The sequence below is a fragment of the Pseudophryne corroboree genome, chromosome 2 (genome assembly GCF_028390025.1).
Source record: "Pseudophryne corroboree isolate aPseCor3 chromosome 2, aPseCor3.hap2, whole genome shotgun sequence".
Classification (NCBI taxonomy): Eukaryota; Metazoa; Chordata; class Amphibia; order Anura; family Myobatrachidae; genus Pseudophryne; species Pseudophryne corroboree.
In genome coordinates this window covers 1,025,913,544-1,026,057,722 of record NC_086445.1, presented here as the reverse complement: position 1 = coordinate 1,026,057,722, position 144,179 = coordinate 1,025,913,544, and the positions used below count along the sequence as shown (strand labels likewise).

Here is a 144,179-nt window from a genome sequence, read left to right as displayed (position 1 = left end):
GCCGCAATTTGTAAAAAGGGGGAATCTGCCTGCCGCAATGTGTAAAAAGAGGGAATCTGCCTGCCGCAATGTGTAAAAATGGGGAATCTGCCTGCCGCAATGTGTAAAAATGGGAAATCTGCCTGCCGCAATGTGTAAAAAGGGGGAATCTGCCTGCCGCAATGTGTAAAAATGGGGAATCTGCCTTCCGCAATGTGTAAAAAGGGCGAATCTGCCTGCCGCAATGTGTAAAAATGGGGAATCTGCATGCCGCAATGTGTAAAGATGGGGAATCTGCCTGCCGCAATGTGTAAAAATGGGGAATCTGCCTCCCGCAATGTGTAAAAATGGGGAATCTGCCTGCCGCAATGTGTAAAAATGGGGAATCTGCCTCCCGCAATGTGTAAAAATGGGGAATCTGCCTGCCGCAATGTGTAAAAATGGGGAATCTGCCTCCCGCAATGTGTAAAAATGGGGAATCTGCCTGCCGCAATGTGTAAAAAGGGGGAATCTGCCTGCCGCAATGTGTAAAAATGGGGAATCTGCCTGCCGCAATGTGTAAAAATGGGGAATCTGCTTGCCGCAATGTGTAAAAAGGGGGAATCTGCCTGCCGTAATTTGTAAAAATGGGGAATCTGCCTGATGTAATGTGTAAAAAGGGGGAATCTGCCTGATGTAATGTGTAAAAAGGGGGAATCTTTGCCGTAATGTGTAAAAATAAGATTTTACTTACTGGTAAATCTATTTATCGTAGTCCGTAGTGGATGCTGGGGACTCCGTAAGGACCATGGGGAATAGACGGGCTCCGCAGGAGACATGGGCACTTTAAGAAAGAATTTAGATTCTGGTGTGCTCTGGCTCCTCCCTCTATGTCCCTCCTCCAGACCTCAGTTAGAGAAACTGTGCCCGGAAGAGCTGACAGTACAAGGAAAGGATTTTGGTAATCCAGGGCAAGATTCATACCAGCCACACCAATCACACCGTATAACTTGAGATAAACATACCCAGTCAACAGTATGAACAACAACAGAGCAACAGGTCCAACCCTGATGCAACTATAACATAACCCTTATTGAAGCAATAACTATATACAAGCATTGCAGAAGAAGTCCGCACTTGGGACGGGCGCCCAGCATCCACTACGGACTACGAGAAATAGATTTACCGGTAAGTAAAATCTTATTTTCTCTAACGTCCTAGTGGATGCTGGGGACTCCGTAAGGACCATGGGGATTATACCAAAGCTCCCAAACGGGCGGGATAGTGCGGATGACTCTGCAGCACCGATTGAGCAAACACAAGGTCCTCCTCAGCCAGGGTATCAAACTTGTAGAACTTTGCAAAAGTGTTTGAACCTGACCAAGTAGCCGCTCGGCAAAGCTGTAATGCCGAGACCCCTCGGGCAGCCGCCCAAGAAGAGCCCACGTTCCTAGTGGAATGGGCCTTAACTGATTTTGGCAGCGGCAATCCAGCCGCAGAATGAGCCTGCTGAATCGTGTTACAGATCCAGCGAGCAATAGTTTGCTTTGAAGCAGGAGCACCAAGCTTGTTGGAAGCATACAGGATAAACAAAGACTCTGTTTTCCTGACCCTAGCCGTTCTGGCTACATAAACCTTCAAAGCCCTGACCACATCAAGCAACTCGGAATCCTACAAGTCAGTAGTAGCCACAGGCACCACGATAGGTTGGTTTATATGAAAGGATGAAACCACTTTCGGCAGAAATTGTGGACGGGTCCGCAATTCTGCTCTATCCGCATGGAAAACCAGATAGGGGCTTTTATGTGACAAAGCCGCCAACTCTGACACACGCCTAGCCGAAGCCAAGGCTAATAGCATGACCACCTTCCACGTGAGATATTTCAACTCCACCGTTTTGAGTGGTTAAAACCAGTGGGATTTCAGGAAACTCAACACCACGTTAAGATCCCAAGGTGCCACTGGAGGCACAAAAGGGGGCTGAATATGCAGCACTCCCTTTACAAACGTCTGAACGTCAGGTAGAGAAGTCAATTCCTTTTGAAAGAAAATGGATAGGGCCGAAATCTGGACCTTAATGGAACCCAATTTTAGGCCCAAATTCACTCCTGACTGTAGGAAGTGAAGGAAACGGCCCAGCTGGAATTCCTCCGTAGGGACATTCCTGGCCTCACTCCAAGCAACATATTTTCGCCATATACGGTGATAATGTTGAGCTGTCACGTCCTTCCTAGCCTTTATCAGCGTAGGAATGACCTCCTCCAGAATGCCTTTCTCCGCTAGGATCCGGCGTTCAACCGCCATTCCGTCAAACGCAGCCGCGGTAAGTCTTGGAACAGACAGGGCCCCTGTTGCAACCAGTCCTGTCTTAGAGGAAGAGGCCACGGTTCCTCTGTGAGCATTTCTTGCAGATCTGGATACCAAGTCCTTCGTGGCCAATCTGGAACAATGAGTATCGTTCTCACTCCTCTTTTTCTTATTATTCTCAGCACCTTGGGTATGAGAGGAAGAGGAGGAAATACATAGACCGACTGGAACACCCACGGTGTCACCAGGGCGTCTACAGCTATCGCCTGAGGGTCTCTTGACCTGGCGCAATACCTCTGTAGTTTTTTGTTGAGGCGGGATGCCATCATGTCCACCTGTGGCAGTTCCCACCGACATGCAGTCTGTGCGAAGACTTCCTGATCAAGTCCCCACTCTCCCGGGTGGAGGTCGTGTCCCGGGATGAACACTGCTGACAGTGCGCTTACGTGATTTTCCGCCCAGCGAAGAATTCTGGCGGCTTCCGCCATCGCTTTCCTGCTCCTTGTGCCGCCTTGTCGGTTTACATGAGCCACTGCGGTGATGGTGTCTGACTGAATCAGAACCGGTAGGTCGCGAAGCAGGGTCTCCGCTTGACATAGGGCGTTGTATACGGCCCTTAGTTCCAGGAAGTTGATGTGAAGGCAAGTCTCCTGACTTGACCACAGACCTTGGAAATTTCTTCCCTGTGTGACTGCTCCCCACCCTCGGAGGCTTGCATCCGTGGTCACCAGGACCCAGTCCTGAATGCCGAATCTGCGGCCCTCGAGAAGGTGAGCACTCTGCAGCCACCACAGGAGAGACACCCTGGCCCTGGGGGATAGGGTGATTAACTGATGCATCTGAAGATGTGATCCGGACCACTTGTCTAGTAAGTCCCATTGAAAGGTCCTCGCATGGAACCTGCCGAAGGGAATGGCCTCGTATGATGCCACCATCCTTCCCAGGACTCGAGTGCAGTGATGCACTGACACCTGTTTTGGTTTTAATAGGTTCCTGACCAGTGTCATGAGCTCCTGAGCTCTCTCTATCGGGAGGTAAACCCTTTTCTGGTCTGTGTCTAGAATCATGCCTAGGAAAGGCAGATGAGCCGTAGGAACCAACTGCGACTTTGGAATATTTAGAATCCAGCCGTGTTGCCGTTACACTTCCAGAGAAAGTGCTATGCTGATCAGCAACTGCTCTCTTGAACCCGCTTTTATGAGGCGATCGTCCAAGTATGGGATAATTGCGACCCCTTGTTTCCGCAGGAGTACCATCATTTCCGCCATTACCTTGGTAAATATTCTCGGTGCTGTGGAGAGACCAATCGGCAACGTCTGAAATTGGTAATGACAATCCTGTACCACAAATCTGAGGTACGCCTGATGAGGTGGATAAATGGGGACATGAAGGTATGCATCCTTTATGTCCAGAGACACCATAAAATCCCCCCCTTCCAGGCTTGCGACGACCGCTCTCAGCGATTCCATCTTGAACTTGAACCTTTTCAGGTATATGTTCAGGGATTTTAAATTCAATATGGGTCTGACCGAACTGTCCGGTTTCGGGACTACAACATGGTCGAATAATAACCCCCTCCTTGTTGAAGGAGGGGAACCTTGACCACCACCTGTTGAAGATACAATTTGTGAATTGCAGTTAACACTATTTCCCTCTCGTGGGGGGAAGCCGGCAGGGCCGTCGGTGACGGGGCATCTCCTCGAAGTCCAGCTTGTATCCCTGAGACACAATATCTATTGCCCAGGGATCCAACAGGGAGTGAACCCACTTGTGGCTGAAATTTCGAAGGCGTGCCCCCACCGGGCCTAGCTCCGCCTGTGGAGCCCCAGCGACATGCGGTGGATTTTGTAGAGGCCGGGGAGGACTTCTGTTCCTGGGAACTAGCTGTGTTGTGCAGCTTCTTTCCTCTGCCTCTGGCAAGAAAGGACGCACCTCGGACTTTCTTGTTTCTTTGTGATCGAAAGGACTGCATTTTATAATGTTGTGCTTTCCTAGGCTGTGCGGGAATATAAGGCAAAAGATCAGAATTACCAGCCATAGCTGTGGAGACCAGGTCCGAGATCCCTTCTCCACATAATCCTCAGCCTTGTAAGGTAAACCTTCCATATGCCTCTTAAGTCGGCATCACCTGTCCATTGCATGTTCCACAGGACACGTCAAGCAGAAATCGACATAGCGTTGACTCTAGAACCCAGTAGACTAATGTCTCTTTGGGCATGTTTTATATATATATCTAAGACAGCATCTTTTATATATATATCTATATATCTATATATATGTGTACCAAAGAAGCTAGCAGCGCCACAGACGTAGTATCTAAGGTATAAACAACAGTATCGGAAAATATGTGTTCTGAAATAATTATCAAAACATAACCTGGTGGACACTCCCTCCAGACTATTAAAGCGTCAGCTTAGGAACCTCAAAAAAGTATATAGGCACTAGTATATATGCCTAGAAGTTTGAAAATGGTGCAGGGGGATGAGGTATTTGCAAGCGACCAAAGGTGTCGAATTAATGTAAAACCAGGTAGCTATAAAAACATAAAATTTTATTTCAGAAGACAAAGCACTAGAAAGGGGTATTATGTAAGATAATAACAATTTAAAAATGCAGCCTAATTCAAAAGTATTGTATAAAAAAGCAAAGGCAAAGCTAAAAAATCAGAAACACAAATGCCAAAATTCATAAAAAGGTACATAAAAACATGAAAGATAAGGTATAAAATGCACAGGATAAAAGATAAAAAAGGGGGGAGAGGTAGTATATACATACTAGGGCAGGGATGGGGAACCTTCGGCCCTCCAGCTGCTGTTGAACTACACATCCCAGCATGCCTTGCAACAGTTTTAGCATGGCCAAATAGCAAAACTGTAGCAACTTAGGCATGCTGGTATGTGTAGTTCAACAACAGCTGGAGGGTCGAAGGTTCCCCATCCCTGTACTAGGGTCTCAATCTCTGCTGATAAGGTATCTGTCCACGCTGCTACAGCGCTATAAACCCATGCCGACACAATCGCCGGTCTGAGTAGTGTACCAGAATGTGCACGCTATCTGCAGGATCCCTGAGAATAGCTGTTAAGATAGCGCTACCTTTTGGGCAAACGTGACACCCTAGGGGAAGATTCCCATCGTATCCTGGCCCTAGTAGGGAAAGGATACTGCCTGAGAATTCTTTGTGGGAAACTACAGTCTCTTGTCTGGAGATTCCCGCTCTTTTTCTTCATGAGAGGAGGGAAATTTACCTCAGCTTTCTTCCCCTTAAACATGTGTACCCTTGTGTCAGGGACAGATGAGTCATCAGTGATATGCAAAACATTTTTTATTACAATAATCATATATTGAATACTTTCCTGCCATTTTGGCTGTAACTTTGCATTATCGTAGTCGACACTGGAGTCAGACTCCGTGTCGATATCAGTGTCTATTATTTTGGATAGTGATCATTGAGAGACTCTGAAGGTCTCTGCGACATAGGGACAGACATGGGTAGATTCCCTGTCTGTTCTCTAATCTTTTGTGCAATAAATTTACCTTAGCACTTAATTTCACATATCCAAACAGGTGTCGGCGTTGTCGACGGAGACACCACTCACACACACATTTGCTCCATCTCCTCCTTAGGGGAGCCTTTTACCTCAGACATGTCGACACACACGTACCGACACACCACACACTCAGGGAATGCTCATCTGAAGACAATTACACAGTAACTTAATGTTAACCCAGTAGTTGCTGTTTATATTGATTTTATGCGCCTAATTATGTGCCCCCCCCCCTCTCTTTTTACCCTCTTCTACCGTGTATCTGCAGGGGAGAGCCTGGGGAGCTTCCTCTCAGCGGAGCTGTGGAGAAAAAATGGCGCAGGTGAGTGCTGAGGGAGAATCCCCGCCCCTCGACGGCGGGCTTCTGTCCCGCTTAAATATACATTTTCTTGGCGGGGGCTCATACATATATACAGTGCCCAACTGTATATATGTGTACTTTTGCCAAAAGAGGTCCATATGCTGCCCAGGGCGCCCGCGCCCCCCCCCCCCCCCCCCCCTGCGCCCTGCACCCTTACAGTGACCGGAGTATGTGAGGTGTGTGGGAGCAATGGCGTACAGCTGCAGTGCTGTGCATTACCTCAGTGAAGAACGGAGTCTTCTGCCGCCGATTTCGAAGTCTTCTTGCTTCTCATACTCACCCGGCTTCTGTCTTCCGGCTCTGCGAGGGGGACGGCGGCGCGGCTCTGGGATCGGACGACGAGGGTGAGATCCTGTGTACGATCCCTCTGGAGCTAATGGTGTCCAGTAGCCTAAGAAGCAGGACCTAGCTTCAGAGAGTAGGGCTGCTTCTCTCCCCTCTGTCCCACGATGCAGGGAGTCTGTTGCCAGCAGAGCTCCCTGAAAATAAAAAACCTAACAAAATACTTTCTCACAGGAGAGCTCACTGAACAGCACCCAGCTCGTCCGGGCACAGTCTCAAACTGAGGTCTGGAGGAGGGACATAGAGGGAGGAGCCAGAGCACACCAGAATCTAAATTCTTTCTTAAAGTGCCCATGTCTCCTGCGGAGCCCGTCTATTCCCCATGGTCCTTCCGGAGTCCCCAGCATCCACTAGGACGTTAGAGAAAAGGGGGAATCTTTGTCGCAATGTGTAAAAAGGGGGAATCTGCCTGCCGCAATGTGTAAAAAGGGGGAATCTGCCTGCCGTAATGTGTAAAAAGGGGGACGCTGTCTGCCGTAATGTGTAACAAGGGCACGCTGTCTGCCGTTATGTGTAAAAAGTGTACGCTGTCTGCCGCCATGTTTAACAAGGGCACGCTATCTGCCGTTATGTGTAAAAAGGGGACGCTGTCTGCCGTTATGTGTAAAAAGTGCACGCTGTCTGCCGTAATGTGTAACAAGGGCACGCTGTCTGCTGTTATGTGTAAAAAGTGTACGCTGTCTGCCGTTATGTGTAAAAAGTGCACGCTGTCTGCCGTAAGGGGATGCTGTCTGCCGTAATGTGTAAAAAGGGGGACGCTGTCTGCTGTAATGTGTAAAAAGAGGAATCTGTCCGCCGTAAGGTGTAAAAGGGTCTCTACCTGGTGTAGTGGTGCTACTGTGCGGCGTAATTTGAATAATGGAGACTAATGTGCAGCGTTTTATGAATTGGTATTATTTTGTGGCCACACCCCTTCCCCACGAAGCCACGCCACTATGTATTTTTGCGCGCGCCTGAGGCGCGCACTGCCCTTGTTTTGCATGCAGGGGTGGGGCTCCGATGCCGTTTCTTGCACACAGTGCTAAAATGTCTAGTTACGGCACTGTTGCTAGGTATCCATTTCTCTGGCCCTGAGCAGGTCCCCCTCACCAGAGGGGACTTGGATGGGATGGGGGGGGCCCAAAGCATTTTGTCGCACTTGGGCCCACCGCTCGCTAGTTCCGCCACTGCTCCTCAGGGATAGGAAAAGCAATGAGAACCCTTTTTGGGATCTGGAATTTTTTCTCTGGGTTTTCCCAGGATTTTTCTAACAATGCATTTAATTCCTTAGACGCAGGGAATGTAAGGGAGGTTTTCTTATTGTCTGTAAAATAAGCCTCCTCTACCTGCTCAGGCATTTTCTCAGTAATGTGTAAAATGTCCCTAATGGCCTCAATCATAAGTTGCACCCCCTTAGCAAGTTATGCCTTCCCCCCCCCCCCCCCCTGCATATCCCCATCACCGTCACCTGTATCAGAGTCAGTATACGTGTCAACTTGCATTATCTGGGCAAAAGCACGCTTCTTTGGGTGAATAGGGGGGGACCTAGATGAGGTATTTGGAGCTGAACATTGCATCACCTCTACAGAATTTCTCAAAACCTGTGTTTGTTTCTGATTATATGACATCCGAGATGAAATCTGAGATATCATTCCCCTTAAGGAATCCACCCATGGGGTTCAGATTCAGAGGGCTGGGAAAGCACATTGCTTCAATAGGAAGTGTAATATATAATAAGCCCAGCGCTGATATAACACCTTAATGGGTTAATATATAAATATATAATACTCTCCTCCCCGCTGGTGAGTGCTGGATCCGCTCTGAGGAGAAGCCCCGCCCCCTGTAATGGCGCGTCTTCCCGCACTTATATTTTTATACTGGCCTGAGGTACCTTGCTGCTAACAGTAGGATTAGCCCCTGTTAGCGTAGTTCGACCAGTTTTAGGGTATGTTGCAGCCCAGGACGCCCCTCACAGCGCCATACATCCATGTTGCTGAGCCAACAGAGCGCAGCCTGACAGGACTGTGCTCTCACCCTTGTGCCTCATGTACCACTGGCGACCCGCTTCCCGGGCCACCGGCATCATACTCACCACTCTTCTATCTTCTGGCTCTGTTAGGGGGTGGCAGCCGTGCTGCGGTAGTGAGCGGTCGCCTCGGGGGCTTGCGATCATCACCCTCAGGAGCTCAGTGTCCTGTCAGCAGAGATAGAGAACCATTAACCTCTAGGGTTGGTTCCTACTCCCCCCCCCCCCCCCCCCCCCCTAAGTCCCACGAAGCAGGGAGACTGTTGCCAGCAGCCTTTCTGTACCTAACAACTCTTTAAAAAAAAAAAAACTAGAAAAACTCCTTGGAGCTCCCCTAGCTGTGACCGGCTCCACCGGGCACATTTTCTAAACTGAGTCTGGTAGGAGGGGCATAGAAGGAGGAGCCAGCCCACACTATTAAACTCTTAAAGTGCCCATGGCTCCCAAGGGACCCGTCTATACCCCATGGTGCTAATGTGGACCCCAGCATTCTCTAGTACGTAAGAGAAACTCCATATAACAAAAATATTCCACGGCCCAAGGACGTGCACGGGTTAAGGGGGAGTAGCCCCTTGCGGCGGTGTGAAGAGCGCCCGTAGGGCGTGATGAATCACCTAGTAAATAATAATAAACTATAAAATAAACATAAGTTCAATTCATCAATTTCCACCAAAGATGAGACAACTTATTATTATAAACAATATTTATTTCTCTTATACTTTGCAGTATGGGATAAGATGTTCATGTGCCCACACACACGCCACACCCGTTACTATCGACAACCGCTGCAGAAGTTGTATCTAGGAGGCGAAAATGTAAACACAACAGCAACATAATCAGCACATGAGATGCGAGACAGCTATAAGTCAGGATGACACAAAACAACAACATATCAGTGTGTGCACGTGTGCTACAGGAGACCCGCGGGGGAGATGTAGCCTGCGCCTGCAGACTCCTTGGGGTTTTACCTATTCCTCTGTAGGACAGCTGTACTCTCAGTCCCATGCAAAACAGCGCGGGGCAGGGTGCAAAAATAATCCACAGAGACAATCACCCAATCCAGAAAGAGAAGGGAGAACCAGCACTCAAGCTCTAGGTGATAAACGCACCAGCCAATCAGCTCCTAACTGTCAATTTACATATTGGAGCTGATTGGCTGGTGCATTTATCACCTTGCACTTATCACCGGTTTATCACTTCCTTATGCCTTCTCCAGGTTAATACATCAATGTATCTTATGGTACTATGGTGGAATAAGTTAATGTCCAGTCTTTTTACAAATTTGACACTTTTTCTAAGAATATTAATTTGAGCACTTCACACACTTTTGCAGGCAGCAAGAATGAGACAAAGTTTCATTGTATTTGCTTCCCTGACGACAGTGTAAAACAAATACACTGAAATGTTGGGTAGTTCTTACTGCCTGCTTGTATTAGTTTGAGAGACCTCAGTGCCCCCCTTGTCTTGCTGCATTTGGTCTCCCTGTCTGGAACAGGGCATTGGACAACATACTGAGTATAGAACAAGTTGTATCAGGGCCCTAGATCAGACAGGTTTGCCTTGGTCAGTGTACAGGAAACCTGTAATGAGAATACGGGAGGCCTGTACATGCTGCACAGCCTCTATGGGCCGTTGTTTGCTTTCTCATGGGGAAAATAATGAATTCTGAGCTCTAGAAGTAACAACATGAATAAGTTTAGGTAACAAGGTTTTCCGTGATATAAATGTAAGCATAATCTATTTGCCAACATACAGAACATGGAGAAACGTGGTGAGAAGACAGTAAATATACTGAAACCTACACAGCTCATGTGACAGACAACTACAGTCGTACACTCCATGCAACAGCTGTGGGGCCCTGCAGCACAGGGGCCCCTGTCCAAGGGAAAACGTGTGTCCTAATGTACAAACTTCATTATGGCTTCATAAAAAATGTATCCAGGCAGTCATGTGATTTATAAAAATAAATCCCCAAGATAGGGGAGAAAGACGCTAGTTACTGCCTGGGTGCACACAATCCCCAACTAACAAGTAGAATAAAATGATAAACTTTATTTATATTAAAAAAACAAACGTCCCCAGTATAAAGTGCTTGCTTTTATGCCTATATATCATATTAATAGAAAGAGATGTGTATTCGATTGTTATTTATGGATTATGGTAATCCTTTATTGTATATGTTCAAGCGAAATATTTAAAATTTAGTAAGGAAATAATAATGTATGTGAAAGAGTTAAGAAAATAAATGAGTGAACAAAGATTTAAAAACAAGAGCAAATGTACTCCTGATTTTGTGTCTATATGTGTCTTTATTGGATATTCCTACATGAGCATATATTATTCGAGAATGTGGTAACGTAACAGTGCTAAATATGTGTGTCTGAGTGGTAATCATTCTACGCCTGCTATGTTATGTGTGCTATAGCACTGTAAGACTGTCCCTCTAAATCAGAGGTTCTCAAACTCGGTCCTCGGGGGCACACACAGTGCATGTTTTGCAGGTCACCCAGCAGGTGCACAGGTGTATTAATTACTCACTGACACATTTTAAAAGGTCCACAGGTGGAGCTAATTATTTCACTTGCGATTCTGTGAGACCTGCAAGACATGCACTGTGTGGGCCCCCGAGGACCGAGTTTGAGAACCTCTGCTCTAAATGGATATCCACGTGCTGAATGGGTCACGTATATGATGAGATGCTGCACAGCCTCTATAAATCAGGGGTGTAAAACTCGTGGGCCACATGCAGTCCCTACTGCATCCTTTTGCGGCCCACGGGCAGGGGTCCTTTTGCGGACTGACCGCCTCGCTTGAAGCGAGGGCAGGAGAGTGACGGTTCGTGAGCCAATCAGAGCTCGCAGACCGGCAGCCAATCAGGAGTTGCCGGTCCGCGAGCTCTGATTGGCTAACGAACCATCGGCTAATTTAAGATACCCATGCTGCCACCGGAGACCGGTGAGCACTGTGGGGGCATATGTTATCTGGCACTGTGGGGGCATATGTATATCTGGCACTGTGGGGGCATATGTGTATCTGGCACTGTGGGGGCATATGTATATCTGGCACTGTGGGGGCATATGTGTATCTAGCACTGTGGGGGCATATGTATATCTGGCACTGTGGGGGCATATGTGTATCTGGCACTGTGGGGGCATATGTGTATCTGGCTCTTCTGGGGGCATATGTGTATTTGGCTCTACTTGGGGCATATGTGTATCTGGCTCTTCTGGGGGCATATGTGTATTTGGCTCTACTGGTGGCAGATGTGTATTTGGCTCTACTTGGGGCATATGCGTATTTGGCTCTACTTGGGGCATATGTGTATCTGGCTCTTCTGGGGGCATATGTGTATTTTGCTCTACTTGGGGCATATGTGTATCTGGCTCTTCTGGGGGCATATGTGTATTTGGCTCTACTTGGGGCATATGTGTATCTGGCTCTTCTGGGGGCATATGTGTATTTGGCTCTACTTGGGGCATATGTGTATCTGGCTCTTCTGGGGGCATATGTGTATTTGGCTCTACTTGGGGCATATGTGTATCTGGCTCTTCTGGGGGCACATGTGTATCTGGCTCTACTGGGGGCATATGTGTATTTGGCTCTATTGGGTGCAGATGTGTATCTGGCTCTACTGGGGGCATATGTGTATCTGTCACTACTGGTGGCATATGTGTATCTGGCCCCCATGTGTGTATCACACACCCATTTTTTTGGCATGCGTGCCTTCAGCGCACGCACACAGTACCACAAAGAAATGTTTCCTACTTGCACCGCTACATTAAAGTAAATGTTTTCTTCACGATACCCGACATCTCTTTGATTATACTTTATTGTTGGTTTTTCTAACAAACCTTTGAAAATTGCATATAACTCTTTCTTTATCTTGCGGCCCACACAAGACTTAGAACTTGATTATTCGGCCCAGTTGGGATTTTGAGTTTGACATGCCTGCTCTAAATGGTTATACACATGCTGAATGCAGTATTGCAATATAGTATATACAAATGTATCCAAAAAATGTAACAATCTTTTGCTGTCACTGATCTGTTCCAGAAAGGAAGCACAAATGATATGTATCAGAGACATTGTAAGCTACGTATAACTAAAAATTGAAATAATTCTCATACATTATTATTATTATACATACATTATTAGAGAATATACTGTATGTATAACTAACTGGGATAATTAACCTATAGAAGTGTGAATCTTTATGTGGCATTTTAAACACCCCACGGTTAAGGTGAAGGCAAACATGAATTGAAACATCCACCAGTTCTCCTGCTTACAATGTATCTGATACATATAATTTGTGTATATTATAGAACTTTCTAACTAATATATACAGAGAAGAAGCATCTATCCTTTCTGGAACAGATCAGTAACAGCAAAAGATTGTTACATTTTTTGGATACATTTGTATATACTATATTGCAGTACTGCGCTAGCATGTGAATAACCATTTAGAGGGACAATTTTTACAGTGCTATAGCACACATAGGGCGGTATTCAATTATTTTCACCCCTTTCCACACCCGTTCTGTTTCTACCCTCAGGGGCGTAGTATCATTATTTCAGCTCACTACCACCGCGAGCGCGATAACGGGGATCATTTTAGAAAGGAGATTGGGCGTGATATATCATTTGAATACCACACATAACATAGCAGGAGTAGAATGATTACCACTCAGACACACAGATTTAGCACTTATTGTACTACATTCTCGAATAATATATGCTCATGTATGAATATCCAATAAAGACACATAAACACAAAATCAGAAGTACATTTGCTCTTGTTTTTAAATCTTTATTCACTCATTTAATTTCTTAACTCTTTCACATACATTATTATTTCCTTACTAACTTTTAAATATTTTGCTTGAATACAGTATGTACAATAAAGGATTACCATAATCCATAAATAACAATCGAATACATATCTGTTTCTATTAATATGCAGAGGCAGAACTCTGGGAGGCAACGGAGTCAGCTGCCGCCGGGCTCCTGCTTTGAAGGGGGGCTCCTCTCCTCCTGTTCTGTGTGTTCAGCAACATTAATCAATCACACCCTCTTTATTAATATAGATACACTGGTAGCAGACACCTTACTGATGAAGCAATTTGCTCCTATAAAGGAAGCATGAGAATTCTAACTATATGAAGTTATTTCTCTGACAATTACAAGTAACTTCATATAGTTAGGGGGAGATTCAATTCTTTTCACCCCTTTTCACACCCATTCTGTTTCTGCCCTCAGGGGCGTGGTATCATTATTTCAGCTTGCTACCTCCAGAGTAGGGAGGCACCCAACCCTTTACACAGCTAAACCTGATCACTATGGGCGCAATATGCGCAATAGCGGAGATCATTTTAGAAGGAAATTGGGCGTGATATATCATTTGAATCTCACCCTTAGAATGCTCATACTTCTTATGCAACAGCAGATATCTCCATCAGTAAGGTGCATGCTTCAGTGTAATAGGTTGTAGGTTCTAATCGTGGATATGACACTTGCAAATTAATTGTCAGAGAAATAATCAGCATTGTGAGTGACTGAGCAGATCTATGTAGTGTGTGGCTGGACCCCTACATAGATCTGCCTAGTTGCAATGGTTTTGTAGTAGCTTCATATAGTTAGAATCTGCAAGCTTACTATGCAGGAGCAAATTATATACATGGGGGGGGGGGACACACTAATATTTTTCTTGCCTTCGGGCAACTGGGACAAACTTACGCCACTGTTAATATGATATATAGGCATTAAAGCCAGCACTTTATATTAACACTGGGGACGTTCATTTTTTAATATAAAGTTTATCATTTTTATCTACTTGTTAGTTGGGGATTGTGTGCACCCAGGCAGTAACTAGCGTCTTTCTCTCCTATCTTGGGGAATTTTTTAGGTTTAAGCTAGTCAATAGCACCATTGAAACTTTTATTCATCCCATTCCTTATTCAGGTACACATATCCAAAAATACAAGAGAACTAGATAATAAGATTTTACTTACCGGTAAATCTATTTCTCGTAGTCCGTAGTGGATGCTGGGGACTCCTTAAGGACCATGGGGAAATAGACGGGCTCCGCAGGAGACTGGGCACTTTAAGAAAGAATTAGGACTACTGGTGTGCACTGGCTCCTCCCTCTATGTCCCACCTCCAGACCTCAGTTAGAGAAACTGTGCCCAGAAGAGCTGACAGTACAAGGAAAGGATTTGGGAAATCCAGGGTAAGACTCATACCAGCCACACCAATCACACCGTATAACTTGTGATAAACTTACCCAGTCAACAGTATGAACAACAACAGAGCATCAGTTCAACCCTGATGCAACAATAACATAACCCTTATTCAAGCAATAACTATATACGGGTGTGGTTCATCAAATCGACAGTATCTAGGTCGACAATGTTTAGGTCGACCACTATAGGTCGACAGTCACTAGGTCGACATGGATGGAAGGTCGACAGGGTTTCTAGGTCGACATGTGCTAGGTCGACAGGTCTAAAGGTCGACATGAGGATTTATTTATTTTTGGTGTCGTTTTCTTCGTAGAGTGACCGGGATCCCAAATTAGTGCACCGCGTCCCCTCGCATGGCTCGCTTCGCTCGCCATGCTTCGGGCATGGTGCCTTCGCTTCGCTCGGCACAGATTACCGTTCCAATCGTAGTCCACGTGGATCGTTAAGTATGAAAAAATTAAAGAAAAGAAAAAAAATGTGAAAAAGTCATGTCGACCTTTAGACCTGTCGACCTAGCACATGTCGACATAGAAACCCTGTCGACCTAGTGACTGTCGACCTATAGTGGTCGACCTAAACATTGTCGACCTAGATACTGTCGATCTTCAGACCGGATCCCACTATATACAAGCATTGCAGAAGAAGTCCGCACTTGGGACGGGCGCCCAGCATCCTCTACGGACTACGAGAAATAGATTTACCGGTAAGTAAAATCTTATTTTCTCTAACGTCCTAGTGGATGCTGGGGACTCCGTAAGGACCATGGGGATTATACCAAAGCTCCCAAATGGGCGGGAGAGTGCGGATGACTCTGCAGCACCGATTGAGCAAACAAGAGGTCCTCCTCAGCCAGGGTATCAAACTTGCAGAACTTTGCAAAAGTGTTTGAACCCGACCATGTAGCCGCTCGGCAAAGCTGTAATGCCGAGACCCCTCGGGCAGCCGCCCAAGAAGAGCCCACGTTCCTAGTGGAATGGGCCTTAACTGATTTTGGCAGCGGCAATCCAGCCGCAGAATGAGCCTGCTGAATCGTATTACAGATCCAGCGAGCAATAGTTTGCTTTGAAGCAGGAGCACCAAGCTTGTTGGAAGCATACAGGATAAACAAAGATTCTGTTTTCCTGACCCTAGCCGTTCTGGCTACATAAACCTTCAAAGCCCTGACCACATCAAGTAACTCGGAATCCTCCAAGTCAGTAGTAGCCACAGGCACCACAATAGGTTGGTTTATATGAAAGGATGAAACCACTTTTGGCAGAAATTGTGGACGGGTCCGCAATTCTGCTCTATCCGCATGGAAAACCAGATAGGGGCTTAAATGTGACAAGGCCGCTAATTCTGACACACGCCTAGCCGAAGCCAATGCTAGTAGCATGACCACCTTCCACGTGAGATATTTCAATTCCACCGTTTTGAGTGGTTCAAACCAGTGGGATTTTAGGAAACTCAACACCACGTTAAGATCCCAAGGTGCCACTGGGGGCACAAAAGGGGCTGAATACGCAGCACTCCCTTCACAAACGTCTGAACTTCAGGTAGAGAAGCCAGATCTTTTTGAAAGAAAATGGATAGGGACAAAATCTGGACCTTAATGGAACCCAATTTTAGGCCCAAAGTCACTCCTGACTGTAGGAAGTGAAGAAAACGGCCCAGCTGGTTCCGTAGGGGCATTCCTGGCCTCACACCAAGCAACATATTTTCGCCATATACGGTGATAATGTTGAGCTGTCACGCCCTTCCTAGCCTTAATCAGCGTAGGAATGACCTCATCTGGAATGCCTTTTTCCGCTAGGATCCGGCGTTCAACCGCCATGCCGTCAAACGCAGCCGCGGTAAGTCTTGGAACAGACAGGGCCCTTGTTGCAACAAGTCCTGTCTTAGAGGAAGAGGCCACGGGTCCTCTGTGAGCATTTCTTGCAGATCTGGATACCAAGTCCTTCTTGGCCAATCCGGAACAATGAGTATTGTTCTCACTCCTCTTTTTCTTATGATTCTCAACACCTTGGGTATGAGAGGAAGAGGAGGAAAAACATAGACCGATTGGAACACCCACGGTGTCACCAGGGCATCTACAGCTATCGCCTGAGGGTCTCTTGACCTGGCGCAATACCTCTGTAGTTTCTTGTTGAGGCGGGATGCCATCATGTCCACCTGTGGCAGTTCCCACCGACTTGCAAGCTGTGCGAAGACTTCTTGATGAAGTCCCCACTCCCCCGGGTGGAGGTCATGCCTGCTGAGGAAGTCTGCATCCCAGTTGTCTACCCCCGGGATGAACACTGCTGACAGTGCGCTTACATGATTCTCCGCCCAGCGAAGAATTCTGGTGGCTTCCGCCATCGCCACCCTGCTCCTTGTGCCGCCTTGTCGGTTTACATGAGCCACAGCGGTGATGTTGTCTGACTGAATCAGAACAGGTTGACCGCGAAGCAGGGCCTCTGCTTGACGTAGGGCGTTGTAAATGGCCCTTAGTTCCAGGATGTTGATGTGAAGGCAAGTCTCCTGACTTGACCACAGACCTTGGAAATTTCTTCCCTGTGTGACTGCTCCCCACCCTCGGAGGCTTGCATCCGTGGTCACCAGGACCCAGTCCTGAATGCCGAATCTGCGGCCCTCGAGAAGGTGAGCACTCTGCAGCCACCACAGGAGAGACACCCTGGCCCTGGGGGATAGGGTGATTAACCGATGCATCTGAAGATGTGATCCGGACCATTTGTCCAGTAAGTCCCATTGAAAGGTCCTCGCATGGAACCTGCCGAAGGGAATGGCCTCGTACGATGCCACCATCTTTCCCAGGACTCGAGTGCAGTGATGCACTGACACCTGTTTTGGTTTTAATAGGTCCCTGACCAGTGTCATGAGTTCCTGAACCTTCTCTATCGGGAGATAAACCCTTTTCTGGCCTGTGTCCAGAATCATGCCCAGGAAGGGCAGACGAGTCGTAGGAACCAACTGCGACTTTGGAATATTCAGAATCCAGCCGTGTTGCCGTAACACTTCCAGGAAACGTGCTACGCTGATCAGCAACTGCTCTCTTGACCTCGCTTTTATGAGGAGATCGTCCAAGTATGGGATAATTGTGACCCCTTGCTTCCGCAGGAGTACCATCATTTCCGCCATTATCTTGGTAAATATTCTCGGAGCCGTGGAGAGACCAAACGGCAACGTCTGAAATTGGTAATGACAATCCTGTACCACAAATCTGAGGTACGCCTGATGAGGTGGATAAATGGGGACATGAAGGTATGCATCCTTTATGTCCAGAGACACCATAAAATCCCCCCTTCCAGGCTTGCAATGACCGCTCTCAGTGATTCCATCTTGAACCGGAACCTTTTTAGGTACACGTTTAGGGATTTTAAATTCAATATGGGTCTGACCGAACCGTCCGGTTTCGGTACCACAAACATGGTCGAATAATAACCCTTTCCTTGTTGAAGGAGGGGAACCTTGACCACCACCTGTTGAAGATACAATTTGTGAATTGCAGTTAACACTATTTCCCTCTCTAAGGGGGAAGCTGGCAGGGCCGACTTGAGGTATCGGTGAGGGGGCTTCGAATTCCAGCTTGTATCCCTGAGACACAACATCTATTGCCCAGGGATCCAACTGTGAGTGAACCCACTTGTGGCTGAAATTTCGGAGATGCGCCCCCACCGGGCCTAGCTCCGCCTGTGGAGCCCCAGCGTCATGCAGTGGATTTTGTGGAAGCCGGGGGGAGGACTTCTGTTCCTGGGAACTAGCTGTGTTGTGCAGCTTCTTTCCTCTGCCCCTGGCAAGAAAGGACGCACGTCGGACTTTCTTGTTTTTCTGTGATCGAAAGGACTGCATTTGGTAATACGGTGCTTTCTTAGGTTGTGAGGAAACATATGGCAAAAAATTTGACTTCCCAGCCGTAGCTGTGGAGACCAGGTCCGAGAGACCCTCCCCAAACAATTCCTCACCCTTGTAAGGTAAAACCTCCATGTGCCTTTTTGAGTCGGCATCACCTGTCCATTGCCGAGTCCACAGGACCCTTCTGGCAGAAATCGACATATCATTTATTCTAGAACCTAGTAGGCTAATGTCTGTCTGAGCATCTCTCATATAAAGGACAGCGTCTTTAATATGCCCCAGGGTCATTAATATAGTATCCTTGTCTAAGGTATTCAGTTCCTCAGATAAGGTATCCGTCCATGCTGCTACAGCACTACACACCCAGGCCGACGCGATTGCCGGCATCAGTAAGGTACCTGAATGTGTATAAATGGACTTCAGGGTAACCTCCTGTTTGTGATCCGCAGCATCTTTGAGGGTAGCCGTATCCTGTGACGGCAGGGCTTCTTCTTGGATAAGCGTGTCAAAGCTTTGTCCACCCTAGGGGAGGATTCCCAGCGTAACCTGTCCGTTGGCGGGAAAGGATACGCCATAAGAATCTTTTTGGAAATCTGCAGTTTTTTATCTGGAGATTCCCAAGCCTTTTCACATAACTCATTGAGCTCGTATGAGGGGGGAAAAGTTACCTGCGGCTTCTTTTCCCCATACATATGAACCCTCTTGTCAGGGACTGGGGTTTCCTCTGTGATGTGCAACACATCCTTAATAGCTATAATCATATAACGGATGGATTTAGCCAATTTTGGCTGTAACTTTGCATCATCGTAATCGACACTGGAGTCAGAATCCATGTCGGTATCCGTATCAATAATTTGGGATAGTGGGCGCTTCTGAGACCCTGTCGGTCTCTGCGACATAGGATCAGGCATGGGTTGGGACCCTGACTGTCCTGAGGTTTCAGCTTTGTCTAACCTTTTATGCAAGGAATTAACATTATCATTTAAAACCTTCCACATATCCATCCAATCAGGTGTCGGTGCCGTCGACAGAGACACCACATTCATTTGCTCCCGCTCTGCTTCCACATAGCCTTCCTCATCCGACATGTCGACACAAGCGTACCGACACACCACACACACAGGGAATGCCCTTTTTGAAGACAGTTCCCCCACAAGGCCCTTTGGTGAGACAGACAGAGAGAGAGTATGCCAGCACACACCCCAGCGCTGTATAACCCAGGAATAATAAGATTTTACTCACCGGTAAATCTATTTCTCGTAGTCCGTAGTGGATGCTGGGGACTCCGTAAGGACCATGGGGAATAGACGGCTCCGCAGGAGACTGGGCACATCTAAAGAAAGATTTAGGACTATCTGGTGTGCACTGGCTCCTCCCCCTATGACCCTCCTCCAAGCCTCAGTTAGGAACTGTGCCCGGAAGAGCTGACACAATAAGGAAGGATTTTGAATCCCGGGTAAGACTCATACCAGCCACACCAATCACACCATATAACACGTGATAGGAACCCCGGTTAACAGTATGATAACAATTGGAGCCTCTGAAGAGATGGCTCACAACAAAACCTGATTTTTGTAACAATAACTATGTACAAGTATTGCAGACAATCCGCACTTGGGATGGGCGCCCAGCATCCACTACGGACTACGAGAAATAGATTTACCGGTGAGTAAAATCTTATTTTCTCTGACGTCCTAGTGGATGCTGGGGACTCCGTAAGGACCATGGGGATTATACCAAAGCTCCCAAACGGGCGGGAGAGTGCGGATGACTCTGCAGCACCGAATGAGAGAACTCCAGGTCCTCCTCAGCCAGGGAATCAAATTTGTAGAATTTAGCAAACGTGTTTGCCCCTGACCAAGTAGCTGCTCGGCAAAGTTGTAAAGCCGAGACCCCTCGGGCAGCCGCCCAAGATGAGCCCACCTTCCTTGTGGAATGGGCTTTTATTGATTTAGGCTGCGGTAATCCTACCGCAGAATGCGCCAGCTGAATAGTGCTACAAATCCAGCGCGCAATAGACTGCTTAGAAGCAGGAGCACCCAGCTTGTTGGGTGCATACATTATAAACAGCGAGTCAGTTTTTCTGACTCCAGCCGTCCTGGAACATCAATTTTCAGGGCCCTGACTACGTCCAGCAACTTGGAATCCCCCAAGTCCCTAGTAGCCGCAGGCACCACAATAGGTTGGTTCAAGTGAAAAGCTGAGACCACCTTCGGGAGAAACTGAGGACGAGTCCTCAATTCTGCCCTATCCATCTGGAAAATCAGATAAGGACTTTTTCAAGACAAAGCCGCCAAATCTGAAACCCGCCTGGCCGAAGCCAGGGCCAACAGTATGACCACTTTCCACGTGAGATATTTTAATTCCACAGTCTTAAGTGGTTCGAACCAATGTGATTTCTGGAATGCCAAAACCACATTGAGATCCCAAGGTGCCACTGGGGGCACAAAAGGAGGCTGAATATGCAGAACTCCTTTGACAAAAGTCTGAACTTGAGGCAGTGAAGCCAGTTCTTTCTGGAAGAAAATCGTCAGAGCCGAAATCTGGACCTTGATGGACCCCAATTTGAGGCCCAACGTCACCCCTGCTTGCAGGAAGTGTAGGAATCGACCCAGTTGAAATTTCTCCTTCGGGGCCTTCATGGCCTCACACCAAGCAACATATTTCCGCCAAATGTGGTAATAATGTCTTGCGGTGACATCCTTCCTGGCTTTGATCAGGGTAGGGATGACTTCCTCCGGAATACCCTTTTCCTTTAGGATCCGGTGTTCAACCGCCATGCCGTCAAACGCAGCCGCGGTAAGTCTTGGAACAGACAGGGTCCCTGCTGCAGCAGGTCTTGTCTGAGCGGCAGAGGCCAAAGGTCCTCTGCCAGCATCTCTTGAAGTTCCGGGTACCAAGCTCTTCTTGGCCAATCCGGAACCATGAGTATGGTTTTCACTCCTCGCAGTCTTATTATTCTCAGCACCCTGGGTATGAGAGGTAGAGGAGGAAACACATAAACCGACTGGTACACCCACGGTGTCACTAGAGCGTCCACAGCGATCGCCTGAGGGTCCCTTGACCTGGCGCAATATCTTTTCAACTTTTTGTTGAGGCGGGACGCCATCATGTCCACCCGTGGTCATTCCCAACAGTTTACCCGCATTTGGAAAACTTCTGGAAGAAGTCCCCATTCTCCCGGGTGTAGGTCGCCCATCGGAGAATCCTTGTGGCTTCTGCCATCGCCATCCTGCTTCTTGTGCCGCCCTGTCTGTTTACATGGGCGACCGCCGTGATGTTGTCTGAATGGATCAGTACCGGCTGGTTCTGTAGCAGGGGCCTTGCTTGGCTTAGGGCATTGTAAATGGCCCTTAGCTCCAGAATAATTATGTGAAGCGAAATCTCCTTGGAAATTTCTTCCCTGTGTGACTGCACCCCAGCCCCGAAGGCTGGCCTCCGTGGTCACCAGGACCCAGTCCTGTATTCCGAATCTGCGGCCCTCTAGTAGATGAGCCCTCTGCAGCCACCACAGCAGTGACACCCTGTTTCTTGCCGACAGGGTTATCCGCTGTTGTATCTGTAGATGGGACCCGGACCATTTGTCCCATAGGTCCCACTGGAACGTCCTTGCGTGGAGTCTTCCGAATGGAATTATGCTTCGTACGAAGCTACCATTTTTTCCAGGACTCGTGTGCTTCCACTGGAAGAAACACTCTTTTCTGGTCTGTGTCCAGAATCATTCCCAGGAACAGAAGACGTGTCGTCGGGACCAGCTGTGACTTTGGAATATTGAGAATCCAGTCGTGCTGTTGTAGCACTTCCCGAGAGAGTGCTACCCCTACTACCAACTGTTCTTTGGACCTCGCCTTTATCAGGAGATCGTCCAAGTACGGGATAATAAAAAAACTTCCTTCTTGCGAAGGAGTATCATCATTTCGGCCGTTACCTTGGTAAAGACCTTCGGTGCCGTGGACAACTCCAACGGCAGCGTCTGGAACTGATAGTGACAGTCCTGTACCACACATCTGAGGTACTCCTGGTGAGGAGGGTAAATGGGGACATGCAGGTACGCATCCTTGATGTCCAGGGAGACCCTGTAATCCCACTCGTCCAGGCTCGTAATAACCGCCCTGAGCGATTCCATCTCGAACTTGAATCTTCTGATATAAAAGTTCAAGTATTTTAATTTTAAGATGGGTCTCACCGAACCGTTCTGTTTCGGTACCACAACCATTGTGGAATAGTAACCCCTTCCTTGCTGAAGGAGGGGCACCTTGACAATCACTTGTTGTGATTATAGTGTTGAATAGCCACCAACACCGCCTCCCTGGCAGAGGGAGGTGCCGGTAAGGCAGATTTTAGGAAACGGCGGGGGGAAGAACGTCTCGAACTCCAGCCTGTACCCCTGAGATACTACTTGAAGGACCCAGGTGAGAGAGCCCACTGGGCGCTGAAATTTCTGAGACGGGCCCCCACCTTACCCGGGTCCGCCTGAGCAGCCCCAGCGTCATGCTGTGGACTTACCGGACGCAGGGAGGACTTCTGCTCTTGGGAACTAGCTGTGCGCTGCAGCTTTTTCCTCTACCTTTGCCTCTCGGCAGAAAGGATGAGCCTCTAGCCCTCTTGCTTTTCTGGGGCCGAAAGGACTGTACTTGATGATACGGTGCTTTCTTTTGTTGTGGGGTAGCCTGTGGCAAAAAAGTCGATTTCCCAGCAGTAGCTGTGGAAACGAGGTCTGAAAGACCATCCCCAAACAGTTTTACCCCCTTATAGGGCAAAGCTTCCATGTGCCGATTCGAGTCGGCATCGCCTGACCATTGCCGAGTCCATAACCCCCGTCTGGCGGCAATGGACCTAGCGCTTATTTTTGATGCCAGCCGGCAAATATCCCTCTGTGCATCACGCATGTATAAGACCACGTCTTTTATATGCTCTATTGTCAGCAAAATATTGTCCCTATCCATAGTTATTTTCCGACAGGGAATCTGACCACGCAGCGGGAGCACTGCACATCCATGCTGAAGCAATGGCTGGTCGCAATATAATGCCCGAGTGTGTGACTATATCTCTCAGGGTAACCCCCTGCTTTTTATCAGCAGGTTCCTTCAGGGCGGCCGTATCCGGAGACGGTAGTGCCACCTTTTCTGATAAGCGTGTAAGCGCTGTATCTACCCTATGGGGTGTTTCCCAACGTGACCTATCCTCTGGCGGGAAAGGGTACGCTGCCAATAACCGTTTAGAAATTATCAATTTCTTACCGGGGGAAGACCACGCTTCCTCACACACCTCATTTAATTTCTCAGATGCAGGAAAAACTACTGGTAGTTTTCTGTCACCAAACATAATACCCTTTTATGTGGTACCTGGGTATTATCATAAATGTGTAATACATTTTTCATTGCCTCAATCATGTAACGGGTGGACCTATTTGGAGGCAGTGCCGTTTCTAGCGGCGGGCGAGCCGTGCAACCGCACGGGGCGCCCGCCGCGGCACTTTGTGACTCCTTATCTCCTCTCCCCGAGCGCTCCTGCTTGGGGGGCGGAGTTTCGCGGAATGACGCGTTTGCGTCGTGACGTCACGACGCAAACGCGTCATTCCGCGAAACTCCGCCCCCCCGAGCAGGAGCGCTCGGGGAGAGGAGATAAGGAGATACGCATGGAAGGAGGAGGCGGCCGGCGCGAGGGACGTGAGGCGGCGGGACCGAAGAGCGGGAAGATGTAAGTATCCTCTCTCTCTTTCTCCCTCTTCCTTCCCCCCCACTTGAAACCTGCCTGCCGCACTGTGTAAAATGGGGACACCTGCCTATGGGGATACCTGCCTGCCGCACTGTATAAAATGGGGACACCTGCATATGGGGTTGCCTGCTGCACTGTATAAAATGGGGACACCTGCCTATGGGGTTGCCTGCCGCACTGTATAAAATGGGGACACCTGCCTATGGGGTTGCCTGCCGCACTGTATAAAATGGGGACACCAGCCTATGGGGTTGCCTGCCGCACTGTATAAAATGGGGACACCTGCCTATGGGGTTGCCTGCCGCACTGTGTAAAATGGGGACACCTGCCTGCCGCACTGTGTAAAATGGGAACACCTGCCTGCCGCACTGTGTAAAATGGGGACACCTGCCTGCCGGACTGTGTAAAATAGGGACACCTGCCTGCCGGACTGTGTAAAATGGGGACACCTGCCTGCCGCACTGTGTAAAATGGGGATACCTGCCTGCCGCACTGTGTAAAATGGGGGCACCTGCCTGCGTACTGTGTAAAATGGTGATATCTGCCTGCCGCACTGTGTAAAATGGGGATACCTGCCTACCGTACTGTGTAAAATGGGGATACCTGCCTACCGTACTGTGTAAAATGGGGATACCTGCCTACCGCACTTTGTAAAATGGGGACACCTGCCTGCCGCGCTGTGTAAAATGGGGACACCTGCCTGTCGCGCTGTGTAATATGGGGACACTTGCCTGCTGTAATGTGTAAAAAGGGGACTTTTTTTATTTTTATTTTTTTTCCCCTGTGGTGGGTGTGATGATATCAGACGAGGCTGCGCCCACTTTAATGAGACCACACCCATTTTAATCAGGCCACACACCCTTGTCTAGAAACGGCCCTGTTTGGAGGGTACACTAGTCTCATCGTCGTCGACACTGGAGTCGGTATCCGTGTCGACATCTGTTTCTGCCATCTGAGGTAGCGGGCGTTTTTAGAGCCCCCCATGACATTTGAGACGCTGGAACAGGCACAAGCTGAGTAGCCGGCTGTTCTGTGTCGTCGACCTTTTGTGTAAGGAGTTGACACTTTCACGTAATCCTTCCATAAGTCCAACCACACCGGTGTCGATCCCGCAGGGGGTGACATCACATTTACAGGCATTCGCTCCGCCTCCACAACATTATCCTCCTCATACATGTCGACACAGCCGTACCGACACACAGCATACACACAGGGAATGCTCTGACAGAGGACAGGACCCCACAAAGCCCTTTGGGGAGACAGAGGGAGAGTATGCCAGCACACACCAGGGCGCTATATATCACAGGGATATCACATATAAAGAGTGTTTTCCCTTATAGCTGCCTATATATATTGTATACTGCGCCTAAATTGTGCCCCCCCTCTCTTTTTAACCCTTTCTGTAGTGTATTGACTGCAGGGGAGAGCCAGGGAGCTTCCCTCCAACGGAGCTGTGAGGGAAAAATGGCGCCAGTGTGCTGAAGGAGATAGCTCCGCCCCTTTTTCGCAGACTTTCTTACGCATTTTTATGGATTCTGGCAGGGGTTAAAAAGCACCTATATAGCCTCTGGGGCTATATATGGTGCCAGTTTGCCAGCCAAGGTGTCAGTATTGCTGCTCAGGGCGCCCCCCCCCCAGCGCCCTGCACCCATCAGTGACCGGAGTGTGAGGTGTGCATGAGAAGCAATGGCGCACAGCTGCAGTGCTGTGCGCTACCTTGGAGAAGACCGAAGTCTTCAGCCGCCGATTTTCCGGACCACCTTCTTGCTTCTGGCTCTGTAAGGGGGACGGCGGCGCGGCTCCGGGAACGGACGACGAGGTCGGGTCCTGTGTTCGATCCATCTGGAGCTAATGGTGTCCAGTAGCCTAAGAAGCCCAAGCTACCACCACTTAGGTAGGTTCGCTTCTTCTCCCCTTAGTCCCTCGATGCAGTGAGCCTGTTGCCAGCAGATCTCACTGAAAATAAAAAACCTAACAAACACTTTCTTCCTAGGAGCTCAGGAGAGCCCCTAGTGTGCATCCAGCTCAGCCGGGCACAGAAATCTAACTGAGGCTTGGAGGAGGGTCATAGGGGGAGGAGCCAGTGCACACAAGATAGTCCTAAATCTTTCTTTAGATGTGCCCAGTCTCCTGCGGAGCCGTCTATTCCCCATGGTCCTTACGGAGTCCCCAGCATCCACTAGGACGTCAGAGAAAACACAGTAACTTAATGTTAACCCAGTAGCTGCTGTATTTGTGTTTTTAGCGCCCAATTATGTGCCCCCCCTCTCTTTTTATCCTTTTTCTACCGTGATCTGCAGGGGAGAGCCTGGGGAGCTTCTTCTCAGCGGAGCTGTGGAGAAAAAATGGCGCTGGTGAGTGCTGAGGGAGAAGCCCCGCCCCCTCGACGGCGGGCTTCTGTCCCGCTAAAATACATATCTTTTTGGCGGGGGATCATACATATATACAGTGCCCAACTGTATATATGTTTACTTTTGCCAACAGAGGTCCATATGCTGCCCAGGGCGCCCCCCCCCCCCCCCCTGCGCCCTGCACCCTTACAGTGACCGGAGTATGTGAGGTGTGTATGGAGCAATGGCGCACAGCTGCAGTGCTGTGCGTTACCTCATGTGAAGAACGGAGTCTTCTGCCGCCGATTTCGAAGTCTTCTTTGCTTCTCATACTCACCCGGCTTCTGTCTTCCGGCTCTGCAAGGGGAACGGCGGCGCGGCTCTGGGATCGGATGACGAGGGTGAGATCCTGTGTACGATCCCTCTGGAGCTAATGGTGTCCAGTAGCCTAAGAAGCAGGACCTAGCTTCAGAGAGTAGGGCTGCTTCTCTCCCCTCAGTCCCACGATGCAGGGAGTCTGTTGCCAGCAGAGCTCCCAGAAAATAAAAAACCTAACAAAATACTTTCTTACAGCAAGCTCAGGAGAGCTCACTGAACAGCACCCAGCTCGTCCGGGCACAGATTCAAACTGAGGTCTGGAGGAGGGACATAGAGGGAGGAGCCAGAGCACACCAGAATCTAAATTCTTTCTTAAAGTGCCCATGTCTCCTGCGTAGTCCGTCTATTCCCCATGGTCCTTACGGAGTCCCCAGCATCCACTAGGACGTTAGAGAAATATAAATAGGGTACCCCCAACACTGACATATATGTGAATCAATATAATCTTGGTACGGGTTACTCTCCAAATACTGTTTTTGGAACTGTGTGGAGTTATAGGATGTATAAAATAATGAGGATGAAATGACTGCATACATAATTCAGACTAATGTGTCAGATTGCTTCTAATTAAATGTTTTCTCTGTTCTTTGGGGTATAGACTGAGGGTGGAGCAGACCTTGCAGTGTTTATGGTATGGTGTGTGGAGAACCCTATCACAATTTTGCTACAAGGACCAAACACTTTAAATACACCCCTGATTGTAAGTATAATAATAGAGTTTTATACAAAATGTAAAAATAATAATTTGCTAATAGTCTTAAGCTTTCATAAACTCATAATTATATGTCTTCATTAGCAATAAATGTTTTTTTTTATTATATATAATTTTTATGATGGTTGATTTTTTACTGAAAAGTGGTTGGTGCAGACCAAATAGCAAGAACATAAATACAATGATGAGGAAAACTGTAATGAAAACTAATTATGCTGCCCCTTAAACAGCGGCATCCTAGGCATTAGCCCATAGTTATGTTATATTGGGGGTAATTCCAAGTTGATCGCAGAAGGAAATTTTTTAGCAGTTGGGCAAAACCATGTGCACTGCAGGTGTGGCAGATATAACATGTGCAGAGAGAGTTAGATTTGGGTGGGTTATTTTGTTTCTGTGCAGAGTAAATACTGGCTGCTTTATTTTTACACTGCAAATTAGATTGCAAATTGAACACACCACACCCAAATCTAACTCTCTCTGCACATGTTATATCTGCCTCCCCTGCAGTGCACATGGTTTTGCCCAATTGCTAACAGAATTCCTGCTGTGATCAACTTGGAATTACCCCCACTGTATGTTAACTACAGCTCTGGGTGAGCTACTGACGCTTCACCATTAGAGGGAGACAAACACTCACTAGATCATGAAATAACAGGATGCACATATCACAGACTGTGTATCTCATGGCAGCCAAACAGATAATCACTTTGAATATTTTATTACTTAAACTAATAAAAGCTAGCATATGACTGGATGCCATGGGTCACAGGCCTGTCATGTGGCAGTAAGTCTTATCGCTATGACTCTCCCTCGGTTGATATGCAATCTTGTGTGTATCTAGTGTAAATCTACAATATAGCGGTGGCCCCAGGTTACAGCCTGCAGACGACGGACAATAGACAGGATGACGGACATATAGTACAGAACTTCTACAACAAAGAGCTGTATATAAGACGGGAGCTGAAAAGGAACAAACACAGTATGTGCATGGGTGAACGTGGCCACATATATGTATCACATCTCATAAACATGGTCTAAATAATGATATGGGCTGTAACACTGCTTAATGAAACACGAGAGAGGTCACATAATGAGATCTTCTCCCCGCCATGGGGTAATGTCCTCACAGTGATATGAACACACACCGTTTACATAATGTACTTTAACTAGTCTGTAAGGTGCCGGTGTATCTGCAGGAATCTGCCACGGGTCCGCTGCGCTGGGTCAAGGCGCCGCCCAGAGTCCTGAGTTGTCCCAGTCATGGCCTGTAATCCTCGGCTGGTCGTGTTCCATCACTTTTCAGGTTTATCCTAAAGAAAATAAACATTCAAATTACATATGGTAATAACTCGTTATCTCAGAGAATCGTATACGCCCAGATATTCTGCGCCCGAGGTGTCACCGCGGTCCGTGTCTTATTCAGACTGATGCAAACAAAGGACAAATCTTGCAATTTGTAAGAGCTGCCAGATGTATCCAGGCCGTAGACACCACAGATACACACTGCTGCATTAAGAAAATTCATTTTGCAAAACTGCAGATTTTTGTGCACGGCTCTATGGGGGCGAACAAAAATCTGCGCTCTATGGGGATAATTCAGACCTAATTGCTGCTGTGCGTTTTTGCACAGCGGGCGATCAGGTGTGAACTGTGCATGCGTATGCATTTGGCATCGGTGCATAGCGTCGGGATGGGATGAAAAAAGCGATCGCACGGGTGATCGCAATGTGATTGACAGGGAGAGGTCGTTTGTGGGTGGCAACTGACCGTTTTAAAGGAGTGTCCGGAAAAACGCAGGCGTTTGGAGGGAGGGTGTCTGACGTCAGCTTCGGCCCTGATCACCAGCAATCCATCGCAGCAGCAGAGTAAGTCCTGTTCTGAGCAGAGGCTGCACAAACTGATGCTACAAATGCGATCGTACCCCTGCACAGAACATTCCCCCTCCCCCTGTAGGCGGCGGCTACCTGATCGCAGGGCTGCAAAACACCCCCCCTAGCGATCAGGTCTAAAATGACCCCCTATGTGCGGAGAGGGATTGCGTTCCGTAGCTCGATCCGCACCTAACTGGATCAAACCTTATGTGTGTTAAAGAGTCATGTTGGGGGTACCTGCCATGATAACAATGGTACTTTATCTCTCTCCAAGGTTTAGTACATATGTCCCAGAGTGAGAAAATGTGGTAGTGTACTGGCAGCACTGTAATCGTTAATCGCACCGTCAAAGCCTTATGTCTTCCTCCAGCCCCGCAGCCATACACTGTCTAGGTCTTTATAGTTCTCTCCACGTTATCATGGCCAACAAAACCTTGCTCATGTGGACAGCCAATGGTAAAGGAGCCCTGTGATGTCATTCAAGGAAACTGCATTACTTATGTCCAAAAAAAAATAATCACAGAGGACATCAGAACCTAAGCGCTAACTGCAATCTCAGCTCCGAGCTCTGATCTTCCCTTCCCACATCCTAACACTGACTTCCCTTCCCACATCCTAACACTGACTTCCCTTCCCACATCCTAACACTGACTTCCCTTCCCACTCCTAACACTGACTTCCCTTCCCACATCCTAACACTGACTTCCCTTCCCACATCCTAACACTGACTTCCCTTCCCACATCCTAACACTGACTTCCCTTCCCACATCCTAACACTGACTTCCCTTCCCACATCCTAACACTGACTTCCCTTCCCACATCCTAACACTGACTTCCCTTCCCACATCCTAACACTGACTTCCCTTCCCACATCCTAACACTGACTTCCCTTTCCACATCCTAACACTGACTTCCCTTCCCACTCCTAACACTGACTTCTCTTCCCACTCCTAACACTGACTTCCCTTCCCATTCCTAACACTGAAACCCTTCGCACCAGCGGAAACATAAATACAGATTTTGTTACTCCTCTTGGGACAATTCACAACACTCTTCCTCTCCGAAACATTTCTAATTGAACACTCGTGTACTGCAACTAGAGATTCAGGCCCCTTTAATGTGCTCAAACCCATGTTGACAACATTTGTTGATATTTATTACTAACACTAATTGAAAAATTTACTGACAGTTATATCAAGAGAACATCTTAGAAACAATTTGTTTTCCACAGAAGTGATTACACCCAATTGTAAATCGTAATGGAATACACTAGTGCTACATGAATGAATGTTAATAAATTGTGCCCCACACAACCCTACTTTTCTGCTATTTGGGGGGAACCATTTAATAGGAAAGAAAATACATTTTAAGGGACTTCGCATTCAAACACAGTGGACTTCTTGCTCCATTTAGGAAGTAATGTAATGACAGGTAACACTTTCTGTAGTTGTACTGACGATCACAATGTCAGGCGGACAATAAAACACAGATATATGAGTTCTGAGTAGTACCTGAGTACAACAATGATGTACACTAGTACTAGAAAAGCAAATTATGGGACTTTTTATGAAAAGCAGTGAAGCAGGTGGTGTTTTATTTTCTACACTGCTTTGGTTTCATAATTGTCCCTCTTTATTCCTGGCTGCACTAAATATGGCCCAGGCTTATTACTGGATTTTAATTTCATTTGTCACCACTAGAGGGAGTACTGCACTTAGGTTGTGTGCATGTGCAGTTTGTTATGGAATTGTCTACTTACATCCCCATCAGATTTACTGTGCTCACTGCTCCCGTCCTTCTTCTCATCCTCACTTGTCTCCACACTGCTCTTCTCTATGTGTATTGTAATATCTTCCTCTTTGGCGACCTGTGCGTCCGTTTCATTTGTGTCCAGTTGCCCCTGCTCTCTGTTGGGTTTCTCTGCCTGGTCACTGTCCGGTTCCCCCGTCTGCTGCTCTAATATGCCCTCGCTCTGTATCTCCCCGACATGCTGGTGTTTCTCAGTCTTGTCTCGGTCACTCTCTTGGCTCCTGGGTAACTTGTCCGCTGAGTCGGATAGCGTGCTGCCTGTCTCTTGCGCTGACTCTGTGTTACACTGGTCTTGTTTATCCCTCCACCCTGGCTCACCGTCCCCGTCTGCTGTCTTATCCCCATTTTCTCTCACTGTTGTGTTCATTTTGTCAATATCAAAGTCCATATCAGTTTGGGATTTTCTAAAACTTCTGCTCGGTGGCCTTCGTTTTATTGAGCCTCTTGTACGGACCTGGGGAATAGAGAAGATCATTGGTATATTACATTCTACATCGGCTAAACATGATCATTTTAAGAACTACAGCAGGGAAACAGATACTGAAGGCTGAGATCCTCAGATTGACAGGATTTTGTACACAACGGATGTGTGAGGCCGCTGTCACACCGCTGTGATAAGTACAAGAGGTATAGCGTCTGCTCACTGCCTCAGTTGCAGGGACATGAATGTTACACAGAAGCCTGTAGCCTCATTAGATATAATTTCCAGGCTGTGCTACAGAGTTACTCTGTGCATCTAAACAATAATGTCAGCCCAGTAAAATAATCCAAAAGTACTGTTAGATTTGAGTCTCTAGCCATAACATAGGCAAAGTTACATGGTACAATTCCCTGAGGCTGGATTCATATCTGAATACTGATGAATAAGCCATTGTATAACACACCATTTTTTTAAGCAAAAACTTCCTACTGATGAATCCACAAAACTATACTGGGGAAACGCGTCAGGGTTAAGGACTTTTGGTCGCTGCAGCCTACCTTAACTATGCAGATGATTCAGCCTTCACAACGTGAATCCTCATACAGAGAGCCATGCTACCTATTCCTACAATACAGCTATTTCTGGAGTACACCTGGCTGTGGTACCCTTCTGAAATATATACCAGGCTCAAGTAGCCGACAGTCTCTCTATTCACTTGGGACATCACTGCCAGAATTCCAGCGTCTGAGCAAACAGTACAGAGGTCAGTACTGTCCCGTGCTAACCAGTGGATAAGGAATATAAAGCACACTACTAACTTAGGAAAATTCATTCACAACTATTTTTGATATCTCTAATTCCCTGCAGGTGCCATGTGCCCTGAAATCTAATTAGGGACTTATTTACATGATGGTCTGTATAACGGTAACTGTTCCACAAAAGGATTTAATATAGTAGAGACATTTAGACCTTTTTCATTTAATTTAAACTTTGTATATAATTGTAGTCCTTTTATGTTTTATCTTTTTGTTTGCATAGTTACATTATTATTTTTAGTAAAAATGTTTTATAATAGGATACTGAATTCATATCCTCTGTTGAACAAAGTGCCGCAACTTACTGTATTTATGCTTTATTTATGGTATATGCATATAAAACACATGTTATAGGTCCGTAGACACGAGACACTAACTGCAGGCCAGGTGTATTTGCAATCACATTACTCTGGAGTCTCAATGAACAAAGGGGGAACATTCTCTACTAAAACAATTCTGCCATTGCTATTGCCCATTCTAGAGCAGTAACCTTGGTGTAGCTCTGGAGATGAGCGCCCTCTGGTGGTTGTTCAAAGCTGACTGGCGTCTCCTCTGATTCGCTGGAATGGGAATGGATACCAGGACTGCTCGGCGTTGACGGCGGACTGTTAAATGGAGAGGCCATGGCTTTCAGTCCGGGGCTCTTGGGGGAAACTCCCGGGAAAAATGCAGCAGGAGGGAAGGCCAAATTAGCCTGGAAAGAGGAAACAATGTGCTCAGTACTGTAACATTAATTTACATGGTTTACTAGTATCACTTTATGCCACAGCCCAGTATATGCTCTGTCCGATCTCAAAGCCAATCCACACAGAAGCCAGAATCCCCGTCTCATACTGCTGAGACCTAATGAGATGGAAACAGCTGTATGTGAATATGACAACGGACCCTGGCATACTTCTATGTATAGGATGGGTGGGGTAGTCCTTTCTTGCACTGCATAATCTAACACTGTATATTGCAATATTTCCTCTAGTGCAGCATGACAGCTCCATACCCAGAATGTGAGCACGCATCTATGTGTACAGAATAGAATGCGCTGTACTGCTCATTGTTTTCCAGATCATAAAGTATCTCCACAGCTTAACTTCCTGGTTGTGCAGTGATCCCCCAATCCGGCAGGTCACCCAACGTCTTCCCGTCTACTTTCCTGCTACCACTGGCCTTATTCTGTCAGGTAGTCGTGGTATCACTGCCTCTTCCATTCAGGTGTGTGGGATATTCACAAGGGAGTGGTATCAGTACTGCCTGGGGTGATGTATGCATGAGCTGCTGCCTGGGGTGGCCTTCTCCTGGAGTACTGCATGGGGTGGCATACTCCAGGGGTATTGCCTGGGGTGACGTATTCCTGGGTTACTGCCTGGGGTGACGTATTCCTTGGGTACTGCCTGGGTTGACGTATTCCTGGGGTACTGCCTGGGGTTACGTAGTCCTGGGGTACTGCCTGGGGTTACGTAGTCCTGGGGTACTGCCTGGGGTTACGTAGTCCTGGGGTAATGCCTGGGGTTACGTAGTCCTGGGGTCTGGGGTGACGTGGTCCTGGGGGACTGCCTGGGGTGACGTGGTCCTGGGGGACTGCCTGGGGTGACGTGGTCCTGGGGGACTGCCTGGGGTGACGTGGTCCTGGGGTACTGCCTGGGGTGATGTGGTACAGAGGTAGTGTAAACTGTACACAGTAGATGACAGAATATCAGCTCCTGCCCCCAGCACTGGACCTGTTCCCACCCGTCTCTTCAACCTCCTGGGACTCACCTGAAGTTTCTCTATAAGAGGAGAACTCTTCACCTTGATCTTAGGCATCTGGGGCTGAGAAGGAGACATCTTCTACAGACAACAGGAAAAAGGGGAGTTAATGTACAGGTTACAAACACACAATGACCCCAGAATGATTGGAATACCTTTCCTATCACACAGATCTGAAGCTCATTGGACTCGATTCAATTCAATGTGGATTGAATAGCGCCGGTAATTAGCTCCCGAAGCTATTCAATGCAGCGAGCTGTGCCCCCACGATAAGGGGATATCAGAAATCCAAGAAAAGTGCTGGCGCGATGCTGATTACTGCCCTTAGCGCAGCGGAAACAGCATCACGCCGGGCAATTTAGACAGAGAATGACGGTTCTCACGGCAAAACAACCTGTTTAGTTCACGAGAACTGGCTTGACAGCGCATTGAATTGTATAGCACCGGGAGCTAATTCCCGACACTATTCAATCCGCACTGAATTGAATCAAGCCCATTGTCTAACATTTCTGTTTGTCTGTGTTCCGTCCCATTAGAGCACTCAGAACATAGGCCCTCATTCCGAGCTGATCGCTCGCTAGCTGTTCTTCTCTACTCTACAGTTCTCCTGAACTGTAGAGTAGAGAAGACATCTCACTCACTACGCTAGGGAGAACTCATATAGTTACCATTAGAGGAAAAAGAATGAGAATTGCATCACCAAGAGAATAAATGTAAACTATACTTGGAACAGAAAAACAAATACCATATCTTCCAATCTCAACATAAAACAACTTTGCGTTCTAATTTATTTCAGTGTAAAAAAAAAAGAAACAGAAAAAAAGGGACTCTGCCTGCCGTAATGTGTAAAAAAAGGGGACTCTGCCTGCCGAACTGTGTAAAAGGGGACTCTGTCTGCAGTATTGTGTAAAAAGGGACTCTGCCTTCTGTACTGTGTAAAAGGGGGACTCTACCTGCCGTACTGTGTAAAAGGGAAAACTACCTGGCATAGGGGGTCATTCCGAGTTGTTCGCTTGCTAGCTACTGTTGGCAGCCGTGCAAACGCATAGTCGCCGCCCACGGGGGAGTGTATTTTCGCTTTGCAAGTGTCCAAACGCCTGTGCAGCCGAGCTCTGCAAAAACATTTTGTGCAGTTTCAGAGTAGGTCTGAACTTACTCAGTCCTTGCGATCACTTCAATCTTTTTGGTGCCGGAATTGACGTCACACACCCTCCAAACGCCAGGACACGCCTGCGTTTTCCCTACCACTCCCAGAAAATGGTCAGTTGACACCCACAAATGCCTTCTTTCTGTCAATCTTCTTGCGATCGGCTGTGCGTATGGATTCTTTGTTAAATCCATAGCTCAGCAACGATCCGCATTGTATCCGTACGGCGCGCGTGCGCATTGCGGTGCATACGCATGCGCAGAAGAGACCTGATCACAGCGCAGCAAAAATCGGCAGCGTGCGATCAACTCAGAATGACCCCCATAATTTCTACTCCATCTATGTCACCAATGTCTGTCTGCCCCTCTTCTTAAGAAGGTAAGCAGGGCCCTCTTCCCTCATATGTTTTTCCGTCTCTTACTTAAACATTTGTCTGCACCAAATCCCTCGGGTTTCTGCCACCCTGATACTTATTTCAGTGTCGTCTGCTGATGCAGATATGTTTCTGTACCCAGTACTTGTCCTATATTGTCTTGAACTGTAAGTCACTGTTTTCTTGTTTTGCTTATTTGTCTATGTACTCTGTAATTGGGCGCTGTGGATCCCTTGTGGCTCCATATAAATAAAGGTGGTCAGGATCCGGGGGATGGTTAGGGTCAGGCTGTGGGTAAGGAGGGTTAGTGGGGTTAGCGATTAGGGCTAGTCTCCTTACAGGTGTCAGGATCCTGACCTTAGGGATGCCGCTGACGGTATTTTGACTGCCGGCATCCCAATCGCCGGAATCCCAATACCATCCCGTTCATGGTGACCACAGAATTGATGGATTGCAGCAAGACGTTATTTGGTTTCCAGTAATATCCACTGTCAGACAGTTTGGGGCATATCCAATTAGCAGCAGTGTTGGCACTGACCAATTCAATTAGCAGCCAATACCCTGGGCGTTAATTACCTGAGTCTGCGTAAAAATGCACCTCTGGTAATTAATACCCAGAGAAAACCACTAGATCCCGAATTTTACATGGAATCAATGGGTTACAGCGCGTTACCAGAGGTTTCACCACGCGGTCAAAAGACAAAATAATTGAATACCTCCAGGTGTTAAACCCAGAGCTTTCCCTGTGCGATAAAACTCGCACCTGCGTGGATGTGCTCCTTTGTGTTTGCACTGTGTGTTATTTGATTGTGAAATTAGCTGCAAGTGCTACAGAGGACAAAACGTGGAAACCCGGATAGTCACTTAATAGGGCGTTGGGACACAACATGGGGTTAGTCTGGGTTATAAATACCATTCATGTCTGGAATCACACCAGAGGGATCCAGCATCTATCTGAGTGGTATCTTGTACTCCTTGTGAATGCATGGGTATTATAATATAGGAGCATGAACCTGTCGCCCTTTACGGATTGTGTTTTCCCAGCCAGGTGCAGTAACCAGTGCAGAATGTGATGCCGGCTTCAGTGCAGCACATAGACAGAACAGAGACTCAGCCGCAGAGAAGACACTGTCCTACATACACCGTGAGTCTTCCCCTTTCTAGCAGCTGACTCTGCTGTGTCTGCATTGTGTAAAGGGGAAATGACAGATGATACGAAGATGATTGAATTGTGCAAGTATTACACCTCGCTCCTGTCACACAGGGCAGAAAGCAGCCAGATTACTCCTGAGGAGGCTTTCTGGTTCATAGGCAAACGCAGGGGGGATTTCTGGTTGCCTGGAATCCCCCCTCCTCTTGGCAAGTGGTTCAAATGATGACAACAATAGTGATGGTATATAATACAACCACTAGAGCTGCCGCCACATCATGCAGTGTAAGGGACAGAGCGGAGCTGCTGCACATGCCCAGTGGTAGCAGCTTCTTCTACCTAGTGTGTGTGTGTGTGTGTGTGTGTGTGTGTGTGTGTGTGTGTGTGTGTGTGTGAGTGTGTGTGTGTGTGTGTGTCCTCAATCAGTGCACTGGACCAGAGGGAAGCTACCAGGAAGAAGAGGCGGGAGCCTTACCATGAGGGGGGAGAATGTGAGCTTAGAAAGTGCAGTACTGGTTCTATTATATTTGAGTATTTATTCAATATGGAATGTTTAACCTTTTCCTGACCACTTGTTTAAATTTTGATGCAGCCTAAATTAGAGAACATCTATAGTAATATTAATACTATATTCCATACAGTATTCAGTGTATAAAAAGACCAATGCTTACATTAATGTCCAGGATCGTCACTAGGTTCTTCTACATGCTCCAACCCCCCTCAATAAATCCTGTGTTTGCCACTGGGGTTGGTTACAACTGAAGGTGACATGACTGAGGAGTCTCCTCAGTCAGTCATGTAACCTTCAGCTGTAACCAACCAGAGAACTAAACTGTCCACACTGTGTATTCTTCCATTTACACAATAGGACAGTTGTGAGTAATCAGAAGTTGCTCACTGCACGCTGCTGTCACACAGTCTCCAAAACCCATCCCTCCACCCCCACCTGGTATCCGGATGATAGGCGGACAGTCTATAGGTCTACCACATATGGTCGATGTGCATTAGGTCGACAAGTTCAAAAGGTCAACGTGGTAGTGGTCGACACACACATGGTTGACACAAGGTTTTTTCAACTTTTTCATGCTTTACCATCCATGTGGACTATGATTGGGAATAGTAACCTTGCCGGAAGCATGGCGGGCGGAGCGAGTTCACGAGGGTACACGTTTCCACTAATCTGCCTTTTACATGGTTTAACATACAAAATGACACCCCCCAAAAAAGTGTTGATTTTTTGTGTCGGCCATTTCCATGTTGACCTTTTCAATGTGTCGACCTTTAGTATCTGTCAACCTTTTCAGGGGTCTACCTTTTACACGTTGACCGACTGACCCTGCTGACATTCTGACCCTATTGACCTTACGGGGTCGATCTATTGACTGTTGACCCCGTGATCCACCCCCCACCTCACCCTATACCCTCTACCATCCAATCCCTATAGATCCTATTGTCTCAGCATTACATCTGCCTGTAGACTGTAAGCTCTCACGACCAGGGTTCTCTCTACCCTTTGCCTCATGTCAGCACCTTCTCCATCATCCCCATTCTGTTTCTATGTATGACTTCTTGAACCGACTCTATGACATTGCTGTGCTTTGCAGAGTCTAACAAATGCAAAATAGTGATGATGATGATGATGATGATGATGATGATGACGACGACGCAGCTATCTTGAAAAACAGGCACATTAGCGCAAAATAGGGGCACAAAGTCACACGTCTTGCTGAGGGGTATTTTTGCTAGATCATCAATGTTAATGGCCCTATTGAATGATTACATATGGCGAGCGATGGTTGGCGTGACAGAGACGATGCGTGGTGGATATCCAGTTTTATACTATTTTGCATGGCACAGCAGCCGCACAGAAGCAGCCTTGCAGTAGGTGACGCCTTTCCTGCAATTGTGGCAGTGTAAATTTGCACTATGCTGCGTGCTGGAATACATGGCGCAGCTCGGGCATATCAATCCCTTGGATTTTTTTCTCAGATTAGCACCTTTTTTGCACCGCTATAGTATGCAAGTCCACTAATGGTGCACAGCATCGCGTGCCTTGTGCTTTATTTAGCTGTGTGAAAAAAAGACCCAAAATTGAGTAAATTATTGAGTGAAAAAATGCATGGTGTGGCATAGTTATATTTAGTAGTAGATTTGAGGAGAGGCGTAGATGGACACATCTGTACCACCTGTTTATAATAACAATAACAGCTCCCCCTCAGGATAAAGGGAATGGCACCCCCACTGACAGAGAGCCCCCCTTTCCAGCTCCCATGCTTCGGAGGAATATTTTTTAAAACTTATTTAAATTGCCCTAACCCATATATCCCTATGGGTGACCTTGGTAGAGTGGAATAGAGGCAGCCATGTTGGGGCTGAACTTGTAGTAGCCATTCAATCCACATGAAACTGATATTAGTCAGGCAACATCTCAGTGATGTCACTGGTTGGCCGCTGCTTACTACTTTCAACCACAAGATGGCCACCTCTGCTGTGTGTAGTTGACATGAACATGTTAAGACAACACGATACACCCATTTACTTACCACATAGTTATGAATAGATGTATTTGAATTAAGGTCTTTGAATTAAGGGCTTTCATATCTCTCAGTGTTCCGGTAATCAGACACACTTACCTCATCCCCATTATTGGTGACTGTGGGTTTAGGTAATGGCAGGGAGCACGGCGGTTTCCTTCGAGTGGGTTTAGGTGGTGGAACCTGAGAGACAGATGAGAGACAGCATTAGGCCATGAGGCAGGACGTCCAGCATGGAAGCTACAGTCACATGTTACACTAGGCCAGGGAAGTGCTATATGGCAGATATTTGGAAGAGGTTAAAACACTAACAATCTCTGACAAAATGGCGCTGGTGCCATTATCACTGTCATTTCTCTACTGCGCGTGCACAGATTGCTGAGAAAATATACAGCGGAAGGGACTTTATTACATGAAGGCAGTGACGTCACAACTGCCAGTCATTTCAGTCCTCATCAGAATGTAATCAGGGCTGCAGTTCCCAGTTCCATCATCCTTCAGGGAAGTTCAGTGATTTCCTGTACAATGCGCTTGTCGGGGGAATTTGTTCATCTTTTTGGTAGTGATGTAAGCAGACCTGACACATGAAGATTAGGGATATTTATCCTGAGGTGCAGCGAATGTGCCCCAAAAGTGTCGCCGTGACTTCTCACAGGTGAATTTGCAGACACTGTACAAGTTCTCACACGGTATTGGGCAGACCTGGGGTAATCTTCACATATTCCTGACTGATGGGTACAATTATCTGCCTAACTATGCCCGAGATCTACAAAGACAAGTTTATTTGGAATCAGGTATTTACATGAAGAAGATCTGGGTAAATAGTTGAAATTGCACTGGAGCCTGCACCTCAAAGGCTACCTGTATTTGGGCCCATGGGGGTCATTCTGACCCGATCGCACGCTGCAGTTTATCGCAGCGGTGCGATCGGGTCAGAACGGCGCATGCCAGATGGCCCGCTACGATCGCCTCTACCTGATTGACAGGCAGAGGCGGTCGCTGGGCGGGGGGGGGGGGGGGGGGGGGGCGGAACGGGGGCATTTGACCGCCATTTCGTGGGTGTGGTACGGCCAATGCAGGCATGGCCGGACCAAACGGGGGGCGGGCCGCAGCGGCTGCATGACGTCACACGCAGCCGCTGCGGGCAGGGGAGCAATGAGTAGCTCCCAACCAGCACGCTAAAGCTGCGCTGGTCGGGAGCTACTCTTGTAGTGCAAAGGCATCGCCACTGTGCACTGCCTTTGCACTTCTGCAGGGGGGCCGGCACTGACATGCGGGGCAGGATAGCCCTGTGCTGGGCGTCCCCCCGCATGTCAGTGTGAATGATCGTAATGATCGTACCTGTGCTAAATTTAGCTACGATCATCTCGAAATGTTCCCCCATGTCTCCATCACTATATATATATATATATATATATATATATATATATATATGTGTGTATGTATATATATATATATATATATAATAAGAATTTACTTACCGATAATTCTATTTCTCGTAGTCCGTAGTGGATGCTGGGAACTCCGTAAGGACCATGGGGAATAGCGGCTCCGCAGGAGACTGGGCACAAAAGTAAAGCTTTAGGACTACCTGGTGTGCACTGGCTCCTCCCCCTATGACCCTCCTCCAAGCCTCAGTTAGGATACTGTGCCCGGACGAGCGTACACAATAAGGAAGGATTTTGAATCCCGGGTAAGACTCATACCAGCCACACCAATCACACTGTATAACTTGTGATCTAAACCCAGTTAACAGTATGATAACAGAGGAGCCTCTAGAAAAGATTGCTCACTACAACAATAACCCGATTTAGCTAACAATAACTATGTACAAGTATTGCAGACAATCCACACTTGGGATGGACGCCCAGCATCCACTACGGACTACGAGAAATAGAATTATCGGTAAGTAAATTCTTATTTTCTCTGACGTCCTAGTGGATGCTGGGAACTCCGTAAGGACCATGGGGATTATATCAAAGCTCCCAAACGGGCGGGAGAGTGCGGATGACTCTGCAGCACCGAATGAGAGAACTCCAGGTCCTCCTCAGCCAGGGTATCAAATTTGTAGAATTTAGCAAAACGTGTTTGCCCCTGACCAAGTAGCTGCTCGGCAAAGTTGTAAAGCCGGGACCCCTCGGGCAGCCGCCCAAGATGAGCCCACTTTCCGTGTGGAATGGGCTTTTACAGATTTTGGCTGTGGCAGGCCTGCCACAGAATGTGCAAGCTGAATTGTACTACAAATCCAATGAGCAATAGTCTGCTTAGAAGCAGGAGCACCCAGCTTGTTGGGTGCATACAGGATAAACAGCGAGTCAGATTTTCTGACTCAAGCCGTCCTGGAAACATATATTTTCAGGGCCCTGACAACGTCTAGCAACTTGGAGTCCTCCAAGTCCCTAGTAGCCGCAGGCACCACAATAGGTTGGTTCAGGTGAAACGCTGAAACCACCTTAGGGAGAAACCGAGGACGAGTCCTCAATTCCGCCCTGTCCGTATGGAAAATCAGATAAGGGCTTTTACAGAATAAAGCCGCCAATTCTGACACGCGCCTGGCCCAGGCCAGGGCCAACATCTTTAAGTGGTTCAAACCAATGTGACTTTTGGAACCCAAAACTACATTGAGATCCCAAGGTGCCACCGGAGGCACAAAAGGAGGCTGTATATGCAGTACCCCTTTTACAAACGTCTGCACTTCAGGGACTGAAGCTAGTTCTTTCTGGAAGAAAATTGACAGGGCCGAAATGTTAACCTTAATGGACCCCAATTTCAGGCCCATAGACACTCCTGTTTGCAGGAAATGTAGGAATTGACCCAGTTGAAATTCCTCCGTCGGGCCTTACTGGCCTCGCACCACGCAACATATTTTCGCCAAATGCGGTGATAATGTTTTGCGGTTACATCCTTCCTGGCTTTGATCAGGATAGGGATGACTTCATCCGGAATGCCTTTTTTCTTCAGGATCCGGCGTTCAACCGCCATGCCGTCAAACGCAGCCGCGGTAAGTCTTGGAACAGACAGGGTCCTTGCTGGAGCAGGTCCCTTCTTAGAGGTAGAGGCCACGGATCCTCCGTGAGCCTCTCTTGAAGTTCCGGGTACCAAGTCCTTCTTGGCCAATCCGGAGCCACGAATATAGTGCTTACTCCTCTCCATCTTATAATTCTCAGTACCTTGGGTATGAGAGGCAGAGGAGGGAAAACATACACAGACTGGTACACCCACGGTGTTACCAGAGCGTCTACAGCTATTGCCTGAGGGTCCCTTGACCTGGCACAATACCTGTCGAGTTTTTTGTTGAGGCGGGACGCCATCATGTCCACCTTTGGTTTTACCCAACGGTTTATAATCATGTGGAAGACTTCTGGGTGAAGTCCCCATTCTCCCGGGTGGAGGTCGTGTCTGCTGAGGAAGTCTGCTTCCCAGTTGTCCACTCCCGGAATGAATACTGCTGACAGTGCTATCACATGATTTTCCGCCCAGCTAAGAATCCTTGCAGCTTCTGCCATTGACTGCTTCTTGTGCCACCCTGTCTGTTTACGTGGGTGACTGCCGTGATGTTGTCCGACTGGATCAACCCGGCTGACCTTGAAGCAGAGGTCTTGCTAAGCTTAGAGCATTGTAAATGGCTCTTAGCACCAGGATATTTATGTGAAGTGATGTCTCCAGGCTTGACCATAAGCCCTGGAAATTTCTTCCCTGTGTGACTGCTCCCCAGCCTCGCAGGCTGGCATCCGTGGTCACCAGGACCCAGTCCTGAATGCCGAATCTGCGGCCCTCTAGAAGATGAGCACTCTGCAACCACCACAGGAGGGACACCCTTGTCCTTGGTGACCGGGTTATCCGCTGATGCATCTGAAGATGCAACCCCGACGATTTGTCCAGCAGGTCCCACTGGAAAGTTCTTGCGTGGAATCTGCCGAATGGGCTTGCTTCGTAGGAAGCCACCATTTTTCCCAGAACCCTTGTGCATTGATGCACTGAGACTTGGCTCGGTTTTAGGAGGTTCCTGACTAGCTCGGATAACTCCCTGGCTTTCTCCTCTGGGAGAAACACCTTTTTCTGGACTGTGTCCAGAATCATCCCTAGGAACAGAAAACGAGTCGTCGGAACCAGCTGCGATTTTGGAATATTGAGAATCCAACCGTGCTGTCGCAACACTACCTGAGATAGTGCTACACCGACCTCCAACTGTTACCTGGATCTTACCCTTATCAGGAGATCGTCCAAGTAAGGGATAACTAAAACTCCCTTCCTTCGAAGGAGTATCATCATTTCGGCCATTACCTTGGTAAAGACCCGGGGTGCCGTGGACCATCCAACGGCAGCGTCTGAAACTGATAGTGACAGTTCTGTACCACAAACCTGAGGTACCCTTGGTGAGAAGGGTAAATTGGGACATGAAGGTAAGCATCCTTGATGTCCAGAGACACCATGTAGTCCCCTTCTCTTGAATTTGAACCTCTGTATGTAAGTGTTCAAAGATTTTAGATTTAAAATCGGTCTCACCGAGCCGTCCGGCTTCGGTACCACAACAGTGTGGAATAATACCCCTTTCCCTGTTGCAGGAGGGGTACCTTGATTATCACCTGCTGGGAATACAGCTTGTGAATGGCTTCCAAAACTGCCTCCCTGTCTGCTTGTAAAGCCCCAGCGTCATGCTGAGGGCTTGGCAGAGGCGGGAGAGGGCTTCTGTTCCTGGGAACTGGCTGATTTCTGCAGCCTTTTTCCTCTCCCTCTGTCACGGGGCAGAAATGAGGAACCTTTTGCCCACTTGCCCTTATGGGAACGAAAGGACTGCGCCTGATAATACGGCGTCTTATGTTTTGACAAGCGTGTGAGCGTTTTATCCACCCTAGGGGGTGTTTCCCAACGCACTCTAACCTCTGGCGGGAAAGGATATACTGCCAATAACTGTTTAGAAATTATCAGTTTTTTTATCGGGGGAAACCCACGCTTCATCACACACCTCATTTCATTTCTCAGATTCAGGAAAACTACAGGTAGTTTTTCCTCACCGAACATAATACCCCTATTGGTGGTACTCGTATTATCAGAAATGTGTAAAACATTTTTCATTGCCTCAATCATGTAACGTGTGGCCCTACTGGAAGTCATATTTGTCTCTTCACCGTCGACACTGGAGTCAGTATCCGTGTCGGCGTCTGTATTTGCCATCTGAGGTAACGGGCGCTTTAGAGCCCCTGACGGCCTATGAGACGTCTGGACAGGCACAAGCTGAGTAGCCGGCTGTCTCATGTCAATCACTGTCTTTTGTAAAGAGCTGACACTGTCATGTAATTCCTTCCAACAGTTCATCCACTCAGGTGTCGACCCCCTAGGGGGTGACATCCCTATTACAGGCAATTTGCTCCGCCTCCACATCATTTTCCTCCTCATACATGTCGACACAAACGTACCGACACACAGCACACACACAGGGAATGCTCTGATAGAGGACAGGACCCCACTAGCCCTTTGGGGAGACAGAGGGAGAGTTTGCCAGCACACACCAGAGCGCTATATATATACAGGGATAACCTTATATAAGTGTTTTTCCCCTTATAGCTGCTGTATTGTTTATACTGCACCTAATTAGTGCCCCCCTCTCTTTTTTAACCCTTTCTGTAGTGTAGTGACTGCAGGGGAGAGCCAGGGAGCTTCCCTCCAACGGAGCTGTGAGGGAAAATGGCGCCAGTGTGCTGAGGAGATAGGCTCCGCCCCTTTCTCGGCGGCCTTTTCTCCCGTTTTTCAGTGTAATCTGGCAGGGGTTAAAATTCATCCATATAGCCCTGGGGGCTATATGTGATGTATTTTCGCCAGCCAAGGTGTTTTTATTGCTGCTCAGGGCGCCCCCCCCTAGCGCCCTGCACCCTCAGTGACCGAAGTGTGCTGAGGAGCAATGGCGCACAGCTGCAGAGCTGTGCGCTACCTTGGTGAAGACAGGATGTCTTCTGCCGCCGATTTTCCGGACCTCTTCTTCTGGCTCTGTAAGGGGGCCGGCGGCACGGCTCTGGGACCGGACTCCATGGCTGGGCCTGTGTTCGATCCCTCTGGAGCTAATGGTGTCCAGTAGCCTAAGAAGCCCAATCCACTCTGCACGCAGGTGAGTTCGCTTCTTCTCCCCTTAGTCCCTCGATGCAGTGAGCCTGTTGCCAGCAGGTCTCACTGAAAATAAAAAACCTAAAACTAAACTTTTCACTAAGCAGCTCAGGAGAGCCCCTAGTGTGCACCCTTCTCGTTCGGGCACAAAAATCTAACTGAGGCTTGGAGGAGGGTCATAGGGGGAGGAGCCAGTGCACACCAGGTAGTCCTAAAGCTTTACTTTTGTGCCCAGTCTCCTGCGGAGCCGCTATTCCCCATGGTCCTTACGGAGTTCCCAGCATCCACTAGGACGTCAGAGAAATATATATATATAGGTATTTCTCTTTACTGCACAGAGGATAAAACCCCTTCATAGTAATTACCTCTTTCCTGGGGCTGTTCACCTTGTCCCCAAATATGCCGGCAAGTTTAGCAACTGACGGTGGCGCTGATTCCTCCGCTGTGCCGCTCTCCGCTGATTTCCCCTGGAAAGAAGGATACTATTATGTAGCTGTGTAATAAAAAGCTGCCTCTAACGTTACACTATTTGACATCAGATTTTACACTATTTCCCCATTGGGTCTTCATTTTGCAAATACTGTAAGGAGGGCAGACAGGGTTCGTTGTGTCGCAGACAGTGTTGCTTGTATTACAGGTTTATGAGGAAGAATACGTAAACTTTGTTTTGCATATTGTGACTAGTATGACAGACAATTGTATCTGCCTTTCATTGTCTTTGTGTTCACACATTGTGTCGGCATTATAAATAGAGTGTTCTGTAACTGCACTGTACCCCGGGGATGTGTCGGCATTATAAACAGGGCAATTAGTAACTGCATTGTATCCCTGGAATGTGTCAGTGTTATAAATAGAGCATTCTGTAACTGCACTGTATCCCTGGGATGTGTCGGTATTATTATTAGGGAGTTCAGTAACTGCATGGTATCCCTGGAATGTGTCGACATTATAAATAGGATGTTTACTAACTGCACTATATCCCTGGGATGTGTCAGCATTATAAATAGGGCTGTCAGTAACTGCACGGTACCCCTGGGATGTGTCAGTATTTTTATTAGGGAGATCAATAACTGCACTGTACCCCGGGGATGTGTCAGCATTATAAACAGGGCAATTAGTAACTGCATTGTATCCCTGGAATGTGTCAGTGTTATAAATACAGCATTCTGTAACTGCACTGTATCCCTGGGATGTGTCGGTATTATTATTAGGGAGTTCATTAACTGCATGGTACCCCTGGAATGTGTCGACATTATAAATAGGATGTTTACTAACTGCACTATATCCCTGGGATGTGTCGGCAATTTTAAATGGGTGTTCAGTAACTGCACTATATGCAGTGCTGAAAGTAGGGTGGTACGGGGTGGTATGGAGTACAATTAAGAAATATGGTCAGCCCACTGCTGGGGCATAATTTACAAAGGGCATTTTTGTGTGTGGGACATAAATTGTGTCAGTGGCATAACTGTGTGTGGCATAATATGTAATAGGCATTACAGTGTGTGGTAAAATATGTAAGGCATTACGGTGTGTAGCATAATGTGTAATGGGCATTACGGTGTGTGGCTTAATGTGTAATAAGCATTACGGTGTGTGGCATAATGTGTAATAAGCATTACGGTGTGTGACATAATGTGTAATGAGCATTACAGTGTGTGGCTTAATGTGTAATAAGCATTACGGTGTGTGGCATAATGTGTAATAAGCATTACGGTGTGCAGCATAATGTGTAATGAGCATTACAGTGTGTGGCTTAATGTGTAATAAGCATTACGGTGTGCGGCATAATGTATAATGGGCATTACGGTGTTTGGCATAATGTGTAAGGGGCATTACGGTGTTTGGCATAATGTGTAAGGGGCATTACAGTGTGTGGCATAATGTGGCCATTCCCCTATTGTCATGTAGCCACTCCCCTAGTTTTGTGTGACCACGCCCCTCATGGCACGTGACCACGCCCATTTTTACTATAAGTACCACAAAGAACAAATTTCTACTTGCACCACTGACTATATGTACCCCTGGGACGCCCTACACAAATTTATAAAACAGACAAAGCAAAAAGGCATAAGGGCTACATGGCACTAAATAAAAGTGTGTGTGACGGTGCACTCTGAATTGTTTCTATTTCCACAAGTTGCTTTTTAAAAAAATATATTTTGGTTTACGTTTCCCAAGTCTGTTAACCCTTCACTCTCTGCTCTGTCACGATTTCCTAAACGTTAAGAGGCCCCATTTATCTCATTTCCGCCCGCGGGAAACTTCATTCTGCCCTTATCCCAATCAGGAAACAAAACTTATCTCCCAGCTCCTTCTATTTAATGGGAAAAAGAACAGCTACTCGTGGGAAATTCTCCCAGCACTCGATGTCTGTGACAAGACCTTCTCTGGTTTAATTCTAGGCAAGCAAATTCCCCAACGTGACAGATTCCCAGACATCAGACACGTCTTATAGAGATCTCCATGGACCCGCGTCGCTGGTATCCATCATTAAGGAAACTGACTCCTGAATTTATGCTGTTTACAACTGTACTGTAACCTAACTGGTTGGCCCCTGTCATGTTGGCTGAATTCCCGCTGCTTCCTTCTGAGATGGTACCGTGTTACAGCTACACGTGTATGGCGTGCTAGCAAATGTGATCTGTGGTGGTACCGTGTTACAGCTACACATGTATGGCGTGCTAGCTAATGTGATGTGTGGTGGTACCGTGTTACAGCTACACGTGTATGGCGTGCTAGCTAATGTGATGTGTGGTGGTACCGTGTTACAGCTACACGTGTATAGCATGCTAGCAAATGTGATCTGTGGTGGTACCGTATTACAGCTACACGTGTATGGCGTGCTAGCTAATGTGATCTGTGGTGGTACCGTGTTACAGCTACACGTGTATGGCGTGCTAGCAAATGTGATCTGTGGTGGTACCGTATTACAGCTACACGTGTATGGCGTGCTAGCTAATGTGATGTGTGGTGGTACCGTGTTACAGCTACACGTGTATGGCGTGCTAGCTAATGTGATGTGTGGTGGTACCGTATTACAGCTACACGTGTATGGCGTGCTAGCTAATGTGATGTGTGGTGGTACCGTGTTACAGCTACACGTGTATGGCGTGCTAGCTAATGTGATGTGTGGTGGTACCGTGTTACAGCTACACGTGTATGGCGTGCTAGCTAATGTGATCTGTGGTGGTACCGTGTTACAGCTACACATGTATGGCGTGCTAGCTAATGTGATGTGTGGTGGTACCGTGTTACAGCTACACGTGTATGGCGTGCTAGCTAATGTGATGTGTGGTGGTACCGTGTTACAGCTACACGTGTATGGCGTGCTAGCTAATGTGATGTGTGGTGGTACCGTGTTACAGCTACACGTGTATGGCGTGCTAGCAAATGTGCTCTGTGGTGGTACCGTGTTACAGCTACACATGTATGGCGTGCTAGCAAATGTGCTCAGTGGTGGTACTGTGTTACAGCTACACGTGTATGGCGTGCTAGCAAATGTGCTCTGTGGTGGTACCGTGTTACAGCTACACGTGTATGGCGTACAAGCAAATGTGATCTGTGGTGGTACCGTGTTACAGCTACACGTGTATGGCGTGCTAGCAAATGTGATCTGTGCTGGTACCATGATACAGCTACACGTGTATATAGCGTGCTAGCAAATGTGATCTGTGGTGATACCGTGTTACAGCTATACGTGTATGGCGTGCTAGCAAATGTGCTCTGTGGTGGTACCGTGTTGCAGCTACACATGTATGGCGTGCTAGCAAATGTGATGTGTGGTGGTACCGTGTAACAGCTACACGTGTATGGCGTGCTAGCTAATGTGATCTGTGGTGGTACCGTGTTACAGCTACACATGTATGGCGTGCTAGCTAATGTGATGTGTGGTGGTACCGTGTTACAGCTACACGTGTATGGCGTGCTAGCAAATGTGCTCTGTGGTGGTACCGTGTTGCAGCTACACATGTATGGCGTGCTAGCAAATGTGATGTGTGGTGGTACCGTGTAACAGCTACACGTGTATGGCGTGCTAGCTAATGTGATGTGTGGTGGCACCGTGTTACAGCTACACGTGTATGGCGTGCTAGCTAATGTGATGTGTGGTGGTACCGTGTTACAGCTACACATGTATGGCATGCTAGCTAATGTGATGTGTGGTGGTACCGTGTTACAGCTACACGTGTATGGCGTGCTAGCTAATGTGATCTGTGGTGGTACCGTGTTACAGCTACACGTGTATGGCGTGCTAGCTAATGTGATGTGTGGTGGTACCGTGTTACAGCTACACGTGTATGGCGTGCTAGCTAATGTGATGTGTGGTGGTACCGTGTTACAGCTACACGTGTATGGCGTGCTAGCTAATGTGATGTGTGGTGGTACCGTGTTACAGCTACACGTGTATGGCGTGCTAGCTAATGTGATGTGTGGTGGTACCGTGTTACAGCTACACGTGTATGGCGTGCTAGCTAATGTGATGTGTGGTGGTACCGTGTTACAGCTACACATGTATGGCGTGCTAGCTAATGTGATGTGTGGTGGTACCGTGTTACAGCTACACGTGTATGGCGTGCTAGCTAATGTGATCTGTGGTGGTACCGTGTTACAGCTACACGTGTATGGCGTGCTAGCTAATGTGATCTGTGGTGGTACCGTGTTACAGCTACACGTTTATGGCGTGCTAGCTAATGTGATGTGTGGTGGTACCGTGTTACAGCTACACGTGTATGGCGTGCTAGCTAATGTGATGTGTGGTGGTACCGTGTTACAGCTACACGTGTATGGCGTGCTAGCTAATGTGATGTGTGGTGGTACCGTGTTACAGCTACACGTGTATGGCGTGCTAGCTAATGTTATCTGTGGTGGTACCGTGTTACAGCTACACGTGTATGGCGTGCTAGCTAATGTGATGTGTGGTGGTACCGTGTTACAGCTACACGTGTATGGCGTGCTAGCTAATGTGATGTGTGGTGGTACCGTGTTACAGCTACACATGTATGGCGTGCTAGCTAATGTGATGTGTGGTGGTACCGTGTTACAGCTACACGTGTATGGCGTGCTAGCTAATGTGATCTGTGGTGGTACCGTGTTACAGCTACACGTGTATGGCGTGCTAGCAAATGTGATCTGTGGTGGTACCGTGTTACAGCTACACGTGTATGGCGTGCTAGCAAATGTGATCTGTGGTGGTACCGTGTTACAGCTACACGTGTATGGCGTGCTAGCAAATGTGCTCTGTGGTGGTACCGTGTTACAGGTACACGTGTATGGCGTGCTAGCTAATGTGATCTGTGGTGGAAAAATGATAACACCGCACTCTGAAAAGTTTAAAATAACTATCTGTGAACCAGTGTGAATAATAATACACCAGTCACTTGTACATGAGATTGATAGATAGATAGATAGATAGATAGATAGATAGATAGATAGACAGACAGACAGACAGACAGACAGACAGAGTTCTCACGCCTTATCTAAGTCAGCTGCAAAGGATGGGGTGGGGGGTACCATAAAAGTAACAGTGGGAGCAGTATGGAAACACAGGAGGATGTAGGGAACAGCTGGGGCTAATCACCTCCACACGTAGAACAATGTGAGAAATATATCCGAGCCATGGAATAGACTGCAGATCTTTGCCAGCATTGGGGAATTTATAATCCTGGAGTGAACATTAAGCAGACCCTGCGCTGTATCACTGATATGTTCCTGGACTGTCCCACCGGCCGCGCCGGCCTGGGCTGCCAAACGGCGTAATTCCACCACTCTCACACTTATCTCCGTGCGTCAGATAGTGGGATAATCTCCGGGTTATGGAACACTCAGATGTTTGATGATCTGACAGAAGCCACACTTCACAAACTCATTTCGTAATGGGAATTACACAACCCCCTTGAAATATCTGTGCACAGAGAGCGCTTACAGCTATTGGTAAGATATAACTGTATACCAGCCATGTCCTGTATGAAGTCAGAGGCTTCCTGGCACTCCCAGCCTTGGTAACACACAGTGGCATCTACATGATGAAACACATGTGCAGTGCCTCCCAAGCTGCAGGATGATTGCTGCGGCGGGCCGAGACTAGGGTCTGCGTCGTCCGACGCAGGTTTTCAGGTTCTTACAGCATGAACACACTGGAAATAACCTGAGGCTTTCTCAGATGGGCGATGTTCTAGCAGAGTGATCCAGTGCTGCGTCTCCGGGTGCAGCAGCAGATCACACAGGCTTTCATACAAGACACTTGTGACTTGCTGCTGCTTTTGCATATCCTCATACAGCAGCTGCGTCCAAAGACACAGCTGCTGTGGACATTGATTTTATCTCTGATTCAGGCCCTGTGCCAGCCCACCCTTCCACCAGTACATCACCCCGGGCGAGCTGTGGAATGGGCGCCAGTGGGTGCCGGCAGGACATTGTGTTCCGGGGGCGGTAGAACCAATCGCTCAGCCCTCGCTAGTTTCCTGCTTTTGAATACAGCAGTGAAAATGAGTAGCAGTAATGTGAAGTGATGATAGATTTTGGGATATCAGGTGTTCTCCAGTGATCTCAGTGCTATTAGCCAGGTCGCCCCTGACAAACATGGCATGTAGTGGAAAATACTATAGGGGGTATATTTACTAAAGGTCAATTTTAACAGATTTCCATTGATTTCAGGGCCTGATTCAGCATGTATTGTATATGTGTGAAAAACTGTACATCTACGATCCATTACACTGACATGCGGGGGGACGCCCAGTACAGGGCAAGTCCGCGCCGCATGCTGGGCCATGCGGCGATGCTTTTTGCATGTTTAGGGTAGCCCTCTGCCTAGCTGCGAAGGCAGACGGCTACCCACCTGTTGGCTTGCCACGGCTGCGTGTGACGTCACGCAGCCACCATGGGCCGCCCCGCAAATGGTCCAGCCCATGCCCCCCCCAACGTTGCCATGACGCCCTCAATGCCGAGTCGATGCCCCCTCCCGCCTCGTGAACGCCTCTGCCTGTCCTGTCAATCAGGCAGAGGCATTCGCACAAGTGAGATTCTGTTGCATCTCCCTGTGTGCGCACACTTCACAGGACTACAGCTTGTAAACGCTGCCGCAGCAGATTCCATGCTGAATTAGACCCTCAGTTCGATCTTAATCGATGTTGGTCTTCCAGGGCATAAACACACATTTACTAACAGATGATTTTTCATATTACTTTTTTAAATGTTAGTAAATATGCGTTTTAGCCCTGGAAGTCCAACATCGATTAAAGATCGATTTGAAAAAAATGGGAATCGATTAGAAAATAGACCTTTAGTAAATAAACCCCTAGGAATCTACTTGCTAATCCCCAGCCAGCAATCAGAAAATGAAAATGATGCCTTATGGTCAGTACCCTCAATATCACAGCCGCTGTTCCGGTGAGGTGTTTTATGTTTGATAAATTAGGACTCCAAATAATTTAGTGACATGCGGAGATAAACATTGGTAGGTCACAGGGCCCCACTACCACCAATGATAAATGGGCCCCTTAATGCATAAAGATTTGCAAGATATGTATAAGGTCCAGCAAATGCTACCAGAAAAGCTGTCTTGGAAATACAGTATATATATATATTTATATTTAATAAAAGTGCCAGTGCTCTAATTGCTCGTTAGCAGAATATAACAGGTCTGATTGTACTCCTATCATGTTTAATGAGAGCCTATAAACCCGGTGAGCTGAGATTTATAAAGGTTTACTCATTAAGCCCTGGAGTGGCTGATCGGTAATCGTCTGAAAGCTGCCAGCGATTCAGGCTCACTGCGGGCCAGGCGCGTGTGAATAAGCTCTTCAGGAACTGGTTTCATTGTGTGTCCTCACTCGTACCCTCTCTGTAGGAGTGAGGTGTGAACTGTCTAGGAAGAGATTAATGCAACGTCTCTGCTGCAGTCCTCTTTATAGAAGTTCATTAACCAGTTTAGGCTATTTAATAAGACACAAGTGGCTATGGGGCCTACTTACCACTGCCTGCATCTTTGCCCTGTTAGATAACATCTCTTATTGCCGCTATACATACTGATGCCAGTGATCTTAGAAAGGCAATTTATCTTTTCAGTCATGTTGGGACAGAGACTGGGTATTTCAGGAATAACTTAGGGGGTAATTCAGACTGCATTGCTGTAGCGGCAGCGATTGCAGTCTGAATTTTTCTGTGGCGTGCGCACGGGCACCCCGGGAGCCCTGTGAGATGTTGAAAGCATCTCAGGGCTGCGATTGCCTCTGCCTGATTGACAAGCAGAGGCCGTCGCGGGGCAGGAGGGGGTGTGCCAACGGCGTTAGAACGCCGTTGGCGGGGATCGGTCCGGACAACGCAGGCGTGAATTGGGTCCTTAGTCAGGGCCGGTTCTGGGGCTCTGTACGCCCCGGGCGGCATTGGGGGGCGTGGCTTCATAGAGGGGCGTGGTCATTTACGCCCCCTGTACAGACTGAAATGATGTGCGGTGCGCGATGACGTCACCGCGCACCGCACAGCAAAGGTCCTCTCCACGAAGGGAAACTAGACCTGTGCGGTGCGCGATGACGTCATCGCGCACCGAACAGTAAAGGACCTCCCCACGAAGGGAAACTAGACGCGTCTAGTTTCCCTTCACAGCGGCAGCGGGGAGCACAGCAGCAGCGGATCTTGCCCTGGTGCGGCGCCCTCCGGAAGGTCCTGCTTGCCCGTGGCAAGATCCGCTACTGTCCTTAGTACACATGATCAGTCCCCTCAGAGGTTGGTGCAGTGTGGAGTGAGCATAGGAGGCTCTCAGTCTGTGGATGCGGAGGAAGTAAGAGAGGGAGGGGGGCAGGCTGCAGGTACCATGCCTCGGGCCAACGTACAGTATTAAGGCCTAAATAACTGGTTTGGGGAATATTTGGTGTAGTTGAGTTGTCTCCATAGGATGTCGCATTTCTACTGACATATTATTTTGCTCACATTAAAATATATCTCTTATTTATTGCCTGCTCGCTACCATGCACACCATACCATGCCACAAAGTAACGATGTTCGGTAGTTTGGAGATGCGCAGGAGCCCTTCTGTGCGACAGATCCTGCAACAAAGGACGCAGGACAGCATCAGACTGTTAGTGATTGACAGTCGGATGCCGTTTGGGGGCAGCAATGGCTTCCTCTTTTGAAAACGGAGGCATGTCACCACCGTTTAGGGGGAAGGAAGAAGCCAGGGTCTCCATCATTGTACAGTGATTTCCTGGCCCCCTACAAGGATTTGTAATGGGTGGCTTGCACGACCCCATGGGTTCTGCAAGCTGCCCGATGGTGTTGCAGTGATCTGATGCTGCGTCTTAGGAAACAGCTGGGATTACTACTGCAATAGACGTCTCCTGCGGCATTACCATACAGAGCTGTCACGGCTGCTTCCAAGAAATCAGCAGCAATAGGTACTCCAACCACATCTGAATGAGGGCCAGTATGCGGCTAATGCTGGGTTAGGTGCATGTCCGCTTGCCCAGTGTAATGTAATATACGTACATTTATACCACACATAGCCACAAATCATATGTAGCCCATACTTCACAATATACGTGTCTGCGGCACAGAAGGGCGTGGCTATGGGCCCACATCACAGGGGCTGTAGGTTGCCCCTTATCCCTCACTCCATTCTCCCATCCTAACATCTTTTATATGCTGCTTGTTACAGTAGCCAGTGTATGTGGCATCTGTAGTACCCAGCTGCTCTGTGATCATATCTCCACAATTCAGTCCTTATTGTAACAGTGGGATAGTGCTAGGGAAGCCAATCTCGGGCCGTTTTTTCAATCCCGGGATTCGGGATTGAAAAACGGTCAATCCCAGGATTCCCGGGATTGCAGACGGGACCAGTGAAAGATGTAGGGAGCAGCGCTGGAGGGAGGGTGTAGGTAGCGGTGCGGGAGGTAGGGAGGGGGTAGGCATAGGCGTGCGCAGACACTGACAGGCGGGTGCCACTCCGGACTCCCCCCCCCCCCCCTCCACAGCACAGCATTATAGTGTTCTCTCACCTCCCCTGTCCTGGATATAGACTGCTCACCTGGGCGGCCCGGGTAAGCAGTCTATGTCCAGGACAGGGGAGGTGAGAGAACACTATAATGCCGTGGAGGGGGGCAAGTCCGGAGTGGCACCCGCCTGTCAGTGTCTGCGCACGCCTATGGGGGTAGGTAGCGGTGCGGGAGGGTGGGTGGGTGTAGGTAGTGGTGCGGGAGTGAGGGTGTAGGTAGCGGCGGGAGGGTTGGTAGCAGCGCGGGAGGCAGGGTGGGTGGGTGTAAGTAATAACACTTACTATTAGGCGGGCGACCGCGGCAGCCATGGACACACTGAACACGGCGGCATTTCAAATGAAGCGCCGGCCGCCAGCCAACCAGAGCTGGCGGACCGGCAGCCAATCAGGGAAGCTGCCACAGCAGTCGCTCCTGATTGGCTGCCGCTGCTGCGGCAGCTTCCCTGATTGGCTGCCGGTCCGCCAGCTCTGATTGGCTGGCGGCCGGCGCTTCATTTGAAATGCCGCCGTGTTCAGCGTGTCCATGGCTGCCGCGGCCGCCTGATAGTAAGTGTTATTACTTACACCCACCCGCCCTCCCTCGCCGCTTCCAACCCTCCCGCACATGCGCACTGTAATCCCTTGAATCCCAGGATTGGAGGCTCCAATCCAGGGATTCAAATCCCGGCATTTTTGGGCCCAAATCCCGGGATCCTGCCGATCCCGATCCCGGGATTGGCCTCCCTAGATAGTGCCTTCAAATAGGGATTGTCCCCCTGAACCAAGGATGGTTGACATATACGCGTGCGTTGTAGCGTGATACAACATGTCAGACACAATACCTCAGATGGGGTCTATTCATGAAGAAGTGAAAAGAGTGGAGAAGTGAGCCAGTGAAGAAGTTGCCCATGGCAACCAATCAGCTTTGAAGTAACATTTATCATGTGCATTCTATCAAATTATACATAGCAGCTGATTGGTTGTCATAGGCAATTTATCCACTGTCTCCACTCTTTTCACTGCTTTATGGATAGACCTGATAATGGGGTATTACATAGGCCCCTTCTTTATGATGTCATGATATCACATGGGCGGAGGGAGGGGGGGGGGTGATCGGGGTGTAGGGAATACTGTTCCCCAGGTCCACCTCTGTCAGGGGGCCCCTGGTTGGAGCACACTGACATCACTAGCTCTCCCTCTTGTGCAACAGCAGAACCAGGCAGCCAGAATGCAAGAAGGACATTATGCAGTGCAGGCAAAGACACAGCAGTATCAGGTATCAAAACCTACCAATGGAGCTTCCTGACCCGAGGAGAGATAGAAGGGGGTGAGCTGTAAGTGACCCGGGGACCCAGCATCTCCACCTCTTATGTGCTGAAATACCTTTCTTATCAATGAAATAGTCCAACACAGGCGACGTCAATTATATACTAAGAGGGAAGTCCAGGAGCAGAACGCTTGTCCCTTCTGGAATGGGTCATGTTGGGAGGTATGCACAATCTAATATATGCCCCCCCATTCCCCAGGTCCCCCTTGTCTTAAGCACACCGGGGCCCCCTCAAGGCATAATCAGGCCCTAAGGCTGAGTGCTTGACCCTTGCTGCGGCACTGGTAAATGTACCTGACATATACCTAGCGCACATCTTAAAGGGGACGCATCTTCAGTGTGTATGACTCAGCTTATGGGCGTAAATACACTATGTTTGGGTGCAGCTCTTTAGCTTTGGGGCTAGCTCGGCCTCAGCTCCTATGTCTCTATGTCTGGGTCTATAAAGGAGAAGTAAATCCCACAATGTTATGTTGTTCTGATGGACGTATTTCATAATCGTCAGTGCGATGGTTGCATCAGATCTGTGCGGCTTTACAGCCTGCAAAATGTTTCCTTACCCTGCACGTCTTGTAAAACAATATATTCAGGAAGTTTGAAGTGTGTAAGTGCCAGGATCCTCTATAACAACAGAGCAGCACAATACACGTCCCTCTTGTAGTGGAGATACAGATCTTACAGTCTTGTAAGGCAAGCTCGCAGGGTACTCATGTTCTAGCTAAGCGAGGGGCAGCTTGTGAGACACGCAGTTAGACCGTCCCTCTGATAAAGTAACGGTGGAGGGAGCTACTATGCCAAGCCTTTCTGTTTACTGGCGGGATAATTCAATGTATATTCCACTTTCCAGCCTTTTTTTTTTGTTCTAAGCCCACACCATTACCTGGACTAGTTCTTCTGCCGGAGTCTGACCTTTCCATGGCTCCCCTCCTCACTAGTCATAGTGTGGTTGGAAATGTTCTCCCCAGATTGGTGTATTATCGCTCAATCACGTGACCAGTGATTTCACCGCAACCATAACTGGCATGACATGCTTGGTGATTGGAAATGTTTGTCCTATATTATAAAGCCTTTTTAGTTATTGCCTAGGAGCCTCGAAAAGTGGTTTAAGCTGTATTGAGGGGAAGGGAATACTCCCTCATCCTTTCGCGAATAAAGAATGAATGATCTACGTGTTTCAATGTTCTTATTTTAACAAATACGGCATTGTGAGGTCTATTTATTTAAAGTATAATTTATTATCACAATGCTAAGAAATAGTTTTTCATGGCTACTTATGTAAATATTCTTGCCAGAATAGTGGCTCCGTCAAGAGTCGCGGCGAATATTTAATATATAGGACAGTGATCATTTCCGCTAGGACTTTTTTTCTCTTTCTGGGTTCTGACATTGCTTAACTGTAGTCTAAGCTCCTGGGGGGATCTGTAGGTCCTTCATCAAGGAAACTGTAGCATAAGGCGACAGTGGCTGAGGCCATCTTCAGATGGCGTTAGCAGTTGGGCCACAGCTCCAAGACGCTAAGCTTTTCACTTGGCCCAGACTTCAGCCTGAGAATTACGGGAACTTCAGTGTGTGTTAGCCTAACACAGGAGATATCTCTGTCAAGGCGAAGCTGGACCAGAATAATATTCTGCAGACTTCTAAACAGAGTGAACCTCATGATCTCCACATTATTATCATACACAAAAAGAAGCTCTGCAGAAGAAAATAGGCAGACAGGCACAAAGTCCATCTGAAACATTAACTGCAAAAACATAAAAAGCTTTACAAAGATACGCAAGTAATAAAACCACACCCACTGCGACTGCGGATGGAAAAACTGTGGGCGGAGTGGCTTCCCGCTTGAAGCCGTATGGATACTTGCATACTGTAGGTTTAGGCGCAACCGGGGAGGGTTGGGGTTAGAATGTGGGGAAGGGAGGGCTAGGCTGCGGGGAGGGCAGTTAAATTTAGGCACCACCAGGGACGGTTAGCGTTAGGCTGGGGGAAGGGGGGGGGGGGGGTCAGGTTTAAGCTGCAGAGAGGGATGGTAAGGGTTAGGGGGGTTGGTAGGGAAGGTCTGTATACTTACTGCCGGTGCAACGTATCACACCCTCTAAGTCACAGGTGGTCATTCCGAGTTGATCGCTCGCTAGCTACCTTTAGCGGCCGGGGGAAGTGTATTTTCGCTTTGAAAGTGTGTGAACGCCTGTGCAGCCGAGCACTGCAAAAACAGTTTGTGCAGTTTCTGAGTAGCGCTGGACTTACTCAGCCCTTGCGATCACTTCAGTCTTATTGGTGCCGGAACTGACGTCAGACACCCGCCCTCCAAACGCCCGGACACGCCTGCGTTTTCCCTACCACTCAGAGAAAAAGGTCAGTTGACACCCATAAACGCCCTCTTTCTGTCAATCTCCTTGCGATCGGCTGTGCGAATGGATTCTTCGTTAAAGCCATCGCTCAGCAACGATCCGCATTGTACCCGTACGACGCACGTGCGCATTCCGGTGCATACGCATGCGCAGTAGAAACCTGATCGCTGCGCTGCTAAAATCGTCAGCGAGCGATCAACTCGGAATGACCCCCACAGTGCGGGACTGCGGGTGCTGTCACATGGAGCTTTTTCTACTCTGTTTTTCCTCCTTGGTTTTATTTCCTAATTTAAAGCAGCATTTAGGACCAGTAGTAAAACAGGCCACTTACACAAGTGCATCGTATATGTTATTTCCGTTACACCTATGACATGAGAGACACAAATGCTGCCATAAAAAAACAACTGTATATTATGTGGATCTATTTAAGCTGCATTTTCCTACCCGCAGGAACGTTACTTTTAAATACACGGAATAGCTGGAATAGCTATTTGCTCTTATTAACGCGTCTACGTACAAGAACCACCAGACTAGCCTTGTGCAGTATACATGCTGCCTTTCATCTAGTGTCCTCAGGGGTCCATATTCCCGCACCACTGCTCACGTCTTCTCCATAGCTAGGAAGAACCCTGGACTGCCGTGCAGTATCATACACTGATGTGAATAGAGAATGAAACAGCCAGGATGATGCTACCTAAGTACTATATACATTACAATTCCAGAAGGAGTCATTCATTATTCATGTCAGTAACTCACAGAATGGTCAGGATTCCCCAGCAGCCAGCGCTGTGATGCAGCAAGAGACAAATGTCTGCAGGTCCCTGAAGATTACTGGGAGATGTCATGTGATGAACAGTTGGTCAATGCAGGTCATCTGGGAGAATCTCTGCTGTGGGAGAGTATATGAGAGGGGGGATTCCGGCTCAGTCTCACTGTCACAAGGAGCGATGGCCACCGTGCTGTATGCATGGATCCTGGCAAGGAGAGCCCGGACCCTTAGGGTCACAGGATGGGCAGCTGGGAGACAATGGCTCTGCAAGCTGAGCCTCACAGGAAGAATTACTGATACACCTGTAACCGCTCGGAGTGGTATTAGCACAGACAGGATCCATCTAATAGGATGTCACATGGTGTCTTATAGGGAATGACATTCCCGGCGTGCTCAGCTGATTCCCCCCCTGCTGCTTGCAATGCTTGGCATGCTTAAAGAGCCAGCGTCCTGCATGCTGCCACAGTGTCAGGGAGCGTGGTCTAAGGGTAAGGTGAATTCCTATAATAGGTCACCAGTTACTGGCATGTCATACAGACCAGCTGCTCTGCTCCCAGGCACCGTCAGGCAGACTCCCCTCACTATGGGGCTGATTCACGGATGGGAGCAAAGGAAAAATAGGATTTTAATACCTACCGGTAAATGCTTTTCTCCTAGTCCGTAGAGGATGCTGGGGTCCACTTCAGTACCATGGGGTATAGACAGTTCTGCAGGAGCCATGGGCACTTTAAGACTTTTCAAGGGTGTGAACTGGCTCCTCCCTCTATGCCCCTCCTCCAGACCTCAGTATAGGAACTGTGCCCAGGGAGACGGACATTTCGAAGAAATGATTTACTTTTAATTTAATGGTGAGATTCATACCAGCTCACACCTCAACCATGCCGCACAACATGGCCCTCAACATAACACACACCAACAGGCATGAACAATTGCAGCAACATGCTGAAATAACCGTAACACAACATTAGTGTAACTACAAAATGAACAACTGCAGGTAAAGTACGCACTGGGTCGGGTGCCCAGCATCCTCTACGGACTAGGAGAAAAGGATTTACCGGTAGGTATTAAAATCCTATTTTCTCATACGTCCTAGATGCTGGGGTCCACTTCGGTACCATGGGGTTATACCAAAGCTCCAGTACGGACGGGAGAGTGCGGATGACCCTGCAGCACCGATTGACCAAACTTGAGGTCCTCATCGGCCAAGGTGTCAAACTTGTAAAACTTAGCAAACGTGTTTGACCCTGACCAAGTAGCTGCTCGGAAAAGTTGTAAAGCCGAGGCGCCCCGGGCAGCCGCCCAGGATGAGCTCACCTTTCTAGTAGAATGGGCATATACCGACTTCTGTACCGGCAATCCTGCCGTGCAGTGAGCGTGCTGAATCATTCCTCTGATCCAGCGCGAAATAGTCTGCTTAGAAGCAGGACACCCAATCTTGTTGGGAGCATACAGGACAAACAGAGCCCCCGGTTTCCTTATCCGAGTTGTTCTTGCGACATAAATCTTCAAAGCTCTAACCACATCAAGAGACTGACTCAGTGAAAGTGTCAGTAACTACTGTCACCACAATAGGTTGGTTTATGTGAAAAGACAGAAACCGCCTTTGGAAGAAATTGTTGACGAGTTCTTAACTCTGCCCTATCTTAATGGAAGATCAGGTAAGGGCTCTTGTGAGACAAGGCCCCCAACTCAGACATCCGCCTTGCGGATGCCAAGGCCAAAAGCATCACCACTTTCCAAGTGAGAAACTTCAACTCTATCTCCTGTAGAGGTTCAAACCAACTCGATTGAAGGAACTGCAACACCACATTAAGGTCCCATGGTGCCAAAGGAGGCACAAATGGAAGCTGGATGTGCAGAACCCCTTTCACGAACGTCTGAACTTCTGGAAGGGAGGCCAATTGTTTTTGAAAGAAAACTGATAAGGCCGAAATCTGGACCTTGATTGAACCCAGTCTAAGGCCCGCATCCACACCAGCCTGCAGAAAATGGAGAAAACGTCCTAACTCAAACTCTTCCGTAGGAGCCTTCTTGGATTCACACCAAGACACATATTTTCTCCAAATACGGTGGTAATGTTTAGATGTTACTCTTTTCCTGGCCTGAATAAGAGTGGGGATGACTTCCTTGGGAATACCCTTTCGGGCTAGGATCCGGCGCTCAACAGCCATGCCGTCAAATGTAGCCGCGGTAAGTCTTGATACACGCATGGCCTCTGCTGCAGCAGGTCCTCGCGAGGAGGAAGAGGCCGAGCATCTTCTATGAGCAACTCTTGAAGATCTGGATACCAAGCAATGAAGATTGCTCGAACTCTTGTTCTTCTTATGATTTTTAGAACTTTTGGAATCAGTGGAAGTGGAAGACATAGACCGAAACACCCACTGGGTCACCAGTGCATCCACTGCTATTGCTTGAGGGTCTCTTGACCTGGAACTGTTAGGCGCCGGGGTCCGTTCGGCCGTGCGGCCCGGCGCCTAGCAACCAGGGACGCCGTGCGCGTTCAGCCGCCGGCTCCCTGGCAACGCTAAGACGCCGGGCGCACGGAGCCGCTCTGACCTTAGCAACGGGGACGCCACGTTCAGCCGCGTTCCCCGTTGCTGGGTCTATTCTCATTACCCTGATTATGTGCTGGCCGTGCAGCATGCAAGCTGCACGGCATTTCTATTTGATTGTCCTGTCTGGATCTTGATTGGAGGGTGCCTGAATAAAGGCACCCTCAGGACTTCTTACAGACGCCGGTGATAGCTTCCTGTTTGCCTGTGTCTGCTGCAGAGAGTTCCCAGTCCCGGTCTTTTCGGTTGTTCCTGTCCTCAGAGATCCTGTACTCGGAAGTTACCATCTGTTCCTGGAGTCTGACCGAGCACCTTTAACATCTGGTGGTGTTCGTGAGTCGCGGCGCAGCCGTGTGTTGCGGCTTGTCCGCTTCTGTTTATTATTTTGTTTAATTGTGTTCTGGAGCTTTGCGGAGGATTCCGCTTCCACAGATCCACTCTGGTGTCCGGCGGTGCCGGATAGGAGTGTCGGATCAGTGGATCCTTGGTTGTCCTTTTTCCTGGCGGCTAGTCCGCACATACCTTTTGATTTAGTTAGTTAGCTTGTAACCCCTGGCCTGGTTGCTTAGTCAGAGGGCCCCTTGTTATCACCCTGTCTCGGACTTCCCCTTGTCTCCCATTAAGACCTGCGGGGGCATCGGGGTTGGGCAGACATAATCCGCCCTTCGAACGCGGCTGCCATGGGCTCAAGCAACCATAGTCTCGCAGGGGATTTCTGATAACACGGGCGAGACAACGGAGTTAGGGCGCCAGGGGTTACTAGGCTATCCTGCTCCCACAACCAGCTTATTTTCCTGTACTCAGATCCCTGCCATAAGATCTCCTCCGGTCTGGAGTACAGGAATCATAACATTATCACCGGCCCAAAAGAAAAGATTTAACTTACAGTAAATTTTTTCACTTTTTAGTTGGGAGATTTTTGTCGGCCTTATGAATCCCACCGGTGTTGGGCCAAACCCTGGCCAGCTTCTTGTTAGTCAGATTCAGGAACTTACTCAGATGGTTCAGGATCTGTCCCTCCGGGTGAGGTCACAGGAAGATCTGTTACGGACTTCCCCGAGGGTCATCCCTGAACCAAAAATGCATCTGCCTGACCGTTTTTCTGGGGATAGAAAACAGTTTTTTAATTTTAAAGAATCTTGCAAACTGTATTTTCGTTTAAGACCAGTTACCTCAGGTACAGAGGCTCAGCGGGTTGGGATTATTATTTCTCTACTTCAGGGGGATCCTCAGACCTGGGCTTTTGGTTTAAAGACAGACGATCCGGCCTTATCGTCTGTAGACGCCTTTTTAAAATCTTTAGGGCTATTGTATGACGATCCTGATAGAGAGGCGTCCGCAGAAAGTCAGTTGCGTGCTCTTAGACAGGGTAGGAATCCCGCAGAGAATTATTGTACGGAGTTTCGCCGTTGGTCGAACGACTGTGGCTGGAATGACCCAGCCCTGCGCAGTCAGTTTCGCCTCGGCTTATCTGAATCTATAAAAGACAGTCTCCTCCAGTATCCCGCTCCTGAGACCCTCGATAACCTCATGGAGCTATCTATTAAAATAGATCGTCGGCTCAGAGAGCGGAGGGCTGAAAAAGGGGCCTCTGCCGGGTCCTCTCCCTGGGTTCCTTCCATTCCTGTAGACATAGAGGAGCCTATGCAGATTGGTCTCTCCAAATTGTCTCCGGAAGAAAGAACCAGGAGGCAAAATTATGGTCTGTGTTTATACTGCGGAGGTAAGGGACATTTTGCCCGTAGTTGTCCAAACAAGTTGGGAAACTTCCTGACCAAGTGAATTGTGAGGGGGTTCACTTTGGTCTGCAGCTCATCTCCTCAAATAATTCACTGTTGGTTCCTGCTAAAGTTTCCTATGGCAGCCTCTGTTCCTCGGTCTCTGCTTTTGTGGACAGTGGAGCTGCAGGAAACTTTATGGATTTAACATGGGCCAAGGCCTTAGGTATTCCTCAGCTAACCTTGGGTAGGTGTATCACCATGCATGGTTTAGATGGGAGTCCTTTATCCAATGGGGTTATTTCTCTATGTACGCCTCCTGTTTTGCTCTCGGTGGGAGCTCTACATTCTGAAAAGATTGAGTTTTTCCTTACCCATTGTCCAGCAGTTCCTGTGGTTCTGGGTCACCCTTGGCTGGCCTTTCATAATCCCATCATAGATTGGCAGTCTGGGGAGATCCTACAATGGGGTACCATCTGTGATAAAGAATGTATTACGCTTCCTATCCGAGTAGCTGCCGCCAGTTCCGCACATATTCCTGGGGAATACCAAGATTTTGTTGATGTGTTTTCCAAGGGCAATGCGGATATTTTGCCTCCCCATAGGCCTTATGATTGTGCCATTGAGTTAATTCCTGGTGCCACGTTGCCTAAAGGAAGGTTATATGCATTGTCTGGTCCTGAAACTGTGGCCATGAATGAGTATGTGAAAGAAAGCCTTGGAAAAGGGTTTATCAGGCCATCTAAATCCCCTTTAAGTGCAGGTTTTTTCTTCGTAGAGAAGAAGGATGGTTCACTCAGACCCTGTATTGACTTTAGAGCTTTGAATAAAATCTCAGTAAAGAATACTTACCCTCTGCCGCTGATCTCTGTCCTCTTTGATCAGCTACGTTCGGCTGTTATTTTTTCTAAGATTGATCTGAGAGGAGCATATAACCTCATCAGAATCAAGTCAGGGGATGAGTGGAAAACGGCATTTAGTACTCAGTCAGGCCACTATGAGTATCTGGTCATGCCATTCGGCCTGTCTAATGCCCCGGCAGTTTTCCAGGATCTCATTAATGATGTGCTCCGTGAGTTTCTGGGAAGATTCGTCGTGGTCTATTTAGACGATATTTTGATATATTCTGACTCCGTAGAACAACATGTCACCCAGGTGCGTCAGGTGCTAAAGAAATTACGTGAAAATCACCTATATGCCAAGCTGGAGAAGTGTGAATTTCATGTCACGGAGGTATCCTTTTTAGGGTACATTATTTCCCCTCGGGGATTCCGAATGGAACCAAAAAAGCTCCAAGCCATCCTTAGTTGGGCGCAACCCACCAATTTAAAAGCAATTCAGCGCTTTTTAGGGTTTGCAAACTACTATAGAAGATTTATTCACTCTTTCTCTGACCTAGTTGCTCCCATTGTGGCACTCACTAAGAAGGGAGCGGATCCTACCAATTGGTCATGTGAAGCTGAGTTATCTTTTCAGGCCTTAAAACAAGCCTTTGTCTCAGCCCCTGTCCTTAGACATCCCAACCCAGAATTACCTTTCATTGTTGAGGTGGATGCCTCGGAAGTTGGAGTAGGGGCTATCCTTTCTCAGAAGGATCCAGATTCCCTTGGGTTACATCCTTGTGCCTTTATGTCCAGGAAATTCTCATCTGCAGAATCCAACTACGATGTTGGTAACCGGGAATTGCTGGCTATTAAATGGGCTTTCGAGGAGTGGAGACATTGGTTTGAAGGAGCGACCCATACCATTTCAGTTTTGACTGATCACAAAAATCTTCAATACATTGAATCGGCTAAACGACTGAATGCCCGACAGGCTCGTTGGGCTTTATTTTTTACTCGTTTCAAATTCATTATCACCTTCAGACCAGGTTCCAAGAATACCAAGGCAGATGCCCTGTCACGCAGTTTCCTTCCGGTTCAAGACAACAGTCCTGTTACTCCCATACTTCCGCCTTCAGTCATTCAGGCAGGTCTCACACAGGATGTTTTTTCCCAATTAAAGCTGCTTCAACATCAAGCTCCGGGAAATACTCCTGCTGGTCGTCTTTTTGTTCCTGAGTTTTTGAGAGCAACTGTTTTGGCGGAATTTCATGATAGCAAAGTTGCAGGGCATCCGGGAATCGCTAAGACTTTGGAATTAGTATCCCGCTCAGTATGGTGGCCTGGTCTTTCCAAAGACATTAAAGAGTTTGTTTTTTCGTGTCAGGTCTGTGCACAGCATAAAGTTCCCCGTTCTTTGCCTATTGGTCAACTTATGCCCTTGAAGGTTCCTCTTAGGCCATGGTCGCATATCTCCATGGATTTTGTGGTGGATCTCCCTCTGTCGGCCGGATGCCGAGTCATATGGGTGATAGTGGACCGTTTTAGCAAGATGGCCCATTTTATTGCTCTCCCCCGATTGCCATCTGCCCAGGGATTGGCAGTCTTGTTCCTCCGTCATGTTTTCAGACTCCATGGGTTACCCACCGATATTGTTTCTGACAGGGGTCCACAATTCATTGCACAATTTTGGAAGTCTTTTTGTGCTTCGTTAAAGATGAAATTATCATTAACCTCCGGCTATCATCCACAATCCAATGGACAGACTGAGCGAGTTAACCAATCTCTAAAACAATATTTGCGTTTGTACTCGGCCAAACTCCAAAATGACTGGTCTGAGTTTCTTCCATTGGCGGAGTTTGCTTATAACAATGCCTGTCATTCTTCCACCAATGTGTCTCCATTTTTTGCAGTTTTTGGTTTCCACCCCAGAGCTAATTCATTTTTTCAACATTCCTCTGTCTCCTCTCTGGCCCTGACCTCTCATCTTAAACTTATTTGGAAAAAAGTGCACCTGGCTCTCAGAAAAGCAGCTTTCCGGGAAAAACATTTTTCTGACAGGCTCCGGCGGCCGTGCACTTTTAAAGTAGGAGACAGGGTGTGGTTGTCGACTCGCAACATCAAACTTCGACAAACCTCAGCCAGATTGGGTCCTAGATTTATTGGACCATTTCTCATTATCAAAAAAGTCAATCCAGTTGCTTTCCGGTTACGTTTACCAAAAACTTTACGGATCGGAAATACCTTCCATTGCTCATTGCTTAAACCATATGTTTCGTCCAGCAGATTTCCTCGTAAAAAATCTCAGGGGAGATCACCAGTTAATGTACAGGGTCAGCAAGAGTTCTTAGTTGAGAAGGTTCTCGATTCCAAGTTGTCCCGGGGTCGGATTTATTTTTTGGTGCATTGGAGAGGTTATGGGCCAGAGGAAAGGTCATGGGTCCTGGATGAAGACCTTCATGCCCCAAAGCTCAAAAGGGCATTTTTTCGTGAATTTCCTCGGAAACCTGGCTTTAGGGGTTCCTTGACCCCTCCTCAAGGGGGGGGTACTGTTAGGCGCCGGGGTCCGTTCGGCCGTGCGGCCCGGCGCCTAGCAACCAGGGACGCCGTGCGCGTTCAGCCGCCGGCTCCCTGGCAACGCTAAGACGCCGGGCGCACGGAGCCGCTCTGACCTTAGCAACGGGGACGCCACGTTCAGCCGCGTTCCCCGTTGCTGGGTCTATTCTCATTACCCTGATTATGTGCTGGCCGTGCAGCATGCAAGCTGCACGGCATTTCTATTTGATTGTCCTGTCTGGATCTTGATTGGAGGGTGCCTGAATAAAGGCACCCTCAGGACTTCTTACAGACGCCGGTGATAGCTTCCTGTTTGCCTGTGTCTGCTGCAGAGAGTTCCCAGTCCCGGTCTTTTCGGTTGTTCCTGTCCTCAGAGATCCTGTACTCGGAAGTTACCATCTGTTCCTGGAGTCTGACCGAGCACCTTTAACATCTGGTGGTGTTCGTGAGTCGCGGCGCAGCCGTGTGTTGCGGCTTGTCCGCTTCTGTTTATTATTTTGTTTAATTGTGTTCTGGAGCTTTGCGGAGGATTCCACTTCCACAGATCCACTCTGGTGTCCGGCGGTGCCGGATAGGAGTGTCGGATCAGTGGATCCTTGGTTGTCCTTTTTCCTGGCGGCTAGTCCGCACATACCTTTTGATTTAGTTAGTTAGCTTGTAACCCCTGGCCTGGTTGCTTAGTCAGAGGGCCCCTTGTTATCACCCTGTCTCGGACTTCCCCTTGTCTCCCATTAAGACCTGCGGGGGCATCGGGGTTGGGCAGACATAATCCGCCCTTCGAACGCGGCTGCCATGGGCTCAAGCAACCATAGTCTCGCAGGGGATTTCTGATAACACGGGCGAGACAACGGAGTTAGGGCGCCAGGGGTTACTAGGCTATCCTGCTCCCACAACCAGCTTATTTTCCTGTACTCAGATCCCTGCCATAAGATCTCCTCCGGTCTGGAGTACAGGAATCATAACAGGAACAATATCTCTGAAGCTTCTTGCTGAGACGAGATGCCATCATGTCTACTTGAGGAACCCCCCAAAGACTTGCCACCTCTGCGAAGACTTCTTGGTGGAGACTCCACTCTCCTGGATGGAGATCGTGTCTGCTGAGGAAGTATGCTTCCCAGTTGTCCACTCCTGGGGTGAAAATTGCTGACAGAGCTCTTGCATGTCTTTCTGCCCAGAGGAGGATCTTTGTCACCTCTGCCATTGCCGCTCTGCTTTTTGTTCTGCCTTGACGGTTTATGTACGCGACTGCTGTTACATTGTCCGACTGGATCTGCACGGGTTGATCTTGAAGAAGATGTACCGCTTGTAGAAGGCCGTTGTAAATGGCTCTTAATCTTAGAACATTTATGTGAAGGCAGGCTTCCTGACTTGACCATTTTCCTTGGAAGCTTTCCCCCCTGTGTGACTGCTCCCCAACCTCGGAGACTTGCATCCGTGGTTACCAGGACCCAGTCCTGAATCCCAAACCTGCGACCCTCTAGTAGGTGAGAAATGTGTAGCCACCACAGGAGCGAAATCCTGGCTTTGGAGGACAGGATTATCTTCCGGTGCATGTGTAGGTGGGATCCGGACCACTTGTCCAACAGGTCCCACTGGAATACTCTGGCACGGAATCGGCAAAACTGTATGGCCTCGTAGGCCGCTACCATCTTCCCCAACAACCGAATACATTGATGGATCGACACTCTTGTTGGTTTCAAAATTTGTTTGACCATTCTCTGGATTTCCAGAGCCTTTTCTACTGGAAGAAATACTTTCTGTACTTCTGTGTCCAGTATCATCCCTAAAAAGGACAATCTTGTCGTTGGTTCCAACTGCGACTTCGGAAAATTCATGATCCAACCGTGTTGTTGGAGTACTGATAGGGAGAGTGCAATGTTCCGCACCAAGCGTTCCCTGGATCTCGCTTTTATCAGGAGATCATCCAGGTAAGGAATTATATTGACTCCTTGTTGTCGAAGGAGGACCATCATCTCTGCCATCACCTTGGTGAATACCCTCGGTGCCGTGGAGAGTCTGAACGGCAACGTCTTTAACTGGTAATGGCAATCCTGCACTGCGAATCTCAGATAAGCTTGGTGAGGAGAATAAATGGTGACATGCAAGTAAGCATCCTTTATGTCTACTGACACCATGAAGTCCCCCTCCTCCAGACTGGAAATCACTGCCCTCAGAGATTCCATCTTGAACTTGAACCTTTTCAGGTAGAGATTCAGATTTTTCAGGTTTAAAATTGGTCTGACCGAGCCGTCCGGCTTCGGAACTACGAAGAGGCTTGAATAAAACCCTTCTCCTTGCTGTGACAAGGGTACCATGACAATGACTTGATCCTGACATAATTTTTGAATTGCCGTTGTTACTGCCTCTCTTTCTGGAAGAGAAGCTGGCAAGGTCGATTTGAAAAATCGGGATGGGAGGACGTCTTGAAACTCCAGTTTGTATCCATGGGACACTATTTGTAAGACCCATGGGTCCAGGCCAGATTGAAGCCAGATGTGACTGAAAAGTTTCAGACGTGCTCCCACCCGAGCGGACTCCCGCAAGGGAGCCTCATCGTCATGCTGCAGATTTGGCAGAAGCAGGGGTTGATTTCTGCTCCTGCGATCCTGGAGACGCTGCAGATTTTTTCCCTTTTCCCCTTCCTCTACCTGCAAAGAAGGGGGAACCTTTGGCCTTTTTGTATTTGTTGGGCCGAAAGGACTGCATCTGAGAGTGATGTGTCTTTTTCGCCGGTGCAGGAGCATAAGGCAAGAATGTCGACTTACCTGCGGTAGCCGCAGAGACCAATGCATCCAGACCATCTCCAAACAAGGCCTCACCTTTATACGGGAGAGCCTCCATATTTCTTTTGGAATCTGCATCAGCATTCCACTGGCGAATCCACAACGCCCAAAAAAAATGAGAGATCACGTCTGCGCTCGTCAAGGATTACAATACTTAAAAAGATGAGGTAAATAGTGCACGTTATCTAATAAATAGTTCTCAAAGTTGGTTGAATTAATGTGTCACGTGATGTCATTAAAACGTGTTAAACCTTTCTTTGTGTGTCTTTATTTCTAATGCTCCAAGTTAAATCTTAAGTAGATCTGTTTCCTCGGTCATGTAGGACTGTGGTATGTTTCTCCTTAGAGGTATCTCAAATATTCGTTCTCCGGGTTTTCTCCTGTACTTCCTTCCAGGGTATCAAGATAGTTCTTATCCTCAACGGTAGGAGACAAAGAGACAGAGATAGCCGCTGATAGTGTAGTAGGCGTATTACAAGTAGTGGGAGTGTCTTATAGGGAGATCTTTAGAAAGGTAGTGGCTGCTAATTGCGTACCAGTACTCACGTGAAAGACGTGATGTACCCCTCGCGTAAAGGTATCTTTGGTGTTCTTATGATTTCTCCTCTTCCTCCAGACAGGATCCTTTTTAGTTCTTATCCTCGGGAGTGAAAAAGGAGATGGGACAGTTGATAGTGTAGTAAGTTTTATGATGGAGTGGATGAAAGGCAATTCACTCCTCTAAACTTATGACTTATAATGGGGGAGTGCGTACCGTACTCACATCCATATGGGAGGGTGGAAAACACATAAAGGTATCTTTAGGTCGATATGTTGTCGTACACGGTCACACTCATGCAAATTAAATAGATGAGAGGAATAATGGGCGTACCCAACTCACACTGTACAATGTGGAGACTTGTGTATAAGGGTATCTTTAGGATGGTCCTGCTGATTCTAGATGCTCCTTATTCCAGAGTCCGTTCCTCTCGTGTTATACATGAAGAGAAACGAAGCATGGTGTCATGGGGTGACACATAAAATAATTTATTGTACAAAAACTTCTAAAACAACATAAAAACTGCCGATGGATTCCAGGTAAGAGAGGGGGGTATACACGGGTGAAATGAAAAGATGTTAATGTCCGGATTGTTCTCACCTTAGTAAGTACCGTCCCAATCAGTCCCTGGTAGTCCTGGCCCTCACACCAACGCGTTTCGACTGAAGAAGTCTTTTTCAAGGACCTTGAAAAAGACTTCTTTTCATTTCACCCGTGTATACCCCCCTCTCTTACCTGGAATCCATCGGCAGTTTTTATGTTGTTTTAGAAGTTTTTGTACAATAAATTATTTTATGTGTCACCCCATGACACCATGCTTCGTTTCTCTTCATGTATAACACGAGAGGAACGGACTCTGGAATAAGGAGCATCTAGAATCAGCAGGACCATCCTAAAGATACCCTTATACACAAGTCTCCACATTGTACAGTGTGAGTTGGGTACGCCCATTATTCCTCTCATCTATTTAATTTGCATGAGTGTGACCGTGTACGACAACATATCGACCTAAAGATACCTTTATGTGTTTTCCACCCTCCCATATGGATGTGAGTACGGTACGCACTCCCCCATTATAAGTCATAAGTTTAGAGGAGTGAATTGCCTTTCATCCACTCCATCATAAAACTTACTACACTATCAACTGTCCCATCTCCTTTTTCACTCCCGAGGATAAGAACTATAAAGGATCCTGTCTGGAGGAAGAGGAGAAATCATAAGAACACCAAAGATACCTTTACGCGAGGGGTACATCACGTCTTTCACGTGAGTACTGGTACGCAATTAGCAGCCACTACCTTTCTAAAGATCTCCCTATAAGACACTCCCACTACTTGTAATACGCCTACTACACTATCAGCAGCTATCTCTGTCTCTTTGTCTCCTACCGTTGAGGATAAGAACTATCTTGATACCCTGGAAGGAAGTACAGGAGAAAACCCGGAGAACGAATATTTGAGATACCTCTAAGGAGAAACATACCACAGTCCTACATGACCGAGGAAACAGATCTACTTAAGATTTAACTTGGAGCATTAGAAATAAAGACACACAAAGAAAGGTTCAACACGTTTTAATGACATCACGTGACACATTAATTCAACCAACTTTGAGAACTATTTATTAGATACCGTGCACTATTTACCTCATCTTTTTAAGTATTGTAATCCTTGACGAGCGCAGATGTGATCTCTCATTTTTTTGTGTGTTCATGTTTTAAGGGGTTGAGTGACCCCCCGTAGAAATCACCACTGCTGCTCTCTGGGGCACGGCAGTCCTTCAAGTAGCCCTTTCGAATCCACAACGCCCTCCGAGCTGATACTGCCATGGTAGCGGCTTTTGAACCCAAGAGTCCAATATCTTTCATGCCTTCTAGCATGTATGCAGCAGCGTCTTTGATATGACCTAACATTAGGAGTATCTCGTCTCTATAGTGTCAATTTCCGATGACAGGTTATCTGACCATTTTTCGATAGCCCTACTCACCCATGCGCAAGCAATGGTGGGCCTGAGCAATGTACCATTGGCCACATAAATAGATTTTCTCTGACGTCCTAGTGGATGCTGGGAACTCCGTAAGGACCATGGGGAATAGCGGCTCCGCAGGAGACAGGGCACAGCTAAAGAAAGCTTTAGGATCACCTGGTGTGCACTGGCTCCTCCCCCTATGACCCTCCTCCAAGCCTCAGTTAGATTTTCTGTGCCCGACGAGAAGGGTGCACACTAGGGGCTCTCCTGAGCTCTTTGTGAAAGTTTTAGTTTAGGTTTATTATTTTCAGTGAGACCTGCTGGCAACAGGCTCACTGCATCGAGGGACTAAGGGGAGAAGAAGCGAACTCACCTGCGTGCAGAGTGAATTGGGCTTCTTAGGCTACTGGACATTAGCTCCAGAGGGACGATCACAGGTTCAGCCTGGATGGGTCACCGGAGCCGCGCCGCCGGCCCCCTTACAGAGCCAGAAGAGCGAAGAGGTCCGGAAAAATCGGCGGCAGAAGACTTTCCTGTCTTCAGATAAAGGTAGGCGCACAGCACCGCAGCTGTGCGCCATTGCTCTCAGCACACTTCACACTCCGGTCACTGAGGGTGCAGGGCGCTGGGGGGGCAGCGCCCTGAGACGCAATAAATCGATAGAAAACCTTTTATGGCTAAAATAAATGCATCACATATAACTCCTGGGCTATATGGATGCATTTAACCCCTGCCAAAACATACAAGAAAACGGATGATAAGGACGCCGAGAAAGGGGCGGAGCCTATCTCCTCAGCACACTGGCGCCATTTTCCCTCACAGCTCAGTTGGAGGGAAGCTCCCTGGCTCTCCCCTGCAGTCACTACACTACAGAAAGGGGTTAAAAAAGAGAGGGGGGCACAAATTAGGCGCAGTATAAACAATACAGCAGCTATAAAGGGAAAAACACTTATATAAGGTTATCCCTGTATATATATAGCGCTCTGGTGTGTGCTGGCAAACTCTCCCTCTGTCTCCCCAAAGGGCTAGTGGGGTCCTGTCCTCTATCAGAGCATTCCCTGTGTGTGTGCGCTGTGTGTCGGTACGTTTGTGTCGACATGTATGAGGAGAAAAATGATGAGGAGACGGAGTAGAGTGTCTGTAATAGTGTTGTCACCCCCTGGGGGGTCGACACCTGAGTGGATGTACTGTTGAAATTGCGTGACAGTGTCAGCTTTGTATAAAAGACAGTGGTTGACATGAGACAGCCGGCTACTCAGCTTGTGCATGTCCAGACGTCTCATACAGGGGCTCTAAAGCGCCCGTTACCTCAGATACAGACGCCGACACGGATACTGACTCCTGTGTCGACGGTGAAGAGACAACCGTGATTTCCAATAGGGCCACACATTGCATGATTGAGGCAATGGAAAAAGTTTACACTCTTCTGATAATATAAATACCACCAAAAAAAAGGGGTATTATGTTTGGTGAGGAAAAACTTCCTGTAGTTTTCCTGAATCTGAGAAATAAAATGAGGTGTGTGATGATGCGTGGGTTTCCCCCCGATAACAATTGATAATTTCTAAAAAGTTATTGGCAGTATACCTTTTCCCGCCAGAGGTTAGGGTGCGTTGGGAAACACCCCCTAGGGGGGATAAGGCGCTCACACGCTGGTACAAGGGCTCTACCCTCTCTGGAGATGGCCGCCCTTAAGGATCCTGCTGATAGAAAGCAGGAGGGTATCCTAAAATGTATTTACACACTGGTGTTATACTGCGACCAGCAATCGCCTCAGCCTGGATGTGCAGTGCTGGGTTGGCGTGGTCGGATTCCCTGACTGGAAATATGATATCCTAGATAAGGACAGTATATTATTGCCTATAGAGCAATTAAAAGATGCATTTCTATATATGCATGATGCACAGCGGAATATTTGCCGACTGGCATCAAGTATAAGTGCGTTGTCCAATTATACCAGTAAAGTGGTCAGGTGATGCGGATTCCAAACGGCATTTGGAAGTATTGCCTTAAAAGAGGGGATGTACCCCAGGTCGCCTCTCAAAATAAGACGCCGTATTATCAGGCGCAGGCCTGGTTGGCAAGCGGACAAAAGGGTTCCTCTTTTCTGCTCGTGACAGAGGGAGAGGAAAATGGCTGCAGAGATCAGCCAGTTCCAAGGAACAGAAACTCTTTTCCGCCTCTGCCAAGCCCTCAGTATGACGCTAGGGCTTTACAAGTTCAGGCACGGTGGGGTCCCGTTCTCAATGAATTTCAGTGCGCAGTGGGCTCACTCGCAAGTAGACCCCTGGATCCTTCTGGTAATATTTCAGGGGTACAAATTGGAATTCGAGACGTATCCCCCTCGCCGTTTCCAAAGGTCTGTTTTACCGACGTCTCCCGCTGACAGGGAGGCAGTTTTGGAAACCATTCACAAGCTGTATTCCCAGCAGGTGATAATCAAGGTACCCCTCCTGCAACAGGGAACGGGGTATTATTCCACACTATTGTGGTACCGAAGCCAGACGGCTCGGGGAGACCGATTTTAAAATCTAAAATCTAAAATCTTTGAACACTTGCATACAGAGGTTCAAATTCAAAATTGAGTCACTCAGAGCAGTGATTGCAAACCTGGAAGAAGGGGACTACATGATGTCTCGGGACATCAAGGATGCTTACCTTCAGGTCAAAATTTACCCTTCTCACCAAGGGTATTTCAGGTTATGGTACAGAACTGTCACTATCAGTTCGGACGCTGCCGTAGGGATGGTCCACGGCACCCCGGGTCTTTACTGAAGTAATGACCGTAATGATGATATTCCTTCGAAGGAAGGGAATTTTAGTTATCCGTTACTTGGACGATTCCCTGATAAGGGTAAGATCCAGGGAACAGTTGGAGATCGGTGTAACACTATATCAGGTAGTGTTGCGGCAGCACGATTGGATTCTCAATATTCCAAAATCGCAGCTGGTTCCGACGTCTTGTCTTCTGTTCCTAGGGATGATCCTGGACACAGTCCAGAAAGAAGGTGTTTCTCCCGGAGGAGAAAGCCAGGGAGTTATCCGAGCTAGTCAGGAACCTCCTAAAACCGAACCAAGTCTCAGTGCATCAATGCACAAGGGTTCTGGGTAAAAATGGTGGCTTCCTACGAAGCAATCCCATTCGGCAGATTCCACGCAAGACTTTCCAGTGGAACCTACTGGACAAATGGTCCGGGTCGCATCTTCAGATGCTTCAGCGGATAACCCTGTCACCGGGGACAAGGGTATCCCTCCTGTGGTGGTTGCAGAGTGCTCATCTTCTAGAGGGCCGCAGATTCGGCATTCGGGACTGAGTCCTGGTGGCCACGGATGCCAGCCTGCGAGGCTGGGGAGCAGTCACACAGGGAAGGAATTTCCAGGGATTATGGTCAAGCCTGGAGACATCTCTTCATATAAACATTCTGGAACTAAGGGCCATTTACAATGCCCTAAGTCAAGCGAAACCCCTGCTTCAGGGTCAGGCGGTATTGATCCAATCGGACAACATCACGTCAGTCGCCCACGTAAACAGACAGGGCGGCACGGGAAGCAGGGGGGCAATGGCAGAAGCTGCAAGGATTCTTCGCTGGGCGGAAAATCATGTGATAGCACTGTCAGCAGTGTTCATTCCGGGAGTGGACAACTGGGAAGCAGACTTCCTCAGCAGACACGACCTTCACCCGGGAGAGTGGGGACTTCACCCAGAAGTCTTCCACCTGATTGTAAACCGTTGGGAAAAACCAAAGGTGGACATAATGGCGTCCCGTCTAAACAAAAAACTAGACAGATATTGCGCCAGGTCAGGGGACCCTCAGGCAATAGCGGTGGACGCTCTGGTAACACCGTGGGTGTACCAGTCAGTGTATGTGTTCCCTCCTCTGCCTCTCATACCAAAAGTACTGAGAATCATAAGAAGGAGAGGAGTAAGAACTATACTCGTGGTTCCGGATTGGCCAAGAAGGACTTGGTATCCGGAACTTCAAGAGATGCTCACGGACGAACCGTGGCCTCTACCTCTAAGAAAGGACCTGCTCCAGCAGGGGCCTTGTCTGTTCCAAGACTTACCGCGGCTGCGTTTGACGGCTTGGCGGTTGAACGCCGGATCCTGAAGGAAAAAGGCATTCCAGATGAAGTCATCCCTACCCTGGTCAAGGCCAGGAAGGACGTAACCGCAAAACATTATCACCGCATTTGGCGAAAATATGTTGCGTGGTGGGAGGCCAAGAAGGCCCCTACAGAGGAATTTCAACTGGGTCGTTTCCTCCATTTCCTGCAAACAGGACTGTCTATGGGCCTAAGATTAGGGCCCATTAAGGTTCAAATTTCGGCCCTGTCGATTTTCTTCCAAAAGGAACTGGCTTCAGTGCCTGAAGTTCAGACATTTGTAAAAGGGGTACTGCATATACAGCCTCCTTTTGTGCCTCCAGTGGCACCTTGGGATCTCAATGTTGTGTTGAGTTTCCTAAAGTCACATTGGTTTGAACCACTCACCACTGTGGACTTAAAATATCTCACATGGAAGGTGACGATGCTGTTAGCCCTGGCTTCAGCCAGGCGTGTGTCAGAACTGGCGGCTTTATCATATAAAAGCCCTTATTTAATATTTCATTCTGACAGGGCAGAATTGAGGACTTGTCCTCAATTTCTACCTAAGGTGGTTTCTGCATTCCACATGAAGCAACCTATTGTGGTACCTGCGGCTACTAAGGACTTGGAGGATTCCAAGTTGCTTGACGTGGTCAGGGCCCTGAAAATATATGTTTCCAGGACGGCTGGAGTCAGAAAATCTGACTCGCTGTTTATCCTGTATGCACCCAACAAACTGGGTGCTCCTGCTTTTAAGCAGACGATTGCTCGTTGGATTTGTAGTACAATTCAGCTTGCACATTCTGTGGCAGGCCTGCCACAGCCAAAAATCTTAAAATGCCCACTCCACAAGGAAGGTGGGCTCATCTTGGGCAGCTGCCCGAGGGGTCTCGGCTTTACAACTTTGCCGAGCAGTTACTTCGTCAGGAGCAAATACGTTTGTAAACTTCTACAAATTTGATACCCTGGCTGAGGAGGACCTGGAGTTCTCTCATTCGGTGCTGCAGAGTCATCCGCACTCTCCCGCCCGTTTGGGAGCTTTGGTATAATCCCCATGGTCCTTACGGAGTTCCCAGCATCCACTAGGACGTCAGAGAAAATAAGAATTTACTTACCGATAATTCTATTTCTCGTAGTCCGTAGTGGATGCTGGGCGCCCATCCCAAGTGCGGATTGTCTGCAATACTGGTACATAATTATTGTTACCAAAAAAAAATTCGGGTTATTGTTGTAGTGAGCCATCTTTTATAGAGGTTTCTCTATTATCATGCTGTTAACTGGGTTCAGATCACAAGTTGTACAGTGTGATTGGTGTGGCTGGTATGAGTCTTACCCGGGATTCAAAATCCTTCCTTATTGTGTACGCTCGTCCGGGCACAGTATCCTAACTGAGGCTTGGAGGAGGGTCATAGGGGGAGGAGCCAGTGCACACCAGGTGATCCTAAAGCTTTCTTTAGATGTGCCCTGTCTCCTGCGGAGCCGCTATTCCCCATGGTCCTTACGGAGTTCCCAGCATCCACTACGGACTACGAGAAATAGAATTATCGGTAAGTAAATTCTTATTTTAACGTAGTCTCCAACTTGCGGTCTGCCGGCTCCTTCAGTGAAGCCATCCCAGGTGCAGGGAGAATCACCTTTTTAGTTAACCTTGACAGGGCACTCCCACCTTTTCCTGTCCTCTGCCGGGAAAGGATAAGCAACCTGAATCCTTTTGGGAATCTGAAATTTATTTTCAGGGTTTACCCAAACTCCCTCAAACAAGGGGGTATATTTACAAAGATTCGTGTTTTGGCCGTTTTGAAGGGTGTTTGAACTCGAATGGTATCGGGTGCATTTTACTGCAACTTTTTGAATCCTGATACGATCATTCACTAAGCTGCCGAGTTTTGCACAATCGTTTTTTCCGATGTCGATGTGATTCGTAATATCAGGCAGTGTTTTACGGGAGTGATGAGTAAAACACTGCCTGAAAAAACACAAGGAATCCCGGACGGATCTGTGAGATCCGTGCAGGGCTTCATTGTGTACCTTAAAAAGTTGATTAAAGTCTTAAAAAATCTAGAAAAAATTGCGTGGGGTCCCCCCTCCTAAGCACAACCAGCCTCGGGCTCTTTGAGCCGGTCCTGGTTGAAAAAATATGGAGAAAAAAATGACAGGGGTTCCCCCATATTTAATCAACCAGCACCGGGTTCTGTGCCTGGTCCTGGTTCCAAAAATACGGGGACAAAAAGCGTAAGGGTCCCCCGTATTTCTGAAACCAGCACCGGGCTCCACTTGCTGGGGAGATAATGCCACAGCCGGGGGACACTTTGATATCGGTCCCTGCGGCCGTGCCATAAAAACCCCAACTAGTCACCCCTGGCCGGGGTACCCTGGAGGAGTGGGGACCCCTTCAATCAAGGGGTCCCCCCCCTCCAGCCACCCAAGGGCCAGGGGTGAAGCCCGAGGTTGTCCCCCCCATCCAAGGGCGGCGGATGGGGGGCTGATAGCCTTGTGTGAAATTGTGAATATGGGGGGTAATTCCAAGTTGATCGCAGCAGGATTTTTTTTTAGCAATTGGGCAAAACCATGTGCACTGCAGGGGAGGCAGATATAACATGTGCAGAAAGAGTTAGATTTGGGTGGGTTATTTTGTTTCTTTGCAGGGTAAATACTGGCTGCTTTATTTTTACACTGCAAATTAGACTGCAGATTGAACACACCCCACCCAACTCTAACTCTCTCTGCACATGTTATATCTGCCTTCCCTGCAGTGCACATGGTTTTGCCCAATTGCTAACAAAAATCCTGCTGCGATCAACTTGGAATTACCCCCATTGTTTTTAGTAGCAGTACTACAAGTCCCAGCAAGCCTCCCCCGCAAGCTGGTACTTGGAGAACCACAAGTACCAGCATGCGGTGGAAAACCGGGCCCGCTGGTACCTGTAGTACTACTACTAAAAAAATACCCCAATAAAAACAAGACACACACACCGTGACAGTAAAATTTTATTACATACAAGCACACCAACATACACACATACTTACCTATGTTCCCACGAGGCTCGGTCCTCTTCTCCATGTAGAATCCTAGGGGTACCTGTGAATAAAATTATACTCACATAATCCAGTGTAGAATCCGACCTTTGAATAATCCACGTACTTGGCAAAAAAATAAAACGGAAACCCGACCACGCACTGAAAGGGGTCCCATGTTTACACATGGGACCCCTTTCCCCGACTGCCAGGACCCCCCCTGACTCCTGTCAAAGAGGGTCCCTTCAGCCAATCAGGGAGCGCCACGTCGTGGCACCCTCCTGATTGGCTGTGTGCTCCTGTAGTGTCTGTCAGGCAGCACACGGCAGTGATACAATGTAGCGCCTATGCGCTCCATTGTAGCCAATGGTGGGAACTTTGCGGTCAGCGGTGAGGTTACTTTCGGTCAACCGCTGACCGCAAAGTTCCCACCATTGGCTACAATGGAGCGCATAGGCGCTACATTGTATCACTGCCGTGTGCTGCCTGACAGACACTACAGGAGCACACAGCCAAGTGTGAACGGGTCAGAATGACCCCCAATGTTGCTCCTAGTGTAAAACATAGAAGATGATGTAAGGCACCTGTGACCTGAACATTAGCCATATCTATGGTTGGATAGCCAGAATCAGTAGAGGAACCAGCAGTGATTGGTACAAAAGCTATTTTGATCATTTTTGTTTTTGATGAGTTGTAGCCAGATCTTTCTACAGATAAACATCTCTAATCTGCCTTCTATAAAGAGATTGTCTAGGATGGATAATTTAACCTCTGTGAAAACAACAGTAAATGCCTTGTGGCCTTGTCAGGGTTAGTTAAACTTTACGGACTCAGCGGCAGACATCTTGCCCCCTAATCGGGATTAATTAAGACAGCTCCTTGCACAGGAAACATCTGCTGCACGAGCGGGAAGTGAACAAATTATCAACCGAAAAGAACACACATTTGTGCGGCCGCAGAGAAATTGCCATTGAGAGTCAGCGATGAGTTCATCTGTGTTTCTAAAGAGGTCTCAAAATAGAACATTCGCTCAGGTCATATCCTCCGGAATGAAGAGTTCTCAGCGAGCCGCGCCAGCAGGTGCACCCGCAAGATGGAAAAACTTATGCAGACGTCAGAAACAGACTCTTGTCACTTTAGGTGATTAAGGAAAGCTTTGCAGAGAATGAAATGGGGGATAGCGACCCACAGAACGTGTCTTACACTCACTGCGCAGGGTGAAAGTTCATGGCCGCTGTGTCATTTGCCAGTGCAGCGTATGCGACTCCCTGGTGTACAGCCGCGCAAGGACAAAGACACCCACTTTGAGCGTCTTCAGACATTGAGCTACTAATACTACCATCGGTTTCATCATCGAAACTTGCACCAACCTCATTTCAAGTGCAGAATCTCAGTTCAAGTACTGTATGATCACCAATGTGGGCGATTAACCAGTTGCCTGGTGTCATCGCATGGGATGCAGGTGGTCTTTCCCTTCCGTGGTTGCATTCCATGCGACCGCAGGCTCTACTCCATTCCCCATGTGCGTCATTGGTGTAATCTTACTCCCCAGGTACGTAGAGAATTGTCTGTGACGTCGGCAGTCTATGACGTGTCTTACAGATATTACAGTTCATCCTCTACCTCTTGTAAGGGATGGCATCAACACTGCAATAACACAACCAGTGCTGACCAGTGTGAAATGGAATTAAACCGGACTTTGCACACTGCCCAGGGGGGCCTCTTTTTACCACAATCTCTGGGAATATAGTATATACTGTTTCAATGGGTTTCATAAATCAGCAGTTTTCCCTGCACTCCGGCATGCGAAGCATAATCCACAATAAGTGCCGCGAAAAAACAGAGGTCCACCATTTTTCGTCGGACCTATGTATTTTTGCACGAAAACCAGTTGTTTTTTTGCATGACCTAATTGGATAGGGGTGATAAAACAAAAACGCCCATTTTTCGCGGCTGTAGCACTATTGGGGGTAATTGTATACCCCACTGTATAGCCATATATTCCCTAGTGCTGTTTGGATGTATTGTATTTGTGTTATGATTTCTATACTTACTATGTATATGTTTGCCACTGTTCTTTAAGTGTACCTCAATGTCGGACTGGGGCATAAAGGTTCCCCCAGGGGAATGCAATGGTAAGGGCCCATGTTTTCAGGGGGGGGGGGGGGCTGCTGCCACAGCAGCTTGGCTAACCATTAGAGGGTGCATGGTCCGGGTCCTTTGCTAAAGATATATACAGTGCCGTTTCTTGCGGCGGGCAAGCACAGGGGCCCACTGCGGCACTTTGTTTCTCCTTCTGCTCCCCCTACTCACGACGCAACCGCGCCATACTATGAAACTCTGCCCCCCGAGCGGAGTAGTATTAGGGAAGAGGGAGAAGGGGGAGCGGGAAATATATGCTGGTGGGCTGGCTCTCGCCAGCCAGTATACTTACATCCCCTTGGCAACGAGCATTCCCCTTGCACCGTAGAGAATACACCATAGTCCAGTGCAGTAAAAAGTAGCATATGTATCATGTATAATTCAGGTGAACCTGATCCCTAGAGAAAGAGGTAGGGGCCCAGGCAGTCTGGCCCATCAGGGGTTTCCCCTATACCCCTGTGGGCCAGTCCAAACCCGGTGTACCCTTTTGATGTTTTGTAACTGGGTATTGAAATTCCATTGCTTCCTCCTATATATGCAACAAAGTTACCAAAAACTTTTATATGTTTCTTCCATTTCCATGTATTATACTATTCTCATTATTTTGAATAACTCACAAAAATCAATGGACTGTATTTAACAAGAAAAAAAAAGGACTTTGCAGAACATTGCTCTCACATTTCCCGATGTAAGACTGTAATGTTTAGGGAGCTGGTGTCTGTGCAGCTGGGAGATGCTGCCATAAAACAGACAGAACCCAGGGTGTAACTTCATTTGTGGCACCATGGTTTCATAACACAGCCAGCAGCAAAGAGACACATCATAAAACTCGAACATAGTGAGAGGCCGGCGCTGCCAGACCTTCTGTCTTACTGCTCAGGACTTAGTAGAGTAAATAAAAATAAGATTTTACTTACCGGTAAATCTATTTCTCGTAGTCCGTAGAGGATGCTGGGGACTCCGTAAGGACCATGGGGAGAGACGGGCTCCGCAGGAGACATGGGCACTTTAAGAAAGAATTTAGTTCCTGGTGTGCACTGGCTCCTCCCTCTCTGCCCCTCCTCCGGAGCACAGTTAGAGAACTGTGCCCAGAGGAGATGGACCGTACGAGGAAAGGATTTTTGTTAATCCAAGGGCAAGATTCATACCAGCCACACCAATCACACCGTATAACTTGTGATAACAATCCAGTAAACAGTATGACAATAACATAGCATCAGTTCACGCCCGATGCAACAATAACGTAACCCTTATTGAAGCAATAACTATATACAAGTATTGCAGAAGAAGTCTGCACTTGGGACGGGCGCCCAGCATCCTCTACGGACTACGAGAAATAGATTTACCGGTAAGTAAAATCTTATTTTTTCTAACGTCCTAGAGGATGCTGGGGACTCCGTAAGGACCATGGGGATTATACCAAAGCTCCCAAACGGGCGGGAGAGTGCGGATGACTCTGCAGCACCGATTGAGCAAACATGAGGTTCTCCTCAGCCAGGGTATCAAACTTATAGAATTTTGCAAAGGTGTTTGTACCCGACCAAGTAGCAGCTCGACACAGCTGTAGTGCCGAGACCCCTCAGGCAGCCGCCCAAGAAGAGCCCACTTTCCTAGTGGAATGGGCCTTGATCGATTTAGGTAACGGCAATCCTGCCGTAGAATGCGCCTGCTGAATCGTGTTACAGATCCAGCGAGCAAGAGACTGCTTTGAAGCAGGGCCGCCAAGCTTGTTGGCTGCATACAGAACAAACAGTGCTTCTGTTTTTCGGACTCTAGCCGTCCTTGCTACATAAATTTTCAAAGCCCTGACCACATCAAGGGACTCAGAATCCTCTAAGTCCCGTGTAGCCACAGGCACCACAATAGGTTGGTTCATATGAAAGGATGAAACCACTTTTGGCAGGAACTGAGGACGTGTCCGCAATTCCGCTCTATCCATATGGAAAACCAGATAGGGGCTTTTATGTGATAAAGCCGCTAATTCCGACACTCGCCTAGCCGAAGCCAGGGCTAATAACATGACCACCTTCCAAGTGAGATATTTCAACTCCACCGTTTTCAGTGGTTCAAACCAGTGTGACTTTAGGAAGCCCAAGACCACATTAAAGTCCCAAGGCGCCACCGGAGGCACAAACGGAGGCTGAATATGCAGTACTCCCTTAACAAAAGTCTGAACTTCTGGGAGAGAAGCCAATTCTTTTTGAAAGAAAATGGATAGGGCCGAAATCTGGACCTTAATTGAGCCTAATTTAAGGCCCAAATCCACTCCAGTTTGTACGAAGTGAAGGAAACGGCCCAGATGGAATTCTTCCGTAGGAGCATTCCTGGCCTCACACCAAGAAACATATCTTCGCCATATACGGTTAGTGTTCACTCTAGCCTTCTTTCGCGGGGCGCTGCGCCCTGCCCCTTTTCCAAGTGTCAGAATGCGCCCTGCCCGTTTGTGCCCGCCCTGCCGCCCTGCTGATTACTAAAGGACTGCCGCGCCGGGCCGCACTGAAACTCCTCTCTCCGCACTGCCACTCCTCTCGCATCGCTGTCAGCGCCGTCACTCCTCCCGCTACGCTGCCACTGCTCCCGCCATGCTGCCACGCCTCCCTGCTGCTGCCTCAGGCTTGTCGCGCTAATGCGCTCACAGCACTCGGGTCTCGGCAATACTGTAGGCTGCTGGTGAGATGAGGAGGGCTGGGTTTGCCTCTCCTGCCGAGGCAAACCCAGCCCTCCTCTGTGCACATGACCCAATAAAAGAGGATGCCGGGTAGGATCAGTGTGGCGGGCATTTTCTTCCAGCTCCGCGGTGTGTGACGGGGGACCAGCGCGATCACTCCTGCAGCATCAGCCCCCAGTAAGTTGAATTGACACACAAACATCATCTAAGACTAGTGCTGCCACACTAAGCTATTTATCCTACTGTATATGGGTCGCCTGGTGCCCCTTTAGTTTTAATCTGGCAGCATTCAACTAATCTTATAGTTTAATGAACTATATAAACCCTATTTTGACACTTCAGAAATAAACTGGCAGCACATGAATGTTATATAAACCAACCTGGGGCACCTTCGCTTCAATCTGACAGCACATTTAAAATACGATGTGCGCTAGTTTATTTCTGAAGTGTCTCAATCAGGTTTATATAGCAACACGTGCTGCCAATTTCACTCTGAAGTGTATCAATAGGGTTTATATAGCAATATGTGCTGCAGGTTTTTTTTAAGTGTCTCAATAGGGTTTATATAGCAACACGTGCTGGCAGTTTTTTTTCTGAAGTGTCTCAATAGGGTTTATATAGAAACATGTGCTGCCAGTTTAACTCTGAAGTGTCTCAATAGGATTTATATAGTTTAATAAACTATATAAACCCTATTGAGACACTTCAGAAATAAACTGGCAGCACATTAATGATATATAAACCATTCTGGGACACCTTCACTTCAATCTGACGGCACATTTAAACTTAAAATGTGCTGTCAGATTGAAGCGAAGGTGTCCCAGGATGGTTTATAAGCTACAATGTGCTGCAAGTTTAAGACACCTGCATACATATTACAGTATGTACACCATTTTGCCCTTCTAAATTAAAATGTGCCCTCCCGAATCAAAAATGTGCCCTCCCGAATCAAAAATGTGCCCTCCCCGAATCAAAAATGTGCCCTCCCCGAATCAAAAATGTGCCCTCCCCAAGGTCAGCACCCTGCCCTAAAAAAATCCTAGAGTGAACACTATACGGTGATAATGTTTTGCTGTTACTTCCTTCCTAGCCTTTATCAGCGTAGGGATAACCTCAACCGGAATACCTTTTTCCGCTAGGATCCGGCGTTCAACCGCCATGTCGTCAAACGCAGCCGCGGTAAGTCTTGGAACAGACAGGGTCCCTGTTGCAACAGGTCCTGCCTTAGAGGAAGAGGCCACGGATCTTCCGTGAGCATTTCCTGCAGATCTGGATACCAGGTCCGTCGTGGCCAATCTGGAATAACGAGGATTGTTCTCACTCCTTTTCTTCTTACTATTCTCAACACCTTGGGTATGAGAGGAAGAGGAGGAAATACATAGACGGACCGGAACACCCACGGTGTCACAAGGGCGTCTAACGCTACTGCCTGAGGGTCTCTGGACCTGGCGCAATACCTCTGTAGCTTTTTGTTGAGGCGGGACGCCATCATGTCTATCTGTGGCAGTTCCCACCGACTCACAATCTGTGCGAAGACTTCTGGATGAAGTCCCCACTCTCCCGGGTGTAGGTCGTGTCTGCTGAGGAAGTCTGCTTCCCAGTTGTCCACTCCCGGAATGAACACTGCTGACAGTGCGCTTACATGATTCTCCGCCCAGCGAAGAATCCTGGTGGCTTCCGCCATTGCCGCTCTGCTCCTTGTGTCGCCTTGGCGGTTAACATGAGCCACTGTGGTGATGTTGTCTGACTGGATCAGAACTGGTTGGTCGCGAAGTAAGGCCTCCGCTTGACGTAGGGCGTTGTATATGGCCCTTAGTTCCAGGATGTTGATGTGCAGACAAGTCTCTTGACTTGACCAAAGACCCTGGAAATTTCTTCCCTGTGTGACTGCTCCCCAACCTCGGAGGCTTGCGTCCGTGATCACCAGGATCCAATCCTGAATGCCGAATCTGCGGCCCTCGAGAAGGTGAGTACTCTGCAGCCATCACAGGAGTGACACCCTGGCCCTGGGGGACAGGGTGATCAACCGATGCATCTGTAGATGTGATCCGGACCACTTGTCCAACAGATCCCATTGGAAAGTCCTCGCATGGAACCTGCCAAAGGGAATGGCCTCGTATGAGGCCACCATCTTTCCCAGGACTCGAGTGCAATGATGCACGGACACCTGTCTTGATTTCAAAAGGTTCCTGACCAGAGTCATAAGTTCCTTGGCTTTTTCTATCGGAAGATAAACCTTTTCTGGGTCGTGTCCAGAATCATGCCCAAGAAAGGCAGACGAGTCGTAGGAACCAACTGCGACTTTGGGATATTGAGAATCCAGCCGTGTTGTTGTAACACTTTCAGTGAAAGAGATACGCTGTTCAGCAACTGCTCTCTTGATCTCGCTTTTATGAGGAGATTGTCCAAGTACGGGATAATTGTGACACCCTGCTTGCGCAGGAGCACCATCATTTCCGCCATTACCTTGGTGAAAATCCTCAGAGCCGTTGAGAGACCAAACGGCAACGTCTGAAATTGGTAATGACAGTCCTGTACCGCAAATCTTAGGTACGCCTGATGAGGTTGATAAATGGGGACATGAAGGTACGCATCCTTTATGTCCAGTGACACCATAAAATCCCCCCCTTCCAGGCTGGCGATGACCACTCTTAGCGATTCCATCTTGAACTTGAACCTCTTCAAGTATAGGTTCAGAGATTTTAAATTCAATATAGGTCTGACCGAACTGTCCGGTTTCGGAACCACAAACATGGTCGAATAATACCTCCTTCCCTGTTGAAGGAGGGGAACCTCGACCACCACCTGCTGAAGATACAATTTTTGTATTGCATTTAACACTATCTCCCTCTCTAGGGGGGAAGACGGTAGGGCCGATTTGAAAAACCGGCGAGGAGGCACCTCTTCGAATTCCAGCTTGTAACCCTGAGACACAATTTCTATTGCCCAGGGATCCACCTGGGAGTGAACCCACATGTGGCTGAAATTCCGAAGACGCGCCCCCACTGGCCCCGACTCCGCCAGTGGAGCCCCAGCGTCATGCGGTGGATTTTGCAGAGGCCGGGGAGGACTTCTGTTCCTGGGAACTAGCTGTATTGTGCAGCTTCTTTCCTCTGCCCCTCCCTCTGGCAAGAAAGGACGCACCTCGGACTTTCTTGTTTCTTTGTGATCGAAAGGACTGCATTTGATAATGCGGTGCTCTCTTAGGCTGTGAGGGAACATAAGGCAAAAAATTTGACTTTCCAGCCGTAGCTGTGGAGACCAGGTCCGATAGACCTTCACCGAACAATTCCTCACCCCTGTAAGGTAAAACCTCCATATGCCGTTTTGAGTCGGCATCACCTGTCCATTGCCGAGTCCACAGGACCCTTCTGGCAGAAATCGACATAGCGTTTATTCTAGAACCCAGCAGACTAATGTCTCTTTGAGCATCTCTCATATAAAGGACAGCGTCTTTAATATGCCCCAGGGTCAATAAAACAGTATCCCTATCTAGGGTATCAAGCTCCTCTGATAAGGTATCAGTCCATGCCGCTACTGCACTACAGACCCAGGCCGACGCGATTGCCGGTCTGAGCAAGGTACCTGAATGTGTATAAATGGACTTCAGGGTACCCTCCTGTTTGCGATCAGCAACATCCTTGAGGGTAGCCGTATCCTGGGACGGCAGGGCTACCTTTTTGGATAAGCGAGTTAAAGCTTTGTCCACCCTAGGGGAGGATTCCCATCGTAACCTGTCCGTTGGCGGGAAAGGATACGCCATAAGAATCCGTTTGGAAATCTGCAGTTTTTTATCTGGAGATTCCCAAGCTTTTTCACATAACTCATTCAGTTCGTGTGAGGGGGGAAAAGTTACCTCAGGTTTCTTTCCCTTATACATATAAACCCTTGTGTCAGGGACAGGGGTTTCCTCTGTGATGTGCAAAACCTCCTTAATTGCTATAATCATATATCAGAGTGATTTAGCCAACTTTGGCTGTAACTTTGCATCATCGTAATCGACACTGGAGTCAGAATCCATGTCGGTATCTGTGTCAACAATTTGGGATAGTGGGCGCTTATGAGACCCCGACGGTCCCTGCGACATAGGATCAGGCACGGGTTGAGACCCTGACTGTCCCAATTCATTAGCCTTGTCTAATCTTTTATGCAAAGAATTAACATTATCATTTAAAACCTTCCACATATCCATCCAATCAGGTGTCGGCGCCGTCGGCGGAGACACCACATTCATTTGCTCCCGCTCCTCTCCTACATAGCCTTCCACATCAGACATGTCGACACAAGCGTACCGACACACCACACACACAGGGAATGTCCTTTCTGAAGACAGTTCCCCCACGAGGCCCTTTGGAGAGACAGAGAGAGAGTATGCCAGCACACACCCCAGCGCTATTAACCCAGGAATAACACAGTAACTTAATGTTAACCCAGTAGCTGCTGTTTATATTGATTTTTGCGCCTAATTATGTGCCCCCCCCCCCCCCCCCCTCTCTTTTCAACCCTCTTCTACCGTGTATCAGCAGGGGAGAGCCTGGGGAGCTTCCTCTCAGCGTGCTGTGGAGAAAAAATAAGAATTTACTTACCGATAATTCTATTTCTCGTAGTCCGTAGTGGATGCTGGGGACTCCGTAAGGACCATGGGGAATAGCGGCTCCGCAGGAGACTGGGCACATCTAAAGAAAGCTTTAGGACTATCTGGTGTGCACTGGCTCCTCCCCCTATGACCCTCCTCCAAGCCTCAGTTAGGATACTGTGCCCGGACGAGCGTACACAATAAGGAAGGATTTTGAATCCCGGGTAAGACTCATACCAGCCACACCAATCACACTGTACAACTTGTGATCTGAACCCAGTTAACAGCATGATAACAGAGGAGCCTCTAGAAAAGATGGCTCACTACAGCAATAACCCGATTTTTTGGTAACAATAACTATGTACCAGTATTGCAGACAATCCGCACTTGGGATGGGCGCCCAGCATCCACTACGGACTACGAGAAATAGAATTATCGGTAAGTAAATTCTTATTTTCTCTAACGTCCTAAGTGGATGCTGGGGACTCCGTAAGGACCATGGGGATTATACCAAAGCTCCCAAACGGGCGGGAGAGTGCGGATGACTCTGCAGCACCAAATGAGAGAACTCCAGGTCCTCCTCAGCCAGGGTATCAATTTTGTAGAATTTTACAAACGTATTTGCTCCTGACCAAGTAGCTGCTCGGCAAAGTTGTAAAGCCGAGACCCCTCGGGCAGCCGCCCAAGATGAGCCCACCTTCCTTGTGGAGTGGGCATTTACAGATTTTTGGCTGTGGCAGGCCTGCCACAGAATGTGCAAGCTGAATTGTACTACAAATCCAACGTGACATGAAGGTAAGCATCCTTGATGTCCCGAGACATCATGTAGTCCCCTTCTTCCAGGTTCGCAATCACTGCTCTGAGTGACTCAATCTTGAATTTGAACCTCTGTATGTAAGTGTTCAAAGATTTTAGATTTAGAATCGGTCTCACCGAGCCGTCTGGCTTCGGTACCACAACAGTGTGGAATAATACCCCGTTCCCTGTTGCAGGAGGGGTACCTTGATTATCACCTGCTGGGAATACAGCTTGTGAATGGCTTCCAAAACTGTCTCCGTGTCAGAAGGAGACATCGGTAAAGCCGACTTTAGGAAACGGCGAGGGGGAGACGTCTCGAATTCTAATTTGTACCCCTGAGATATCACCTGAAGGATCCAGGGGTCTACTTGCGAGTGAGCCCACTGCGCGCTGAAATTCATTGAGACGGGCCCACCACCGTGCATGATTCTGCTTGTAAAGCCCCAGCGTCATACTGAGGGCTTGGCAGAGGCGGGAGAGGGTTTCTGTTCCTGGGAACTGGCTGATTTCTGCAGCCTTTTTCCTCTCCCTCTGTCACGGGGCAGAAATGAGGAACCTTTTGCCCCTTGTCCACGAAAAGACTGCGCCTGATAATACGGCGTCTTCTCATGTTGAGAGGCGACCTGGGGTACAAACGTGGATTTCCCAGCTTTTGCCGTGGCCACCAGGTCTGAAAGACCGACCCCAAATAACTCCTCCCCTTAATAAGGCAATACTTCCAAATGCCGTTTGGAATCCGCATCACCTGACCACTTTACTGGTATAATTGGACAACGCACTTATACTTGATGCCAGTCGGCAAATATTCCGCTGTGCATCACGCATATATAGAAATGCATCTTTTAAATGCTCTATAGGCAAAAATATACTGTCCCTATCTAGGGTATCAATATTTTCAGTCAGGGAATCCGACCACGCCAACCCAGCACTGCACATCCAGGCTGAGGCGATTGCTGGTCGCAGTATAACACCAGTATGTGTGTAAATACATTTTAGGATACCCTCCTGCTTTCTATCAGCAGGATCCTTAAGGGCGGCCATCTCAGGAGAGAGTAGAGCCCTTACAAGCGTGTGAGCGCTTTATCCCCCTAGGGGGTGTTTCCCAACGCACCCTAACCTCTGGCGGGAAAGGATATAATGCCAATAACATTTTAGAAATTATCAGTTGTTATCGGGGGAAAACCACGCATCATCACACACCTCATTTAATTTCTCAGATTCAGGAAAACTACAGGTAGTTTTTCCTCACCGAACATAATACCCCTTTTTGGTGGTACTCGTATTATCAGAAATGTGTAAAACATTTTTTATTGCCTCAATCATGTAACGTGTGGCCCTACTGGAAGTCTCATTTGTCTCTTCACCGTCGACACTGGAGTCAGTATCCGTGTCGGCGTCTATATCTGCCATCTGAGGTAACGGGCGCTTTAGAGCCCCTGACGGCCTATGAGACGTCTGGACAGGCACAAGCTGAGTAGCCGGCTGTCTCATGTCAACCACTGTCTTTTATACAGAGCTGACACTGTCACGTAATTCCTTCCAACAGTTCATCCACTCAGGTGTCGACCCCCTAGGGGGTGACATCACTATTACAGGCAATCTGCTCCGTCTCCACATCATTTTTCTCCTCATACATGTCGACACAAACGTACCGACATACAGCACACACACAGGGAATGCTCTGATAGAGGACAGGACCCCACTAGCCCTTTGGGGAGACAGAGGGAGAGTTTGCCAGCACACACCAGAGCGCTATATATATATACAGGGATAACCTTATATAAGTGTTTTCTCTAACGTCCTAAGTGGATGCTGGGGACTCCGTAAGGACCATGGGGAATAGCGGCTCCGCAGGAGACTGGGCACATCTAAAGAAAGCTTTAGGACTAACTGGTGTGCACTGGCTCCTCCCCTATGACCCTCCTCCAAGCCTCAGTTAGATTTCTGTGCCCGACGAGAAGGGTGCACACTAGGGGCTCTCCTGAGCTTCTTAGTGAAAGTTTTAGTTTAGGTTTGTTATTTTACAGTGAGACCTGCTGGCAACAGGCTCACTGCATCGAGGGACTAAGGGGAGAAGAAGCGAACTCACCTGCATGCAGAGTGGATTGGGCTTCTTGGCTACTGGACATTAGCTCCAGAGGGACGATCACAGGCCCAGCCTGGATGGGTCCCGGAGCCGCGCCGCCGGCCCCCTTACAAAGCCAGAAGAGCGAAGAGGTCCGGAAAAATCGGCGGCAGAAGACGTTCCTGTCTTCAATAAGGTAGCGCACAGCACTGCAGCTGTGCGCCATTGCTCTCAGCACACTTCATACTCCGGTCACTGAGGGTGCAGGGCGCTGGGGGGGGCGCCCTGAGACGCAATAAAACATGATAAAAATACCTTACATGGCAAAAAAATACATCACATATAGCTCCTGGGCTATATGGATGCATTTAACCCCTGCCAGAATATACAGAAAAACGGGTGATAAGGCCGCCGAAAAGGGGGCGGAGCCTATCTCCTCAGCACACTGGCGCCATTTTCCCTCACAGCTCAGTTGGAGGGAAGCTCCCTGGCTCTTCCCTGCAGTCACTACACTACAGAAAGGGTTAAAAAAAGAGAGGGGGGCACTAATTAGGCGCAGTATTAAAACATACAGCAGCTATAAGGGGAAAAACACTTATATAAGGTTATCCCTATATATATATATAGCGCTCTGGTGTGTGCTGGCATACTCTCCCTCTGTCTCCCCAAAGGGCTAGTGGGGTCCTGTCCTCTATCAGAGCATTCCCTGTGTGTGTGCTGTGTGTCGGTACGTTTGTGTCGACATGTATGAGGAGAAAAATGATGTGGAGACGGAGCAGAGTGTCTGTAACAGTGATGTCACCACCTAGGGGGTCGACACCTGAGTGGATGTACTGTTGAAAATTACGTGACAGTGTCAGCTCTGTATAAAAAACAGTGGTTGACATGAGACAGCCGGCTACTCAGCTTGTGCCTGTCCAGACGTCTCATAGGCCGTCAGGGGCTCTAAAGCGCCCGTTACCTCAGATGGCAGATACAGACGCCGACACGGATACTGACTCCTGTGTCGACGGTGAAGAGACAACCGTGATTTCCAGTAGGGCCACACGTTACATGATTGAGACAATAGAACATGTTTTATACATTTCTGATAATACGAGTACCACCAAAAAGGGGTATTATGTTCGGTGAGGGAAAAACTACCTGTAGTTTTCCTGAATCTGAGAAATAAAATGAGGTGTGTGATGATGCGTGGGTTTCCCCCCGATAACAATTGATAATTTCTTAAAAAGTATTGGCTGTATACCCTTTCCCGCCAGAGGTTAGGGTGCGTTGGGAAACACCCCCTAGGGGGGATAAGGCGCTCACACGCTTGTAAGAACAAGGGCTCTACCCTCTCATGAGATGGCCGCCCTTAAGGATCCTGCTGATAGAAAGCAGGAGGGTATCCAAAAATGTATTCACACACATACTGGTGTTATACTGCGACCAGCAATCGCCTCAGCCTGGAGGTGCAGTGCTGGGTTCTCATGGTCGGATTCCCTGACTGGAAATATTGATATCCTAGATAAGGATAGTATATTATTGCCTATAGAGCATTTAAAAGATGCATTTCTATATATGCATGATGCACAGCGGAATATTTGCCGACTGGCATCAAGTATAAGTGCGTTGTCCAATTCTACCAGTAAAATGGTCAGGTGATGCGGATTCCAAACGGCATTTGGAAGTATTGCCTTTGAAAGGGGACATTTGGGGTCGGTCTTTTAGACCTGGTGGCCACGGCAACAACTGGGAAATCCACGTTTGTACCCCAGGTCGCCTCTCAAAATAAGACGCCGTATTATCAGGCGCAGTCCTTTGTTGGCAAGCGGACAAAAGGTTCCTCTTTTCTGCTCGTGACAGAGGGGGAGGAAAAAGGCTGAAGAGATTACCCAGTTCCCAGTAACAGAAATCCTTTCCCGCCTCTGCAAAGCCCTCAGTATGACGCTAGGGCCTTACAAGCTCAGGCACGGTGGGTGCCCGTTCTCAATGAATTTCAGTGCGCAGTGGGCTCACTCGCAAGTAGACCCCTGGATCCTTCAGGTAATATCTCAAGGGTACATATTGAAATTCGAGACATCTCCCCCTCGCCGTTTCCAAAAGTCGGCTTTACCGACGTCTCCCTCTGACAGGGAGGCAGTTTTGGAAGCCATTCACAAGCTGTATTCCCAGCAGGTGATAATCAAGGTACCCCTCCTGCAACAGGGAACGGGGTATTGTTCCACACTATTGTGGTACCGAAGCCAGACGGCTCGGTGAGACCGATTCTAAATCTAAAATCTAAAATCTTTGAACACTTACTTACAGAGGTTCAAATTCAAGATTGAGTCACTCAGAGCAGTGATTGCGAACCTGGAAGAAGGGGACTACATGATGTCTCGGGACATCAAGGATGCTTACCTTCATGTCAAAATTTACCCTTCTCACCAAGGGTACCTCAGGTTATGGTACAGAACTGTCACTATCAGTTCAGACGCTGCCGTAGGGATGGTCCACGGCACCCCGGGTCTTTACCAAGGTAATGGCCGAGATGATATCCCTTCGAAGGAAGGGAATTTTAGTTATCCCTTACTTGGACGATTCCCTGATAAGTGTAAGATCCAGGGAACAGTTGGAAGTCGGTGTAGCACTATCTCAGGTAGTGTTGCGGCAGCACGATTGGATTCTCAAATATTCCAAAATCGCAGCTGGTTCCGACGACTTGTCTTCTGTTTCCTAGGGATGTTCCTGGACACAGTCCAGAAAAAAGGTGTTTCTCCCGGAAGAGAAAGCCAGGGAGTTATCCGAGCTAGTCAGGAACCTCCTAAAACCGAACCAAGTCTCAGTGCATCAATGCACAAGGGTTCTGGGTAAAATGGTGGCTTCGTACGAAGCAATCCCATTCGGCAGATTCCACGCAAGAACTTTCCAGTGGGACCTGCTGGACAAATGGTCCGGATCGCATCTTCAGATGCATCAGCGGATAACCCTGTCACCAAGGACAAGGGTATCCATCATGTGGTGGTTGCAGAGTGCTCATCTTCTAGAGGGCCGCAGATTCGGCATTCAGGACTGGGTCCTGGTGACCACGGATGCCAGCCTGCGAGGCTGGGGAGCAGTCACACAGGGAAGGAATATCCAGGGCTTAGGGTCAAGCCTGGATACATCACTTCACATAAATATCCTGAAGCTAAGGGCCATTTACAATGCTCTAAGCTTAGCAAGACCTCTGCTTCAAGGTCAGCCGGCAGGGCCGATGGCCACGTGGGCCGGTCCAGCGGTCACTGAGACGCGCTGCCGCTCAGACCGGCGGCAGCGCGTCTCAGCTGACAGGATAGGAGAGCTGTGAGGGACGGGGGTGAGAGCGCCGGGCGCCCGCCAGCACGGCTGTGTCTGGCGCGGCGCGTATAGCATTCAAAGCAACCGCCGGTTCGTGAGCCAATCAGAGCTCGCGGACCGGCAGCCAATCAGAAGCCGCCGGTCCGCGAGCTCTGATTGGCTCACGAACCGGCGGCTGCTTTGAATGCTATACGCTGCCGCACCAGAAACAGCCGCGCTGGCGGGCGCCCGGCGCTCTCACCCCCGTCCCTCACAGCCCGGAGGAGAAGGAGGAGCAGCAGCAGCAGCAGCAGTGCAGCAGCGGTAAGTAGCTGCAGCACTGGCTGCTGTGGGGGCAATTGTATACCTGGCACTGTGGGGGCAATTGTATACCTGGCGCTGTGGGGGCAATTGTATACCTGGCACTGTGGGGGCAATTTGCTGGCACTGTGGGGCATTTGTATACCTGGCACTGTGGGGGCAATTGGCTGGCACTGTGGGGCATTTGTATACCTGGCACTGTGGGGGCAATTGGCTGGCACTGTGGGGGCAATTGTATACCTGGCAGTGTGGGGGCATCTGTATACATGGCACTGTGGGGGCATCTGTATACCTGGCACTGTGGGGGCATCTGTATACCTGGCACTGTGGGGGCAATTGGCTGGCACTGTGGGGGCAATTGTATACCTGGCAGTGTGGGGGCATCTGTATACATGGCACTGTGGGGGCATCTGTATACCTGGCACTGTGGGGGCATCTGTATACCTGGCACTGTGGGGGCATTTGTTTACCTGGCACTGTGGGGGCAATTGTTTACCTGGCACTGTGGGGGAATCTGTATACCTGGCACTGTGGGGGCATTTGTATACCTGGCACTGTGGGGGCATTTGTATACCTGGCACTGTGTGGGCATTTGTATACCTGGCACTGTGGGGGGCATTTGTGGATCTGGCACTGTGGGGGCATTTGTATACCTGGCACTGTGGGGGCATTTGTATACCTGGCACTGTGGGGGCATTTGTATACCTGGCACTGCACTATCGGGGGCATATAATGTAAATTTCAGCTCATACCGGGTGCTGTAATGTGAATTTTGGCTCATACTGTGTGGTATAATGTGAAAGGGGCAGCAGTACTAGATAGTATAAGGGGTCCTACTATTGTGGTGCATAATGCGTATAAGGGGTGTATGGTGTGGTAAACTACACCGAAGACCACGCCCCTTTTGAGTGACCACGCCCCCTTTAAATGGCCACGCCCCCTTTTCCAGAGCGCGCCTTCGGCGCTCGCTTAATTACAAACCTCACATTTCCTTGCCCCCACTTACAAATTTCCACTTCAACCACTGGTTGAGTATATTTTAATAGAGAATGATGTACGCCTGTATGTTGTTAGAATATTAATTATATTTGTAAGAACATAGACGACTAAGTGGGAGGAGTCAGGAATAGTTAGGGGAGGAGTCACAGAGGTGGGCCTGTGTGCTTCAAAAATGCCAGGGCCTATTTTTAGTCCCAGTCCGGCCCTGTCAGCCGGTGTTGATCCAGTCGGACAACATCATGGCAGTCACCCACGTAAACAGACAGGGTGGCACAAGAAGCAGGAGGGCAATGGCAGAAGCTGCAGGGATTCTTCGCTGGGCGGAAAATCATGTGATAGCACTGTCAACAGTATTCATTCCGGGAGTGGACAACTGGGAAGCAGACTTCCTCAGCACGACCTCCACCCGGGAGAGTGGGGACTTCACCCAGAAGTCGTCCACATGATTAAAAAACTCGACAGGTATTGCGCCAGGTCAAGAGACCCTCAGGCAATAGTTGTAGACGCTCTGGTAACACCGTGGGTGTACCAGTCAGTGTATGTGTTCCCTCCTCTGCCTCTCATACCCAAGGTACTGAGATTGATAAGATGGAGAGGAGAAAGCACTATATTCGTGGCTCCGGATTGGCCAAGAAGGACTTGGTAACCGGAACTTCAAGAGATGCTCACGGAGGATCCGTGGCCTCTACCTCTAAGAAGGGACCTGCTCCAGCAAGGACCCTGTCTGTTCCAAGACTTACCGCGGCTGCGTTTGACGGCATGGCGGTTGAACGCCGGATCCTGAAGGAAAAAAGGCATTCCGGATGAAGTCATCCCTATCCTGATCAAAGCCAGGAAGGATGTAACCGCAAAAACATTATCACCGCAATTGGCGAAAATATGTTGCGTGGTGCGAGGCCAGTAAGGCCCGACGGAGGAAATTCAACTGGGTCGATTCCTACATTTCCTGCAAACAGGAGTGTCTATGGGCCTGAAATTGGGGTCCATTAAGGTTCAAATTTCGGCCCTGTCAATTTTCTTCCAAAAAGAACTAGCTTCAGTCCCTGAAGTTCAGACGTTTGTAAAAGGGGTACTGCATATACAGCCTCCTTTTGTGCCTCCAGTGGCACTTTGGGATCTCAATGTAGTTTTGGGTTCCAAAAGTCACATTGATTTGTCCACTTAAATCTGTGGAGTTAAAATATCTCACATGGAAAGTGGTCATGCTGTTGGCCCTGGCCTGGGCCAGGCGCGTGTCAGAATTGGCGGCTTTATCCTGAAAAAGTCCTTATCTGATTTTCCATTCGGACAGGGCGGAATTGAGGACTCGTCCTCAGTTTCTCCCCAAGGTGGTTTCAGCGTCTCACCTGAACCAACCTATTGGTGGTGCCTGCGGCTACTAGGGACTTGGAGGCCTCCAAGTTGCTAGACGTTGTCAGTGCCCTGAAAATATATGTTTCCAGGACGGCTGGAGTCAGGAAATCTGACTCGCTGTTTATCCTGTGTGCACCCAACAAGCTGGGTGCTCCTGCTTCTGAGCAGACTATTGCTCGTTGGATTTGTAGTACAATTCAGCTTGCACATTCTGTGGCAGGCCTGCCACAGCCAAAAATCTGTAAATGCCCACTCCACAAGGAAGGTGGGCTCATCTTGGGCGGCTGCCCGAGGGGTCTCGGCTTTACAACTTTGCCGAGCAGCTACTTGGTCAGGAGCAAATACGTTTGTAAAATTCTACAAAATTGATATCCTGGCTGAGGAGGACCTGGAGTTCTCTCATTTGGTGCTGCAGAGTCATCCGCACTCTCCCGCCCGTTTGGGAGCTTTGGTATAATCCCCATGGTCCTTACGGAGTCCCCAGCATCCACTTAGGACGTTAGAGAAAATAAGAATTTACTTACCGATAATTCTATTTCTCATAGTCCGTAGTGGATGCTGGACGCCCATCCCAAGTGCGGATTGTCTGCAATACTTGTACATAGTTATTGTTACAAAAATCCGGTTATTATTGTTGTGAGCCATCTTTCAGAGGCTCCTCTGTTATCATGCTGTTAACTGGGTTCAGATCACAGGTTATACGGTGTGATTGGTGTGGCTGGTATGAGTCTTACCCGGGATTCAAAATCCTTCCTTATTGTGTACGCTCGTCCAGGCACAGTATCCTAACTGAGGCTTGGAGGAGGGTCATAGGGGGAGGAGCCAGTGCACACCAGTTAGTCCTAAAGCTTTCTTTAGATGTGCCCAGTCTCCTGCGGAGCCGCTATTCCCCATGGTCCTTACGGAGTCCCCAGCATCCACTACGGACTATGAGAAATAGAATTATCGGTAAGTAAATTCTTATTTTTCCCCTTATAGCTGCTGTATCTTTAATACTGCGCGTAATTAGTGCCCCCCCTCTCTTTTTTAACCCTTTCTGTAGTGTAGTGACTGCAGGGGAGAGACAGGGAGCTTCCCTCCAACGGAGCTGTGTGGGAAAATGGCGCCAGTGTGCTGAGGAGATAGGCTCCGCCCCCTTATCGGCAGCCTTATCTCCCATTTTTCTATATATTCTGGCAGGGGTTAAATGCATCCATATAGCCCAGGAGCTATATGTGATGCATTTTTTTGCCATCCAAGGTGTTTTTTATTGCGTCTCAGGGCGCCCCCCCCCCAGCGCCCTGCACCCTCAGTGACCGAAATGTGAAGTGTGCTGAGAGCAATGGCGCACAGCTGCAGTGCTGTGCGCTACCTTGTTGAAGACAGACGTCTTCTGCCGCCGATTTTCCGGACCTCTTCTGCCTTCTGGCTCTGTAAGGGGGCCGGCGGCGCGGCTCTGGGACCCATCCAGGCTGGGCCTGTGATCGTCCCTCTGGAGCTAATGTCCAGTAGCCTAAGAAGCCCAATCCACTCTGCACGCAGGTGAGTTCGCTTCTTCTCCCCTTAGTCCCTCGATGCAGTGAGCCTGTTGCCAGCAGGTCTCACTGAAAATAAAAAACCTAAACTAAAACTTTCACTAAGAAGCTCAGGAGAGCCCCTAGTGTGCACCCTTCTCGTTCGGGCACAGAGATCTAACTGAGGCTTGGAGGAGGGTCATAGGGGGAGGAGCCAGTGCACACCAGATAGTCCTAAAGCTTTCTTTAGATGTGCCCAGTCTCCTGCGGAGCCGCTATTCCCCATGGTCCTTACGGAGTCCCCAGCATCCACTTAGGACGTTAGAGAAAATGGCGCTGGTGAGTGCTGAGGGAGAAGCCCCGCCCCCTCGGCGGCGGGCTTCTGTCCCGCTTAAATTTTATTTCTTTGGCGGGTGCTCCTACATATATACAGTGCCCAGCTGTATATATGTGTTTATTTGCCAGAAGGAGGTCCCAAATGCTGCCCAGGGCGCCCCTGCGCCCTGCACCCTAACAGTGACCGGAGTATGTGTAGGTGTGTGGAGCAATGGCGCACAGCTGCAGTGCTGTGCGTTACCTCCAGTGAAGATCACGAAGTCTTCTGCCGCCTGTGTAGTCTTCTTGCTTCTCATACTCACCCGGCTTCAGTCTTCTGGCTCTGCGAGGGGGACGGCGGCGCGGCTCTGGGATGGACAGCGAGGGTGAGTTCCTGCGTACCGATCCCTCTGGAGCTAATGGTGTCCAGTAGCCTAAGAAGCAGGACCTAGCTTCAGAGAGTAGGGCTGCTTCTCTCCCCTCAGTCCCACGATGCAGGGAGTCTGTTGCCAGCAGAGCTCCCTGAAAATAAAAAACCTAACAAAAAACTTTCTATCAGCAAACTCAGGAGAGCTCACTGAAAAGCACCCAGCTCCTCTGGGCACAGAATCAAACTGAGGTCTGGAGGAGGGGCAGAGAGGGAGGAGCCAGTGCACACCAGGAACTAAATTCTTTCTTAAAGTGCCCATGTCTCCTGCGGAGCCCGTCTCTCCCCATGGTCCTTACGGAGTCCCCAGCATCCTCTAGGACGTTAGAGAAATTGCAGGTAACACTCCGCCTTCCGCCACCCCCAAAACCAGTAAAAGCTGCAGGCTAACCTACTTGCTGTGTAAGTTGCAGAGTTAAGTTATTGGTGATGTAAGCAACGTGAAAATCAGGATGCCTTCACCTATGTGCAATCTTAGACCATTCCTAGTCATGTACATATATCTATCCAATATCTAAGCAATTCCAGCCATTGTACTCTGGACTACAGTATGTGATCAATCTGCATCTCCCCGACATAGGGGATTATTCAGACATGAACGCCAGATCTGCGTTCATCTCTTCACATGCTGGGGGCCGGCCAGCACAGGGGAAGGCCGAACAACATGTGTGAGCATGTGTGAGCCCACCTCCCGCTGCGTCCGCAGTTAGATTGCAGACCCATCGGAACTAAAGTTGACCCCTGGCAGCATAGCCTGTCTGTGCTGTCAGGCAGTGGTCATGTTTTGTGGGAGCGGATGCGCGTGATGTCACGCAGCGGCCCCCGAAAATAGTCCTGGACCACCCCTGTTTGGGATGCCCTGCACTGGCCCGCCCCTGTTCGGAACGCCCTGCCCCTCCCAACGTTGCGGCGATGCCCCCCCAACGGCCACCGCTGTCAACCACACTGCGGCCGCATCCTTCCTGGCGCGCGTGCGCAGACCACCTGGATGCGGCATCTGCGTCCAGGTCTGAATTAGGCCCATAATCCACATGCAGATCCATACAGACAGACACGCACCCTGGACAAATACAGAGGCACTTGGGGGCTACTTACGTCTTCTTTCTGGCTCATAGATGTCCTGTTGTAGTAGGGACAGAAAATAAGTTGCCTTCAGCGATGATACCACCAAACAACATGGAACCAGGTAGCCTAACCCATGTGCTTATAGCTGCAAGAGAAATCGTCTTCCTGCTCAAAGTCTAAGGATCCTCTCAATAAAAAATGGACTAGCGTGACTTTCTAGTAACGGAGCCTGGATATGAGAGGCCATAGCGTGGATTATATCTCAGTTCCCGGTTGCTCATAGAAAGACAGAAGACTTTTTCTATTATACTGTAGGAAATTCTCAAATAACAGAATATCCCTCAGCGATAATATAAAACAAAGATAGATTTATCTAGTACAACCTTCTTGAGAAGAGCTGGCACACTCTACAGACGCAAGTCCTCCTTTTGCAAAGCGTTATGAGGGCCAACCAATAAGATCATTGCCCAGGGCCCTCTAATATGAGCTGTGTGCGCTAAGTATCCGGATGTGCAGTGTATAGGTAGAGAAGACACAATCGGACTGTGACTGTCTGGTTGTGAGCTGTAATCTCTGAATAAAGTTTTTGTGAAATGTTGAATCACATAACCATCTATAGGGCCTTAGTCAGTATGCCATCGCATACTCCCAAATATCAGCCCCGTGGCCAGGGCCAGCGCAGCTTGTGTGCGGGCAGGGAGATGTGATCTCATCTCAGTAATGCGAACGCCTCTGTATGACTGACAGGTAGAGGCGTTTACGGGGCGGTTTCTACAAATCAAGCACAAGATGCCTGGGACTGGTTTTGAGCCACAGAAAGCTGCGGCATGTAGAAGACACACCTGCTTCGGACTGTTCCAGCTGCTTCACCAAGTGGTTTGAGCGACTGCAACTTTGCATAGACTCCTATGGCGAATACTTTGAAAGAACGTGATGTTCACTTTATTTGTAAATATAAAACTGTGTATCCAGAAACTTTTTGCACATCACTCGTACCTTATAACGTCATCTACTGGCTTTGCAAAATATCTTGACTAATTAACCAGATATAGAGGCCCATTTATCATGGATCGGTATTACTGCCCAAGAACGCATTGCAGAATGTGATCACATCGGGTGAATGTATCACCCAGCACAGGCAGGGATGGGAGCTCCAAAAGATGCCCGGCCCTGCATTGTGCCGAATGTGGCGCTGTGGCTGCTGAGCAGTCAGGCTGACTGCCACGCACAGCGGCCATTTCCGACGCAGGGTTCCTTGGGAACCCTGCCGGAACTACAGCCCCGATAGGCTACAACGGACTACCGCTATCTGAAGATGGCGTTAGCTGCGGTGGCCAATATTGGGAATGCTATTGCTAAATCTGATAGCATTGCACCCTCATAGAAACCTATGCATGGTGAGGCTGCCGCCGGGAATGGAGGGATCGCAGCAGGTATCGGAGATATGTACTGCGGTCCCTTCTACATACATTCCAGGGATACTTGATAAATTGACCCCATAGAGGCCAGAACGTTTCTTTTCTAAGCATGATGCAACTGTTACATATAAGCCACTCCAGAAGCCTTCTCACCCCCCAGATTAGACCAGTCTGGGTGGTGTGGATCTGTGGGCCCTGGGATAACAGAGCTATACCAGCCATTATATTACAGTGTCAGAATAACTCCAGGTTTCACAAAGCCCCAACTGATCCTTTGCCCTATATGACCACACACTGATTAGCTGCATTCTGTACTCAGCCGCGTATTGCAACACCACGGAGCAGCTACGGAAATGTGTACACAACAAATAACTGTCTCTCTGGAGATGAGCTTCATATGCTTCCGGCTATGATAGTCTACTATATGTACAAATGGTGTTATTTATTTTTCATGTTGTTATTTAATTTATGTGTTTTTTAGTTATTTTTGGACAGTGTCCTGTATTACTGTGTATTTTATGGAACATGTGATGATTCAATAAAAAAAAATGAAAAAAATGTTTGTGGCTGCTAAGGGGATGATTGGTCGAAATCAATAGATCTACAGTAAACAGACAGTCAAGCCATATGCATGTCGACACACAAAAGGTTGACAGGGCCAAAAGGTCTACACAAGTTGGTTGTTTTTTTTGGGGGGGGGGGTCATTTTGTATGTTTCTTCATATGTGACCGCCATTAGTGGCTTACAGTAGCGGATTTTGCCACGGGCAAGCAGGACTTTTGCCCGGGGCGCCGCCTTCCGGAGGGTGCAGGGCGCCATCCGGAGGGCGCCGCACCAGGGCAAGATCCGCTGCTGCTGTGCCCCCCGCTGCCGCTGTGAAGGGAAACTAGACGCAGAGAGGACCTTTGCTGTGCGGTACGCGATGACGTCATCGCGCACCGCACATCATTTCAGTCTGTACAAGGGGCGTAAATGACCACGCCCCCTGTACGAAGCCACGCCCCATATTGTCGCCCGGGGCGCACAGCGCCCAAGAACCGGCCCTGGTGGCTTACCAAGTTATAGAACTTTAAATCAACTATCGTATTAACCTAATAACTACCGGAGACAGATTAAGACACCACGGGCCCTGGCAGCATACTGGTTTAGGTCCCCAACCACCCCCCATTTTCACTGAAAAGTCCAAAAATATAAAAATTCATTAGTATAATCAGGGACCCTCAGCACCCAATTGACCCTAGGTAGGAGTCTAGGTTGCCTAATGGATGACACGGCTATTCTCCATTGTGTCTGGTACCAGCAGCGTCAACGTCTTCTGGACGCTCTATGCTTCATTCATTTGCTATCACTGCAAGTAAACACAATTGGGACAAGGGCCCTCATTCCGAGTTGTTCGCTCGCTAGCTGCTTTTAGCAGTATTGCACAGGCTAGGCCGCCGCCCTCTGGGAGTGTATCTTAGCTTAGCAGAATTGCGAACGAAAGATTAGCAGAACTGCTAATAAATAATTCTTTGCAGTTTCTGAGTAGCTCCAGACCTACTCCTAGATTGCGATCAGCTCAGTCCGTTTAGTTCCTGGTTTGACGTCACAAACACGCCCTGCGTTCGGCCAGCCACTCCCCCGTTTCTCCAGACACTCCCGCGTTTTTCCCTGGCACGCCTGCGTTTTTTAGCACACTCCCGGAAAACGCTCATTTACCACCCAGAAACGCCCCATTCCTGTCAATCATTCACCGATCAGCAGTGCGACTGAAAAGTGCCGCAGGATCCACTGCAATACTGCTAAGTTTTTAGTTAAATAACTAAGCGCATGCGCCCTGCGTGCCTTGCGCATGCACAATTACCAACAAATCGCAGCATAGCGAAAATCGGCAACGAGCGAACAACTCGGAATGACCCCCAAAGCCTTGCCCTCTGAAGCCATAGAATAATATTTATTTGATAAACTGCAGCGATAAGTGAATTTTTTTTATTGCCACAATAATAAAAACTTGAAAACAATCTTTTTGAGGTTCTATTAATAAATAGGCCTCATTAGCATTTACAGTAAGTGATGCTTAATAATAATGTACACATATAATAATGGTAATAATGACCAGTATTTCTCTATTGTCTAACTGCCATGCAGGCTACATGGTGCACACAGGAAATAATAATTGCCGGGTAATAAGGGATCTGAATTTGGAAAGAAGAATGATCCTTTAACAGACAATAAACACTTTACAGGGAATTAACTATAACACCGTTTAGTGGTTTGAGAATAGGTAATAGTTCCATTAAGTAGGATTAGGTTTATTATAATAGTTTATCTGTTATAAACACAAGACGGTAGCAGAGGATCATGTATCTGGCTCTATAAATAGCATGTAACTAAGGTCTGGCTGCAGTCATGGCTGTGCAATGTCACCAGTGATGGGGTTGGAATGAAAATAATCCCGTGCAGTTATATCTGATACACATCTCAATGAGTTGTGTGTACGTATATATATTTCTGCACACATGTACTGTATATAAGTACAAAACGATGATCAATATATGTACACTACACTCATGAGTAACAATCTGCTTTAAGCTACCCTCACACTATACAATAATTGGGCAGATTTGGCAATAATTGGGTGATTAGACTGTTTTATCGCATAACGTTTCACCTATAATACGGTCAAAAACATCCAAAAACGCTCGACTTTAATAATATGATCGGACCGTCTTAACAAAAGATATCGAACAAAAAGTCCCAATATTGGCGGTCATTCCGTGTTGTTCGCTAGCTGCATTTGTTCACAGAGCAGCGATCGGGCTAAAAATCGGCAGTTCTGCGCATGCGTATGTGGCGCAATGCGCACGCTCGACGTGCGGGCACAACAAACGATGTAGTTTTGCACGGGGTCTAGCGATGCATTTCAGTCGCACTGCTTGCCGCAGAGTGATTGACATGAAGTGGGCGTTTCTGGGTGGCAACTGACCGTTTTCAGGAAGTGTGCGGAAAAACGCAGGCGTGCCAGGAAAAACGCAGGCGTGGCTGGGCGAACACTGGGCGGGTGTGTGACGTCAAATCCGGAACTGAATAGTCTGAAGTGATCGAAAGCGCTGAGTAGGTTTTGAGCTACTCTGAAACTACACAAAAATTTTTTGCAGGCGCTCTGCGATACAACCGTTCGCACTTCTGCTAAGCTAAAATACACTCCCAGTGGGCGGCGGCATAGCGTTTGCACGGCTGCTAAAACTAGCTAGCGAGCGATCAACTCGGAATGACCCCCCATTGTGCAGTATGTGCGCATTCTTAGTAGTCTGTCCATACTTCCTACGGTTTACCCTGATTACTCCATTCTCCTTGTGGGCAGATATATGCAAATTCAGTGTGCTGTGGCAGAAAATCGGTAACATAAAAAAAAAAGACAAAAATTGCTGACAATATCATGCTCTTCCAGGTGCCGAAAAAATTGTGCCGCTTGACGGTACAGGTCAAAAAATCGCATAGTGTGTAATTAATTTACTTGCATAGAAAATACAACACAGAAAATATAAAAAAAATATTTATAAATTAAATCTTAAATAATCTATGTAAATAAAAAGCGCTGAAACGCGTTTGAGGAGGACTGCTGTGATGTGGGCGGAAGTGACGTCAGCAGCACATAGGAAACGAGGCTTGGACTAAATCCGCTTCCTGGCGATGCTGATGACAGCCCCAGGACAGCAATGTGAGCCACCGAGTCAACATTTGATAGTCCAAGGTTTCAGTCCCTGAGGAACTTTAAAAAAAACGAAACACTGAAACCGCAAAAATGTTGCGGTGACAGCAACTTTTTTTCTCTTTATCGGGTCCACAGACTGCCTGATAATGATGATGGGTATAAAACGAAGCATACAGATAAGGGGTGCGAGCTGAAATGCCAGCGCCAGCAGCCGATCGCGCCCGAACGGAGCTCCACTTAAGTAGTTCCGTTGGGTGCCATCTGCTGGCTGCCAGCGAAAATAACAATTGAATTCCCCCCTATGAATAAAAAATATTATAACCAAATGAGAATGGGTATGTTTCTTGTATATTCATGATAAACTTGCATTTACACTATTGGAGGGTGCTGTGTTGATCACACACAACCCCCCCCCCCCCCCTCCCCCCCCCAGCTACATGCATTCATACATCCACAACCATCAGCTACTAATTACTGCGGTCTAGGGGCTTAATTCAGACCTGATCGCAGAAGCAAAATCTTTCTCTAATGGGCAAAGACACTAGTGGGCAAGCCCACTGCAGGTGTGGCAGATATTTCACGTGCAGAGAGTTAGATTTGGGTGGGTTATTTTGTTTCTGTGCAGGGTAAATACTGGCTGCTTTATTTTTACACTGCAATTTAGATTTCAGTTTGAACACACCACACCCAAATCTAACTCTCTGCAATTGTTACATCTGCCCCACCGGCAGTGCAGCATGGTTTTGGCCATTAGAGAAAAAATGTTCTGCTGCGATCAGGTCTGAATTAGGGGGGTGATTCAGATCTGATCACTGCTGTGCGTTTTCGCACAGCGGGCAATCAGGATCTAACTGCGCATGCATAACCACCTGCAGTGCAACATGGTTTTGCCTATTAGAGAAAAAGTTTGCTGTTGCGATCAGGTCAAGGGCTACACTTTACTATGCTTGTACTTAAGAGCCTATGAATTACGCGGAACGGGCTCGTTCCACATGTGGAAACAAGCCCATTCATCACTGGAGTTCTGATGAGGTGCCCATTCATTCATCCAGTGTGATTGCGGCACTGACACCACCTGAACGCGCAGTTACAATACCTGCCCATGTAACTTTGCTAGTACGTAGCAGGGAAAGTGACGGCGCTGGGGACCGTGGGACAGCTGGTTTTCGGAGTAATACTGAATTGCTCTGGTACATTTCTATCTGATGCTGCAACTCGCTGTTATTTGGATACTTACCTAACAGGGGGCTATTGGGGCTTAATAACGAATATGCCCTTTAATCTCTGTCTCTGAGGTTCTTGCAGTAATTCCTCCTAAATGTTACTGTACATCTTGTCTCCTGACTAGAACACTATTATGCTGTTCCTGCAAACCTGGCTCAGCCTTTCTGTGGAAAACATTGTAATGTTGTTCTAGAGTTTCCTCTGCTGATGATTCCTGAGCGGTGTAATGTCTCTGTCTCATAGAGTGTGATATTCAGCTTGTTTCCAGCCTCCTCATAACACTGGGGATGATGTCATGGGAGCTGCGCACACTGGAGCCATTCTCTCCTCCGCAGGATGCGACAGGAAGGGATGATGTCACAGCTTGTAATTACACAGTGACATAACACCTACAGAGCAGCGCCTCGGTCTGCCCCTCATGTGTCCGGCAGAATCAGCTTTGTGCAATCATTTCCGTGTCCACTGCCATTTGCTGCTGTTTACCACTCTTGCGTCTAATTTGCCATTTGCAGCATTCCTGGCTGTCATCATTCAGTTCAGAGCAGATTGTCAGCTTGCTATCAATGTTGATCAGAGACAACCCCTCCCCCCCACACCGTCTGCCCTCTGCACCAGCGGCACAAGCACTCAACCTACCTCCCAATTCCGCGGCCTCTAAACTGTCGTCTTACTGCACATTTTTTTCACTGCTGCCCTACCTGTCCAGGCGACAGAAACATTGGGGGTAATTCTGACTTAATCGTAGCAGCAAATTTGTTAGCAGTTGGGGAAAAACATGTGCACTGCAGTGGGGGCAGATGTAACATGTGCAGAGAGAGTTAGATTTGGGTGGGGTGTGTTCAAACTGAAATCTACATTACAGTGACAAATAAAGCAGCCAGTATTTACCCTGCACAGAAACAATATAACCCACCCAAATCTAACTCTCTCTGCACATGTTACATCTGCCCCACCTGCAGTGCACATGGTTTTGCCCATCTGCTAACAAATTTGCTGCTACGATCAGGTCTGAATTAGGCCCATTGTATTATATCATGATCAATAACCCTACTGGGCCTCATATAGAGGCCTATTTATTACGTCTCTCACCAAGGAACATCACTGCTGTCCAGCAATCAGATAGGCGCCGCCCAAGGGGGAGTGTAAATTCACCGTGCAAGTGTGCGATCGCATGTGTACTCCGAGGTGCAAAATTCCAGTGTGTGCAGTGTGTGCGCAGCCCAGGACTTACTCCTTCAATGCGATGAGAACAGGCTGATCGGGGCCGGAGCTGACGTCAGACCCCCGCCCTGAAAACGCTTGGGAACGCCTACATTTTTCCGCACACTCCCAGTAATTGGTCAGTTACCACCCACAAGCGGCCTCTTCCTGTCAATCACCCTGCAAATGCCCATGCGATCGGAAATTTTCGCACCTTCCTGCCGCTGACCGGCGATGCCCGTTGTTGGCCGACACACGTGCGCATTGCGGTGCATACACATGCGCAGTCTATTGCTCATCGCCAGCTGTGCGAAAACGCACAGCAACGATCAGATCTGAATCACCCCCTTATTATCACTGCTAATTAAAAAAAAAGCTGAACAGGTGAGCCGGGCGGGAACCTGGCGTGCTAGCTTACACCATCACTTTACTATTTACTTTCACTTATCACAGCCACTGTGCCAGCAAGAGGCTCTTGATACATTGCCTGTAAGAGCCACTCCTTATTGCCGCAACCAGGTATGAAACTTTTCGGGCCTCTCACTGCCACCAATAACTAAACCCTTTAGAGTTAGTAACACAGACAAACAAGCGGCACACTTGTTCCGGGACACACCATGCTGTGATGCTAGGGGTGAAAATGCATTTATTTATTTTTTGCATACAGGGAAAATAACGCACGGTTTTATTTGTACACTGCAACTGAAGATTGGAGCCAGGGCAAGACCCTCCCTACTAATTTTGAATTGTGTTCTACAGGGTACCCTGGGGGAGGGGGGCATGGTACCGTAAAATACATCATTGCGTGCCCACTACCCGATGTACACTGACCTGAACTACTTACTTCACTGGGGAAGTGGACAGTAGCCAGGTGGCTGGTTTATTCTCCCTACAATGCAGGAAAGCTCCCCAAATTCAGGAGACTCCCGGACATACTGGGAAAATAAGAAAGTAGGTTGGATTAAGGGGGTCATTCCGAGTTGATCACTCGCTAGCTACTTTTTGCAGCCGTGCAAACGCATAGTCGCCGCCCACAGGGGAGTGTATTTTAGCTGTGCAAGTGTGCGAACGCCTGTGCAGCCGAGCGGTACAAAAATAGTTTGTGCAGTTTCTGAGTAGCGCTGGACTTACTCAGCCGCTGCGATCACTTCAGCCTGTCCGGTCCCGGAATTGACGTCATACACCCGCCCTGCAAACTCTTGGACACGCCTGCGTTTTTCCAAACACTCCCAGAAAACGGTCAGTTGCCACCCACAAACGCCTTCTTCCTGTCAATCTCCTTGCGATCGGCTGTGCGAATGGATTGTTCGTTAAATCCATCGCACAGCAACGAACCGCTTTGTACCCGTACGACGCGCCAGAGCATTGCGGTGCATACGCATGCGCAGTAGTGACCTGATCGCTGAGCTGTGAAAAAATAAGATTTTACTTACCGATAAATCTATTTCTCGTAGTCCGTAGTGGATGCTGGGACTCCGTAAGGACCATGGGGAATAGCGGCTCCGCAGGAGACAGGGCACAATAATAAAAGCTTAAGGATCAGGTGGTGTGCACTGGCTCCTCCCCCTATGACCCTCCTCCAAGCCTCAGTTAGGATACTGTGCCCGGACGAGCGTACATAATAAGGAAGGATATTGAATCCCGGGTAAGACTCATACCAGCCACACCAATCACACTGTACAACCTGTGATCTGAACCCAGTTAACAGTATGATAACAGAGGAGCCTCTGAAAAGATGGCTCACAACAATAATAACCCGAATTTTTGTAACAATAACTATATACAAGTATTGCAGACAATCCGCACTTGGGATGGGCGCCCAGCATCCACTACGGACTACGAGAAATAGATTTATCGGTAAGTAAAATCTTATTTTCTCTGACGTCCTAGTGGATGCTGGGACTCCGTAAGGACCATGGGGATTATACCAAAGCTCCCAAACGGGCGGGAGAGTGCGGATGACTCTGCAGCACCGAATGAGAGAACTCCAGGTCCTCCTCAGCCAGGGTATCAAATTTGTAGAATTTAGCAAACGTGTTTGCCCCTGACCAAGTAGCTGCTCGGCAAAGTTGTAAAGCCGAGACCCCTCGGGCAGCCGCCCAAGATGAGCCCACTTTCCTTGTGGAATGGGCTTTTACTGATTTTGGCTGTGGCAATCCTGCCACAGAATGTGCAAGCTGAATTGTACTACAAATCCAACGAGCAATAGTCTGCTTAGAAGCAGGAGCACCCAGCTTGTTGGGTGCATACAGGATAAACAGCGAGTCAGATTTTCTGACTCCAGCCGTCCTGGAAACATATATTTTCAAGGCCCTGACAACGTCAAGCAACTTAGAATCCTCTAAGTCCCTAGTAGCCGCAGGTACCACAATAGGTTGGTTCATGTGAAATGCAGAAACCACCTTAGGTAGAAATTGAGGACGAGTCCTCAATTCCGCCCTGTCAGAATGAAAAATTAAGTAAGGGCTTTTATATGATAAAGCCGCCAATTCTGACACACGCCTGGCTGAAGCCAAGGCTAACAGCATCGACACCTTCATGTGAGATATTTTAAGTCCACAGTGGAAAGTGGTTCAAACCAATGTGACTTTAGAAAACTCAACACAACATTGAGATCCCAAGGTGCCACTGGAGGCACAAAAGGAGGCTGTATGTGCAGCACCCCTTTTACAAATGTCTGAACTTCAGGTACTGAAGCCAGTTCTTTCTGGAAGAAAATCGACAGGGCCGAAATTTGAACCTTAATGGATCCTAATTTTAGGCCCATAGACAGTCCTGTTTGCAGGAAATGAAGGAAACGACCTAGTTGAAATTCCTCTGTAGGGGCCTTCTTGGCCTCACACCACGCAACATATTTACGCCAAATGCGGTGATAATGTTTTGCGGTTACGTCCTTCCTGGCTTTGACCAGAGTAGGGATGACTTCTTCTGGAATGCCTTTTTCCTTCAGGATCCGGCGTTCAACCGCCATGCCGTCAAACGCAGCCGCGGTAAGTCTTGGAACAGACAAGGCCCCTGCAGTAGCAGGTCCTTTCTTAGAGGTAGAGGCCACGGTTCGTCCGTGAGCATCTCTTGAAGTTCCGGGTACCAAGTCCTTCTTGGCCAATCCGGAACCACGAGTATAGTTCTTACTCCTCTCCTTCTTATGATTCTCAGTACTTTTGGTATGAGAGGCAGAGGAGGGAACACATACACTGACTGGTACACCCACGGCGTTACCAGAGCGTCCACCGCTATTGCCTGAGGGTCCCTTGTGGCGCAATATCTGTCCAGTTTTTTGTTTAGACGTGACGCCATCATGTCCACCTTTGGTTTTTCCCAACGGTTTACAATCAGGTGGAAGACTTCTGGGTGAAGTCCCCACTCTCCCGGGTGAAGGTCGTGTCTGCTGAGGAAGTCTGCTTCCCAGTTGTCCACTCCCGGAATGAACACTGCTGACAGTGCTATCACATGATTTTCCGCCCAGCGAAGAATCCTTGCAGCTTCTGCCATTGCCCTCCTGCTTCTCGTGCCGCCCTGTCTGTTTACGTGGGCGACTGACGTGATGTTGTCCGATTGGATCAACACCGCCTGACCCTGAAGCAGAGGTTTTGCTTGACTTAGGGCATTGTAAATGGCCCTTAGTTCCAGAATGTTTATATGAAGAGATGTTTCCATGCTTGACCACAAGCGTTCTTGCATGGAATCTTCCGAATGGAATCGCTTCGTAAGAAGCCACCATTTTTCCCAGGACCCTCGTGCACTGATGCACTGAGACCTGGCCCGGTTTTAGGAGGTTCCTGACTAGCTCGGATAACTCCCTGGCCTTCTCCTCCGGGAGAAACACCTTCTTCTGGACTGTGTCCAGAATCATTCCTAGGAACAGTAGACGTGTCGTTGGAATCAGCTGCGATTTTGGAATATTTAGAATCCACCCGTGCTGACGTAACACTACCTGAGATAGTGCCACTCCGACTTCTAACTGTTCCCTGGACCTTGCCCTTATCAGGAGATCGTCCAAGTAAGGGATAATTAAGATGCCTTTTCTTCGTAGAAGAATCATCATTTCGGCCATTATCTTGGTAAAGACCCGAGGTGCCGTGGACAATCCAAACGGCAGCGTCTGAAACTGATAATGACAGTTTTGTACTACAAACCTGAGGTACCCTTGGTGAGAAGGGTATATTGGGACGTGGAGATAAGCATCTTTGATGTCCAGAGACACCATATAGTCCCCTTCTTCCAGGTTCGCTATCACTGCTCTGAGTGACTCCATCTTGAATTTGAACCTTTTTATGTAAGTGTTCAAGGATTTCAGATTTAAAATTGGTCTCACCGAGCCGTCCGGCTTCGGTACCACAAACAGCGTGGAATAATACCCCTTTCCCTGTTGTAGGAGGGGTACCTTGATTATCACCTGCTGGGAATACAGCTTGTGAATGGCTTCCAAGACTGCCTCCCTGTCGGAGGGAGACTTTGGTAAAGCAGACTTCAGGAACCGACGAGGGGGAAACGCCTCGAATTCCAGTTTGTACCCCTGCGATACTACCTGTAGAATCCAGGGATCCACTTGCGAGTGAGCCCACTGCGCGTTGAAATTCTTGAGACGGGCCCCTACCATGTCTGAGTCTGCTTGTAAAGCCCCAGCGTCATGCTGAAGACTTGGCAGAAGCAGGGGAGGGCTTCTGCTCCTGGGAAGCGGCTGCATGGTGCAGTCTTTTTCCTCTTCCTCTGCCCCGGGGCAGAAAAGAGTGGCCTTTTGCTCGCTTGTACTTATGGGAACGAAAGGACTGAGTTTGAAAAGACGGTGTCTTTTTCTGCTGATGTGAAGTGACCTGGGGTAAAAAGGTGGATTTTCCAGCCGTTGCCGTGGCCACCAGGTCCGACAGACCAGCCCCAAATAACTCCTCCCCTTTATACGGCAATACTTCCATGTGCCGTTTGGAATCCGCATCCCCTGACCACTGTCGCGTCCATAATGCTCTTCTGGCAGAGATGGACATAGCACTTACTCTTGATGCCAGGGTGCAAATATCCCTCTGTGCATCACGCATATATAGCAATGCATCCTTTAAATGTTCTATAGTTAACAAAATATTGTCCCTATCCAGGGTATCAATATTCTCAGTCAGGGAATCCGACCATGCGACTCCAGCACTGCACATCCAGGCTGAGGCGATTGCTGGTCGCAGTATAACACCAGTATGTGTGTATATACTTTTTAGGATATTTTCCAGCCTTCTATCAGCTGGTTCTTTGAGGGTGGCCGTATCAGGAGACGGTAACGCTACTTGTTTAGATAAACGTGTGAGCGCCTTATCTACCCTAGGGGGTGTTTCCCAACGCGCCCTAACCTCTGGCGGGAAAGGATATAGTGCTAATAATTTATTAGAAATTAGCAGTTTTTTATCGGGGGAAACCCACGCTTTATCACACACCTCATTTAATTCATCTGACTCAGGAAAAACTATTGGTAGTTTTTTCACACCCCACATAATACCCTTTTTTGTGGTATTTGTAGTGTCAGAAATGTTCAATGCCTCCTTCATTGCCGTGATCATGTAACGTGTGGCCCTACTGGACATTACGTTTGTCTCGTCACCGTCGACACTAGACTCAGTATCTGTGTCTGGGTCTGTGTCGACCCACTGAGGTAACGGGCGTTTTAGGGCCCCTGACGGTGTCTGAGACGCCTGGACAGGCACTAATTGATTTGCCGGCTGTCTCATGTCGTCAACAGTTTTTTGCAAAGTGCTGACATTATCACTTAATTGTTTAAATACAATCATCCAGTCAGGTGTCGACTCCCTAGGGGGTGACATCACTAACACAGGCAACTGCTCCGCCTCCACATCATTTTCCTCCTCATACATGTCGACACACGCGTACCGACACACAGCACACACACCGGGAATGCTCTGATAGAGGACAGGACCCCACTTAGCCCTTTGGAGAGACAGAGGGAGAGTCTGCCAGCACACACCCAGCGCTATATATATATACAGGGATAACCTTATATAAGTGTTACTCCCTTATAGCTGCTGTTTATATCGTTATTTGCTGCCAAAAGTGCCCCCCCTTCTCTTTTTTACCCTGATTCTGAAGCAGGACTGCAGGGGAGAGTCAGGGAGCCGTCCTTCCAGCGGAGCTGTGAGGGAAAATGGCGCTTGTGTGCTGAGGAGATAGGCTCCGCCCCTTCACGACGTCCTTATCTCCCGCTTTTTTGTGTAAAAATGGCAGGGGTTAAAATACATTCATATAGCCCAGGAGCTATATGTGATGTATTCTTTTTGCCACCTAAGGTATATTCTGTTATATTGCGTCTCAGGGCGCTCCCCCCCCAGCGCCCTGCACCCTCAGTGACCGGAGTGTGAAGTGTGCTGAGAGCAATGGCGCACAGCTGCGGTGCTGTGCGCTACCTTAGTCTGAAGATAGGATGTCTTCTGCCGCCGATTTCACCGGACCTCTTCGTCTTTTCTGGCTCTGTAAGGGGGACGGCGGCGCGGCTCCGGTGACCCATCCAGGCTGTACCTGTGATCGTCCCTCTGGAGCTAATGTCCAGTAGCCTAAGAAGCCCAATCCACTCTGCACGCAGGTGAGTTCGCTTCTTCTCCCCTTAGTCCCACGATGCAGTGAGCCTGTTGCCAGCAGGACTCACTGAAAATAAAAAACCTAAACTAAACTTTTATTCTAAGCAGCTCAGGAGAGCCACCTAGATTGCACCCTTCTCGGCCGGGCACAAAAATCTAACTGAGGCTTGGAGGAGGGTCATAGGGGGAGGAGCCAGTGCACACCACCTGATCCTTAAGCTTTTATTATTGTGCCCTGTCTCCTGCGGAGCCGCTATTCCCCATGGTCCTTACGGAGTCCCAGCATCCACTAGGACGTCAGAGAAACGGCAGCGTGCAATCAACTCGGAATGACCCCCATAGTGTCATATGGGTCTGGGGCTGAAAATGGTCAAGGGTCTGTACTGAGAAGGGGGGACTGTGACCAGCGCTGAGTGGGGGTAGCATAAGCCATGTGGCTGTGTGCACCCCTCTACACTATCAGCCCCACTGTCTCCCTAGATACATGAAAACTAGGTGCTTCATCGCGCCCTACGGGCGCTCTTCACACCGTCGGAAGGGGCTACGCCCCCTTAACCCCTGCACGCCTTTCTGGGGTTCAATATATGGAGTATTACCTGCATTCCTAGTTTTGTTAGTGTTTGAATATTGCACAATGATAGGGCGTCCGATGGTGAAGGGGGCGTAGTCCCTTGCAACAGGAAGGGGTTTGGGGAGTGGGGACCGCGGATGGGGGAGGGGGTATGAAGGCGCTGTGGGTGGGGTAGGAGCAGGGGTGTCGCAGGTGGGGGATGGCAGCTGCAGGGCTGTTGCGGATGGAGGAGGGGTTCCGAAGGCGCTGCAGATGGGGATGGGGTGGGTGCGGGTGTGCAGTGGATGGGGGAGGTGTCCAGGGGGCGCGGTGGGTGGGGGAGGGGTGGATGCGGGGGTAACGTGGGTGGGGGAGTGGCGGGTGCGGTGCTGTTGCGAATGGTGTAGGCGATGCGGATTGGGAAGGACCTGCTGCGTGGGTGGGGTAGGGGATCCAAAGGTGCAGCGGGCGGGGGAGAGCCAGATGCGGGGTGTGGCGGATGGGGGAGGGGCTGCTGTAGATGGGGGAGGGGTTTGGAAGACACTGCGGGTGGGGTAGGGGGTCCGAAGGCGCAGTGGGTGGGGGTGCCACGGGTGGTGGAGGGGCAGGTGCGGGGGTTTGCGGGGGATGGGGAGGGGTCCAGGGGCGCTGCAGGTGGTGGAGGGGCAGATATCAGTGCACATAGTCTCTGTGGTAGTTAGTGAGGGTTGGTGATGGTGTAAGAGGGGTGAAGGCCAGTACACAGACAGGCAGTTAGAGAGCAGGATGAGGGTGACAGGGCATAGTGACGGGGAGTACTTAGCAGATATAGGGGTGGGCTACAGGTGTGATGTCACAGTGTGTGTACCTTTGCTCTCATGTGTGAGGTATGTGAGGTATATGTGAGGTATGTGTGAGGTATGTGTGAGGTATGTTTGAGGTAAGGATGTGCGGGTCGTGGTGGCCACTAACCTCCAGGCTGCTGCTGTGAGATGGTGACTGCAGAGGGAGGGAGCTCAGACCCAGCAGCAATGGGTCGTGGTCAGCATTCCTTCCTGGCCCCGTTCCGCCGCACACTGTCCGCCCCGTCTGACGGGCGTCATTCCTCCATCCTGCATGGCAGCGTCAGCTGCTGTGATCGCGGAGCATAGGTAAGCGTCCGGAGCCCTGTGGGCGGGCAGGCATGGTGTTTCCCTGGAGAGGTGCGGCGCGCGTCCTTAGGCTGCAGACGGAGGGAGCTCCGGCCCAGCAGCAATGTTGATTAGTGCGTGTCCCGTCCTGGCGCCGTCCCGCTGCACATGCTCCGCACCATTTGCCGCTGAGCATGGCAGCCCTTGTCTGTATGCTGCAGATGCTGATCTAGCGGTGCCTGAGCTAGCGCCCTCTCCCTGGGGTGTGGGTGTCAGGCGGCAGGTATGGTGTGTAGGTGGGAGAGGAGCTGCGGGCGGCGACTCGCTGCCTGCAAGTACCCTCCATATCAGCGCTGTTCCCCTCCCTGCAGATAGTGTCAGTGGCCGTGGTGTACTTTTGCTACTGGTGGCCAGGGCCGGTGCTAGGGTGTTCGGCGCCCCCCTGCAAACTATGAATTTTGCGCCCTCCCATATTCCTTTGTTGTGCATCGGGAAAAGTGGTGTGGTCTCACAACTAAGGGGCATGGCCACACAATAGTACCCCCATTTAAAATTACGCCACAATGTAGCACAATCTTATTCATCTTATACGTAATGCCCCACCCGTAGTAGTAGCGTCCTTATACGTAATGCCCCACCCGTAGTAGTAGCGTCCATATACGTAAAGCCCCCCCCAATAGTAGTAGTGTCCTTATACATAATGCCCCCCCAGTAGTAGTAGCAGTTATATGTAATGCTCCCCAATAGTAATAGTAGCGTCCTTATACGTAATGCCCCACCCGTAGTAGTAGCATCCTTATACATAATGCCCCCCCAGTAGTAGTAGCATCCTTATACATAATTCCCCCCCAGTAGTAGTAGCATCCTTATACGTAATGCCCCCCCAGTAGTAGTAGCGTCCTAATACATAATGCCCCCCCAATAGTAGTAGTGTCCTTATACATAATGCCCCCCCAGTAGTAGTAGCAGTTATATGTAATGCCCCACAACAGTAATAGTAGCATCCTTATACGTAATGCCCCACCCATAGTAGTAGCGTCCTTATACGTAATGCCCCCCAGTAGTAGTAGCAGTTATATGTAATGCCCCCCAACAGTAATAGTAGCGTCCTTATACGTAATGCCACCCCTGTAGTGGTAGCATCCTTATACATAATGTGCCCCCAGTAGTAGTACCGTCCTTATACATAATGTCCCCCCAGTAGTAGTAGCATCCTTACATGTAATGCCCTCCCAGTAGTAGTAGCACTGTCCTTATACATAATGCCCCCCAGAAGTAATAGAGTCCTTATACATAATGCCCCCCCCAGTAGTAGCGTCCTTATATGTAATGCCCCCCAGTATTAGTAGCCTCCTTATACGTAATGCCCCCCTATAGTAGTAGCGTCCTTATACGTAATGTCCCACTATAGTAGTAGCGTCCTTATACGTAATGCCCCCCCTATAGTAGTAGCGTCCTTATATGTAATGTCCCACTATAGTAGTAGCGTCCTTATACGTAATGCCCCCCATAGTAGTAGCGTCCTTATACGTAATGCCCCCCCATAGTAGTAGCGTCCTTATACGTAATGCCCCCCCATAGTAGTAGCGTCCTTATACGTAATGCCCCCCCTATAGTAGTAGCGTCCTTATACGTAATGCCCCCCCTATAGTAGTAGCGTCCTTATACGTAATGCCCCCCCTATATTAGTAGCGTCCTTGCATGTAATGGCCCCCTCAGCAGTGGCGTCCATAAAGTGCGCACACACAGACATACCTCACACACACACAATTCACACATATATACAAACACACACACCCCACCATATATACACACACACACACACACACACACACACACACACACTATATACACACACGCACACACATTTCTCTCTCACCCTCTGGCTGGCCGTCACTGCAAGGTTGGCTCTATATCGGAGGGGCTGAAGGGACCTTGTGACGTATTGAGGGGAGGAGCTACGTCACCAGGGGGAGGAGCTACGGGCGAACAGGGTACCCGAAAAGTACGCTTGCCACGCTTCGGGTACGGTGGCTCGCTCCGCTTCGCTCACCACCTAATTACTAAAGGTAATAGTTGGTGGCGTGGATAGTAGAGGAACTATCCCGCTGGCCTAGCTCCTCCCCCTTGCGTCGTAACTCCTCCCCCTTACGGAAAAGGTCCCTTAGCCCACTTGATTCTAGCATCTACCGTCACTGCAATGCTGATTCCACCACTGTTCAGCTGTCTGGTCCCGTGTAGATCCGCCCCTCTATTCCGTGCAGCTCCGCCACCTCGTGACGCCGTAGCTCCGCCCCCTTTTCGGGATCCGCACTGCACAGGGTAGACACTGCACAGCACACAGCCCGCTGTCACAGGTGATTTGGGGGGGAGGGGGGGGGGGGGGGGAGACACAGGCACAGCAGCCGGCAGCTAGTGGCCATCCTCACCTCCTATACTGTAAGGTAGGGACTTGCACCTGACTGCTGCTGGCACTGGGTATGTGGTAGCTCTCTGCAGCAGATGCAGTTGACTCCGCCCAGCTCTGTGACTCCGCCCAGCGTTACGGGCACAGAGTCACAGATTAAGGCAAATATATAGGAGATTAGAAAAATTGCATCTTTTGGAAGAAAAAAAACAACAACAACTAAAAACACAATTTTAATATTCTTGCTGCCATTATAAGATCTGGTCAGAATGTCAACATTCAGGATGTCAGCGATCGGAATGTCAACAATAAAAATGTTGACACAAAGGTCAACATGTTTAAATTGTCAACATGTTCTTAATGTCGGCAGTCATTTTTTAGGCCTAGGTTTACGTTTCGGGTTAGGTTTAGGCTACGGTATGCAAAAAAAGGTATGTTGACATTTATTTGTGAATGTTGACTTTTTATACCACACCTGACATGGTGACGGACCTATTTTTATGTGGAGGCCTGGAGCTTGTAGCTCCATCCACCCCGTTGTTAATCTGGCCCTAAGGCAAACCTGTGTACCAGTTTTGGTAATCTAGCAAACGCTGCACACACATACAGGGCCTAATTCACACCTGATCGCTCGCTAGCAGATTTTTCCAGTCCTGCGTTCACATAGTCGCCGCCCACTGGGGAGTGTATTTTCGCTTTGCAAGTGTGCGATCGCATGTGCAGCCGAGTGGTACAAGAAAATATTGTGCAGTCTCTGAGTAACCCAGGACTTACTCACCCACTGCAATCACTTCAGCTTGTCCGGGGCCGGAATTGACGTCAGACACCCGCCCTGCAAACACTTAAACACGCCTGCGTTTTTCAAACCGCTCCCAGAAAACGGACAGTTGCCACCCACAAACGCCTTCTTCCTGTCAATCTCCTTGCGATCACCTGTGCAAATGGATTCTTCGCACAAACCCATCGCAGAGCAATGATCCGCTTTGTACCTGTGCGATGTGCCTGCGCATTGCGGTGCATACGCATGCGCAGTTCTGACCTGATCGCAGCGCTGCAAAAAAACGCTAGCGAGCGATCTGGTCTGAATTACCCCCAAAGTACGCAGGCAAATTGTGAACTTACTGAATGATAACAACATGCTGCAGAAAACTTTGATGTGGTAAAAGTCAGTGTCAGAGGCCTCTGTTGCCAAATAACACGCGTATTTCAGACGCTCTCCATGATCCAAAAGGAGCGTAACGACAAAAGAATCATGTGTACCAGCCTAGAGCACACTGTGTTTGGTACCGAAGACTCCCTGCGGGCATTTATCCTGGGGTCAGGACTAATCACTAACATTCTAGGAACTCTTCCAAGTGTATTGTTGAAACGCCCTGCTGTTCTGGGCAGAGTGTAAAGGCAAGAGCCCAGTATGAAATTAGGACGTAACACAACTTTATTTGTATAAAAGATCATCGCTTTAGTATGAAGCTTCCCAGCTGTTCCTAAACTGCAGCCCCACCAGGATACTCTAGTGGCTATCGGATGGAAAAGTATCCTGGGGGCTATGGATGGTTGAGCAAGATGCTGCCTCAAGGGGAGTCTGCGGAGTGTGACATTCCAAATGTTACACTGGAAGCAGAGTGCAGCTGATAAAACCCAACATTCATGTGTCAAGTTGGGATGCTCAGGCTGACGTGTAAAAAGTCAGCATTCGCAGCCTGCATGCTCATTATAGTGATACGCTACTGCTACTGAGAACAATATTGTGCTCCAGGGCCTGCAGCAGGAACTCCCATTCTGCCTCAGGTCCCCCGTGGCCGTCATGCTAACACACGATGACTCGGGTCAGAGGGACGGATCACACACACTACAAATATAATACGTATACGGACACCAGCACTCCTGTATACTCCTGTGACCGTTTGCAGCTTCTCCTTTCCAGAACTTCTGGAATCATGTTTAGAAACGATGTAAACGACATGCCCAGCAGTTCCGTCTTTATGGAATAGAAACCCTCCAATAATATAGCCCTGTGTCTTTCAGACACTTTTATTTATATATCACTCGCAATCCCTCCTTGTCAATATGCTGCGGGGTTTGGGCGCGTCGCTCCTGTTTTGTATACGTTCTGCACCCAGGATTTGCGTCATTGGATGCAGACTTCCTGGACGGGCCTGTCCGGATCCTACGGACAGTTTGAGTAAGCTTCAGCTTACACAGAATGACCACGGTCTGCTAACATCGTGAGTCGCAACGTGATTCAATGCTGTGTCCTCGGATCTCCCGGATGCATGCAGAACGCCTCCTGCTGTAGTCGCATTTTATTTGTACTGAATTGCACAGTCGTTTCGCTGCGCTTCCTTGCGGCTGTGCAATTTTATACAAATCAGAATCAGGCCCATTTCACGCAAAGGGGGTCATTCCGACCCGATCGCTCGTTGCAGTTTGTCACAGCGCAGCGATCAGGTCAGAACTGCGCATGCGGCGGCGGTCGCTAGGCGGGAGGGGGCTTAACACTGCCGTTTAGGGGGAGCGGCCTGGCCAACGCAGGCGTGGCCGGACTGTTTGGGGGGGCGGGCCGCTGCGGCCAGCGGGAGCGACGAGTAACTCCCGGCCAGCCGCAGAAGCTGCGCTGGCCGGGAGTTACTCCTCAAATACAAAGGCATCGCCTCTGTGCGATGCTTTTGTATTTGTGCGGGGGGGGGGGGGGGGGGCGGCACTGACATGCGGGGAGGACTAGCCCTGTGCTGGGCGTCCCCACGCATGTCAGGGAAGATGATCGTAGCTGTGCTAAATTTAGCACAGCTACGATCAACTCGGAATGACCCCCAAAGTCCATTGCAACCAATCAGCAATTATCTTTTATTTCTATAGACAAAGGGGGTCATTCCGAGTTGTTCGCTCGCAAGCTGTTTTTAGCATCTTTACACACGCTAAGCCGCCGCCTACTGGGAGTGAATCTTAGCATCTTAAAATTGCGAACGAAAGATTCTCAAAATTGCGATTACACACCTCTTAGCAGTTTCTGAGTAGCTTCAACCTTACTCGGCATCTGCGATCAGTTCAGTGCTTGTCGTTCCTGGGTTGACGTCATAAACACACCCAGCGTTCGGCCAGACACTCCTCCGTTTCTCCAGCCACTCCCGCGTTTTTCCCAGAAACGGTAGCGTTTTTCCGCACACACCCATAAAACGGCCAGTTTCCGCCCAGTAACACCCACTTCCTGTCAATCACACTACGATCACCAGAACGAAGAAAAAGCCGTGAGTAAAATTCCTAACTGCATAGCAAATTTACTTGGCGCAGTCGCACTGCGGACATTGCGCATGCGCACTAAGCGGAAAATCGCTGCGATGCGAAAAAAATTACCGAGCGAACAACTCGGAATGACCCCCAATGGAAATCGCTGCCCAGCGCAGTAACTCATGCGGAAACAGCAGTTACCACGTGATTGCCTCTAAATTAAGTGAAAATAATATTTATCAAACCTCTAACACAGGGGATATTACATATATCTCTTGCATTAACGGCAGAATGTTGCAATTGTGCTTTTTATCAAACTTGTAGTTTTCAGACCATGGGGCTTATGTAATTACCTTTGAAAAAGTCACGTGGAGCGTGACGAAACGCGTTAGGACCCGCCTCTTCTTACACCTTGCTCAGGTGTCTCACACACGGCACGGAGTTCAGGACTCTCTAAGACTCGCCGCTTCATACACCCTGCTCAGGTGTTCTACATACGGTACGGAGTTCAGGACTCTTTCACGGCAGCCTTCCTGACTCACTTCAGCTTTTCAACTGCCGCTGCTATCCGTGCAACACAGGCCAGTCGATCCTTCACAGCAACCCGTCTCCTCTCCGTTGCTTAGCGGTAGTGGGCAACGCAGGATACCTGACCGGGGACGCCCGGTAAATGGACCAGCCCACGTGAGAGGTATTTCACTGATTGATCTACTGGCTACATATACGTGATCTAATACTGGAGTGTCACAACTGCTTATCTTTTCATTACTACCGTGTATTCAGAACAGTAATCATCTTTGTCACGGAATACGGACTTCAGCATTCACAATACAGTTGTCCCATTACACATATTTCAATTGTGCCGTTATTGTGAGATAATGAACTGAGCAATTTCCTTCATGTTTATCATTTGTTTTAAATGCATCATCCCACAGTCTTTTAAATAAAATACGATATTATTTATTGTTACGTTGGCTCTCTCTATTGTTACTAATATTTATTTCTGAAATCCAGCGCAGCCATCTCTCTTTTTCTTTTTCGGGCTTATGTAATAGTCTGCGATCTGTCGGAAAACTCGCTGGAATTTCCGCAGAGAGTGCAGATCACAGGCTGTTGAATAAGCCCCCATGGTTCTGATACCTAGAACCATTTTATAATTTCTCTTGGGACTGAATCTTTTAAATTAGGACAGCCTGTGACATAGCAAGACACTTCTGTGCCCTACGTCAGCCCTCACTGACCACAGAATACGTAACGCTATGGCGTCAGGAACAGCCAGGTAGGTGGGTGCCGCAGAGTGTCTCTCCAGGTCGCTGTTTCAGGTACCCAAGAAGCTGGAGATGGGTGTTATGGGAACTGATACAGTTCCGCCGACGCAGCATTGCACCCAGGGTGGCGACACTGGACACAAACCTCTCCTTCCTGACAGCTGCTTATTGAAACAATGATAAACTGCTCTGGAAAATATTTGTAATTAACAGCCTTTTATCAGAAACATTGATATATAGGGGGTCATTCCGACCCGATCGCAGCACGCTTTCGTTCGCACAGCTGCGACCGGGTCACTACCGCGCACACGCGGGGGTCGTAATGTGCACGCGCATCGTTGCCTGGCGACCGACGTCGCTGGGTAACGACGTAAAGAAAGAAGAAAGCGATCGCAGCGGCGAACGATTGAAGATTGACTGGCGGTGGGCGTTCCTGGTCGGCAACACAGCGTCCGGAGCCGTTTTCAGGGAGTGGTAAGAAAAACGCAAGCGCGTTTGAAGAAACGTAGGCGTGTCCAGGGCGGGTGTTTGACGTCAGAGCCAGGACCGAACAGGGTGAAAACATCGCAGCTGGTAAGTAAGTCTAGCCCTACTTACAAACTGCACAAATGTATTCCCCATAGCAGGGCTGCACAAGCGATCGCAGCCTTGCTATGGGGAAAACCCACCCCCATAGGCGGAGTATAGTTGATTGCACGGGCTGCAAAAAGCAGCTTCGTGCGATCAACTCGGAATGAGGGCCGTAGGCTAGAGGGTTCTGTATGATATACCACTGCACTGGATGCTGAATGTCAGTATACCGACATCGGAATCCAGAGCGGTAGAATGCTGGCTGGGGGGCGATCGCAACGAATCCCCTTGCGGGCTTCCTGCTCTTGCCACGCTGCGGGCTCAGTGGTGAGCGGGTTCTATTCTCCCTCTATGGGTGTTGCGGACACCCATAGAGGGGGAATCACCTACTTCGCCGGTATGCCGGCAGCGGTCTGGTGCCCCCGTCGGAATCCCGGCAGCGGTATTGTGACAGCCGGGATCCTGACGAGCGGTATGCTGACCGCATACCAGGATAGAATTGCACCTGCCAGCAATGTCAGTAAATAACTGCTAATGGCTCATGCATGACGTGTTGGCTTATACCATACCGGCCATATGTCCCAATTTGTGGGCAACAATCCTGAGTGTAATGACCTTTCCCAGTGCTCTGCCAGTCAGTACTTTGTCCAGACTGCCGGGATGTGGGGAGGTATGTCGCAGTGAAGTGCAGTGGTGAACTGGTGCCAACCAGACCCGTAACGAGGAGTGTGCAACTGGTATCCTGCTCAGTGTGCAAGGCTGAGGGGTGGCAGATTGCTGCCTCAATAGCACCGACCTTGGAGATGCATATTGCTGCCCTTTTATGCATTAAGGTGAGATTTCAGAGGCACCACACTACATAGAAAGGTACAGGGCACCTGGCACCCATACTCCTCCACTTAGAACTGGTGAGAGGTGTCAGCCCAGGATGGTCCCACACTGAAACACATCCGCACTGGTCCCAGAGGCAATTCAGCGGCGTATTCAGGGGAAGAGGGCTGAGGACGGCTGAGTGCTTCCATTGTGCTAGACAGATCCCTAAGGGGTGTGACATGCTGCCAGCTTGTTGTGGTCAAACCCTCACTTTAGCAGGGGCGTGGAAGGCTCACGATTCCCAAAGAATGTTAGGAAACATGATATACTGATAAAAGTCAGAAAATACAGTAGGATTAACACTTGACATAAAATCATAGTTGCCAACATTTGAAAAAATAGTTTCCAAGGACATTTTGCTGCTGAGGCGTTACTTCTAAGCATGTCACGTGTCACTGTATTTGCAGAACCTGTCATGTTTACTAAGCTAATCACACCCCTGCTGAACAACGGAATCACTGATTGGCCCTTAATGATCATGTGAAGCAGTTTCATTTCTAAACTAATCTATATTAAGTTTTTGTCACAATTCACTTAACACGGTCTCTGGCATGCACATGTGCTGATGTTCATTTTGAGTCGTGATACGGTCAGCAGCAGGGCCGGTTCGCTACGCGTCTCGTTTCCCTTCACAGCGGGGCAGCGGGGGGCACCACAGCAGCAGCGGATCTTGCCATGGTGCGGCGCCCTCCGGAAGGTGGCGCCCCGGGCAAAAGTCCTGCTTGCCCGTGGCAAGATCCGCTACTGGTCAGCAGCACAGCTGAGTGGGCAAAGGAGGAAGTAATGTGATCACGTTGCTTCTCAGTGGTCGCCGGGATGAGCTCCTATTGGAGCCCCTGTCCCGGCAACATCTGGGTGAATAAAGATTCCTTGCAGCTAATTGTGGTGATAAGGAATCTTTATTTTCAGTTTTTATTTAACAATTAGTGTACTACTCTAAAATGGGAGGCAGTCAACTTGCCGGCTGTCGGGATCCCGGAGACCAGGATACCGACGTCGGAATCCCGACACCCGGTGAAATGCCGGGGTTCGGAATACCGACCGCAGCCCAGAATCCCCACTCGGGTGGTGGTCCATGCCACCACCCAAGGGGGAATAGATTAGTGTGGTGACCTAAAGTCGCCACCGTGCCTTAAGCATGGCGAGCGCAGCGTGCCAACGGGCGGACACATTGCACTCTCCACCGCTATTCTGGTTGTTGGGATTCCGGCGTCGATCTACTGACCGCTGGGATCCCAGCAGCCAGAAAATCATAGTAATCCCCTTAAAACTACTTCTACTCTCCTTTCTTTCATCATATAAGACACAGCAGCAGAGCTGTAGCTCACTATATACAAACTTTGATGTATCCCACTCTGCTGCTGCTATCACACATTCAGACTTTTCAGCTCAAGGGGGCTACAAAGGGGGCTTGTGGGCAAGGATAGAAGTCAGCAGTGACTGTAGCAAATCACTATGAAATGAGGTGAGAAATCTGTCCTAGTTCTGAAGGTTCCTTGGTCTTTCCTTCTTGGTGCCCACTTGACTGGAGCACGGAGACCAGTGCTTCCACTGTCTCTGGGAGTTACACCACTGCACCTGATAAAGGTGAAGGACCCAGTAATATTTGGTTCTCACTTGCTGCATAATAGCCAAACTTTAGAACCTGAGTAAAATCCTGAGTTATCCATCATTCTTTCGGATAGAAGCGCACATGTGGTAGACAAAACTGGATACATCTCATCTACTGAATTGCAAGGTTGCATTCCAATAGAGTTCCATATTAAAGAGGATCCATTCCAGTAGAGCTCCATCTGAAGCAGGATGTATTTCAGTAGAGCTCAGTCTGAGGGCAGATGGGTCTCAGTAGAGCTACGTCTGAGGGAGGATGGGTTCCAGTAGAGCTCCGTCTGAGGAAAAATGTGTTTCAGTAGAGCTCCATCTGAGAGAGGATGTGTTCCAGTAGAGCTAGACCTTCATCTGATGGAGGACGTGTTGCGGTAGAGCTCCATCTGTTGGAGGATGTGTTCCAGTAGAACTCCATATGATGGAGGATGTGTTCCATTAGAGCTCTATCCGTGTTTCATTAGAGCTTTGTCTGAGGTTAACTAAACCTACTAGTAAAAGTAGTTGATTTACCTGGAATGGGCACTACTTGCAAAGAGATCAGCTCACCTGCCCTTGTACTCGGAGAAGTGCCCCTGTGGTTCCCCAAAGGAGATCTCAAAGATGAGGTCCTGGTTGGGGCCTACAAAGCCGACCATGCAACATATCTATCTTGCAGATCTTTTGAGTCAGTGCAAGGGCACAGATTCCTGACAGTATTTCATCCAACCAGTGCCTTTGCACTAATTCACCATATCTGCAGTGTCATCTGAGACTCCAACTGGACCAGTCTATCCGTGTACTCCCTTTCACTTTGACCCTTCTATGGAAATGTAAATTATTCAGCTGATTTCTTCAGCTGTTTTCACAGGGACAGCATTGTGATCCTAGGGACAACATATGTTTGAATCTGTGGTGTCTGTCCGTGTAACAGGTAACACACTGAGTGGGACAGGAGACCTTTTCAAATTCTTCGAGGTACTCCATAGGTTCACCTTTGGCTGACTAATCTGCCTGATGCATCAGTGTATTCCTGCAGTCTGTAATACTAGCCCAGAACTAAATTTAGTACCTGGCTTTGGTCCACTTGGGCTGCACTACTTATTTGGTCTCTTAGAAACTATTCTTAAGCTTGAACTCGGTGGATATACTGTGTAACCCATGGGCCATGTAACTGCACCAGCAGGCTAGTGGGTCGGTGGCCACTGTATTTTATAATTTACTCTATGTCCCTGGCTGTTAGGAGATGATCTGGCGACTTAGATATGGGGTTTTGTTTACTTAATAGTGATTGGTCAGAGTGTGAAATGTTTGGCTGCGCAGATTACGGTAGCCTAGCATCACTCATTTTCCTTTATACCCCTACGTGGTACCTTCAACCCGACCAATCCCAGTAGGCACTTTGTATACTTTGCGAAAACTGAATCAGCCGCAGTCACTTGTTAAATCCCTCACCCTTCAATGAGATTACAGATTCCTTAAAGTATTTTTTCCTGAACTGTAGAGTAGAGAAGACATCTCACTCACTACGTTAAGGAGAACTCATATAGTTGCCATTAGAGGAAAATTAATGAGAATGGCATCACCAAGAGAATAAATGTAAACTATACATGGAACAGAAAAACAAATACCATATCTTCCAATCTCAACATAAAACAACATTATGTTCTAATTTATTTCAGTGTAAAAAAAAAAAAAAAAAGGGACTCTGCCTGCCGTAATGTGTAAAAAAAATGGGAACTCTGCCTGCCGTAATGTGTAAAAAAAAGGGAACTCTGCCTGCCGTACTGTGTAAAAGGGGACTCTGTCTGTCGTATTGTGTAAAAGGGGACTCTGTCTGTCGTATTGTGTAAAAGGGGACTCTGTCTGTCGTATTGTGTAAAAGGGGACTCTGTCTGTCGTATTGTGTAAAAGGGGGACTATACCTGCCGTACTGTGTAAAAGGGGAAACTACTCTACCTGGCATAATGTGTTATAGGGGTTCTATCTGGAGTAATGTGTAAAATGGGCTCTACCTGGTGTAATGTGTGTAAGTGGCGCTAGTGCGGTGTAATTTGAATAATGGAAACTTCTGTACAGCATAATAATATGTATTGGTATTATTTTGTGGCCACACCCCTATATTTTTGGCACGCGCCTACGGCGTGCACTGGCCCTGTTTTGTATATGGGGCGGGGGGGAGGCCGCCGATGCTACTTCTTGCACATAGAGCTAAAATGTCTAGTTACGGCACTGTTGGTTAACATTGCTACCTCACAGCACTGAGGTCATGGGTTCGATTCCCACCATGGTCATAACTGTGTGGAGTTTGTATTTTCTTCCCATGCTCGAGTGAGTTTCCTCCGGGTACTCTAGTTTCCCCCCACAATCCAAAAATAAACTAGTAGGTTAACTGGCTAATGACAAAAAAAACAAAAATAACCCATGGTGTGTTCTTATCTACGGTCAAATCTATTTTTCTATGTTTCTGTCTGCAGTCAGGTCACATTTAACAAGAAAAATGGGGGGAGCAATCTCTGCCACTCACAGCGCAGTTTAGGTAACTGCTGCTAGTATCTAACATTACCGCGCCGTGCAGCGAGAGGTGGTGTTAATGGAGTGATATACCAGCCGAGCGCTGCTCACTCCAATTATACAATCTGCGGTATCTGCCTTAATAGATACCGGAAAGGTGCTGACGCACCTTTTACCGTTAGAAAAGAGTGATAAATCGCTTATCACTCATTGCTAAATGGGGCCCTATATCTGCCGTATTATGGAGGGTTTTCTACAGTATATACGTTACAGGTTTCTATTCCCCTTCGGGTGGTGGCGTGGACCACCACCCAACAGGTGTAACCAACCGGCGGTCAGGACGCCGACTGTCGGTATTTTAGCTGGTGTCGAGATTCTGGCGTTGGTATCCTGACCGCCGGGACCCCGACAGGCGGTCAATTGACTGCCTCCCTGTTTAACAGTCACACATGTAAAAAAAAAAATGACCACATTGGTCAAAATAAATCAGCATGTGCTTCTTGGGGCCAACCAAAATAAGGTTTGCAGGCTGGCGCACAACAAGCATGCCGCACAGCCATTCTAAGCACAGAGAAGAGAGGGCGAAATGTGTTACACAATCTCACGAGCAGGGCCCTCTTCCTCTTGTGCTTTGCTTCCCTCACTTATACCATCATCTCCTCAATGCCAACAGTGGCACAAAACCTTTGTGTTTGGCCGTCTTGCTGCGGATTTGGGTCTTATGACTACTGATGCAGCAATATTTGTAAACTCTGCCTATGTTCTGCAATGTTCTGTACTGTAAGTCACATTTATCTTTTTTGTGTTCATACTGTCCTGTACGTTGTAAGCACTGCGGACCCCTTGTGATGCCATATAACTAAAGGATAATAATAATAATAATAATAATAATAATAATAACAATAAAGTAACAGAAAATGTAGTGCAGGTGAGGGGCCTGGTATGTTCTTTATATGACGTGACCACACCCACTACACGTGATACCACTTAACTGGCACTGAACACACTTCTGTCATAGTGGGGAGTTTTTAACAGTGTTGGGAGGTATGGCACAATTGCGGTATATGACATAACCTCAAAAAGTTCCTCTTTTCCTGCATTAAAGTCTATGTAATCTACATTGCTTAAAGGAAGATAGGTTTTATCGCAGCAAATGAGCAACCTGGCTCTCCGACCAAAAAAAAAAACGTTGACTCTCTTTTATGTATTTACAGCTACAAAGCCTTTTCCTGGTGTACAGCCGTGCGTCTGACTGTGCAAGGACTGAGACTGGCCACTGTCAGTGTCTGCAGATGCTGTAATACTGCTACAACGCCCTTCCCTGGTGTACAGCCGTGCGTCTGACTGTGCAAGGACTGAGACTGGCCACTGTCAGTGTCTGCAGATGCTGTAATACTGCTACAACGCCCTTCCCTGGTGTACAGCCGTGCGTCTGACTGTGCAAGGACTGAGACTGGCCACTGTCAGTGTCTGCAGATGCTGTAATACTGCTACAACGCCCTTCCCTGGTGTACAGCCGTGCGTCTGACTGTGCAAGGACTGAGACTGGCCACTGTCAGTGTCTGCAGATGCTGTAATACCGCTACAAAGCCCTTCCCTGGTGTACAGCCGTGCGTCTGACTGCAAGGACTGAGACTGGCCACTGTCAGTGTCTGCAGATGCTGTAATACTGCTACAACGGCCTTCCCTGGTGTACAGACGTGCGTCTGACTGAGACCGTGTGAGTCTTTACATATGCTCAAATAGAGGTGAAACTCAGAAAATTTGAATATCGTGCAAAAGTTCATTTTTTTCAGTCATTCAACTTAAAAGGTGAAACTAATATATTATATAGACTCATTACATGCAAAGTGAGATATTTCAAGCCTTTATTTGTTATAATTTTGATGATTGTGACTTACAGCTTAATAAAACCCCAAATCCAAAATCTCAGAAAATTAGAATATTACATAAAATCAATAATAAAAAGGATTTTAAATACAGAAATGTCGGCCCTCTGAAAAGTATAATCATGCATATCTACTCAGTACTTGGTTTGGGCCCCTTTTGCATGAATTACTGCCTCAATGCGGCGTGGCATGGATTCTATCAGCCTGTGACACTGCTGAGGTATTATGGAAGACCAGGATGCTTCAATAGCGGCCTTCAGCTCTTCTGCGTTGTTCTGTCTCATGTCTCTCATCTTTCTCTTGGCAATGCCCCATAGATTCATTATGGGGTTCAGGTCAGGCGAGTTTGCTGGCCAATCCAGCACAGTAATCCCACGGTCATTGAACCAGGGGCCTAATTCAGACCTGATCGCAGCAGCAAATTTGTTAGCAAATGGGCAAAACCATGTGCACTGCAGTGGGGGGGGGACAGATATAATATGTGCAGGGAGAGTTAGATTTGGGTGGGTTATAATGTTTCTGTGAAGGGTAAATACTGGCTGCTTTATTTTTACACTGCAAGTTAGATTTCAGTTTGAACACACCCCACCCAAATCTAACTCTCTTTGCACATGTTATATCTGCCCCACCTGCAGTGCACATGGTTTTGCCCATTTGCTAACAAATTTGCTGCTGCAATCGGGACTGAATTAGGCCCCAGGTTTTGGTACTTTTGGCAGTGTGGGCAGATGCTAAGTCCTGCTGGAAAATGAGTCAGCGTCTCCATAAAGCTTGTCTGCTGAAGGAAGCATGAAGTGCTCTAAAATGTCCTGGTAGACGGTTTCGTTGACTCTGGACTTAATAAAGCACAGTGGACCAACACCAGCAGATGACATGGCTCCCCAAATCAACACAGACTGTGGAAACTTCACACTGGACTTCAAGCATCTTGGATTGTGTGCCTCTCCATTCTTCCTCCATACTCTGGGACCTTGGTTTCCAAATGAGATGCAAAATTTGCTCTCATCAGAAAAGAGGACTTTGGACCACTGAGCAACAGACCAGTTCTTTTTTTCTTGTCAGGAAAAGGGCATTCAAAAGTGTGGGGGAGTTTCACAAGGAGTGGACTGAGGCTGGAGTTAGTGCATCAAGAGCCACCACACACAGACGGATCCTGGACATGGGCTTCAAATTAGAGATGAGCGGGTTCGGTTTCTCTGAATCCGAACCCGCCAGAACTTCATGTTTTTTTTCACGGGTCCGAGCGACTCGGATCTTCCCGCCTTGCTCGGTTAACCCGAGCGCGCCCGAACGTCATCATGACGCTGTCGGATTCTCGCGAGGCTCGGATTCTATCGCGAGACTCGGATTCTATATAAGGAGCCGCGCGTCGCCGCCATTTTCACACGTGCATTGAGATTGATAGGGAGAGGACGTGGCTGGCGTCCTCTCCGTTTAGACACTTGATTTACTAATTTTGGGGAGCATTAGGAGTACTCAGTAGTGTACAGTGCAGAGTTTTGCTGATAGTGACCAGTGACCACCACTTTTATTTATAATCCGTTCTCTGCCTGAAAAAAGCGATACACAGCACACAGTGACTCAGTCACATACCATATCTGTGTGCACTGCTCAGGCTCAGGCCAGTGTGCTGCATCATCTATTATCTATATATAATATTATATATCTGTCTGACTGCTCAGCTCACACAGCTTATAATTGTGGGGGAGACTGGGGAGCACTACTGCAGTGCCAGTTATAGGTTATAGCAGGAGCCAGGAGTACATAATATATTATATAGTGAGTGACCACCAGACACACAGTGCAGTTTATTTAATATATCCGTTCTCTGCCTGAAAAAAGCGATACACACAGTGACTCAGTCAGTCACATACCATATCTGTGTGCACTGCTCAGGCTCAGGCCAGTGTGCTGCATCATCTATATATATTATATATCTGTCTGACTGCTCAGCTCACACAGCTTATAATTGTGGGGGAGACTGGGGAGCACTACTGCAGTGCCAGTTATAGGTTATAGCAGGAGCCAGGAGTACATAATATTATATTAAAATTAAACAGTGCACACTTTTGCTGCAGGAGTGCCACTGCCAGTGTGACTAGTGACCAGTGACCTGACCACCAGTATATAATATTAGTAGTATACTATCTCTTTATCAACCAGTCTATATTAGCAGCAGACACAGTACAGTGCGGTAGTTCACGGCTGTGGCTACCTCTGTGTCGGCACTCGGCAGCCCGTCCATAATTGTATATACCACCTAACCGTGTTTTTTTTTTCTTTCTTTATACATACATACTAGTTACGAGTATACTATCTCTTTATCAACCAGTCTATATATTAGCAGCAGACACAGTACAGTGCGGTAGTTCACGGCTGTGGCTACCTCTGTGTCGGCACTCGGCAGCCCGTCCATAATTGTATATACCACCTAACCGTGGTTTTTTTTTTCTTTCTTTATACATACATACTAGTTACGAGTATACTATCTCTTTATCAACCAGTCTATATATTAGCAGCAGACACAGTACAGTGCGGTAGTTCACGGCTGTGGCTACCTCTGTGTCGGCACTCGGCAGCCCGTCCATAATTGTATATACCACCTAACCGTGGTTTTTTTTTCTTTCTTTATACATACATACTAGTTACGAGTATACTATCTCTTTATCAACCAGTCTATATTAGCAGCAGACACAGCACAGTGCGGTAGTTCACGGCTGTGGCTACCTCTGTGTCGGCACTCGGCAGCCCGTCCATAATTGTATATACCACCTAACCGTGGTTTTTTTTTCTTTCTTTATACATACATACTAGTTACGAGTATACTATCTCTTTATCAACCAGTCTATATATTAGCAGCAGACACAGTACAGTGCGGTAGTTCACGGCTGTGGCTACCTCTGTGTCGGCACTCGGCAGCCCGTCCATAATTGTATATACCACCTAACCGTGGGTTTTTTTTCTTTCTTTATACATACATACTAGTTACGAGTATACTATCTCTTTATCAACCAGTCTATATATTAGCAGCAGACACAGTACAGTGCGGTAGTTCACGGCTGTGGCTACCTCTGTGTCGGCACTCGGCAGCCCGTCCATAATTGTATATACCACCTAACCGTGGTTTTTTTTTCTTTCTTTATACATACATACTAGTTACGAGTATACTATCTCTTTATCAACCAGTCTATATATTAGCAGCAGACACAGTACAGTGCGGTAGTTCACGGCTGTGGCTACCTCTGTGTCGGCACTCGGCAGCCCGTCCATAATTGTATATACCACCTAACCGTGGTTTTTTTTTCTTTCTTTATACATACATACTAGTTACGAGTATACTATCTCTTTATCAACCAGTCTATATATTAGCAGCAGACACAGTACAGTGCGGTAGTTCACGGCTGTGGCTACCTCTGTGTCGGCACTCGGCAGCCCGTCCATAATTGTATATACCACCTAACCGTGGTTTTTTTTTCTTTCTTTATACATACATACTAGTTACGAGTATACTATCTCTTTATCAACCAGTCTATATATTAGCAGCAGACACAGTACAGTGCGGTAGTTCACGGCTGTGGCTACCTCTGTGTCGGCACTCTCCATTGTTTACCTGAGGTGCCTTTTAGTTGTGCCTATTAAAATATGGAGAACAAAAATGTTGAGGTTCCAAAATTAGGGAAAGATCAAGATCCACTTCCACCTCGTGCTGAAGCTGCTGCCACTAGTCATGGCCGAGACGATGAAATGCCAGCAACGTCGTCTGCCAGGAAGGAATATGGCCGTTGACATGCCAGGTGAAAATACCAAAAAAATCAGCTCTTCGGTGTGGAGGTATTTCACCAGAAATGCGGACAACAGGTGTCAAGCCGTGTGTTCCCTTTGTCAAGCTGTAATAAGTAGGGGTAAGGACGTTAACCACCTCGGAACATCCTCCCTTATACGTCACCTGCAGCGCATTCATAATAAGTCAGTGACAAGTTCAAAAACTTTGGGTGACAGCGGAAGCAGTCCACTGACCAGTAAATCCCTTCCTCTTGTAACCAAGCTCACGCAAACCACCCCACCAACTCCCTCAGTGTCAATTTCCTCCTTCCCCAGGAATGCCAATAGTCCTGCAGGCCATGTCACTGGCAATTCTGACGAGTCCTCTCCTGCCTGGGATTCCTCCGATGCATCCTTGCGTGTAACGCCTACTGCTGCTGGCGCTGCTGTTGTTGCCGCTGGGAGTCGATGGTCATCCCAGAGGGGAAGTCGTAAGCCCACTTGTACTACTTCCAGTAAGCAATTGACTGTTCAACAGTCCTTTGCGAGGAAGATGAAATATCACAGCAGTCATCCTACTGCAAAGCGGATAACTGAGGCCTTGGCATCCTGGGTGGTGAGAAACGTGGTTCCGGTATCCATCATTACTGCAGAGCCAACTAGAGACTTGTTGGAGGTACTGTGTCCCCGGTACCAAATACCATCTAGGTTCCATTTCTCTAGGCAGGCGATACCGAAAATGTACACAGACCTCAGAAAAAGAGTCACCAGTGTCCTAAAAAATGCAGCTGTACCCAATGTCCACTTAACCACGGACATGTGGACAAGTGGAGCAGGGCAGGGTCAGGACTATATGACTGTGACAGCCCACTGGGTAGATGTATGGACTCCCGCCGCAAGAACAGCAGCGGCGGCACCAGTAGCAGCATCTCGCAAACGCCAACTCTTTCCTAGGCAGGCTACGCTTTGTATCACCGCTTTCCAGAATACGCACACAGCTGAAAACCTCTTACGGCAACTGAGGAAGATCATCGCGGAATGGCTTACCCCAATTGGACTCTCCTGTGGATTTGTGGCATCGGACAACGCCAGCAATATTGTGTGTGCATTAAATCTGGGCCAATTCCAGCACGTCCCATGTTTTGCACATACCTTGAATTTGGTGGTGCAGAATTTTTTAAAAAACGACAGGGGCGTGCAAGAGATGCTGTCGGTGGCCAGAAGAATTGCGGGACACTTTCGGCGTACAGGCACCACGTACAGAAAACTGGAGCACCACCAAAAACTACTGAACCTGCCCTGCCATCATCTGAAGCAAGAAGTGGTAACGAGGTGGAATTCAACCCTCTATATGCTTCAGAGGTTGGAGGAGCAGCAAAAGGCCATTCAAGCCTATACAATTGAGCACGATATAGTAGGTGGAATGCACCTGTCTCAAGTGCAGTGGAGAATGATTTCAACGTTGTGCAAGGTTCTGATGCCCTTTGAACTTGCCACACGTGAAGTCAGTTCAGACACTGCCAGCCTGAGTCAGGTCATTCCCCTCATCAGGCTTTTGCAGAAGAAGCTGGAGGCATTGAAGAAGGAGCTAAAAGGGAGCGATTCCGCTAGGCATGTGGGACTTGTGGATGCAGCCCTTAATTCGCTTAACAAGGATTCACGGGTGGTCAATCTGTTGAAATCAGAGCACTACATTTTGGCCACCGTGCTCGATCCTAGATTTAAAGCCTACCTTGGATCTCTCTTTCCGGCAGACACAGGTCTGCTGGGGTTGAAAGACCTGCTGGTGACAAAATTGTCAAGTCAAGCGGAACGCGACCTGTCAACATCTCCTCCTTCACATTCTCCCGCAACTGGGGGTGCGAGGAAAAGGCTCAGAATTCCGAGCCCACCCGCTGGCGGTGATGCAGGGCAGTCTGGAGCGACTGCTGATGCTGACATCTGGTCCGGACTGAAGGACCTGACAACGATTACGGACATGTCGTCTACTGTCACTGCATATGATTCTCTCAACATTGATAGAATGGTGGAGGATTATATGAGTGACCGCATCCAAGTAGGCACGTCACACAGTCCGTACTTATACTGGCAGGAAAAAGAGGCAATTTGGAGGCCCTTGCACAAACTGGCTTTATTCTACCTAAGTTGCCCTCCCACAAGTGTGTACTCCGAAAGAGTGTTTAGTGCCGCCGCTCACCTTGTCAGCAATCGGCGTACGAGGTTACATCCAGAAAATGTGGAGAAGATGATGTTCATTAAAATGAATTATAATCAATTCCTCCGCGGAGACATTGACCAGCAGCAATTGCCTCCACAAAGTACACAGGGAGCTGAGATGGTGGATTCCAGTGGGGACGAATTGATAATCTGTGAGGAGGGGGATGTACACGGTGATATATCGGAGGGTGAAGATGAGGTGGACATCTTGCCTCTGTAGAGCCAGTTTGTGCAAGGAGAGATTAATTGCTTCTTTTTTGGGGGGGGTCCAAACCAACCCGTCATATCAGTCACAGTCGTGTGGCAGACCCTGTCACTGAAATGATGGGTTGGTTAAAGTGTGCATGTCCTGTTTTGTTTATACAACATAAGGGTGGGTGGGAGGGCCCAAGGACAATTCCATCTTGCACCTCTTTTTTCTTTTCTTTTTCTTTGCATCATGTGCTGATTGGGGAGGGTTTTTTTGGAAGGGACATCCTGCGTGACACTGCAGTGCCACTCCTAGATGGGCCCGGTGTTTGTGTCGGCCACTAGGGTCGCTAATCTTACTCACACAGCTACCTCATTGCGCCTCTTTTTTTCTTTGCGTCATGTGCTGTTTGGGGAGGGTTTTTTGGAAGGGCCATCCTGCGTGACACTGCAGTGCCACTCCTAGATGGGCCCGGTGTTTGTGTCGGCCACTAGGGTCGCTAATCTTACTCACACAGCTACCTCATTGCGCCTCTTTTTTTCTTTGCGTCATGTGCTGTTTGGGGAGGGTTTTTTGGAAGGGCCATCCTGCGTGACACTGCAGTGCCACTCCTAGATGGGCCCGGTGTTTGTGTCGGCCACTAGGGTCGCTAATCTTACTCACACAGCTACCTCATTGCGCCTCTTTTTTTCTCTGCGTCATGTGCTGTTTGGGGAGGGTTTTTTGGAAGGGACATCCTGCGTGACACTGCAGTGCCACTCCTAGATGGGCCCGGTGTTTGTGTCGGCCACTAGGGTCGCTTATCTTACTCACACAGCGACCTCGGTGCAAATTTTAGGACTAAAAATAATATTGTGAGGTGTGAGGTATTCAGAATAGACTGAAAATGAGTGTAAATTATGGTTTTTGAGGTTAATAATACTTTGGGATCAAAATGACCCCCAAATTCTATGATTTAAGCTGTTTTTTAGTGTTTTTTGAAAAAAACACCCGAATCCAAAACACACCCGAATCCGCCAAAAAAAATTCGGTGAGGTTTTGCCAAAACGCGTTCGAACCCAAAACACGGCCGCGGAACCGAACCCAAAACCAAAACACAAAACCCGAAAAATTTCAGGCGCTCATCTCTACTTCAAATGTCATATTCCTTTTGCCAAGCCGCTCCTGAACAACAAACAACGTCAGAAACATCTTACCTGGTCTAAAGAAAAAAGAGAATCTATGAGGTATTGCCAAGAGAAAGATGAGAGACATGAGGCGGAACAATGCAGAAGAGCTGAAGGCCGCTATTGAAGCATCCGGGTCTTCCATAACACCTCAGCAGTGCCACAGGCGGATAGAATCCACGCCACGCCGCATTGAGGCAGTAATTCATGCAAAAGGGGCCCAAACCAAGTACCGAGTACATATGCATGATTATACTTTTCAGAGGGCCGACATTTCTGTATTTAAAATCCTTTTTTTATTGATATTATGTAATATTCTAATTTTCTGAGATTTTGGATTTGGAGTTTTCTTAAGCTGTAAGCCACAATCATCAAAATTATAACAAATAAATGTTTGAAATATCTCACTTTGCATGTAATGAGTCTATATAATATATTAGTTTCACCTTTTAAGTTGAATTATTGAAATAAATGAACTTTTGCACGATATTCTAATTCTCTGAGTTTCACCTGTACAGATTGGCACATCTTTAGACTCCATCATCTGTTGCACCTTTGGAACGGGATCCGGTCTGAAGATCGACAGTGTCTAGGTCGACAATGTTTAGGTCGACCACTATAGGTCGACAGTCACTAGGTCGACAGGGTTTCTAGGTCGATATGTGCTAGGTCGACAGGTCTAAAGGTCGACATGAGTTTTTCACTTTTTTTTTTTCATACTTAACGATCCACGTGGACTACGATTGGAACGGTAAAGTGTGCCGAGCGAAGCGGCAGCGGAGCGAAGGCACCATGCCCGAAGCATGGCGAGCGAAGCGAGCCATGCGAAGGGACGCGGTGCACTAATTTGGGATCCCGGTCACTTTACGAAGAAAACGACACAAATAAAAATAAAAATCCTCATGTCGACCTTTAGACCTGTCGACCTAGCACATGTCGACCTAGAAACCCTGTCGACCTTCCATCCATGTCGACCTATGAACTGTCGACCTATAGTGGTCGACCTAAACATTGTTGACCTAGATACTGTCGATAAAACGAACCACACCCCTTTGGAACTTGCTCCAGCCCTATGCTAAGGGCACAATCTCCTTCTCCGCACGCCACCACTTTCAGCAACAAGCCCGCAACATTGCCATAATACTCCCATAAGTAGCAGTATGGCTGTGCATCTGAATAGCCACCCCATTAGCCCTGCTGATGCCCAATAAATTTCAAATACATTGCGTCTGAATCAGTACTGCGACTCGTACGTCCGACATCCTCAGTGTCTGCCAATCAGATCCTTGATTAGTCCCATGACATTGCAATAAATATATTATCCATCGTATAGGAATAGAAAGAGTTACACTTCCATCCATGCTGCAATAATGTATATATTTGCTAAGGACAGGTCTATATAGTAGATAAATGCTGATGAAATGCGACTTTACAGGGATATATAAAACATTCAGACGTTATATATCAGGCCATTTTGAGTCAGGTGGGTGTCACATGTTAGGGATTTACCTGTCTCGTACACAGGGTCGGACTGGCCCTCAGGGCTACCAGGGAAACCACCGGTAGGCCCCACTGCCTGAGGGCCCAATCCTTCCTCTAGGGATCAGGTCCCAGACTGTGCACTTGTATTATACATGGTAGATATGTTGCATTACACTGCACTAGACTATTGTGTATTTCAAGCCTCTGTGGAGGCTGACCACACCCCTTTGTAGGATGGCCACACCCCTAAGTATGGGCCCCTATCACTGCATTCCCCCGGTGGGCCCATCATGTCCCAGTCCGACCCTGCTCGTACTGGTCACATGACCATCACTACACTGGTCATGTGACCATAGCATACATTTACACAAGCTAGCCTACATAATTACACGCTTTACTTATGTTTCACAACACAGACAGGAACAATAACCAACAGATTATCATCACTCAGTATACAGACCTAGAGTAATTATCAGTACAAGGCTTCTGTGTGGTCATCTTAATCACTGCTCCAACCAGTGGCCAGTTATCAAGTCTCTTTAACAGTATAAAATCTTGATATATAGCCATACGCGTGATACATTGATAGTAGTGTTTATCACAGAAAAGATATGAAGGGAGTACCTCTGAGGTTTCCATCTGATCTACCATGCGGCTAAGTTCTGTGTATTGGAGGAAATATAGGCCCTCATTCCAAGTTGATCGCTCACTAGTTACTTTTAGCAGCCGTGCAAACGCATAGTCGCCGCCCACGAGGGAGTGTATTTTCGCTTTGCAGGAGTGCGAACGCCTGTGCAGCAGAGCAGCTGCAAACACATTTTGTGCAAAACAAGACCAGCCCCGTAGTTACTTATTCTGTGCGATGATTGCTGCGACGAGTGACACGGTAATGAGGTCAGATACCCACCCAGCAAACGCCCGGCCACGCCTGCGTTTTTCCAAACACTCCCAGAAAACGGTCAGTTGACACCCAGAAACTCCCACTTCTTGTCAATCTCCTTGCGTCCGCCAGTGCGACTGAAAGCGTCGCTAGAACCTGTGCAAAACCACGATGTTCATTGTACCCGTACGCCGTGCATGCGCATTGCGGTGCATACGCATGCGCAGATTTGCCTTTTTTTTTAAATGATCGATACGCAGCGAACAACGGCAGCTAGCGATCAACTCGGAATGAGGGCCATATTCTTAATGATAAGTCAAGTTATGGTTAATGCATTTCATATACTGTATATACTGTATATCAGCAAGTCAATCTGTGAATGCTATCCTGGGATGGTGGTAACAGAACAGGTATCACAGCGGTGCAATACTTGGTAAACATGGAGAAGCGTTCGCAGGTGACAACCGGTGGAAATGACCAGCAGGTACAGGTTATCACCGTAGATAGGCAGTATGAGGTATAGGAATAAACAATAACAATCCCTATGGCCTGTGAAAATTCTGCCCAAGAATGATCTCACGTCCACTTTATGCCAGTAAAGAATTTGCTACAGGACTACACACAGTGCCCAAGATCCACCCAGCACTGCGGTTCTGTCATTAACTTGTAATCTGTGACTGCATAGCACGGAGGTAGACCATGAATGGATCTGCAGCTGTTGCAGAACCACAAGTCCCACCATGCCCTGGCAGCCAGAATCAAGGCTGTTCTAGAGTCTATTCGTGCGATTCAATTGAAAAAATGCTATGTCGGAGGGCGTGTATATTTCCCATAAACGGTACTCCCAGCATCGCTGCAAAATCGCTGACTTTTGTGTGCACTTCTATGGGAGAGAACGAAAATGTGCGATTTAGGTGTGGTGTGGAATCAGGATCCGCACGTAACTGAATTGGCCCCTGTGTGCAGGCACCTTAAACATTGGTGATATCACCATACAGAGATCTGTAACACCAGATACACAGGGAAAGGTTTTGTGTTGCACACACAGGTATTCATACACCGTGCTGGTGCAGGGAATGACAGATGTTATCATTCATTTCCTGAATACTGTGAAAGACTGAGCCCCAGGAATAATCGGTCGCATCACAATCGCTACTGCTGACATCACTGTGTCGTGACAGCTCCCAGTGCCGGCACGTTTCACTATTCCTGCACAGAAGACCCTGACAGCGTGCTACAGAGAGCTACAGTATGTCACACATCTATAAACCTCTGCACTGTTACAAATACACACTGTGTGTGAATGATACGCATTTACTGTAACGGCACCTGGCAAACGTGCATCTGACAGCTCATACGGTGCATAAAGAAAACGTTCCCCTCACACTCCTTTAAAAGTGAGATTTAAGCCAGAATAAAATGAAATAAATGCATATACCACATTACATTTGCACTTAAATCCATTTGCCCCTCACACATCTGTATAAACCCAGAATACGGATTAAACATGTGCTATTGATGAATGATGTGCGCCAGGGTGAGAACTATATAAGTGGGCGAGAAGTTACCTCCATTTCCTCTCTCAGGAGGGGACCAGTCTCGGTGCTGTGGAGCAGTCTCCTTCTGCGCACACCCGTCGTGTCTCTTATACTTCTTAGTGTTCTTTGGCTCTTGCAGTTTGCTTCTTGCCTGTCACTTGCTGAACTCTTGGCTGCCTGAAGTGCTGTGTCCCAAGGCTTCTAGATACCAGAGCCGGGACCCTCCCCACTAACTAGTCCTGCAAAACTGTAGAGAGGGGAGGGCGGGGAGGGGAGGTAATCAGTGTTTAAATTTAGACTCGAATCTAAACAGATACTGTACTTGTCAGAGTGCAGGCTGTACAGAGGGAGTGAGAGCTGCAATGCTCACCACTGCCCATACATGGGGACAACATGCCTCTATTTCCTCTCTAATTCTAAGGTTTTGTCGTCCCCACCCCTGTGCTTCATTCTGCTGTTCTCTGACGAGGCTGCACAGGAGAAAGCCGTAACGCTGAAAGCGATTCTAGATGTGATGGTGACAGATCACAACGCACAGGCAGCAGAGAGGCGCATCCCAGTGCTAGAGGCAGAAGTAGGTGCGAAATGTCGCCAAGTGCACATTCCACCAAAAATGTATTATTTATCTGCAGGAATATCAGACACCTATGAGCTGGTCCGGGCACCGGGCCTGGTAACATACGGTAATGGAGAGTTGCCAAGAATGGAATGTACTTTCCAGGAATAGCGGCCGAAGGTGCTACACACGATGCGATTCTGGCTAAAGGCCGATTTTGACTTTGCGATTTCCCATGAACCCCCCGGAGCTCAGAACCACCGACACTGACTGTACACACAGTGCGATTTTGGCTATGTACAATTTTGACTACTTAGGTCGACAGGGTCTAAGTCGACCAGTATTGGTCGACAGTAGCTAGGTCGACAGGGTTTCTAGATCGACATGTTCTAGGTCGACAGGTCAAACGGTCAACATGAATTTTTTTAGAAAATGTAGGTGTCGTTTTCTCCGTACAGTGACCGGGAACCCCAATTAGTGTACCGTGTCCCCTCGCATGGCGAGCGTACTTCGGGCAAGGTGCCTCGCTCCGCTGCCGCTGCGTTCGGCACAGGTTACTATTCCCAGTCGTACTCCACGTGGATCGTTAAGTATGAAAAAGTTCAAGGAAAGAAAAAATTGTGAAAACTCATGTCGACCTTTTGTCCTGTCAACCTAGAGAC

The 144,179-nt window shown here is 48.3% G+C and overlaps 1 protein-coding gene across 1 annotated transcript; it reads right to left on the bottom strand.

Moving 5' to 3' along the window:
* Positions 1-26,826: 26,826 nt before the first annotated feature.
* Positions 26,827-143,223, bottom strand: RCSD1 (RCSD domain containing 1). Its single transcript, XM_063956749.1, has 7 exons — positions 142,992-143,223; positions 46,054-46,155; positions 39,689-39,772; positions 34,395-34,466; positions 33,136-33,339; positions 31,360-31,863; positions 26,827-29,039 (listed from the first exon to the last, which is right to left on the bottom strand). The coding sequence occupies exons 1-7, from the start codon at positions 142,995-142,997 to the stop codon at positions 29,022-29,024; spliced, it is 990 nt and encodes a 329-aa protein (XP_063812819.1). The 5' UTR covers positions 142,998-143,223; the 3' UTR covers positions 26,827-29,021.
* Between the last annotated feature and the right edge of the window lie 956 nt (positions 143,224-144,179).

Coding starts and splice junctions, on each gene's coding strand:
- RCSD1 (XM_063956749.1), bottom strand. Junction 34,467..39,688: donor TCACCAATAATGGGGATGAG/GTAAGTGTGTCT, acceptor TGTTGTCTGTAG/AAGATGTCTCCTTCTCAGCC. Junction 31,864..33,135: donor ATCTCCAGAGCTACACCAAG/GTTACTGCTCTA, acceptor TCTATTCCCCAG/GTCCGTACAAGAGGCTCAAT.